The sequence below is a fragment of the Saccostrea echinata genome, unplaced genomic scaffold (genome assembly GCF_033153115.1).
Source record: "Saccostrea echinata isolate AGI-Se365-2 ecotype Australia unplaced genomic scaffold, CSIRO_AGI_Sech_v1 ptg000054l, whole genome shotgun sequence".
Classification (NCBI taxonomy): Eukaryota; Metazoa; Mollusca; class Bivalvia; order Ostreida; family Ostreidae; genus Saccostrea; species Saccostrea echinata.
The window spans coordinates 45,526,200-45,637,670 of record NW_026889803.1 but is presented as its reverse complement, the minus strand read 5'-3'; the positions used below and the strand labels follow the sequence as shown (position 1 = coordinate 45,637,670).

General features: G+C 34.6%; 3 protein-coding genes across 5 annotated transcripts; 1 reads left to right on the top strand and 2 right to left on the bottom strand.

The window, feature by feature from the left end:
- Positions 1-25,763: 25,763 nt before the first annotated feature.
- LOC133204931 (uncharacterized) lies at positions 25,764-26,165 on the bottom strand. The gene has a single exon (XM_061340672.1). The coding sequence runs from the start codon at positions 26,163-26,165 to the stop codon at positions 25,764-25,766; it is 402 nt and encodes a 133-aa protein (XP_061196656.1).
- An 8,136-nt stretch (positions 26,166-34,301) lies between these two features.
- LOC133204577 (neuroguidin-like) lies at positions 34,302-41,373 on the bottom strand. The gene is made up of 12 exons (XM_061340330.1): positions 41,241-41,373; positions 41,012-41,149; positions 39,576-39,660; positions 39,411-39,463; positions 38,577-38,664; positions 38,256-38,380; positions 37,516-37,571; positions 37,355-37,403; positions 36,256-36,348; positions 35,914-35,949; positions 34,806-34,824; positions 34,302-34,659 (listed from the first exon to the last, which is right to left on the bottom strand). The coding sequence occupies exons 1-12, from the start codon at positions 41,367-41,369 to the stop codon at positions 34,634-34,636; spliced, it is 897 nt and encodes a 298-aa protein (XP_061196314.1). The 5' UTR covers positions 41,370-41,373; the 3' UTR covers positions 34,302-34,633.
- Positions 41,374-53,807: 12,434 nt separating this feature from the next.
- LOC133172275 (protein-glutamine gamma-glutamyltransferase K-like) lies at positions 53,808-111,018 on the top strand. 3 transcript variants are annotated; one of them, XM_061307131.1, is made up of 15 exons: positions 53,808-53,812; positions 74,375-74,437; positions 79,158-79,309; positions 94,904-95,086; positions 95,547-95,807; positions 100,656-100,774; positions 104,583-104,690; positions 104,995-105,172; positions 105,369-105,504; positions 106,705-106,808; positions 107,744-107,986; positions 109,534-109,812; positions 109,970-110,130; positions 110,255-110,391; positions 110,726-111,018. In XM_061307131.1, exons 2-15 carry the CDS (start codon positions 74,394-74,396, stop codon positions 110,880-110,882), a joined length of 2,262 nt encoding a protein of 753 aa, XP_061163115.1. In that variant the 5' UTR covers positions 53,808-53,812; positions 74,375-74,393; the 3' UTR covers positions 110,883-111,018. The 3 variants fall into 3 exon arrangements, with proteins under 3 accessions (XP_061163115.1, XP_061163114.1, XP_061163116.1); XM_061307130.1 differs by lacking the exon at positions 53,808-53,812 and having other exon boundaries at positions 74,144-74,437; XM_061307132.1 differs by lacking the exons at positions 53,808-53,812; positions 74,375-74,437; positions 79,158-79,309 and adding an exon at positions 89,574-89,838.
- Positions 111,019-111,471: the final 453 nt, after the last annotated feature.

The window sequence follows — 111,471 nt, the reverse complement described above, 5'->3', positions numbered from 1 at the left end:
CCATTGCTTAAACTTATTTCCTCGATCTCTTACATCATAATAATATATAATTATTACAAAACCAACAATACAAATCTGTGAACAGGGTTAACCTCTACCATTCAGTCAATTAAATAATCACTGAAAGGACTGGAAAGGTCTCTGAATGGCAGAACTTTCAGTTACCTTCAGTAGACTTTCAGTCACCTTTCAGTTAACTGAATGACAGAGTTTCATCCTGTGTTAATGCCAGGACCGATTTTGTCTCCTCCCATCGGAGGAAACATGATTAAGATTACTATACCTTAGCAAGGCTAACAACGATATTATTAAGGGTGATCTAGGACACAGGTCGAGGAAGCTATAATTTTTTGATATATCAGAATAATTCACATGCTTGGTGAGGCATCAACGTTACTAACAACCGACGAATCATGTAACAGGTGTATGCATTCTGGGTTAGTACAAAAAAATTACATTGAAAAATGTTCATTTCTACTTTATTCGGGAAGACATATTTCTTTCATGCATTCACATATTTTATATGTACACCATAATCTACCATTCCAATGCTCACATTTACAAACAATTGTTTTAACAAAAGCAGGATTCTAGTTCTATAAGGCGACTTGTGGACAATTACCTATATTCCCAAATTGTACTACGGTAAATACAAATTTCACGTGGATTTCATGGCACAAGACAATAGACAATGAGGTGTCCACACATATTGTCATGTGTTAGCCATTTAAAGTTTGAAATGTAGAAAAGATTCTGTGCTTCAAAATCTGCTCGAATTCTCATGCTATCATGATGCTTTTGTGATTCGTATTTCAATCTACCATTTATCTTTATAAGTACCTTTGTATTATTTATAAAAACAATAAAAGTGATTTTCCATGCATTGTCTTTCCCGCCGTCCAATCGATATCACTTCTTAACTTCTCCAGAACTGTCTCAAGTAAAATTGTAAACAAGTAATAGACCATCATACTTCAGACTGAACAATTTTTCGCGGTAAACTCCTTTTTGTGCCATAATAACAATAGCCATACAAACCCTTAGGAAGATTCTGATTTGTTGACCAAAATGACCCTACCAATAAAATATATTGAAAAATATTTCATTCATCAGATAAATAGCTTTTCTGATGCTGATGATTTCAGTGTTGTCAACCCAAACCGTGAATCAATTTCCCATTTACTACTGTAGATGTTTTCGTGACAACAAACTTGACTGATTATTAATATGATATGAAATAAAACCCCAAAATCTGTAGAGGATTAAGCTCCATCATAAAAATACTAGCTCGTTCATCAAAGATATTTGTACAGATGAAGACGATGCATTAAACTAACATACGAAGGACAATACTAAATCTCTGGGGATTTCTACAGTGAAACCGCTGTGAAAGTCGGTATGAATATGTTATATTGTCAAAGTGAACATCAACATGAAACTGTATATGGAAAATCAGTTCATCATTTCAAATGGAATTTCACATTTACAAAGGCATTAATATTTAAATACTTTCAAATTATCATTTAAAGGCGATCTTCGTCTCCTGGCACGTTATATTTGTCCATTTCTCTATTCTCTTGGAGGATTTCACACTGATGTACATGTAATTTTGATTTCTAATGTTTAACGAGATGTTTTAATTCCACAAAGAAAGATATTCATTTGATTTATCCCAAAGAGGATTAAATACATACATCATTATAAAGATAAAAGAATAATTCGGGTGTAAAATCAATATGGTTTACACCATATTGCAAATAGCAATAAAATTAATTACGAAAGATAATTTTAGAGAATTCTTTTGAATTATTTATCAAAATTGAATTTTATGAAACAACATTAAGCAGGCAAATTTAAAACTGTTAGAAATAGGTATGTAATTTACAATTCGAAACTTTTTAAATTTTAGAGAGAGAGAGGGGGGGAGAGAGAGAGATTTCTGCTTTTAAGGGAAGTTCTTAAATTAGCGCTTAGGACTTGATTACGTTGGTTGATGTGCCAGCAACCACGTTATACCATGCTCTCTATGGAGAATGGGGATAAAATTAAACTTTAAACATCTATGGGAAAAATTAAATCTTTTGACATTTAAATGAATGACGTTAAGTAATACAATTTTAGTAATTTGTCCGAAATAGGGATTAAAAAAAGTTTAATAAATGTTTTATCATGAAAAAAGTGGTTTTAGATAAAACAAAAAATACAGGATTATCCAGAGAAGAGTCAAGTACCTTGCATTAAACATATTGATATATAATACTTACATCACTAAATATTATCGCCTTTATTTCTTATGAAAACCATGGCCGTTTTACCAACATTGCAGAGCAAGCCACCTGTGTAGATTTTTTGAGCAGTGGTTCTTCAATCAGTGAAACGTAGATGACGTACATTTCAATAATACAATATTTAACGTTCTTAATAATACTTTACATGATTACGTATAAAGACATAATATAAACAATAAATGGCTTCCTTTGTTAACGCGGGTTATTCAATTTTTCTGAAACAGCTGAAACATTAATTCCCATACTTTCGACCAAAGAAAGCATTTTATAGTTTAAATTAACATGATACCATACACGAGTAATACAAAATAAACACATTTAGAAATATACCTAAATGCGTAAGGGAGATTGTTTTGAAATAATAGTATTCATATCAACTTTTCAGCCACAACATTGAACAGTAAAACTTACTTAAAAGGAATTCTATCTGACATATGGTTCCATATAACCATAAAAACCTATTACTAAACAACAAAGCTTTTATATGAGGCAGACTATTTGGTGTCTTCACTGGGATATATCGAGTTCGACATAATGAATGAAAATAACTATGTTAACTGATAAATCTCAATGTCAAATTGACGATGGTCTAATCTTCTCTTCATGTAGAAGTTTTGGAATGAATTCTGCTATATGTAATAAAGGTCGGCTAATAAGGGAGAACAATTGTCTCCAAACACTTGATACGATCTATCATGAAACTCCAGCATCTTTTTAATATTATTTTCAGAGTAATTGTTGTAGAAACAGAATTAATTAATAAAGTAATAATAATTTTATAGATCTATCACAAGATATTTCCAAATTCATTCCATTTTTATTGAAAAAGCAGTCGTCAAGGATGCAGAAAAGCATGACTTATTAAGAAATGGTTGTATAAAGTGTCAAAGAGTCATACGTTAAAGCGTTTGATGATATTGATATTGGGAAGAAAACGTACATTTAATTTCAATTATCTTAAATTTCTCTGGAGATTTTGAGAATTCATATTTTATTAACAACACTTAATTAATATTTTGTAGAACCATACGTCTTCCTTTGCAGTTGTTAATATTTACGTGAAGAGTAAATAAGGGGTTGCTAGAGCATTTACGGGACCCAGCAATGTATCTTCGTGTGCAATTATTTTTATGAAGTTTTTGAATTCTTGTAAAGATGCGGTTTAGATACTCAGAGTAAGTGACTTTTAATAGTTTTTAACAAGGAATCAGTCAGATACCCCTTTCAGATACGACTTTCTCGCTATCTGTTATTGCAAGAGCATTAAATTCTTCAAATTCATATTCATTGGGGAGTAGCAATGACGTATCTAACAATTTTGGTATTTTAACGGTATATATTCATTTCAGTGTTTCAGGTATAATGAGGGGGGTTGGAGTTTGGGTTGGGTATTCATGTGGATTTCTGTAATCAATGAAACTTTTCCGTCTTATTTGATTTGAGAGTGAATGAATATCCAAATAAATGCTCCCTTGAATCCACACCCATTCTTAATTTGCTTTTTATATTTTGAAAACAAGAAAATATAATTATTCATGCCACAATTGGTACCCCTTGCGATAAGCAGCATTGGAAATCATGGAAGGAATGTATAAAGAAACATTTATGATTTACTGTTTGTGAACATATTTCAAGATGTGTCATTGCGAAGAGCTTCTTCATTCAATGTCCCTAAATTGGTATACAGTACAATACAATTTCGGTTCAAAATCAATATAATGTTATTTCACACAAACACACAGATGGACATTTCCACAAACCCATTCTAAATGTATTTTATTAAAAAAAGAGAATGTAATCTAATTTGTTTTACTTAGAAATAAAATTGCAAGTTTTACAAACATTCACTGGATATTCATGTAACTATATAGTTTTACGTTTAGGACACGGGTACTTCTACTTTAGAATCTCTCATAAAAATATCACTAGCTTTAGAATCCAAGAAAAATACAATATAAACATAGGGGTTGTATAATCCCTGTAGTTTCCATTACAATTTACACCAGAAATTAATTAAATAAAATTGTCTTTAAAATTCAACGAAAGATCATCAATGTAAAAAAGAGAGATAAAATGTAATGTATTACAAGTAAGAAAATGTGCAACAAAAATCATTTTGACTGCAACTTCAATTCAAGTAACACAAATCAGGTAAATTGTACCAAATGAATAACATTCTTCTTTCAAACAACTACAATAGCTTTAAGACAAGAGAACTAAAGCACAATACATGATTGAAGCTATACCTAAAAATTTTACATAATTTAAAATCGTAATATCAAGATGAAATATCCATTGAAATATATTATATTGCGGATCAGTTTGTGTGCTCTCATCAAATTGCATGAATGATTATCATTAAAACATTTCAAAAGAAATGGCAATTAGAGAACATTTGGCTCAGAATTCGAGAGACATAAGACATAAAAATCACAAAAGAAAAACGTGTAAGGTTCTTCCATCATCATTAATAGTTCGTGTTTGTAAATTGAAGTTTGCGATTCAGTACACTCACGAGATAGTAATAATTATAGTATTTGCTCTCTGATAATGGTGGTTTAGAATGTGTATTGCGACGGTTCAAGCTATCATTTGCTTCGCACCATGCAGTTCCTCATCTGATCTGACTTTGCAGCAAATGTCGGTACTACCAAGTTCAGATAAAGACGATGCGAAATACATAAAAAAAATTCCTTATTTTAAGCTCCTAGACATTGTAAACTGTGAAAGTCAATTCCTGTTTTCTCGTGTGACGGAAAATGCAACTTTATGCCGCGAGCCATCGTTCTTTGCACTAACATTTTTAATGTACTTTTGTTTTATTTAATACTTACCCGGCAAATTTAAGTAACATCTTTAGGTAATCGTTGTACACTTTGTATGAATTGCTCTTCTCCTTTGTGGAATAGATTGTCATTGTATCCTTATAGGTGATAGCTCCTTTAAAAGAGCTATAGATATGATCAAATCTGTGCTCATAGAACAGTGTGCGTTCTTATACATGTTCCGATATGTATTGTTTATGCTTAAGCTCAAACGCAGAAGTTCAGAAGAAGAGTATTGGCGGATGATCTTTTATTAGGGCTCTATGGGGACCAAAGTAGATCATGCAGGAAAATTTCCGACTTGTTGATCTGCCGTTGGGCACCATTCTCTTACTTTGGATGGTTGATGGAGGTTTAGTGCTTCAGTATCTGCAATGACCAAGCAGCCTTTTTTTTTCTCTAGTAGGTTTTGACTCTTGGCTTTAGGACAGTTTAGGTAGGGTTTTAGTTTCTGATTTGGTGGTAGTCTTTGGTTGGACATGAACTTTGGTTTCATTGATTTTCTTTGTCTCTAGTTTCTCTCCAATTTTTCCCCAAGCTAGGGCTCAAAACGTTATATCGTATTATTATATATTCCTATCCATTGTGAAAATGGAATTTCTTTGGGTCACATTTGGTAAGACGGTTTAGCGCTACTTAAGTTTCTGTATGGACTCTCCTCTGTATTCTGTTTATATACATGTCTTGAATTTAAATTCTTTCGTGCGTTTTTTCACTCATGAGTTATTTTGAAAGTCTTCATATGTTGTCCGATTCCCTGATAGAGATTCAATTAGTTCATACTTTAACGCGGTTTAGCAGTGCTGTGCTTCATACTTTTTTGTGTAGGAGGATGCAGTTTAAAAGTTTTAGTTCAATTTACACTAATAATGCTGAGGCCTTTTGTTATACCGGTATATGTCTTTGTCTGACATATAATTAATCAGTTGATATAGCCGATAGGATTAACAATGCAAATGTTTGAGGCATAAAAAGCATGCCACTATTGTGTTCATATTTGTATCTAAAGTTGTAGTAAAGGATTTTCATGAACACAAATACATCTTAAAATCAGTTATCTGATTGTGTTGAAGGGCAAGAAAATCATAATTAAATGTGTCTGTAATTTTCTGTAATTTTAACCACTTTTTTTGTTTCATAACGCAAAACGTTAATCAATGTGAGTTTTTTTTCCTCATTAGAATCTGCTCTTAATTGCCTGAAATGCAGTTATGTTATGTGTTGGGATATTGATGATTGAGTATTGTTTCATTCGTGTAGTTGGGTTTCATTCCAAATGTCTTAAAATATGTGTGACGAATGTTGTAGCTGTAATTTGGTTTGATTTTAGAAATGTTGTCACTCCATGCTGTCCATAAGAATCCTCTTATCCGCATTTGTTTTATAAGTTGTATCATTAAACCCCTTTTTGAACCTTAATTATTTCTGAGACCCTTTCTTTTTAAATCCTTAAATTATAGTATATAATTAAAAAGTTTCGAGTGTGATACACTCTAATGAATTTTGCTTTTAACCATTTATCAATTTATTTACATCTGGACCTCTACTTTCTTTATGTCTTCAATTTTTCTAGAAATATCATCTTCCTCGGAGTTTTGTGATGTATATAGGGTTTTATTACAAAAATAATTTCATACTTTCTTTGCTCAAGCTTACTCGAATCGTCTGTAGGTTTTTTTTCTTCTCATTTCTTTAAAGTTTGAGATAAACAAAGGTAATCTAGATCGTGTCTAGTCATTATCCATGTATGTCAGCCTTGTATTTTTAAAAACAAAAAATGTGAACTTGTTATGTAATTTATTTAGGTACTTTATGTTTGGCTAGCACATTATTAATTCCTTAGAAGAATAAAATGAAAATATATATTCTGTTGAATAAATAATATTGAGTGAAAAAATGATTTTTTTTTCAACCTTTTCATTCTCATATTATTTAAATATATTACAAAAAGAATGGTAGATGGGGGAAATTATGTATCGTCGGCCATTTTAAAAAATCATCAAAAATAGTTTCGGCTAATTCGTGAAAATTTTATTGATGTAGGTTCCAATAAAAATAATTCAGCCAATCAAAAACAATAAAAAACAATTCAACAAGTATATGCCAACAAAGGAATTGACGCGGTTAATATAAGTAATATTCTTAATCATAAAAGATTCCATTCTTGTATTCCACCATATTTGCAATTGAAGACTACATCCTGTATTTCCTATAAATATACATCGACTTTTGCTCCCAAACTTTTTAATTACAAGAAAACTTTACAGAGCCTGGATATTAAGCATCTGAAACATAATCCTCCATCGTGTAGTCCTGCTGGACACGTTATTACTGGTGACGTAAATATTATAGTTAAAAATGAAGACCTTAAATCACTTTTTTAAAGGGGTCAAAATTTAGGGAACCCCGATCTTTCAACTGGAATCATGATTTCATAAATATTATAAATTCTGTGGAAAATTACACCAGGCGATGGGCCAGACATGAAAAAGAAGACCTTTGCACTTTGTCAGAATGGATTATATGTATCAGATGTATGTTAAAATCTGGCATCAAGCGATTGAGGGGGGGGGGGGGCAATACGAAAACCTTCTGTGTTAAATAATTCAGAAGTGAAAAAAGAATTAGATAGACTACTTGATCATTGTGTTTTGGTCCCAGCTGACATACCTGGTAACAACATTGTCTTTGTAAGGCTCATTATTTTAATTAAATTTTAGAAGAACTAGGATTTAATTCTACAAGTGGCAATCCAACTTATACCCATACCTCCCTTTCTAAGGAGGAAATTCTTCAAAATCATGTCAGTTTTGAATATTTTTAATATTCCCAACAACCAAAATGAATTTGAATTACCATATCTAAATTGGATTCCAAAACTTCATAAAAATCCTTACAAACAAAGATACATAGCGGTTCCAGTAAATGTTCTACCAAGCTTCTTTCTTCGCTCCTCACTAAAATATTAACAGCAGTGAAAGAGTAACTTCAGGAGTACTGTGCAAGAATATATTCGAGAAGTGGTGTAAATCAGATGTGGATACTTAAAAATTCCAAGGAACTTTTGGAAAAATTGAAATCACAAAAATTTACAAAATTCAATAATATAAAAACTTACTTTTCAACTCTGTATACAACCATTCCCCACGATAAATTAATGTCCAGGCCTTTTGACGACATTGGCAGCTTTTTTTCAATAAAAATGGAACCTGTAAATTACTTACCTTGTCATTGGTCATTTGCAAAATTATTTTGCTAAAAAACATTCTGATTGTACACACAAGTACTCTGAAGATGCAAAAGTTTCTGATTGACAATATCTATGTAGCTTTTGGAGACCAGGTCTTCCAATAATCTGTTGGAATTGCCATGGGTACCAATTGCGCCCCGTTGTTAGAACACCTATTTTTGTATCCGTAAGTAGCAGAATTTATTCAAAATCTTATAAATGAGAAAAAAAAAACCTCTTGCTGTGGCCTTCAACTTGATATTTAGATATACGTATTATCAATTAAGAATAGTTAGTTCCATTCATATGTCGACACGATATATCCCAGTGAGCTTGAAATAAAAGATATCACAGAGTCTGACACATCTGTTTCATATTTGGATATTTTACTAGAAAAAAGGCGTTAATGGTAATCTAACAACAAAGTTTTATGATTAACGTGATGACTTTAACTTTTCAATCGTCAACTTTCATACTAATTGTTAGGACATTATTTACACACTGAAATGTAGACGAATTTTTCTGTTATTTCCCGATCATGACAAGGAGCACACGGATGGTCTGACCGGTCGGCAGGGGATGCTAACTCCTCCATGGCACCTGATCCCACCTCTTATGTTTTTGGAGATCCGTGTTCGCTCTGCTCCCGATTTGTATTGTTTTAATGGATTTTGAGCTTGAATAGTAACTGTTCGTTATCTTCATATTTCATGATTCTCATATCCAAAGATAAAATTTCTGTTGACAATCAAAACATAACAAGCATTCCTTGTAATGAAAGCGAACGGTAGCTGTAATTCTCATTTGTGTTTACTCTTTCTGAAATTAACATTGGACATCTGAAATGGCACGGAATACAACAGCCAATAAAGAAATGACTGAAATGGCTTTCCCTTTAACATTAAAGTTCGGGTTAGTTTTACTCAAAGCATTGATGGACGAATTAACTTTCCTCGAAAGGAATTTCTAACAGTTAAAGATAACATGCAATGCAGGAAGCTGCTAATCGTTTGTTATTATAATAGCAAACTAGCAAACATAGTACATCACTTTGGGCTGTATAGACCGTGGATATTGGTCAGTGAAGCTCAGTGGTTGAGGTACCCGACAAGTAATGCAGTGGTCAAGGTTCGATTTCCGTTCTAAATATATATTGTTTTCCTTTCCTGTTACATTAAACCACTCGAAGACTAGCAGATGAAAGGCATGCCAGGGGCAAAAGAATCGTGTGTATCCTCGGAGGCGAACACAATTTTAGGATGGAGGAATGTAGTGGTTTAAGTTATATGCATCAAGCCCGTAGCAACGGTTTCAAAAGTGGGGGGGGGGGGGGCGACTTCCCAAAAAATCTGACAAGCAAAAAAAAAACCTCATTAAATGTCCAAAATCCTAGAATTTGCCAGTGCTCGACCACACAGCAACAAAAGGGGGAGGGGCAAGCATAAATTATAAAGGAAAATTTACCATTGCAAAATGCTATATTCAGAACCCCCCTCCCCCCCCCCCCCCGCATTCCAAGGGCCTGTCCAGGATCGTGGATATTTACCTGGTTAGAGCACCAAACTAGTTCGATTCCCGGTCCAGTCATAAATTTCCTTATTTCCTGTTGCAGTAGGGTAGAATCAACTGACCTACCTACTCTCGACATTTTATATATTTTCTGTGGCGATTTCTTCTTGCACGTTTATTACTTTTTTCAGTGGACTTTAGGAATGTCCATTCAACGAAGTATTGGCATGTGAACGAAAAATGTCGAAATGATTGAGATTTATGGACCGAAGCATAACTTTTACTGAAAAGTCTAAGGTGGACGGCCTTGCCATGATCAACCAATTTCAACATTATTGTTCCTCCGTCACATCCTGAATAAAACACAATTATCCCATAAAACGTTATAATCCGACGAGATTTTTATCATCTGTTTTTTTAGACATTTGTAAACAATGTTATCTCTAATGTTCTAAGTTTTTATGCAGCATAATTTATCCTTGCACCCCATTTAATCCTATTTTGTTGTGATCTTGCTAGTAATGACTGCGTTCCTTGTGTTAGTACAGTTACAGTAGTCTTTCACTTCAATACGTATACTCGTACCTCAATTCTGCCGATATAACGCTTTAAGTATATGTAGTTGGAAGTTCTTCCTTAATCTGTCTGCAACACAATTAGCTCGCCTTTTAAAAATACGAAATATACAAAGTACTTTGTGTGTTAAATTTGTACGTCTTTGTCGCAATGTACATTAGACGCAATAGGAACCGATTATCACCGAAAAGAGAGGGGACGTGCCCCCTCCCCCAATAGTTTCGCCGATATATAGTATACTATAGAAAACAAAACTATATGAATATGCCCCCTCAATGAATATGTGTGATGACCCCCACATTTTTGTGGCTTGTTTCGAAATTTTACTTGGTAGTGCCAATCCAAACTGAAAAGGTTTCCGACGGGCCTGGGATGTAGTTATTACTACATAGATTTATTAAAGCAAAAAAGTTGGATTAAAACATACTTTTATAAATAATGTACACAAAAATGTTGGATCAAAATATACTTTCATGAATAACGGACACGAGATTTAAACAAATAATATTTTTAAAGAATTCATTTGTAAGACTCCAAAGTCTGATGGTCACGCCAAAGTCCGATGGTCTCGCCAAAGTCCGATGGTCTGCGCCAAACCCCGTTGGTTTGGTTTCGGTCTGATGGTCATGCCAAAGTCCGATGGCTTGTTTCCTATGAGACGCACTGCGCTAAAGTGCGGTGGCCTGACACGCCAAATGCCGATGTTGCGGAGAAACAATCAACGTTATGACGTAACGATAATCCAACGTCAATACTTTACGTCGTTGTCCGTAAAAACCAATAATTTATGATGAGTCCTCGCATAAAATTTTCACAACTGATTTTCATTTGCTTATTGCTTGCACCCACCTGAGATATTAGGCCTAGTCTTTGCACACAGGGAAAGTCCTTGCACTATTGGACTGATTATTGGATGGCGTCGCACCCAGACTGAGAGATTTAGGGTTATTAGACTAAATAGGGTTAGTCTCGCACCCACAAAAGATATTTAGGGTAGGCCCTTGTCCTACATATTTACCTTCTGTGCCATCGTAGGACTTATGCTGAGATTAATTTAAATCCCCATACATAAAACAACGAGAAATCATCATCATTTGGTCCTAAGTAGACAGATGCTATCAGATAATTTGCATATTACATTACATAAACAAACATGCAATGAAAAATAACATTTCCAATATTCAGTATATTAATGATATGATTGATGCTATGAAATTGGAAAATTTTTGTTACATAAAATAATGAGACAACTAAGTTCCAGTTGAATAATCGTTTTATTTTGGGAAACGGTTTTGTTGGAATAAGATGATCGATGATCAAATATAAACCTGTTAATTTACTATAAAGTATCTACATGTTGTATATGTGATAATGCACCGTGCGTGACGCAGGATGTCTTAATTTATTGTTATCTCTATAAGGATTTTGACATGGGTCACAGTCCTCCTAGCTGTCCTAATGTGAAACTTATATTTGTTGTTGTCTTAAGCTTGGTTCTGAGAAATATGAAGTTACATGTATCCAAAATAAAAATATTTGTTTTGTCGTTTTTATATACACTTGCGATGATTTGGCTAACGAAAGAATTAAAATAGGAGAGATTTGATACGAATTTGTTTGATTTTAAGATTTTACTTTTTGGCGCTGTGTTTGCCCTTTTCATCCCTTTTGATTCGAATTTCCAGGCTAAAAACACGCAACAATGATAAACATCATTGTGATAGTAATCTTGGTTTTGGTCGGGCAATAGTTCTATGAATATCAACTTTAAACAACGTTAAATTATTTTTCGTTCATATTACATGTATGTTGTAGATTTTGATTTCATACTTAATTTATTTGGTAAACTGAGCATAACAAATGCATGTATATGCCCTCAACGTAATAATTTTGTTTTTGTACAGAAAGATCTGGCAATGAAATAATGCATTATATTTCATAATACAGCAGCTAAAAGAGTCCCAGAGACAGAATTACGAACGTCAATGGATTTGTCTCTGTTTCATCGTACATAATCAGGAATAAAAAATAAAATGGAGATTTCGTACTTCTACACAGAATTTGTGCGAGCACTTTAGAAAGAAACAAACGAATCTCTTTCTTGTTTCCGTTTGTTTAGAGATACAGAGTATGTATACTGTGTAGAAATAAAAACATGCATTGTTTAAGTGATATACCCAATTATTGTTATTTATCCGATGTTATAAATTATAAATGGTGTGTGTGAATTGAATAGAATTGATGTGTAGTCTATTTATGAACCCTTGTCCAAATCTGTATTCTTAATAAATGACACTAGACTCCTTTGTAAAGATTTGAATATTTAAAAAAAATCAAATCTGGATTAATTTGAAGCAAAGCGAATTCTTTTAAAGACAATTCTTACAACATCTCAACGTTTCTTTATATCTTTTTATCATTACAAAAACATCTTCTGGTTTTTAAAACTGTATAAAGAATATATATAGTTTATACACAAGCATCTGTAATGAAGAAAACCTACCTTAATGCAGTGTTAAATTGTCATCCAAAAATCAGATCCATAAATAAATATCACACAGATATCTCCATTAAAAAGGATTTGTCCACTAGGGTCTTATTCAGGAGACACTTCGCGATAGAATCACCAATCAGTCGCAGGAAAAGCGGAAATTTAAGTAAACGTTGTGTTAGCAAGTTCGAGGTAACGATTTGTAGCTTGTGGATGAAGAGGCTTCAATTGTCGCTTTCTGTTGATGATTTTCAGGTGAGATGTCATTTTCAAATATCAAGCAACTCGTTATGCACGGCCGTCGTGACAAGAGCACCTGTTGGAAAACTAATTATCAGAATACGTTGACACACAGTTCCCGAAACACTGCATCATCAGTGATTGCATCGCCACACCTTGAGGCTAAACTGCACAAAGTCAGTCCTTCCACAGTATAGGTACACTTCGTTTACTTTATTCCGTCATCATTGATTTATATTTAAACGTAAATCCCGGCGGACCCTCTCGTACAATTGTGTTATGTATATTGATGTCTGTAAAATTAATGTCTTCAGTTTCACATTATCAGTAGGACTACAAGTTTCTTATTTGTTTTATGTAGTATTATATACTTCCGGAATTTAAAAAAAAGAATAAAGGGGATTTTCTTTGTAACACGGAAGAATAACGTTTACGCTGTATAATTCATCATGACTTCATCTTTCCATAGATTATGTGGAAATATCAGAACAAATACTGGCATTTATTTGGAAATTGACTTCAAAATGCTCTCCTATCCTAAAATTGATAATTATAATGGTCATCATATGTAATTTAAACGATTATACAATTTTTCTCAGTGCATGCATATAGCTTAATGGAAAAATCTGTTTACTTCAAAACGTCTCTCATGACTCATGCGCAAAGGCACTTGCAAATGTTCTTTTGGCGTAGAATTTCTATATTTGGCTAATTGGTGCATGGTGGAAAAAATGAACAATAAAGTTCTGAAAAATACGTTTTGTAAGTGTTTCAACAAGCAGTTGCTCTCTGTGGAAAATATCTTCATATTTCCAAATAAGGAAAATACAACAAAGTCTTGTATTAAGACAGTAATAAGCTGATTAACCCATGTTTCAAAACCAAACTGTTCAACTTTTGATTTTGACATTTTTGCCTAATGATGCAATTTTCAAAGTTTGCTGAACTGTTCTTCGACTCTTGTGATGGATAATATGATAAAACCTCAATAAATGTTGGGGATCAGTGGAGGAAATTACCATCAACTACAGAGTAAACTGTGATTCCCCCTTACATACAATGTTGGTTATAGGTGTAAAAAAAAATAAATAAACGGGTCAACGAAAAAAAAACCCAGTATCGCTTCAATTATCCTAGAATAACTACAAAGTGCAACATATTTGAGGTCAATCGATTCGAACGAAGGTTTTAATCAGGACAATACTTTATTGTTATTAAAGATCGCGAGATATGATACTGTTTGATCCGGAATTAGAGGATTCACTAATCTGTGAGGTCATCAAGTTCATTAAAGAATGAGAGAACACGAACAATATATACATAAAGCAAACAAGATGATTTCCGATTGATTATTCTATTCGGAAGCTTTTTTAAAGATAATTACTAAATGTTTCAATTAATTCCCTTGAACTTCAATAAAACGTACATATTTTTACTGTATTGTTTTTTGTTCATATGGTTGGAAAATGTAATTTTGAAATTAGAAAATCTTATAAGGCTTTCAAGTACTATTAAAATACAAATACGTCAATTGCTTTACTGTTAATTATTCGATGTCCTTATATACTGTATCATGTGTATATTGGAGTGAAAAAAGAAATGTGTCGATATGCACTGAAACCAACCCTCACTTTTAGCTACTTTGCATTCGTAAGATTATTATAGATAATGTTCACCGGCTTCATGAAAACAAAGGCTGAAAGCAGTGGAACAATACTTACAGTATGTAGAGAATGCCCATGACAGTAGCGTCACACTAGACACATACTAGTACTGGGAACTTTTACTTATAGTTTATGCCGTCATGGAAGTGTATGAAAGCTGAAAGCAGCTTTAGTTAGTATTTCCTGTTAAGTACATGTACATGTATTTGAATTATTACATCAAAAAACTTTCATTATAGAGAGAAAAAGCATTTTTTATAAAAGTTTCTTCCCCTCAAAAGTTTGAAAAATCTTCTGGAAGACAAGTTCAATAAAATAACGACCACTATTGAAATAATTATTTCAATAGTGGTTGAGAGTGCATTTCAAAATTTTGAGTTTCACGCCCCTGGGTCAGTGACTCTGGTGTTAGGGCGGGGCTGTATTGATTACATGTTTTTAGTGAAAATGCATTATATCTTTGAAAATCTTCTTCTATGCTCAAGGGTTTTTGGAAGATAAAATAAGCGTATAGTTATGATTTGAAAATGTGCCTCTTCCAAAATTGTGAATTTCATGGCCTCGGGGTCAGGGATTTTGGTATTAGGGTGGGGCTATGTTGAATCTATAGTGGAAATGCATTTTTTAAAATCTCCTGCTCTGCTCCTTTGCACGCAAGAGGTAAACAGAATACAAAGTTGTAAAAAAAGAAAGGGTATTTTACCACATTTGTGAAATTCTGAACCACTTGGTCAAGTTTCTCATGATGCACAGGACTCTATTAATTTGTTTTCTTTTGAGAGAAGTTTTTCCCTTACTCTTTACCTAAGATAAATAATCACTGTAAATAATGTCACTGAAAGATCAATGGAATAAAAGAATTATACAAGACTTTTTGTAATGTATAATACAAAAAGTAATTTCATTTGTTTTTATATAGACTTAGATATAATAGATGAATAAAAATGAGGCAAAAACACATTCTACTTGTACATTAAATGTTCTTCAAAGACCAAGGGAAGCCAGTGTGCTAGGAAACGAGATGGGGCTACTAATAGTGCTCAAGCACTATTTATTGTTTTGTTTAGTTTGCATCATGATAGTGATAATTGGGGGCAAGTACAGGCAAGAAGATAAATCTATTTTAAGATTGATTACTGAGTACTAGACGAATGTATTGTGTTGATCCCTGATCATCCTCTTTCTCTTTGGCGACATAGCTTCATCTTCCGGTTTATTTTAGTTTATCTGGTATTTTACACAGGCACCAGAAGCGTGAATCACTCCCACCCACCCACCCCCCACTTCACCCCTTCCCCTTCAACTAACTAATAAAATATATAAAAAAAAATTATTTTCTCGAAAATATGTTATTTCTCCGTCAATTCTATCTGTATGCCATTCTGTGCAATTGGTTTCTACTTTTGTTAAGGTTTAAAAATTGGCCATATACGGTATAATAAAATTATACCGTATATGGCCAGTTTTCAAACCTTAATGAAAATACAAATACTTACAGATAGAATTGACAGAGAAATAACATATTTTCGAGAAAATAAAGACTCCTTATATTTTATTAGTAAATTAAAGGGGGAGGGGTGATCCAAGCTTCGTGTGCCTGTGGTATTTTATACTTCGATGGATCCTTCACAGTGTTGTATTATACTCAGGTGACCGTTAAGACCCTTGGGCCTCTTGCTGTTAAATGCCACAAACGATCAAGAGAGGAGACACACATTTAATGCCTATTGAAGGTCAAAGTGTCCAAAGTAAGTCACGTCAAGAATTAACATTACTCTCGTTAGAAATTAAACTTCCACAAGCTGTCAAAGGCACGTAGAGATCTTTGTTTTGTATAGATTTATTTACAATTTCGTATTTTAAAAAGCAGCTGTTCGTGAAACTTTAAAGTCATAGAAACGAGATTGGGCAGTCAGTATTTAACACCAGGATATTTTGTCAATAAAAGTGCATTATGGCAGAGGAAGCGGCAATGACGTTGTCGAGCGTCATAAAACTCAACAGCGTCAGCACCTTGTGATCAAAGAATGTCATAAAATTTATTTGATGATAAATTAGCAAATTATAAACGCACCGAGAAAATATTTACAACACTTCTTAAACTTTTTTTGTTTTATGCTTCTTATGAATTTTGTAAGCACAGCCAACAAGACTGCAGAATTAAATGGCGAACTTATGACGTCCACGAACTTTTTGATAACCCATCGAATTTTAAAAATTGTGATTATTAAAATAGTTAATAACTTTTCATTTTATTAATTTATTTTGGATTGCTGACTTCTCATCAATTCCGGTGAGAAAAGAATTTAAATTTCTTGTATATTATCAAGGACATAACCCTATTTTATGTATTTTTACAATAGAGAGCCGCGAGGCCGAGCGGTCTAGCACGCTGTTCTTGTACTGCTAGGAGACAGATTCCGTAGGTCGAGAGTTCAACCCCGGTTTGGGCGGAAGTGGGTATCCTTATTAAAGTGAATTTCTATGTGCTTTCTATATATATATATATATATATATATATATATATATATATATATATATATATATATATATATATATATATATATCTGGTGGATGATTGGCCCCACCTTTGCCAAATTTGGAAGATTTAAAATTATATTGTATATTCTCTGTATTTACAATGTACCTGTTAAATTCTTGTTTTGATTTTATTTTGTATGAAGAAAACTGTATACACATGTTTTTACACTAGTTTTTCGGCAAACAGTAGTGAATATAGAGTTTGTGTTCTGTTATTATTATACATGTATGTAAGAAATATTCCATATGTGTAAAGAACAATTGTCCATATTTGTTGGAAACCTTTCATTCTTATATTAACTACATTTTTGTTGATTGATCAAAACCTTTATTTTGATCAATAAAATACAACTTCAACATACACATGTGTTTTGTCCCTTTTTCATAGCAGTTGGGAAAAGAGGAGGCATAAATATAGATACGTTCATCTTTGTCATATAACCCTATCAACTAAAATAAAATTAAATAAGAATTGATTCTTAATTCCAAAATCAGATAAACATCAATGATATCGGTAAAATTATGGATTCATTGTTGTTCCATTTCTGATATATGTATTATATTTACAATAATGGCATAATACCTAATAACATATCATCTTCCTTTTCAATAATTTAACGAATCTTTCTGTAGAGAAATCTGCAAAATAGTGCATTTAGATACATCACATTGCTTGTTTACATGACGTTTTCTCTCCACGCACTGAATAAGGATAAAACTTCGACGAAAAATAGTACGCCATCTTTGAAATTGCCTTTTTGTGAAGGCGTGATTTAGCTTATCTGTCAAGCTATTTCCCTCTAGCTGCCTCTAAAGACTCATTATCTTGAAGTGGATTTCTATTTTGTCCTCAAACACAAATAATATCCAAGGCTTTACATTGCTTTTTTTGCGCTGGCAATCCCTAAGGAATTTTTGCTTTCTTCTGTATAGAGAAAGAAATGTAAGGCTATACTTGAAAGAAAATATCATTAAAAATATCTTAAGACACTTACTAATCCTAGATTAGAACTGAACCCCCCCCCCCCCCAAGATATTTTAATTTTATAACTAACATTATAAAGTATTTGAATGGTTATAATACAAACTTGCAGGTAATGTGGGATTTTTTGAATAGTTGAATGACTTTGGAATAACGTGATATCATTGATATCATTGACAGCTGCTTTTTCAATAAAAATGGAACTCGTAAATTTACTAACCTTGTAACTGGTCATTTGCAAAATTATTTTGTTCAAAAACATTCTGATTGTACACACAGGAACTCTGAAGTTGATATTAAAAAGATGCTTGAGTTTCTGTTTGACAATATCTATGTGGTTTTTGGAGAACAGGTCTTCCAACAATCTATTGGGATTTCCATGGGTACCAGTTTTGCCCTGTTATTAGCAGACCTATTTTTGTATTCATGTGAAGCAGAATTTGTTCAAAATCTTTTACGTGAAAAGAAGAAAACACTTGATGTGGCCTTCGACTTGACATTTAGGTATATCGACGACGAACTGTCAATTAACAATGGTTATTTCCATTCGTATGTCTATACAATATATCCCAGTGAGCTTGAAATAAAAGATAACATAGAGTCTGACACATCTGTTTCATATTTGGAAATTTAACTATAAAAAGACGTTCATGGTAATCTAACAACCAAGCTTTATGATAAACGTGATGACTTTAACTTTTCAATCAATTTCAATACTTATGCAGCAATATACCTTCATCACCTGCATATGAGGTATATATCTCTCAGTTGATTCGATACGCAAAAGCATGATCTACGTATGAACAATTTCTAAAACGAGGTAAGTTATTGAAAAACAAGTTGATGAAACTAGAATATCAGCAGTCTCGTTTCAAGTCGTCATTTCGTAAGTTCATGGTCGATAAAATGCCCTTGTCAGCAAATACAATTTATCATTAAGTCAAATGCTTGCTGACGTTTTTATGTGATTATTTCTTTGAATAAGTGAGTACTATTAAATGATAATAATGGATTATACATGTATCTATAAATACAATAATTATGTATAATCATAACTTTTGAAAGCATCGACAAGTATTCCTCAAATAGAATATACAGTTATCTGGAAAAAAAAAGTCCACTTCTAGAAAGGTTTTAAAAAAACGGGATTTAAAAAAATATATGAAAGAGTGACATCTGATATCTCTTTGTATCAATATTTTTATATCTGTTAATGCTGGCCTACAAAGAACATTACGATCACATTATTTTCAAATTTCCTTTACTTGCTTAGGCGTAACGACGTCTTAAAGAAACCTTCGTCATTCCTGGCATACCAATAAAAGAGCCGTGAGAAGTTGCATTATCTTAATTGGTCATAACCGTAGGTTGACATTCCCTAGTGCGATAGTCGCATTATTCGGTATCATATCACCATTTGTTATCATGATTGACTGTTACAGTGTCCGTAGTGTGACAAACATCGTTCTAAACGAAATCGTGTTGAAACATTGAGGAACCGTTATTTAATCTTCAAACAACCGTTTCGTTTGTTTCTATTAGTGCCACATTTTATGTACGGTCTATAAAATCGGGGTGAACCGTTGCAATAGTGCCTACTACCGTGACATGTGACCATGAGCACAGGTTTCAGATTCCGAATCTGCAATTGTAGTTAAACAGAGAGCATGTAACACAGAACAATATTGTCGTGACACATGCTTTTTTATCCAGAGAAGGAAGAAGGGGGGGGGGGGGAAGAAAATTTGGGTCAGGCAATCGCTAGATCTCCTAGAGCAGAATATGGGTGAACTCAACACTGAAGATCTTGGAGCCTAAGAATTTTTTTTAAGAGGAATGAAGAATGAATTCCTCCTGGATTAAAATTGGCTATAACCTTGATGTATCTTGCATCAAAAGTCATTGAACTATCCAGCAAATAACATTTGATGAATGGAAAACGATTGCAGATAGAACTGGGTTACAAAGGATGTTGCACCATTGTATTGATGCACTTAAATTGATAACAAACATATAGCTATTACGTGTTCCCAGAGTGGAGTTTCTCTCTACTACAACTCTAAAGGTTTTTTAGTTATCTTACTAGCACCTGAGGATGAGAACTATGTTTGCTTGGGTGGACATCGGAACCAATGGTTCATAAGTGATGTCCTGGATCAGTGCCCTGGCAACGTAACATGATTGGAATAAATAACAAAAGAACTTATAAAAATTATATTTTTTCTTTGAATAAGAGAATACTAGTATGTATAATTATTGAACAAACTTCCATAACTTTTGAACGCATGTACAATAATAAGAAAAATCTTCGTCATTCGTGGTATGTCCTTATACTAGTATGCGCCGTGAGAAATTGTAGCATTACCTTAATATTGGTCGCAGCCATAGCATGTAAGATCATCGCATTGCACATTATCACCATGGGATTCGTGCCTACTACCGTGACAGTGTGGTCTAAGCTCTAACTAATACTTAGTGATAGAATTTACTATTAAACCTGAAGTTGACCTGTTGTGTTGAGTAGAGAACGGTAAAACATGATTTTTTGAAATCCTGTATGAATCTGGTATTAAGTAAACTTAATCGTTACGAAAGTCAATTCTTCAGCAAATTGCTATAATTCTCTCGGTAAAAAATATAATTAAAATTTGTTTTAGTATGTTAATCAAAAGTATTAAGTTTAAAAATGTTTCGTTCCCAAAATAATGAAACTTTTTACACACACATTAAGAAAAAAAACTCTTAGATTACCATTACGAAAGCAATTTAATTCTTAAGAGAAACAATGATTTTGTCTAATCCATGTTGTTACGTCAAATAAAGTAATGGTCTTGAAATTATCTCCATGACTCGCAACTAGAATCGATATCACTTCAGAGCAAGTTCTAGTTCATTGGTATATATGCAATGTTAATAAGCAAATTACAACAATAAAGTTAAGAAGGTAAATTTACATGCAAGTATTTTCTGCGACGTATAATTTTGTATTATTAAGGATCCATGCATTTCTTTTCTTCGGTATTTCTACTCGTAAAGATTAAATGCATGTGAAAATTTCGTATGAGTGACTCGACGTAACATTTGCAAAAAAAATTGGTTTTCAACGTTATGATATGTCCAGGTCAAAACTGACACTGCATTGATATCGTTGATATATATATATATATATATATATATATATATATATATATATATATATATATATATATATATATATGACTGCATGTATTTTCAGATTATGCAAAAAACGATGACATTGGTGGTGAGGGACAGGCAAGAGGCTTATATGCATATCTTGTACACGCCATTAAAAGATAAAACTTCCTCACAAACACAACAATGTCAATCTCTCACCAGATGGCGCGACTAGGGAACTGTGGAGACCGCGCGCTACGACAAATAATGCTTCCTCATGCTGTACAACCTCACTGCAGCTCTGTTTTTCTTAGAGGGAAAAACATGTATATATAGAAGTTATATGTCTGATGTCAGATAATCACACCTTTTTAATTAATGAACATTTTACTAGGTGAATAATCAAAGCCATGGTTTGTGGAATATTCCATATACGACATGTTATACAATTACATACAATTTTTAATTATGCTTTTCCGAAAGAAGGTAGATCTCTTTACCATCATGCATGAATATAACCTGGAAAGGGGTAATGATTTTTTGATGATCAATGATGGAATGATTTTTCATCCATGACTACATGTATACGATATCCCAGATTAACATAGAAATTGATGACCTTTTCTTTTCTTTTTTTGGAAAGTGAAGTCATCGCATTCCGACTTAACTTTTTAACTATATTCACAAATATAATTCTATTTATACATACATTAAAAGGGCAGTTCAATATGTTGTATCTTTGACGGATCTTACTGGAAAAAGTCAGGTCATGCACTGATCTAATTACTTCTTTTTTTTCATCACAAACAATTTCTCAGCAATGGTCACTTAACAGTGGAAATAAGAGGTCCTGCACTCGTCGTTGTCTAATCGTAACTATGACTGTTGTATTTGTACAAAAAATGTCGGTAAAATCGCGAAAACAATCGCATACTATCTCATCATGTAAGGCGCATCTGTACATGAATAACGTATTGTAACATAAGCGTACCGACATGTATGTGAATGTACCCAATCGTGCCAGATAGGAAACCCGGATCGTGATGATCGTGTTAGTTCGAGATTCAATAGCTGACTCTGTCGGGGCACCCTAACGGAACGTATGTGATCTTGTAATCATGACAGATCGAGTCACCCGAAATTGACCAGCCGTGACACCGTATCGCACCAAAGCGCAAAAATTGGTATGGACTTCGCATCAGCTCGAAAACAAACCTGAAATTCCAGAGAAGTTCAAAGAAGATACAAATGGTCAGTCGTGGAGTTGACGGAACAGACCGCACGACTGCAACCAATTTTGCAATTCAGATCCTTGGACGTATCCTTGGGCATTTTTAAAAAAATTCCTTTAAACTCATTAAACCCGACATATATACTGAGGATGGGTTTTCACCAGACTTGATGAAGTATGTACTATATTGTCACAAATTATCGGAAATCTGATTACCAAATTATTGGGTTTAAAAGGCCAGCAGAACTTGCCTCCGACTTTCATTTAATATTGTTATTAGTCTCCATTTATAATCCTGATTGTAGTTCTAATATCAATTAAGCATTTCATGATGAGAATAATAATGAAAATTCTAAATATCCTATATTATCAATTTCCGAGAACATTTTGGGAACAGAGAGAAATGTTGTATTTCTTTTAATAAATACAAAGCAAGTGACATTAAAAAATATCATTTTACCATGACAAATTTTAAAACATTCTTGGATAAAAACTAACCTTTTTTCTTTCTTTTTTGAGGGGGGGGGGGGAAGAAGTGATTGCCGAAAGCCTGATGATCCTTACGTGGTTAAGGTCGATCTACTGCATAGTCATGAGGACTATAAACTTGACACGCCACTATTACACGCGCTTTTTTCGTGTTTAATGTGTTCTTTTATGTCTTTCTGAATATGATGATAGCATTAAAGGGGCTGGGACACAGATTTGACAGACTGTGTCTGTGGAAAGACGGTTTCTCAATTTTAAGATGATAATTCCATCTCTTTATCATTCTTTTATTGAATTTATTTATTCGAATGTCGTTTCGTTATTCGATCGTCCATCCATTCGGGAGAAAGAGAGCGCATGCGCGACAGGAAAGACGGGAAAAATTTGCAGGGAAGATCAAGAGGTGAAAAACTTACGTAAACGCATTGAAATTCCATCATCAAGTGAAATTATTTAGTTAGGGATACAGTTTGAAACGCGATATATGAGTAATTTGTGTAATGTAGGCGTTTAAGGTTGGTAAGACGGTTCCCAGCCCCAATATACCACTTTGTCGAATCCCACCACTGTCATATTGGATTTAAAAGGAACATCCATCCTATATCCAAACCATCCATCATTTTCTATCATCAAATATACAATCCAATGACAGAAAACAAACTGAGGAAATATATAGAAAAATCACGACCAGCTCCCATCGGAGAAAGAAAACTTCAACCCATTATTTTATTGGATAGTAAGGGAAACTACCTACGAAATCATGTATCAAATGAAGTAGAGAAACAAATCATCTGGCAATCAAAAAGTAGAGCAAGGATTGAAGAAAACACAAGCAGGCTGAAAAGAAACATTGCAAAAAATATCATAAATCACGGAGACATCTGGTTATACGTCTGGATAGGAACGTGCGATCTCACGAGCAAAATAAAGAATACAACAGTCTTAGAAACAACAGTGAAGACGAAATACAAAGAATCTCCAGTATGTAGGACCAGTAAATATACAGAGAAATACCAGAAATTATCAAACAATACCAAGGCTCGAAACCATCCTAAACACACCCATTTATTCAATCAAAAAGTGGAACGAAGGAAAAGGACATAAGGACCCAGACACATTTGACGATCAAGATGCAGACCTAGCAAAACAGATATACAACCTAGACAAAGAAGTCAGAGAAAGTAACAAAACACTATGATCACACTCTTTTGAATTCACATCTGACCTGCAAACCGACAAAAAGGTCAAAGTAGGAGATGGTGGCAAATTAAAAATCATAAAGCGCCACAACTTCAACCTCTACGTGGACGGAATTCACACAGGCCCATTACTATCCAACGTCTGGTTGAAAAAGATATCAGAACAAATTAAGCGAGATCGCTGGGAAACACCGAGTGGCAAGTAACGGGCCAGTGTAAACAGATGCAGTCAGTACGAGTTTCTCCGCGCTATACTGGTTCACCATGTTTGCACTGACTCTACTTCTACTATTCCATCTTACCATAAGCAACTCTGAACACCATGTCAAATCATGGAATCACCAACAAATTACATACCAACTTATGAACATTAAAATGAATACAGCGGGTAGGAGACCAATATATACACTTACTCAAAAGTTAGGGACCATCACTCTTTCTTTGAAAAATCTTTAAACTTTTCATTCTCTTAGACCAATCAAATTAATTATTTAATTTTTGTTTTTAAATCTCAGTAGATCTAAACTCTCCTTAATCAATGCATGTTTCGAAATCATCTGATATCTAATCTGTTTTATGCAAATGATAATTTTCCAATGAAAAGAATACAAGTCAAAAAAATGTAGAATTTAAAATTTCACTTTAATTTGTTGTTGACAAAAGTTGCTGGCAATAAGCATGTTTAACTTTATTGGCATTTAAAGAGTCATCAATTTTCAACATTTTATAAGCATAGATATTTAATAATGTGTATATCCACCACGACTTTTGTACATTTCTTTTACACACCTTCTCATACTGTGGACAAGTCGTCTTAGGCGGTTTTGGGGGAATTGTCTCCATTCCTGAATTAAAGCGTCTTTTCATTTCTGTAAGTTTTCACATCTTGGGGTCCTCTGATCAATTCTACGACCAAGATAATCCCACACATGTTCAATTGGGTTCATATCTGGGGACATGGCGGGCCAGGGCATAGTTTCAATGGCTTCTTGGCGAAGAAAGGCTTTAACTATTCGGGCCCGATGAGGTCTAGCGTTGTCATCCATTAGTACAGGTCGACTTGCTAATGAATGATCAGCGAAATGAGGCACAACTAATTGGCTTAGTATGTTGTCCCTGTACTTTTGAGCAGTTAAAGTGCCATCAAGAATGTCCAGCTCCAGTTTACACCGCAAAGAGAAACACCCCCATACTGTTACTCCGCCTCCACCAAAGGCCTTTGTTCCCAATACATGTTGTTGTTTGTATGCAGAATTTGGGTGTCTCCATACCCGAACCCAGCCTAATACCGGGTGAAGCAAAAAGCGGCCTTCATCTGACCAATGTATTCTCTGCCACGACAGAATGTTCCGCCTCCCATGCTGTCATGCCCATAGTAATCTTGCTTCTTTGTGTCTCTGGGATAAGAGTGGACGTTTTATTGGCCGACGTGATCGCATCCGTTCCTTGTTTAGCCTCCTGTTAACTGTGCTTCTGCTGATTCGAGCTTGGGTGTTCCATTTGCTTCTCAGTGTGTTTGCAGTGTCAAAAGGACTCTGTTTAGCTAGTCGTTTTAGAAGTCTATCTTCCCTCTCTGTAGTCTTTCGGGGTCTTCCAGATCTTTTAGCTTCCTCCACACCCCCAGTTCTTCTCCAGCGCTGTACCAGACGAAAAATTACAGTGTGACTGACATTAAAGTGTTCGCCAACCCTTCTATACGTCATTCCAGTTCTTACCATTCCAATGGCCTGCCAGCGTTCAGCATCCGAGAGTTTCCGACGAGGCATGGTTGCACAAAACTTATAACTTTTTTTCTATCAGTTAAGCTCATGCGAACATGGATGTGAATACAATTGAAAACTGCATTGTTCGAACACGCATTGGTGGCCTTGAAGAAACCGATTTTACAAGTATTTGATTGGAGATATCGATGTTACATAAAAACAAATAATAAACGTTTGATTGACTAGTAAGTCTGGATATATTCAATCAAAAAAATTTTTTTTTTTAATTTTAATTTCATATCAAAGTGGGTTGTCCTTAACTTTTGAGTAGGTGTATATATCCCGCTTAGTAACAAGAAAGCGACAAACCAGACACTTTTGATAATCATACTCTCTGGGGACATCGAATTAAACCCTGAGCCAAATAACAAAAGCATTTTCCAATGTGGCCTATGTGAATTGCCTGTGACCTGGAATTGCCAAGGGGTATGTTGTGATGCATGCGACATCTGGCATCACAAATCGTGTATAGAATTATGTACCCATGATTACGAGCTACTCGAGCGCTCAAATGTACAATGGCTATGTTGCAAATGTGAAAGCATTAATGTCAACACTTTCACTTTTAGAAGCTACGAAATAGAACAATCAAATATTTACGAAGTACTCACGGAACTCGATTTAACCATCGACTCTGTAAGTTCAGTCTTAAACCCACTACGAGCCAGCAGTCCAATGAACAAACAAAATAGATCAGACATAAAAGACAGAAGCCAAAAAAAACCATAACTCAACAAATTCAGCCAAATCCAGAATGGACAGCAATCCCTACGATGTTCGAACCTAGGAAATATCTACGAATTATGACTAATAACTGCCGGAGCATAAAAGACATCAAAGAAGAATTTCAAACAGCTATCCATTATTTAAAACCAGATATAGTATGTGGGGCAGAGTCATGGCTCAAAGGGGTAAACCAGGACGAAATCCATCAAAGGACGCAACTAAATCCTGCGAAATATTCCCACCAGAATACAATGACTATAGAAACGATAGAGGTACATTAGGAGGGGGTGTCTTCGTCCTTGTAGAAAAATCTATAACATCAACCGAAAAACCAGAATTCATAACAGAAGGGGAAATGCAGTGGGTAAAAATCAAAGTGAAGAACAACAAGACCTACTAATTGGCTCATTTTACATGCCACATAGAGAACAGAAACACCTGGCCGAAATAAAGAAATCATTAGAAATTATAGACGTAAACAACATCACAAACAAAACAAGCATTCTGAGAGTATTGCATTAGCAATACTAGTCCCCTACCGGCAAGTGTAATCTGGTTCCGTTCCCGTTAAGAATTGAAAATGCCATAATTCCGTAAAAAATTAATGAAGCAGGACGAAATGCAAAATTGATCTATAACTAATCAAGGTAAAGCTACACACCAAAAATCAGCTCAATATCTACAAGCGTTTAGAAGAGAATTGCGGAAAACCCGTAAAAATTGAAAAGGTCGTTATTCCGTCAAAAATCAATGAAGCGGAACGAAATGCAAACTTGATCTGTAACTCATCAAGATACACTCACATACCAAAAATCAGCTCAATATCTGCAAGCGTTTAGGAAAAAAGTGCGGAAAACCAAGTGGGACAGACTGACAGACAGACAGAGGGACAGACAGACAGACGGACAGACTCAGAGGAAACCTATAGTCCCCTCTGGTTTCACCGGTAGGGGACTAATAATTACGGGAGACTTCAACTGCCCAGATATAAGCTGGAACATACAGACAGCAAAGGGACCAGACAGGGAAGTTCAACAAGAACTCGCCGACATCATGAGTGCAAACAACCTCACACAAATACATGAACATCCAACCAGAGAAGATCACCTTTTGGACTTGGTTTTTGTTTCAAATCCAACCTTAGCAAAGTCATCTATATCATTGAGTCAAATGCTGGCTGACGTTTTTCATACTAATTGTTAGACCATTTTTTACACACTGAATTGTCTACGGATTTTCCGTTATTTCCCGATCATGACAAGGAGCACACGGCGGGTGTGACCTGTCGGCAGGAGATGCTCACTCCTCCATGGCACCTGATCCCACCTCTGATGTTTTGGAGGTCCGTGTTTGCTCTGCTCCTATTTTGTATTGTTTAATGGACTTTTGAGCTTTAAAGTGCTTGGACACAGATTTGAAGTTAATATTTTCTCAATTTTTCGGTATAATATCATGACTTATATGTTTTATAGCATTTCACATGGAAATAAAAAAAAAAAAAACTTATTTTATCTGGAAATAATTGAAGCTACAAATTTCGGGAGGGATTTGATTGACACATCTATGCACTTTCACAAAGTAAACTTTATCCTTAATACTTAAGAAAAGTAGAAATTTTGTTGTACACTAATGAAAAATATTAAACTATAATCCAGAAAATAAGGAGTAGAAATGTGAGAAAGCAAAACCAACTCACCAGTATTGTCAGTCCGTGCTCAGTGATGTGTGCAGAGTTTAACAAACTTAACACACCCATGAAACGTAAATTGTTTTTGTAAACAGGGCACGAGCTCTGTTATTGTTAATGTTTATGTTTCACCGGGTGTGTTCAATTTGTAAAACTCTGCACACATCACTGAGCACGGACTGACAATACTGGTGAGTTGGTTTTGCTTTCTTACATTTCTTCTCTGAATTTTCTGGATTATAGTTTGAATATATTTCATTAATACACAACAAAAATTTTACTTTTCTTAAGTATTAAGGATAAAGTTTGCTTTATGAAAGTGCTAGGATGTGTCAATCAAACGCGTCCCGAAATTTGTAGTTTCAATAATTTCCAGATAAAACAAGTTTTTTTTATTTTATTTCCGTTTGAAATGCTATAGCAACCTATAAGTCATGATATATTATACCGAAAACTTGAGAAAATATTAATTGTGTCCAAGCACCTTTAAATATTGTTCGTTATCTCCATATATTTCACTATAAATGTACCAGGCATATCGGATCATGACATCATTATCACAGATATGGACACAAAGGTGCAAAACAAACGCACACCAACTAGAAAGTGCTATATATATAGTAACGCTAACTGGGATAATATTAACAAATACCTAGAGGAACTTCAAACAACAATAGCTAGAAGCTAACAAAACAAGAAATGACTCAGTACAACAACTATGGTCAACATTCAAAGCGCAACTCTTCAATGGACACAAACATACCAAATAAAGAAATAAGATCAATAAATAACATCCCATGGATAAAACATAAACACAAGAAAATGCTTAGAAGAAAACAAAGGCTTTTCAACCAGGCCAGGAAAACCAAAAATTGGTCCAACTGCAGAGCACACCAAAAGAATGTAAAAGATCACTAAGACGAGCGGAGTTGGGATATGTAAATTTTAACATCATTGAAGGATTACAAAAAAACAACAACAAATCGTTCTGGAAGTATGTCAAATCAAAAAGGCAAGATTCAAGCGGGATAGCACCACTCAAAAAAGGACAACTTTGATAAACGATAGCAAAGGGAAGACAGAAATACTACTCAATCAATTTAAATCTGACTTCACAAAATCATCAAAAGGGGATATGCCAGATACAAGAATTAAGTCCAAACGTACTATAATACCGATTAAAATTAATCAAAAAGCCCTCGAAAAGTTGCCAAAGAAAATAAATCCATCCAAAGCATCCGGTTCCGATAACATACCAAACCGCGTATATGACAAGAATGTGCAACTAAGTTAGCACCAAACTTGAAAATCATCTTGCAAAAATCAACCGACACTGGGGAACTACCAAAGGATTAGAGCGATGCAAACATAACTATCATCTTCAAAAAGGGAGATAAACACCTTCCAGAAAACTACAGACCAGTCTCTCTTACCTCATTTACTTATAAGTTCTTAGAACATATCATCTGCAGGCACATCATGAGACACCTGGAGACAAACAACATCCTTACCAACTTAAATCATGGTTTTAGATTCAGGATATTCATGTGAGACTCAACTTCTAACAACGATAAATGACTTCCTCACAGAACACGACAAGTCACATGAAGTCGACATAGCCATCTTAGATTTATTAAAGGCCTTTGACACCGTACCTCAAGACAAATTACTCCATAAAGTACATCAATATGGCATTCAAGGGACCCTTCACACCTGGCTTAACAACTTTTTGACAACCAGGAAAATGAAAACAATAGTAGAAGGAACTGAGTCTGAGGAAACATCAGTAGATCTGGAGTGCCGCAGGGTACAGTCCTCTCCCCGATAATGTTCTTATGCCACATTAACGATCTACCAGATGCTGTCAAATCATTTGTACGCTTATTTGCCGATAATTGCCTTCTATACAGAACCATCACCGGCAATAATGATCAACAAATACTACAAAATGTTCTAAAACAACTAGAAGACTGGGCAAATAAGTGGGGTATGAGATTCAATGCTAAAATGTGTTATATTATGTCAGTAAACCTAAAAATAACAAAATTATACTAACTCAATAACCACATCCTCCAAGAAGTACAAAACAACCCGTACCTTGGACTTGAAATTTCCAATGATCTCAAATGGAGTCTACACATAAATAACATCAGTAAGAATAACACTTTAGGCTTCTTAAGAAGGAACGTACCTTCGAAATGTCCCAGAACAATGCAGAAAAACCGCATATATATCCCTTGTTAGATCCATCTTGGAATATGGAGCAACCATCTGGAATCCATACCTCAAAAGGGATATTGACAAATTAGAAAAAATACAAAACAGAGCCATAAGATTTATTCAAAAGGACTACAAGAGTAGAAACCCGGGAGCAATAACATCGATGAGAAAGAACCTTGATATTGAGACCCTGGAGGAAAGAAGAACGAGCCCGAGACTCATCCTCATGTATAAAGTGGTTGAGGGGTTGGTGCCGTCAGTACCTCCTCATTTATTCATCACAAGCGCCAAACCTAAACGCCAAATTAAATCAAGACATTTCAGGGACCACCATACAACAAATATAGTTCACGAACACGTGTTTAACAACAGCAAAGGTCTAGTTATATCTGGCAGCAGAACACCGCAAAACCAACACTCATTTTTTGTCGACACGTGCATACATTGGAACCATCTACCAGATACGGTTGCTCATGCAAAAACTGTAGAGGGATTTAAGACCGCCCTACAGGAACAACGACGCCAATAAAACCTGGCGCTCTCTACCGTTGTAAAAAAAAAAAACATAATTGGGTTCTACAACGCACTCCATACAGATACAGACTGATAGTCGAATAGTCGATGACATCCCTAGTGCAGACTAAACAAACTGAACACATCCAGTAAAACGTAAACACTAAGAACAAGCATTCTGAGAGTATTGCATTAGCAATACTAGTCCCCTACCGGCAAGTGTAATCTGGTTCCCATTAAAAATTGAAAATGCCATAATTCCGTCAAAAATCATAGAAACGGAACGAAATGCAAACTTAATCTATAACTAATCAAAGTAAAGTCAGATACCAAAAAATCAGCTCAATATCTGCAAGCATTAAGAAAAGAAAATGCGAAAAACCCTAAAAAAAATTGAAAATGACGTAATTCCGTCAAAAATCTTGATCTGTAACTCATCAAGTTACACTCAAATATGAAAAATCAGCTTAATATCTTTTTAGGAAAAAAGTGCGGAAAACCAAGTTGGACAGACTGACAGACAGAAAGAGGGACAGACGGACAGACAGACAGACGGACGGACAGACTCAGAGGAAACCTATAGTCCCCTCCGGTTTCACCGGTAGGGGACTAATAACAGAGCCCGTCCCCTGTTTACAAACACAGGTCTTTGACGTGATGTGTCCAGGCCCCTTTAAAACAACCGCTGATATTAGTAGTTGTTAAAATATCGTTTATTAAATCGATGTGGATTTTTAATGTTTAGAGAAATACTATATTTTAAAAACTGTTAAAAGCGGTTTTTGGTTTTGGTATTTTAATAATAATATTTAGGCAGACATAAAAGAACACACAATACACGAAATCCGACATCCTGAAAGCAGAAAGTTTCTAGCGTCTGCTACTGTCATAATGGAAGCCATTAGGATTTACAATTTATTCTTCAACTCTATTTACTTCAATCTCCAACTTATCATAGCCACTCTTCAGACAAATTGTATTACAGTCTGTAAAGTTCAGGTATCAAGTGCACTATTGGTAACTAAGCTGACTCAAATACTACACAAGGCATATTTCAGTGGATTATGGGAAAGTTCAAAATAATTACTGATGTTTGATTGTTTTTGTTTGTTGTTTTAATAACGTCCCTCTCGAGAATTTTTCATCCATATGGAGACGCCGCCACTTGCCGATGGAGGGCTGCAAATAGACCTATACTCTGGGGGCCATTGAGCAGTGAGGGATCTTTTTCGTGCAAGCACCTACTGGATACAGGATCTCGGTTTATACGGTCTCATCCGAAGGACTGGTCTTCACATCCCGCATGTATTGATTAATTATGAATATTCAAAGAGAAAAAAGAATCTCTATTAAGATGAGAATACATTGTATAAATATGACTTTTTGTATGAAAGCGATTTATTTTGAAAACAAAATGTTCTACCAGCAATACTAGTATTTGTCTTGCAAACGTAGACTTCTCCCTCACATGAGAACGACTATCTTAAGGAAGTCCTTCAGCTGTTATGCATGGAACACTGAAATCAATCAAAGTATCTTCATTCCAGTAGCATAGGACAATAGATCAGGACATTGTTATGCTCCTCATCATATTGCAGAATTTAATTAAACAAATTGAAATTTTTGAAAAATATTTGATTCTTGACCCTGGAGTTCAACCCACTTTTGCAAAATTTTTCCAACTTGAACCTTGGCTATAAGTTTTAAATGGTTGATGCTAGTATTTTCAAATTTCTCATGTACATTCCTTGTAACAAGACTTGTCTTTAGATACTGATATTTTTGACTTCATGACCTTAATTGGAGAATAATATACTTTTGAAAAACTTAAATCTTGGTCATAACTTTTGAACGGTTGCTACAAAGGCTATCATATTTCACTGTATTCCTTGTCATGGCCGTAGGAACCGGGGGGGGGGGGGGGGTCACGGGGGGCCGTGTCCCCAATAATTTGGCCAATATATAGAATACTATAGAAAACTTAGCTACTATATGCTTGTGCCCCCCCCCCCCCCCAATAAAAACGGCTGATGACCTTTTTTTTTTGCTTGTCAAGGAATTTTGGTAGTTGATAGTGCCCCCTCAACTGAAAATGTTTGGCTGTGCCCCACAACTCCCTAACTGAAATTGCTTCCTACGGGCCTGCTTGTGACTAGACCTTTCTTATGATACATTTTTGACCTCATGTCCTTGGAGTTTTACTTTATTTTTTTTTAAGATTTTAACCTTGGTCATAACTTCTGAATCGATGATACTAGAGCTTTCATATTTCCATATTTTTGTATTCCTTGTGACAAGATCTTTCTTCGTATACCAACATTTTTTTTACCTCTTGACCTTAGAGTTTGGCTTACAATGTACATTTGGAAAAAAATTAACCTTTGCCATGAGCTGCCTCACGGGGGCATCAGTGTTTCATAAAAATACTTCGTTTATATACATACATATACTCTATATTACATTAATTTTCAGTACCCTGTCCTTCACCGGCATTTGGTGACGTCTAATATGAGTGAAAAATTCTCGGACGGGACATAAAACAACAATCAATCATTTTTCCAGTGACTCGTCGGGCCGTAATATTTTAGGGAAGCTCTGAATACTGCCCACTCTATAATCAATTCCATGGATTTTTTTCTGTAGTTAGAGTGATCTGCCTTTTGATGTAGTTTACCTTGTGGAAAACAACTACCTTTCTGATTACCAAAACATGGTTTAATAACAAAGCAAAACGTCATACACTGCTCTCCTTTGAGTGATTTCTGTCATTTTTTAAACGACCGTATGAACGAATTTCCGTATTTTTGTTACAGCAAAACGTAAGACGTATTTTGGACTGAAAATCCGTACAAAATACGGCGAAATCGTAAGAGTAAACAGGTTTGTAAATTCCCTTCACTCATGGACACTCTGTACCAAGTTTAGGTGAAATTGGTTCTGGAGAAGAATATGAATTTGTAAAACATTAATGATAATGACAACAACAATCAACAGACAATGGGCAAATTTTAATCAAAAAAGCTCTAACACTTGAGCCTTTGGCTCAGGTGAGCTAAAAAAAATTAATCTAGCCCTAAACTTTTTTCACCATAAACAGCCAGACTGTAAAATATTCCATGTTCACACAGAATATTTAATGAAATACTATGAATTCTACCTTGGCTAACTTGATCCCTACCTTTTTTTAGATTTTGGGGGTAAAACAGTGTTTTTATCTTATAAGAGCAATAGATGAGATTGCATAGATATTAGTTATTTGGAATTTCTCAATAACAACCAAATGATATTTTTTTTTGAAATTCAGTTTTTTTTTCCTGCTACAGTGTCAATGTTTTCTTTTCTTTTTGAAGCCTGAAATAAAAGAAAATGCACATAAACCTTCACATTCCAAGCCAATAACAAATCTCTAATAATAAACAAACTTCTAATCACATGTATTTAAATATAAGTGTATTTTTCATGTTACTTTGGTTTTTTTTTTCATTTATATTGATTACCTTTCTTTCCTTTCTTCCCCTAAATTGAAAAAAACATCATAATGAGAGTATGAGACAGAACAATTTGATGAGTTTAACAAGAAGATTTATTATGAAAAGGCAAGATTAAATGTCAATTTACACAAACCTCTATTTTCCAAAACACTTAATGTTTATTTTTTTTGTTTAAATTAGAAAGTATATTGATAAATCAAACACAATACATATAATCAAAAAGCTATCAAGCCATTTTAAACAAAACAAGAGGCCCATGGGCCTTAATGTCCACCTGAGTCACTATGGTCCTGCTGTTCTTCAACAGCAGATTTTCCTTTAAAAAAAATCCTCTCTTTAATTTCATAAAAATTTTGACTCCATATTTTGGACCAAAACCTAGCCCTAAGGGGGCTATGATTTATTCAAAGTTGAATCCAAACAGAAATGGGATGCATCAATTTGACTAACAAGGCCTTGCTGATCTGGAAAAGATTTCACCTATATACAGGCATTGTGTAGAATTAGGATCACTGATTCTAGCCCAACTCTAACCCCAGGATTCATAATTGAAACCATACAACTTAGGAACGTTTCACCAATGTGGCTTTGCCACTCTTGAAAACTTCTCATCCTACATACTCCCTTGTTAAACTCTAATCCCTTATTGTAGCCTCAACCTATTCCTGGGGGCCCTGATCTGAATAAACTTGAATAGAAACTATCTGAAGATCCTGGCATAATTATCAATATGAGTAATAAATGTTTTTTTTTTATCAAGGAAGATCTTTCTTAAAGTTATCTCCCCTTTCACAAGAGTAAGGTCCTTCATTTGAATAAACTGAATTCCTTTCAACCAAGGAGGCCCAGTGGTTCTTGAGAAGAAGTTGAAAATGTGAAAAGTTTACAGATAGACAGACAGATTGCAGATAGACAGTTGGACAGAAAGACATTGTTTCCGCTGGACAAAAAGTGATCAGGAAGGCTCGCATGAGCTTTCAGCTCAGGTGACTTAAAATGAGAAACTTTTGCAGTATCCTTAGATTCTTTAGTCGCTTATTTAGAATTAAAAAAAGTATGTACATGTACATGCAGGTTAGGTAACTCTAGCAAAATGAAATACTGGTTGATTTACCTTTCCACTCATCTTCCTCTTCTTGGAGGGTCCAGCCTGAGAATAAAACAGAAAAATACAATTAAAATCATAATGTCAATTTGCTGTGCACATTTGGAAAACCCCGTAATGATTACACTTCTCTGTCAGTGTTACAGTAGCACCAACAATCCTAGTAATTAAACTGATCTGTTTAGTAGCCCCATTAATTCGATCTGTTTATTCAGTTTATTGATTCCACTCACACCCACTGCACTGTATACGCAATATCAACTGCCTGATTGGAACATTGTGTTTATCTGTTGATAATTCAAGTTTATCTTAAACATTGCATCATGAAATCCAGGAGTGAAACAGAATTACCTTAGAGGTTTGACCTTCTGTCAGAGCACTGATGTCATCAAAATGAGTCAAATTATTCAGCGAGGAAAATCCCGCAACTCTCCTCATTTCATTCTGTAAATAAAAAGGTAGAGATGAGATTCAACAAACAGCATTAAAACTACTGATCTTATTAAACTACTTTTACAAGTACAGATAATAAAGATATTTGCTGGACAATCAGAAAAAATAAGTGACCTTTGACCCAATAACCAATAAAGTCATCTTTTAACCATGGCCAATCTATGTTTAAAGTTTGATGACTATCAAGCAGATGATTTTTTAATAAGAGATTAATGGACAATATTTGTTGTAGGTAGAGAGGAAAATAAATTTTGAACTGAAAATCAATGTTGGTCTTGCAATGCATGCTTCAGATGACCAAGTACATGTAATTTCTTATAGGGTGTCCTTTTTACAAAGAAAAGAATCACACTCCTAAATGAAGCACAGACACATTATGTAAATTTAAATAGCTTAGAGAGGTATAAAAGTTATTTCTGGATCATTACATGTGAAACTATTGTTATTTTACTTCAATTTGGACACTACTTTTCTGATCATTTAATGTAACATTTTAAAGCACAACTTGCTCTATATGTATTTTATTATTTTTTTGATACAATTTTATCTCATAATTGATCACTGTCTACAATTGTATCTCTTTCATGCCTCTCTGTGGGTCCATGATTGGAAAAAAACTACGCGCACTGTCTATTATATACATATTTAAGAAGTCTAATGACAAGCAACCAAGTGCCCAACATCAGAAGTGAGAGTCATAGATCTTTTGGATATGACCTTATGGAAGGCACTGACACAATAAATTACTTCTACAGCCACCTGGTCATCTGGTAAAAATTTTTAGCACTTTACCTTAAGCTGGTGATATGTGAGTCTCTACATGAGAGAAACATTCTCAAATGCCATGTAAGAAATACTTATGTAACTAATAAAAGTTACTCAGTTTCATATATGTAACCATTTGCAAGAATTTTACATCTGAAAAAAAAAATAGCCAACTAAAAAGAAAATATCTTAAATATTTTGACTTCAGAAAAGCATCAATGAAGTAAGTTACCTTATCTTTCTTAGACACAGAGAATCTCATGAAATGTTCCTCTTCATACCTAAAAAGTGCATGGAAGATTTTGATTTAGTGTGGACAAATATATCAAGTATATACTATTTTTTAAAACCAGGGACCATAACTCCACAGAAATAGACATCTATTTTACTAACTCTGTTCTCTCCCTTAGTTTCTTCTCAGCTTTTGATCTTTGTTTACTTGTTGTTTCCTGCAAAAGAGTAATAGAATAATTTCATGAAACATTTAGAAACCTTTCTAAATGAATGTACAATCAACATTTATAAGTATTTTCATAGCTTCAGTTATTAAAGGCACTTTCATGTAATTCATTTATAGGTTTAAAGTGTTGTTATTTTTCACATTAGCTATCTAATTTTTAAATTCTTGCTTAACAAATTGTTCAATTTTGAAAACATAATACACTGTAAAAAATACTGCATTAATTTGAGTTAAGGCAAGCCTATTTAGTTGAAAAACTTTTTGAGATTTTTTCAATCCAAATAAGTTAGTTTACAATAAATGTATATGAAAAACACATAACTACATTTATACACCTTTTAATTACTGACTGCAGTGTTTAATTTTTGGTTTATAAGGTAATAACAGACTGTAATAATTCATTATCCAGAACTAGTAAGGAATATTATCATCCTTATACACAACAAACGCTTGCCTCTATTCCTCTTCCTAATTTATATATCTTACTTAAATATCAGCTGTGCCTTCTGACATAATGATACTGAAAATCACATAAAGACACAAAGAAAAAGTTTAGAGGCTACAAGACCGGCAAATCAGTTGTGAAAATGGACTCCAGATTTTAAAATCTAGTTACATCTATAATAAAAATGTTAGCAACTAGAAATAATGAACATGGCTGATTGAAAATTACCCTGATCTCAGTTGGCCCCTCACTATACTCCTCCCTCAGGTCTCGAAGCATACTGGTACTGAGTGCCCGCTTTTTAGCCCGCTCCAGAGCCCGTTCTTCTTTATCCTGTACTGTCTCATCTCCCTCTGTCAAAGAAAATTACAGTCAACAATGTTATCAGAAATTAATCAGGACAATGGTTATATGATAGGGAAATGGAGATCATAAGACCACTTAATTGATTGACATTTAATGGTTTCATACTTGTTACTTTGTAGAATAAAATTTGCATGATTTATGGTAGTACATTAATTAGTATGAATAATTAAGATATATTTTTACCGTAGTGCATGGCTGTGAGTTTGGGAGGTTGATAAATTTTTGATTTCTTCTCTTCTCCCTCAGATTCTGATTCTGACTCATCATCCAGCTGAAAAAAAATGAATATTCCCTGTATATTCTATGTGGCTAAAAATGATAAAACTTTTATATCTTATTTTGAATTTTCTGTTATTTTTGCATATCAAGCCAGTGAAAAATCTCCGAGTAAACCATACCTTAACACAGCCTTTTGACTGCACCATGAGGGTAATAATCCAATCATTCATTTTTGATAGAGTAAATAAAAACAGTTTTGTTTGAATGAGTTTAAAAGCAATTAACTTGTGAAAACTTCCTACAAAAATATGACATAGAATCTCAAATTTCCCTCATCAAAACGAAATAGTTAAGTTCTCAGATAAAGAATTACAGCTGAGCTAGGAGTTATGTCCCCTCACTCAATTAATAATTTCAGAGATTTACAACTATTTGATGGCATATCTAGAAATGTACAAGCTATAACCTTATACCTTGAATTACACAAGTTTATCATTATACCTCATTGTGAGATATGATGTACTATTAATGTACATGCAGAAATGTTTTCACTAGAGAGCTCGAGACACAGAAGATGCTGTTTGACTCCTGTATGGCAGCCATGTACTGTAGACAAGATAAACATTGTCTAAATACTTGTCAAGTTCTTAAATTTCTTTTAACACCTAGTAATCAATATGCTTTAAGTAATAATTCTGATTTTATTATTCTTAGTTATTTATGTTCACTGGTACATGTACATGTACTTTAAAAATGTTCTTTCCTAAAAAAAAATGTACAGTACATGTATCAACATACCTTGCTAATTAAATTATCTGGGTTAGCTCTGTGTCGTAGAGGGTCAGAAGAATCTGAAATTTAGATTTTCTTACTCACATGTTCATAATAAATGTATCTAAACTAGTTTTCATTTTTGTTAAATGTTCATAATTATGAAGACTGATTGTAGGATGCAGTTCCTACCTGTTCCGCCACTGGCAGCAGTTCTAACAACTTTGTCAACTTCGTATTTTAATTTCTTGTCTATTGGTCTCATTTTTTCAAGCACCTTGTATTAAATAGTATACAAATAAAAACACAGGAAACATCAAAATGAATACAACCAGAAAATAACACAATTTCTAATAATAATAATACAAGATGAGAAATGGGTCACAACACTCACCTGAGGGCATTAAAATTATTGAAAGGGGGGGGGGGGGGGGGAGGCACCACTGATTTTTGATTTTTAGACCCCAACCTATAGAGAAGAATAAGAAAATCACCACCACCAAGAGACTTCAGTTTTCTGTCACACACACATCCCCAACCAAGAAAAAAAAGAAACAAAGACCCAAAAGTGAAATAATCTAGGTCTGATAAAATAAGGGTAATAAGTGATTATTGAAACAATCTTCTTCACTTTATTAAATCATCCTTTTTATTTTCCATTGCATGTGCCTGATCATGTGAAACTATTTCTAGTAGAACAAGAAAAGAGGGAGTGTTTGAAAGGGAGGAACTTTGGCTGGTATAAAATATGCAGGCTGGTCAAAGAGACTGACTTTGTTTCATTATGATGAGTCTTTTATTAAACATAATTATAATATAACTTAGTAGCTCAGAACTGAAAAGAGCCCACCCTCTATTAACAACCCCCCCCCAACCAACCAACCAACCAACAGAGAAAAATCAAAAAGGTGTTCCACTCTTTTCAAATAATTCTTACTGGAGTCATCTTTCAGATAACTCTTACTGGAATAGCCCTGAGTCATCTTTGCCCTGCTTTTCTTCAGATTTGTAAGAGATTTTTCCCTCCATTTCCATGAACTTTTTGGCCCCATATGTGTCCTACCCTCAAGGAGTAATGATTTACCGAGCTTGAATCAACACAGCATGAGAATCTTCCATATGACTAACATGGTTTGAATAAATTTGAATCTACACTACCTGTAATGAGTTCATATTTATATTAATCATGGTACATATTTATATTAATCATGGTACATATTTATATTAATAATGGCCCTGACATTCTTCTTCAGATTTTTTTCTGTGAAACTTTGATCTCTTACTGCAGCCTCACCCCATCCATGGGGACCATGGTTTGAACAAAATTGAATGCTTCCATATTAAAATGACTACTCAGGGATCAGCTATTTTTCAGAAGCAATCTTTTGAAGATTTTTCTCTATATGTTCCACAAGCACTTGTTTCTGTAATACAGAATTATTATGCCCAGCAGTTCTGGAGAAAAAGTCAAAAATGTAAAAAGTTTAGACAGACAAACAAACAGCCAGACAAAATGTAATCAGAAAAGCTTATGAGCTTTCAGCTCAGGTGAGCTAAAAATAAGCTGTTCAAAAAATTAAAAAAAGAAGAAACTTCAAAGTGATCTATAACTCAATATAAACACTGACTGTTCTTATTTCTATGAGTCTGTCAATGGCTGGATCCCCCTCTATGCTTCCTCCCTTGGCCTTTTGTAATGTTATATATGTCAGATTAATCAAATAACTCAACAAAAGCTGGTATTTCACTTCCAGAAAACTAATTCCCTGTAAGAATAACAGTATATAATGTTAAGATTTAGCTAAATCAGTCAGTCTTGGATGACAACAATTTATAGATCTGTAAATGAAAACTTACTTTTGATGTCTGGTATTCTCCATCGCAGGCTTTTTTCAGGAGATGGTCTATAAGTTTGGTGACATCTTCTGTCTGCGATTCCATATTCTCCAAAAGATTAATGGCTTCTGCTGTTTCTTCTGTTGACATTGTGCTAAAAATGAAGTTAAAATTGTAAATGGACAAAAATCAGGTTGTGAAGAGTAGCTTAATGTATCATTCAAACCTTATTTTTTAATTTCAAAAGTAAAATTAAAACTAAAATAACTAAAAATCTATCTATAACAAAAATGTTCCATGTAATTCTGACGACAATTTAGTTGGATAGAGCTAATGTTTTCTCATCTTATTTGCCTACAAGATATCACTGAAAGTTTGGAATGGATTTTATAGAATTTTAGGAAAAGACAAAACACTCAGATTCAAAATCAATAAGTAGAAAAGTACAGATCCCCAGCATAATTATTAAAAGGTCCTCTGCTGAAGAGGAGGCTAAGTAGGCATTGATCTATACAGTCTAAAATATTTGTACCCCCGACTGCTGGCAAAAAGTTATCTTCAGTTTCTAGTAACCTATTTTTGTTTACCTTAAAGGAAAGAAAAATCATTGCAAAAGCAGTGAAAGATGCAAATATTTTGAATTCAGTTAGCCATATAAAGAGAGATAACTCTATCTGGACATTTTTGTTCACTGTTAGATATCAAACTTAATTATTATTGAAATCAGAGAATTTATGTGTGTGGACACTAAAAACAAGAAAGTAATTTCTCAAATAAAATTCCAATGAATCAAGTAACTTTAATAAAACACAAAAAAATTCTCTGACAATGGTACAATACAAGATCTACCCATGGGTTAGGGTTTGGAGGTAAGATTGTAAGACATTTAGATTGATAAGAAATGCTGCAAAGAAAAAATATGCCAATACCAGACTTGTCGAAATCCGTTGGTCCTGTCGGCAAAGCCGGCAAAAATTTGTCTGGACTGATAACTTTTAAGAAAACGTCGGTCCAAATGACTGTTTGAAAAAATCGAGCAAATTTAAAAAAGGTCGGGATCAAAATGCGCAACTGAAGGTCACAAACAAAGAAGAGCACAGGGTCTTGAAACAATCTTAGCAAAATAGGGGAGCCCTATTATACTATATACCCGATTTTACTAAGATAGTCTCAAGACCCTGTGCAGAGGAGATGGCCGTGTGCATGTCGTGGTGACGATAGTCAATTTAAATTGTTACAGCAAAGATATAAAATATGTCATTTATTTCTCTGATTAAAGACTCTCTATCCTAAGAAAAGAAACTTGTGAGATTGAAGGCTGTTGAAAATAATAAAGGGCATTTTGGTGCTGTTATTTATTTTCCTTTCATAGCGTCAAAATCAGGTACATGTATTTGGACTGACAAAACTTTGTCCGTTCTGACAGAACATTTGACTTTGTCAGACCAAATGTCTGACAGTGATTTCAAAATTTCGACAAGTCTGCAATACTTTTTTGTTTGTTTGTTTTTTGCTTCTGCATGTATCAACAAAGGGTTCACAAAAAAAAAATTTTAAATGAAAAAAAATGTGCAATGTAGTGGAAAGTCCCCCCCCCCAACCCCCAATTATGACAGCACTCTTACTTGCTTTTTTATACATTGTACATGAACAAGAGGCCCATGGGCCACATCACTCACCTGAGCACATTAACTAAGCAAAAGCACAAATCGGTTCAGTATTGAAAAGATTACCGGGGTGGGGTGGGGGAGAAGGGGTGGGGGGGAGTTGTATTTTAAACGACGATGCTTCCATGTCAACATAACAAATGGCTTTGTTGTACTTGAGAAGATTTTAACAACATTTTCCCATATATTCCTTTGTAAAAATTTGATCCCCATTGTAGCCCCACCCTACCCCCGTGGGTCATGATTTGAACAAAATAGAATCTACACTACCTGAGGATGCTTCCATATAAATATAATCAATCAGGGCTTTGCTGTTCCTGAGAAGAAGATTTTAAAAATTTTTCTTATATATTTCTATGTAAAACTTTGATCCTCCATTGTGGCCCCACCATACCCCCGGGGGTCATGATTTGAATAAATTTGAATCTACACTACCTGAGAATGCTTCCATATAAATATGACCAATCAGGTCTTTGTTGTTCCTGAGAAGAAGATTTTTAAAGATTTTTCCTATATATTTCTATGTAAAACTTTGATATTCCATTGTGGCCCCACCATACCCCCAGGGGTCATGATTTGAACAAACTTGAATCTACACTACCTGAGGATGCTTCCATATAAATATGACTCATCATGGCTTTGCTATTCTTGAGAAGAAGATTTTTAAAGATTTTTCCTTTCTATTTCTAAGTAAAACTTTGATCCTCCATTGTGGTCGCGTCCTACCCCCGGGGGTCATGATTTAAATAAATTTGAATCTACACTACCTGAGAATGCTCCCATATAAATATGAGTCATCATGGCTTTGTTGTTCTTGAGAAGAAGATTTTCAAAATTTTTCCTATATATCTCTATGTAAAAATTTGATCCTCCATTGTGGCTCCACCCTACTCCCGGGGGTCATGATTTCAATAAATTTGAATCTACACTACCTGACGATGCTTCCATATAAATATGACCAATCAGGTCTTTGTTGTTCCTGAGAAGAAGATTTTCAAAATTTTTCCTATATATCTCTATGTAAAAATTTGATCCTCCATTGTGGCCCCGCCCAACCCCCGGGGGTCATGATTTGAACAAACTTGAATCTACACTACCTGAGGATGCTTCCACATGAGTTTCATCTTTCCTGACCCTGTGGTTCTTGAGAAGAAGATTTTTAAAAGATGCTATTAATTTTTCACTAATTCTGTATTATTTCCCCTTGAAAGAGGGCGTGGCCCTTCATTTGAACAAACTTGAATCCCCTTCACCCAAGGATACTTTGTGGCAAGTTTGGTAGAAATTGGCCCAGTGGTTCTTGAGAAGAAGTCGAAAATGTGAAAAGTTTACAGACAGACAGACGGACAGACAGACAGACAGAAAGACGGACAGACAGACGGACGCCGGACAAAAAGTGATCAGAAAAGCTCACTTGAGCCTTCAGCTCAGGTGAGCTAATAAGAGACTGTATCATTTGTCAAATTGGAGTACCTGGGGTAAATATTCCAGTGATAAATGGTTTATCTGTTCAAAAATAGTTTAAGACTTTTTTAGAGGTAAACCCTGCTGGATTCAACCACAGTTTGAATAAATGAATCTGGTGACACAGATAATGCAAGTACCCGGTAAGTGTTCTGTCATGATAAATCTGTTTAAAGTCAGCAGAATGGGTATTTTCATTTCATTTTTATTGGAAAATAACATCTGTGCATCCAAAATATACCTATGATATTGCATCAGACCTAAAATATTGATCAAAGTTTGACCCAGTCTGGTTCTGTATTTAGTTAATTTCTGATTTGTTTTTATAAGGAATATCGTACAGAAGTTTCGAAGGAGTAATAACGAGCCTTCAACTTCTCAATAGAGAATAGCAGCCTCTGAGATCTACATTGAAGCTATTCTCTTTAGAGAAGTGGTCAGGCTTCACCTACATCCACTTCTTTTCACAAGCCTTTTCATTTTGATTCTGGAAAACGTGTAAATTTCGAACCAGTGATGGCCTACACTTCAACTGACAATTCGTCTAACATATGTCTGAATGTATGTAACAGGCATGTCATACATATTAAGAATTTAAACATAAATACACGCAATTGTCACAAAAAACTGACCTGTACATATTGTTAATCCATTTTCACAAGTTCTCCATCCCGGATTTAAATTATGAGCAAGTAACTCTTGAATGATTAAAAAATCTCTAATTCGGATAAACCTGGAAACTATTTTAATTTACAAAATAATAATGAAACAAGAGAAATCGTCTACTCTGTTTAAACTAACAAGGCAGCATTTCCTCAAAATTTGATCAAATTCTTTTGTCTTTGCCTTAAATCTTTTTTTTTTTTTGTTTCTTGGGAAAGGTAATATCATTTAAGAATAAAAGAAAAGATTTTTAGTATTGAAAGAGAGGAAGTAATGAAGTATTTTTTAAGCTCAAATTTACATTTCAATTATATTAAAATAGTAAAAATAATTTGAAGTAATAATATTAATTTTGAATAATATGCTAAATCAAAAGTGAATTGTCAAACCCTTTTTTTGAACATCAAAATGCGTCTTTGCCATTTTTTCCAAATCATCTGACTATAAATTTTCCAATTTTTTTCTAATAAGCTGTGGAAGATAAACACTAGTTTAAATCCAGGATAGAGAACTTGTGAAAATGGATTAACAATATGTAAAAGTTGGTTTTCTTGTGACAGTTGTTTATTTATGTTGAAATCGTTAATATAACACATCTTTTATGTACATTCGAACATATTTTAGACAAAATGTCAGTTGAAGGGTAGGCCGTAACCGGTTTGAAATTTATAAGTTTTCCAGAATCAAAACAAGAACTTCTTGCAAAGAGAAGTGGATGTAGGTGAAAGCCTGTCCACTTCTCTAAAGAGAATACATTCAACCTACATAGCTTAATCTCTAGATTGTGCCAGACCTGATGAAAAGCATCTTCCGTCGTATAGAGCAAGAAAGTTGGACACACAGACGAATGAATATGGTGATTCTGGTATCACCTTACAACTTCGTTGCGGGGTGTATCAGGGTTCAAAATTCACTATATACAACTCGCAAAACGCGAGTTATAATTCCAAAATGGCGAGTTAAAAATTAGGTAACTCGCAAAAACTTGCGAGTTGATTTTTTTGCATTGAAACTGTAGCAAAATTATATAATATGACAGAACACAATGCTTTTGATTTAAATCAGTAATTCAAATAAAAGTCACCCTGTAGCTGTATTTTGTGTATTGTACAGTAGTTACTTTTTCCTTAAGTTACATGTATTTAATTTATATAAATTTAACTTTATATGAAAATTGCAAGTAGTCTTATAAAATTGCGAGTTCACTTTCTTGGTACTCGCAATAATTTGCGAGTTGTATTTTTAGGGAGTTTCTAACCCTGGTGTATGAAAAATTTGTTTCTACATTTTCCTAGATAGAATGTTCTATCTTTAAAATGATAAATATCCTACGGACCCAGTTTAACGATAGGATGCGTTCCTTGTATTGTCAATGTAGCAAAGAAAATACGGGTGATAACTCTAACTCAGTGCATACACTATGAAAAATCCCGAGAGTTCCGAATGTCAACATGGTGTGTAAATAAGCCTGGTTCCCTGTCCCTGTTTTGCTTTGTATACTCCGTGTCACTAGGGCCAGGTGGACTACAATGGATTTAGGGCGAATCTGCCCTGAATCTGAGCCCATTGTGACGTCGTATTTAGTTGTGCTTCCGGTGTAGAAGTTCATTGTGACGTCTATTTTTCTATGCCGTCGATGCAATGTATCATTGTGACGTCAATATTTATTTACGTGGTTAAGGGCAACGGCTCAAAAATCCAACGATTTAGCGTGAATAGTTCAGACCAATCAGGTAACAGCATTTATTGTAATCCACCTGGCTCTCCTGCCTTGGCAAGGATGAGCCAGGGAACCAGGCTAGTGTGTAAATTTGAAACGAGTAAAAAACGTTGGTGAAAAAGTGTTGAATTCTTCCACTATATGGATTAAATATTTAGATGAAAAGTACTTACAGTCTCAAAAAGGTTTGTCATGATTAATTTAACTGTTATTTTCAATGCAACTTCATTAATTTTCTCCAAAATCGTTTCGGAGCGATTCTGCAATTTTCTGCTACATTACGGGTATATGGGAGGCATTCTAACTGTGGTGAGGGCCTGTCCCGAGACACAGTTAGATTATTCTAACTAACATTTTCCAACTGCTTATTGTTATATTATACGTCTAAATTCGTCTATTAAGACATATAGATATGTCTTAATCTTAACCCTCTAAATCTGTAGACCAAAATGATATAAAACGATGCGTCTCTCATTCTCTACATAATGTTGAAATTCAAGGAGATATATTACCTAGGTACGGAGGTGTACGACAATCGCACTCGCAGCAAAACACACACGCCTGAACTTCACCGGAAACACTCTAGGCTGTCTAAATACAAATCTTTAGAAAAAATCTCATAATTCCGGAATTGTGTTGATGAAGGATACTCTGATTTTGAAAAGATAGGAGAAATGTGAAACACTTATAATGTTCTTTTGATGCATTAATACTTTTTCGAACAAAATTGTACTAACAGAATTATGCACACACAGGCGTCGGAACCGGGGGGCTGGGGGGGGGGGGGCTTAGCCCCCCACTTTTTTTGCAAAGATATACATAATATTGATTTTATATTATTAATGTTTTGAAAATTGGGGCTTACCTTTTTTCGTTGGTTTAGCCCCCCCCCCCCCCCACTTTCAATTAACCACCCCACTTTTAATTTGCTTCTGACGCCTTTGGCATAAATTTAAGTGATATGCTTTTTTTATTGACAAGACAAGGACTAATTTTTTTTATCTTGCATTCCGTGTTCAGAACCTTATCATACGCCGAAAAAAACATCATTTATTAAATGATTGATTTCGAAACTTTATTTTTCTCGTAGAGAGATAAAAACCTCATATGCCTATATATATCATATTTATACATTAGCTTTTGACAGAAAAGACTAGAATGTAAATCCTAATTTTATAGATTCTTGACAAATACAGAGAAGGTCAGTCAATCAAAGTAATTTTTGCGATTATTGTTCGAAGTCGATATTTTAATTATGTATTTATTAAGATGAGATGCATTCTTGAATAAATGATTTTGCGCTTACAAAGCAATATAGAGTGCTTTTATTAGTCCCCTATCGGTAAAACCGGAGGGGACTATAGGTTTCCTCTGAGTCTGTCCGTCCGTCTAGCTGTCCGTCTGTCCCTCTGTCTGTCTGTCAGTCTGTCCCACTTGGTTTTCCGCACTTTTTTCCTAAAAGCTTGCAGATATCGAGCTGATTTTTGGTATGTGAGTGTATCTTGATGAGTTACAGATCAAGTTTGCATTTCGTTCCGCTTCATTGATTTTTGACGGAATTATGACCTTTTCAATTTTTAAGGGTTTTCCGCAATTTTCTTCTAAACGCTTTCAGATATTGAGCTGATTTTTGGCATGTGACTTTACCTTGATTACTTATAGATCAAGTTTGCATTTCGTTCCGCTTCAATGATTTTTGACGGAATTATGGCATTTTCAATTTTTAGCGGGAACCAGATTACACTTGCCGGTAGGGGACTAGTATTGCTAAAGCAATACTCTCCGAATGCTTGTTGCATTTATGTTGACTTGAGAGTTGCACTATGATTATATATCCAGGAATCGTTTTATGTCAGAGTTTCTTCATATTCTTCATTTAAAAATATTAAGTACATGTATAGGGTCCGCAGTCACAGGCACTTGTTTCAGTAATAAATTTTTAACCTATAGTATAATAATAACACAAGGTATCTAACTCCGAATTACACGGAGTACCCCCTCCCCCCAGAATCGCACTCATTTACACTTTCAGAGGAAATACACTGACAAACTGTTTATACCTATGTTTTCTACGATAATTTATCTACACAACCATATATGGCATGCTTGTCTTTATTTCTTTAGTCTCCGTAAACAGCGTCAAAACTCTGCTCGCCGTGTGGAAAAGTCGAATTCAACCATGAAATGGTATGTGCTAATCCCGCAGAGAGAACAAAATTTAAAAATGAGTGGGTTTAAAAATTCAATTCCAGTGTTTAAATATTGCATAAGTAGATAGAACTTGTTTACGTCTGATTTTCCCTGAAAACATTACGATGTTTATCCAATGTAATTTTAGAAACAGATTTTTAGCCAATCAAAATCTGTGTGTTTTGTTTTTGTTTTGCTTGTTTTTGCATGTATGAACAGAAAAAAGTACTCATTGATATTAGAAAGCAATAGGCTAAGCATATCCAGGAATGAAATTATTTGAACACAGGTCTATTAAAAATGGAAAGTTTCATAAAAATTAATAATATGTGCATGTTGCATATTGTGACCCCTTGTTGAGGGAGTATTGTGAGAATATTATTTACACATCAGCTAGCTCTGTTGGTATTTACTGGGATAGGCAGCCACCCCTGTGTGTATACATGCATTATATACACAGCTGTTGACACCTGGTCCAGTTGGTAATAAACACCTTTTGTTTAAACACCTGTTCTCTGTCCAACCAACCTCCTCGGGTACTGCATGTGTATACATTGAACCTTCACTAATGCTCAATTAGTTCTTTATTTTCAATGCCATTTTGTAATATAAAATATCCCTACTTATAAACAACATCCACGACTGTACCTGTGCAGTATACACATCTAACTCTACATCCATGACTGTACTTGTGCCTTATAAACAACATCCACGACTGTACCTGTCCAGTATACACACTTTATTACATCCATGACTGTACCTGTGCCTTATAAACAACATCCACGACTGGACCTGTCCAATACACACACTTTATTCTACATCCATGACTGTACTTGTGCCTTATAAACAACATCCACGACTGTACCTGTCCACTACACACACTTTATTCTACATCCATGACTGTACCTGTGCCTTATAAACAACATCCACGACTGTACCTGTCCAGTATACACAGCTAACTCTACATTCATGACTGTACCTGTGCCTTATAAACAACATTTACGACTGTACCTGTCTAGTATACACAGCTAACTCTACATTCATGACTGTATCTGAGCCTTATAAACAACATCCACGACTGTACCCATCCAGTACACACACTTTATTCTACATCCATGACTGTACCTGTGCCTTATAAACAACATCCACAACTGTACCTGTGTATGACACACACTACATCTATGACTGTACCTATGCCTTATAATCAAGATTTACACACAATGAACTTCTCAGGGTTTAAGAGGTACGTATTGTATACTGTATTTGGACCATCCTACCATAAAAACAACAATACTTAAACAATTTTATTTCACTCACAAATTTTGATCTTTAAGTGTGTCTTTGACTCTTAAAATTTGACCATGAAAATGAATTAGAATCAAGTTCGAGACACGAATAATCATCAGTGAACAGGTGGAAAAGTCAAAGCTATAAGTCAACTCATAGCCAATTACTATTATAAATTTTAATTAATTTTAATAAACATTTGTCGTATACGTTTGACGTATAATCAGTTGTAAACTATGATAATAATACCCCGCAACTTTGGAGTTAGCACAGAAGATGTAAAAATATTTTCATAGTTGAAAACATTTTAGGATGGAATAGTGCATTTTATCGTGTTTACAAAGAAAGACCTATTGAAAATAATTATTGCAGTACATGTAATACTACATGTATCTACACTTCACAATTCAATGTTTAAATGGCATTCAAAAGAATTAAAAAATAACCCAATGATGAAACATAACATAAACAGGAGGTGAAAATGAGGGAAAAGATGGATTTTTTTTCATGTGCTTAAGAGCCCTCTATACACTGCACACTAAAGAGTTCTAATTTTGTGGTACATTTATGCAAATAGAGTAATCTGCCCTTTCATCAAGAACAAGCTAGTGCAGGTGTCATAACAGTATTTCACTTGAGGTTCACGTCAAATCATGGCTGACGCAAAATAAGTCCTGAATCTTGCCTTCAGATTCGGGCATTTTAACACGAGACTGGAGCTGAATTTTTTTATGAGATGAAAAACAATATGTAAACTTCCTGTATTGACTAGATTCATTATAATTTAGGGCGTGCTGATTTTTCTATATACTGTATTTGAGTGGGGAGTGATTAGGTCCTGGACTTGATTTTCAAGCACCTGCTCGACTTCGACCGAAACAAACTTGCGTGCCTTGCTGGATGGCTATGTATTTTTTGGTACTAAAATCTTTATAAAGAATTGTTTTACAAGATCTGAAAAGGAAACTTCTCAAAAGTTTGTTTTCAATTAAGGTAAGGTTTGCGATCACAGGGAGATAACTCTTATGAATCACTTAAGCGTTTGAAACCGGCGAAATTTAAACCAGCGATACTAAGCATTCAAGCGCTAATGAATTTCGTCTGTCAAACTCCATGACATGAACATGATGGGAATAAACAAAGGAAATTTCCAGTAGAAAATCGTATAACAATTTAAAGTGCGGGAATCTCAGAAGAATTTAGCGGACAATTGTAAGACTTTAGCGTGATGCACGATTGATGACGCAATAAAAGAGGACTAGTAAGTTTATTTTCTGAACTGCGCAAGTTGCACGGTTATTCAAATCAGCAGGAGCAAAGAATCAGATGGATTGTAAATCATGCACTTCACCGCTTCATTTAAACATGTCAAATGACATCACGAACGAAAGAAAGAATAGATGTGGGAGCATCCTGTTACACTCTGCCTGGTGCATGCAGTATGCACTCCGAACAGGGAATAGAAGTCACGGAGCATTTGACAGTTTGATATAGTTGCATCAGACAGGTAATTATTTAACTGTTAATTTTAAAATAAGTATTCGAGGTTTATAATCGCGTATTACAACTACGAATTACGGAAAGTTGTCAATGACCTAAACGAACATAAACAGTAATGAATGAACAGATCAGGGTGCATGTTAATCCGAGATTCCTCTGACTCTAAACCCTGCTTTTATCAGTTTACATGTATATTGTAAAATGTGCAGCGAATCTCGGATTAGGTGCATGTGACTAAAATCCCACAATGCATCCCACTTTTTTAAAATCTCTCTCTCTCTCTCTCTCTCTCAATTTTTTAATAGAATCAGGAAAGCATTTTCATCATTTTTTTTATGAAATTGTTTGAATTATTGATTGACACGTTTTTTTTTCACTGAAAATTAGTTCTCATTGAAAAAAAAGACCAGAGCCCAAATCCATAAAAAAAATATCAATCTTGAATGCAGTAAACAAATATCAAAATGCTCTAACTCTCTTATAAATGATAACCATCATCCAATGAGTAACTCTTTAATTAACTAAGGATGACTGATACCTGAAACATATAGAAATAATATTACATTACATAAATGATTAGTTATCTCCTCCCCCGGGGACAAGTTTTTTAGGCATTAATAAAACTTAAAAGGTCTGTATAAATCAAATATCAAATTACGGAATGTTTCATATCACAACTGTACTTCAGTCACTAGTAATTAAAGATCAATTGAACTGTCCAATAATCAGTTATGCTCTGCAGAATCCATGGAATCCTGTCTAGTATTGCGGCGTGGTCTTCCAGGCGTCAACAACTCTTTCTTTCCAGGTGCATTGTGCGGCTGAAGACGAGCCAGAGCGCGGGGTAAACGTGTGACCTTCGGTTTGTCTTCATGTTCTGTCGGAGGAGCGACTTCGTCCTTGTCCGTCAATAGTCGTCTTGGCGATAAACGCGACTTAGCGGTTGATTTTGGGGTCACGACTGCAGGTGAGACCTCTCCAGATGTAGCAGGTGAACCATGGTTAACAGGTGGTGGAACAGAAGGGCCATCCACCCTGGGAGTCACATGCGAAGGTTGTGGTGTGCTACATTTCAATGGATTTAGAGTCAATGTTTTCTGAGTTGAGGATGAACCATCTGTAACAGTCTTTTCTGAAGGCTGTGGCATTCTCGGCATCGTTTAAATCGCACTGGGTGAATTGCTGTTAAACGGGGTGAATTTCCTCAGATGCTGGCGATTTCTTAGCGTAACCCTTCCTGTGCCATCTACACGTACCACATACTGGTGGTATTGGCGGACCTCAACAACAACTCCAGTGCGTTCCAATCTCCTTGGGTGGTTGCCCATTAAGTTTTGGATATACACATGGTCTCCAACCTGCAGTGGTGGTAGCTGATGGGTATGCTCATTCCATCTTTCATGCTCTCTTGAGTGGCGTTTGGCAAGAGCTAACTCTCTACTCGACATCAGTTCCTTCCATGTACAGTGCAGGGAACTAATTTTGTTACAGAAACCAGCATCAGTATAAGCATTAGTAGCATCAGGATCGAGCTAGCATCAGCATTTAAAAAACAGCATTAACAGGATCAGCATCAGCAAGCAAAGGATAAAACCAGCATTGACCTACATAAAATCAGCATTATCCTACTAGCATCAGAAAATCAATGAGTTTTAATTCAGTAAAAAATCAAAAAAGAAAGAAAGAATGTTGGTCAAATATTCACATTATTGATACATAGTGAGATATTATGATCAAATAATTGTAAAAGGCACTTTTATTGCTTTAAACGGCAATGCTGAAATTCATTATCTACTTCCGGTAGCATGATGCTACTTCCGGTAGCATTGACCTAATTATAAAACAGCATCAGGATAAGGATTACTAGCATTAAATCAGCAAGCAAAGGAAGCATTCAAATCAGCAAGCAAAGGAAGCATTCAAATCAGCATCGATGCTGTAACAAAATTAGTTTCCTGCACTGTATCATGAGGCGAATATCTACCCATTACGATTGGTACGGCATCTCTGATCGGACGACCAAACAGGATCAAGGCTGGGGATGCCTTCGTCTCTGGATCAATGGAGTTCCTGTATATAAGTAAAGCCCTCTGAAACTTATCCACGTCTAAGGAACCATTGGCTGTGATGTTGTCCGCAAGCATACGTTTTACCATCTTCACTGCAACTTCAGCTCTGCAGTTGGCATGTGGATTTGCAACTGATGAGATTCTATGTCTGACTCCCCAGGCTTTCAGGAATTCCTGTGTCTTTCCAGCTGTATACTGAGGACCTCCATCTGATGTTAATTCCTCTGGGATACCAAATGTGACAAACGTCTCACGAAGGCGCTTCACCAGTCCATCCGCTCCAGACTCCGATCTGTATACCATGGGCCAGTTGGAGTAGCTGTCCACAACGACAACATAATCCTTACTGTTGTAGGTGAAGTAGTCGCTGCAGATCTTCTGGAAAGGATATTCAGGAGGAACTATATCAGTAGGTGGCTGCATGGGGTTTGACTTAGCCATCTGGTGACAATGTCCACACTGGTCCCTCGTCCTGGCAATATCCACCGTGATATCTGGCCAATACACCGAGTCCAGGGCTCTGGCACGCATCGACGAGACTCCTTGGTGTGCTGCATGAAGTGCATTGAGTACTGGTTTACGTAAGGCAGGTGGAATGACTATACGCTGTCCCAAGAGAACCACACCATCAACAGAGCATAGACTGCCAGAAAAACGATGAAATGGGCGCAACTCCAGTGGCAAATCCCTATAATCCTCTGGGAACCCTTCTTCTATCTGCTGAAGCAGGCTAATATACGTAGGATCTGATGCTGTGGCTTCACGTACCATATCCCAAGTTACAACCATGATGTTGGCATTTAATGCAGTTGTAGCGGCAGCAACTGTGGAGGTATCATCAGCTTGATCTCGATACTCAGTAGATAGGCCGAAACTGGTGGATGTATCACGGCAACTGGCAGAGCAACTGTCAAGGGACTTGTCTACTGTGGCATCACCAGGTAATACCAGTCGATCTGGGGGGCAAGCTGGGTGTCTGGAAGCTGCATCCGGACCAAGGTTCTTCTTCCCAGGTACACGAACCACCGTAAACTTGTATCCAAGGGTCTTTTCTTTCAGGTTAAGGAGACGTCTGTCATCTATCTCAGTGAGTGATCGGTCGTTCAATATCTGGAGTAGTGGTTTATGGTCAGTGGCGACAATGAGATCTTCGCATCCGAGCACATAGTATCTTGTCTGGTGGAGTGCGTACACAACAGCCAAGGCTTCGCCTTCGATTGGAGCGTATCTACTTTCTGCTGGGTGGGTGAATCTACTGCCGACCAAACAAAGCTTCCATCCGTCATTACAGCATGCTGGGGTCTTACTGGCACAGCTGCAATACTTCTGCATCATGAAGAAGCCAATACCATCAATGGACCAGTCTGTGGCTAGACAGGTCATGCGTGCTGGGTCAAACAGACGAACACCTTCCTTCATCTCCTGGATAATGACCTCTTTGGACTTTGTAAATAGTTCATCTAGCTCATCCGTCCAATGGAACGGTGTAGATGGTTTCAATAGAGCTCGGAACGGTTTCATCTGTTTAGTCATAGCAAACGCGTAGGCCCCTTGGTTGACCAATCCAAACCATGCTCTTGCACCGGTAATGTCGGATGGTGTGGGAAAGTTGCTGATTGCATCTAGGAACTTTGTGCTTGGTCGTATATTTGTAGGAGTAATTGTGAGTCCAGCAAAATCTACAATATCTTGAGCAAACTGGAACTTCTTCGGGTTGAGGGTAATACCATTCCGAGCACAGAGGTCTAACCATTCGCACGTCTGGAAGAATGCTGCTTTAACAGAATCTGCCCACATACAAGTGTCATCCACGCATTTGACCTTGTTCTTGAAGTCCGTAATGACAGCATCAAATCGTTGGTTGTAAGCATCTCCGCTGGCCATAAATCCCTGTGGAGCTACCTTGTATCTGTACCGTCCCCTTGGTGTGATAAAAGTGGTAAAGTGACGGTCCTCCTCTCGAATAGGTACAGAGTGGTATCCATTCCAAGCGTCAGTAACGATCTTCTTCATACCTTGAGGTACCCTGTCTGCTAGATGAAACGGACTCGGTACATGATGGGTCTGGCGTACGGAGTGACGGTTTTGTGGTTGAAGATCTACCGTCCTTCTGGGCGTACCATCAGCTTTACCTGTAACTACCATCCTGGAACACCATGTTGTAGGGGTATTCTGGCTAACTTTCTCCAAGACTCCAATCCTCACGTCTCTCTCCAGGTCAGCATAGACTTTATCCTGCCAATGGATGGGTGCCAGTGATGGCTTGTGAACAGCAACTGGTCTGGCATCAGGATCTATGTGAAGCTTTAGGGGCTCACAGTTCATCAGCGGTAAAGGTTGATGTTCACATACGTTAAAAGTTGTAGCACTGTAGTAATCAAGTAGCCATTCCTTTAATGCATCCACATTTTCTTCAGTAGCGTCCAAGCCTGGTGGTAGTGTTGTTGGTAGTGGAGGTGGATTAGGCTGACGTCTGGGACAGGAGCAGGTAGTCTCATCTTCTACAGAAGCAAAACTCTCTGATGTGTCTACGGGATGGTTTGGGAAGTCTGCATGAATTATTCCAAGAGAAACCAGTGCCTCCCTGCAGATGAAAGCTTTTTCCATGACATCAGATACATAACATAATATGCGTGTAGATTTGGAACCATCTCTGACCCTCACATCAACTGCAACCGCTCCAATAACCCCGAGGTTTTCTTTGATGGCACCTCGCATAACGAGCTTTACTGGAATTAGGTCCTTTCTGGTAATTCCCAGGTTGTTGGCTGTCTGTAATGGGATTATCGTACTCTGGCATCCGGTGTCAGCTACCATGGGCAGTTGTATCGTTTTGAGCCTTGTAACATCTTTGATGGGATGTCCAAATGACGCATGGTCCTCGGCCAAAGGTGTCATATTAACCAGTAGCATCGGATGAGGTTTGGACGGCCTAGCTATCCATTTTCCTTCGAAGATGTGATGTTCAAGACGTGCTGTATTCTGATATTGTTCTGATGTGGTACATAGCTGGTCGTAGACATAACCAACCTTGTCGTCAGCATCTATCGTCGGTTCCTGTGATGGTCCCTGACTGCGGAGTTTCTGTCCTCGTCCCTGTGTACAAGCCCTTGACGATGAATCACGATGTCCCCAGGCACCACACGTTGAACACTTGCTGCATGACTTGGTATAATGACCCTTAACTTTACACTTGGCACATGTAGATGTCCAGGCCTCGCAACTTCTTTGTCTGGCTTGACGATCGTTTCTTTGTCCGTGGGCAGGTCCACCACATGCCCAGCACTTGCCTCCAGGTCCTTGTACTGATTTTTGGCTATGGGTCGTTGTCGACATCGCACCGGCTGAATCTCCAACTGCACTCCGTGTAACTTTGCCTTGTTCCTTCTGTGCTATGAAGGAAACAGTCTCTTCCAAGGTTCTGTCTGTCTTAGGATCACCAAGCAGGTCAGACAAAATTTCAGGGTCTGCAATTCCTCTAACCAGATTGTCCTTTATGATCTCATCACTGTAGTCGTAAATGTGGTTACACCCTTCCTCCTTGCGTGTGGCCTTGTACTGACAGAGAGACGCCTGACCTCGGAGACTGGCTAAAAACGTTCTGATGCTGGTACCAGGTGCTTGTGTCATCTTACTGAGCTTAATGCGTTGTACCAATGTGCTCTCATCCTTCACAGCAAGCCGTTTAATGACATTCATCAGGTCTGCCTCTGGCATGTCTGTGATGTTACCTCGTTGGTCACGCATGACGTCGGTCCGAAGGTCTGAGTCACAGCAGTAGAACAGAGCAGTGGGTATGACGTTTTGGGCAATGGCCATACCCACCTTGTACATCTCCCATTGTCGAGTGAACGCTGACCACTGGTCTGGGTCACATCCAGCAGCTATGGTGGGTGGGTCCAACTTCAGTTTGGGAGCTGCGGCAGCTGCTGGCTGGGCCTGTGGCTGGTGAACAGTTCTATCGTGGATCTGGAGGGCTGCCGTCATCGCTGCGGCAAAAGCTGCATCCAGGTCCTGAGACTGCCACTCACATCCAAATACAGGGCACTCTAACGTTGGCATGTTGGGGAGTATAGATCGTCTTTTGTACCAAAATTGTCAAATTGTGTAGAACTGGTATCAGTCATAAATGATAACCATCATCCAATGAGTAACTCTTTAATTAACTAAGGATGACTGATACCTGAAACATATAGAAATAATATTACATTACATAAATGATTAGTTATTTTAGTCAAAACACAGGTTGGAATTATGACATAATACAGTAAGCTTTTCTAAAGTACAGTTTGTATTTATTTTTTCCTCACCAAGCTTGGGGGTGTGGGGGGGGGGGGGGGCACAACGAAACCCAAAAAGGTCATCGGACGTTATTATTAAGGGGGCACAAGCATACAGTAGCTATGTTTTCTATAGTATTCAATATATCGGCAAAATTATTGGGGGCAGGGGCTCCCCCCAGCCCCCATCGGTTCCTACGGCCATGTGGATAGTTTTGATTTAGATTGAATGGTTTTAGTGAGGGCCTGGGAATACTTTCTGTGAATGAAGTTCTATTTTTATTAGTATCTAATTTTTTAAATAAAAAGAGATCCAGATTATGCATGACTATTTATGAATAATCTTAGGGTGTGTTTTAGAAAATTCACTCATCAAGCTTATATGATTGCATTCATCTAATTCAATCTGTAGAAATGTATACATATATTTTTATAACAGTTGTACCATTATTAGTTATAAAGTGAGTATGTTGGAAATTCATTCATTTCATCTTTTTTATCATTCCTTTCAATATATGAAAATAAACACACAATTTCAGATAATGGATCATTAATTGGAAAAGATTCAGAAAAAAGTACTTCGATTCTTGCTTAGAAGATCTGTGCCATCTATCATAGTAAAGACCATTATATTCCAGCTCATGAATGTTCAAGAAAGTTGGTCGAGGACAGTGGAACCAGATATGCGAATACCAGTGGCCCAGGATTTGGAGGAGACTAGTTACCCAATAAATGTTATCCATGGAAACAATGATTCCACAACAACATTCTATCTAGTGTTTTCCTTATATTAAAAAAAAATAAGTCTGAGATGATTACAGTACATTGCTTCTCCGTCTTTGAACTTGTAAGTTGTATTCAGTAAAATGAATGTGTGCATCAGATGTATTAGTTGAAGGTGGTATATGTCTGCTTTACAAGTTTCTATGTAGCATTCAAAAAGTGTTTGTAAAATTTCATGTAAATTGTTGTAGCAGAATATCCATAGATAATGGACAGAATATGTATCTGTGTCATTATGGCATTGTTAGTATTCATGACAGTGTAATAACTTTGCAGAATTTTACAATTTGACTAATATTGGAAGTACTTGCATTGAAAACTCATTAAAATATGAATTTGTAACTTGAAATCCAATGTTATTGTTTTCTTACATACAGCTGCATTTATCCAGAATCTGGAACTGATCAAAGTCGCCCTCATGGTGCAGTGGTTAGAGGGTTTGCTCTAGAATCACAGAGGAAGGAGTTGATCCTTGCATTGCAGGTTCGAATCCCACTGCGGGACTTGGAGACTGGTCCTTCGGATGAGACCATATAAACCAAAGTCCCGTATTGCAGTATTTGCTGACACGGAAAAGATCCCTCACTGATCAAAGGCCATAAGTGTCGAGTACTGTCTAAATTTGCAGCCCTCCACTGGCAAGTGGTGGCGTCTCAATATGAGTGAAAAAGTGTTAAACAAACAAATGAACAAACTAATAAAATGATTGATATGTAGATATATGTTACTGCTGTTAAGATAGCAGCTACCTAGAAACAATGAGTGCAACATTTCACTCAGATGATAGGATGTAAAGCCTCACCAGTCATAGATGAGTAGACATTAGCTAAGGATGTCTAGAAAATAATACAAGTAGATAAAATCTTTTGGAATGATTAAATCAACATGAGGTCAAAAAGCTTTTATTGGTTTGTACTTAAACTTGTTTTCCAACAGCAGCATACTAAGAAACCATGATGAACAAATACATTTACATGTATACACTTCAAGTATGTTATAAATACATGTATTCTAAAAGGTGTTGAAACATAATTCCATTGACTATTTCATCAATAATATTGTAAAGGTGCTTTAAGTAGGATATGTATACCAAGAGTCTTTCCATGAACTGATTATTTAGTAGCATAGAAGGAATGTTATTGTGGTCAATTTTCTGCCAAAAAAAAATTTCATATAAAATCTAGTATGATGAGTACACTTTCTCAAAATCGTATTAATGTTTACCTTAAAATGCAGAAAAAGTCTGATTTTATGTACAAAACCCATTATATAACCTCTGTTTCCATGGAAACGGTATTGGGGACATACATATTTTTTTAGTTCATTGTAATGAAAATGATCCAGTTAACAATTTCTTGGATTTTCGTGGAATCGGAAGATATGGATAGTGGTGATTTTACTTGTTTGTTGCCATGGCAACGGTTTCACTTTATTATGGAAAATTGATAAAAACCTCTTTTTTTACCCAAATTTTTACATTTTAAATAACAGAAATATAAATTTAAGATAAATTAAGCATAAAATATATTAAATCATGCCATTTTGATTATTTTAATACGATAATACATAAAATAAATCAATTTTTTTTCATTGAAAATAATTAAACATGTAAAGCGTCAAATACCTCAAATTTGGCGTCTTCTACTCAAAAAACGGGACGGGCAATATCTTTTAAAATCGTGTTAATTGATGAAACTATTCTTCCCAAACAAATTGATGTATGACATATATACAATTTTAAAAAAATAAAATTTGGAGGGTGTCGCAAACCTTACCTTAATACCACCTACTCAAAGTTGCGCATTTCTGGTAAGAATATATAGCAAAATTTAATACTGTTCTGCAACCAGTATTGCATTAGCAATACTAGTCCCCTACCGGCAAGTGTAATCTGGTTCCCGTTAAAAATTGAAAATGCCATAATTCCGTCAAAAATCAATGAAGCGTAACGAAATGCAAACTTCATCTATAACTCATCAAGGTAAAGTCACTAACCAAAAATCAGCTCAATATCTGCAAGCGTTTAGAAAAAAAATTGCGGAAAACCCTGAAACAATGAAAATGTCGTAATTCCGCCAAAAAGCACTGAAGCAGTACGAAATGCAAACTTGATCTGTAACTCATCAAGATACACTCACATGCCAAAAATCAGCTCAATATCTGCAAGCGTTTAGAAAAAAAGTGCGGAAAACCAAGTGGAACAGACTGACAGACAGACCGACAGACGGACGGACATACTCAGAGGAAACCTATAGTCCCCTCCGGTTTGACCGGTAGGGGATTAATAAAATAAATTGAAACCGGAGGGGACGATAGGTTTCCTCTGAGTCTGTCCGTCCGTCTGTCTGTCTGTCTGTCTGTCCGCCTAGCTGTCCCTCTGTCACTCTGTCCCACTTGGTTTTCCGCACTTTTTTCTAAACGCTTGCAGATATTAAGCTGATTTTGGTACGTTAGTGTGTATTGATGAGTTACAGATCAAGTTTTTTATTTCGTTCCGCTTCATTGATTTTTGAGGGAATTACAACCTTATTAATTTTTAAGGGTTTTCCACACTTTTTTTCCAAACGTTTGCAGATATTGAGTTATGTGAGTGTATCTTGATGAGTTACAGATCAAGTTTGCATTATGATTATGTTCCGCTTCAATGATTACACTTGCCGGTAGGGGACTAGTATTGCTAATGCGAAAGCTTGTCTCAATAGCTTTAATACGCATGCTTGAATAAACCATATGATAGCAAGAATGATAGTACAATTCTGCCACCTATCGCAGAGTTAATTTAGAAAGTTGACATATTGGAATGATTTTTTAGGTCACCTGAGTCACTCAGGTGACCTATTGCTATCTTTTTTCGTCCGTTGTCGTCCGTCGTGCGTCGTCCGTCGGTCGTAAACTTTTGATCATTTTCAGCTTCTCTTGAACCACTGAACCAATTTCAACCAATTTTGGCATATAGCATCAATGGGTGAAGGGGTACAAAATTATGAATTTCATGGTCCCTGCCACCCTGGGGCCTGAGGGGTGGGGCTAAAACCATCAAAATTAGTGCTATCTTTAAAAAATCTTCTTCTTTACTCCTGGACATCAAGCAGTCAAACTGTTGGCATGATTGTAATAAGCATTGAGCCCTCTACAAAAACTGTGAAATTCATGGAAATTCAATACTGCTCCTGGGTATTATTGAAACAAATTGAATACATAGTTATGATAAGCAAGGGTGACTCTACCAAAATTGTGAAATTCATGGCCCCAGGGTCAGGGGTGCTAGGGCGGGGCTATATATATCATAAAGTGAAAGTGAATTATTTCTTTGATAATCTTCTTCTCTGCCCCTGGGTATTATTTTAACAAATTAAGTACACTGTTATGATACGCAAGGATGCCTCTTCCAAAATTGTGAATTTCATGGCCCCAGGGTCAAGGGTTCTGGTGAAAAAGGAGGGGGGGGGGGCTCTATTGATTATATACTGAAAAAGCAAAATTTCTTTGAAAATATTCTTTTCTGCTCCTGGTATAAAAGCAAAGAAGCTAAGTGTATAGTTATGATGAGCAAGAGTGCTTCTTCCAGAGTAGTGAATTGCATGACCCCTGGGTCAGATGTGCTGGTGTAAGGGTGGGGCTCTTGATAATATAGTGAAAATGCATTAATTCTATTAAATAATCCTGTCTGCTCTTAGTGTTAAGCAGATAAACGATTACTTATGATGGGCAAACTTCTGGCCCCAGGGTGAGAGGCTCTGGTGTTTCTCGCTGGGGGGGTGGGGGTGGGGGGGTGGGGGGGGGTGCTCTATTGATAATATAGTGAATCTGTAATAAAAATGCATTATTTGTTTAAAAATCTTCTCTGCACCTGGGCATATCAGGGGCAAAAAGAGTAAAAGTTTTAATAAGGAAGAGTATTTTTACCAGATTGTTGAACATCTGGACCATTTGGTCAAGTGTTCTGGTCCTGCCATATATTAATTTGTATTCTACTGAGAAGAGTTATTCCCCTTTGCCATTTACTTTTGATAATTAATCACTGTAAATAATGTACTTAAAAGGTTAAAAGAATAAGAAAATTATGCAAGAATTTTTATTGTATAATACAAAAAGTACTTTCATAGTTTTAATGATCAGGTAGACTTGTAAGTAATAGATAAATAAAAATGAGACAAAAATAACTTGTCTTTTTAAATGTTCATCAAAGACCAAGAGAGGCCAATGTAAGAGATCTCAGCTAGGAATTAAAATAGTATAGAAGCACTGATAGTTTGTTTATATACTCTATGGTGGTAGTGCTAAATGGGGAACAGATTAGAACCTAATTTATGAACTGTTAATGAATACTAGATTAATTATTTTGTTGATCCTGATCACCCTATTTTTCTTGCTTTTGGGCAACAAAGCTTCACCTTTCAGTTCATTTTATACTCTATGGATCCTCTAAATTGTTGCATTATACTCAGGCCCTTGGGCCTCTTGTTCATATTTATATACCGAATATTTATGTGAATTTTATCAAAAAACATAACTTATTTTGGAAAACAAAGGGAGATAAGTCTATAATTTTTGTAAAACTTCATCTCAATAGAAATCAACGGAAAATATTTTTATCCCTAATTTATGAACTGTTAATGAATACCAGATTAATTATTTTGTTGATCCTGATCACCCTATTTTTCTTGCTTTTGGGCAACAAAGCTTCACCTTTCAGTTCATTTTATACTCTATGGATCCTCTAAATTGTTGCATTATACTCAGGTGACCGTTAAGGCCCTTGGGCCTCTTGTTCATATTTATATACCGAATATTTATGTGAATTTTATCAAAAAACATAACTTATTTTGGAAAACAAAGGGAGATAAGTCTATAATTTTTGTAAAACTTCATCTCAATAGAAATCAACGGAAAATATTTTTATCCCCCCCCCCCCCCCTCACTGAAACACCAATTCCTTTTTCAAGTATTTTGAATTGTTATTTCATAAATTCAAATTTATACCAATTGTTTGTTGTTTCAGGGGAGTGGGTTGTTGGGGGGGGGGGGATGAGGGTGTAGAACATATGTATACAGACTAAAAGCAGCAAAATAGTCATTTTATTGCCAATGAATCTAATATTTCAGTTGACTTTTACATAAGTTAAACATACGGAGAGATTTGATGGTTATTTATCCATTTCCATGAGTATTTGAAAATCTGGTTCACTCGTTATGTTTAAAGCCCGATTTCAATTTATAAAATTGTCTAACCCTTCCCCCTCTTTATGAGAAGAGTTTTAAATGAGCAGTTAACTTTTTGACACTGGTTTTAAAATAATTAATCCATTACTTATAAACTCTTCTACAATAATAATAAAACTTGGCAGAAGTTGTGAAGGCGACGATGGAGTATATCGAAAGAAGTAGTATTACCTCTTAAAGGTGCTTGGACACAGATTTGAAGTTAATATTTTCTCAAATTTTCTGTATAATTTCATGACTTATATGTTGCTATAGCATTTCATACTAAAATATAATAAAAATCTTATTTCATCTCGAAGTTATTGAAACTTCAAATTTCTGGACGCGTTTGATTGACACATCCTTGCATTTTCACAACTTTTAATTTTATTCTTAAAACTTAAGAAAAGATGGCAATTTTGTTGTGTATTAATGAAAAATATTAAAACTATAATCCAGAAAATTCAGAGTCGAAATGTTCGAAAGCAAAACCCACTCACAGTATTGTCAGTCCGTGCTCAGTGGTGTGTGCAGACTTTAACAATTGAAAACACCTGGTGAATCGTAAACATTAACAATAACAGAGCTCGTGCCCTGTTTACAAAAATAGTTTACGGGTGTATTCAATTTGTTAAACTCTGTACACAACACTGAGCACGCGCTAACGATATTAGTGAGGGGGTTTGCTTTCGCACATTTCTACTCTGAATTTTCAGGATTATAGATGTAATGTTTTTCATTAATACACAACAAAATAGCTTCTCTTCTTAAATATTAAGGATAAAGATGAAATTTGTGAAAGTGCAAGGATGTGTTAATCAAACGCGTCCAGGAATTCGTAGTTCCAATAATTTCCAGATAAAATTTTTTAAGTTTTTAATTATATTTTCGTGTGAAATGCTATTGCAAAATATAAGTCGTGATATTATACAGAAAAATTGAGAAAATATTGACTTCAAATCTGTGTCTAAGCACCTTTAAAAACAAAAGTCTAAATCCCACGCTTTCTTGCAGGCATATAATTCATTTTTTTTTACGGGGTGGGGGTTGCATTCGGGGTGGGGGTTCGGGTCACAAACGACAAAAGAACAAACTTTTAGTAGAGCCTTGAGTAACTTTTCTTGGATGTTGTTAACAACGCACATGACCGTAGGAACTGGGGGGCACGGGGGGGGGGGGGGGCGTGCCCCCCAATAATTTTGCCGATATATAGATTACTATAGTAAACATAGATAATGTGTGCTTGTGCCCCCTCAATAAAAAAGTCTGATGACCTTTTTTTTTTGGCTTGTAAAGGAATTTTGGTAGTTAATGTTTTTTTTTTTTTTTTTTTTTTTTTTTTTTGTTTTTTTTGTTTTTTTTTTTTTTTGCTTTTGCTTGTCAGGAAATTTTTGGTAGTGCCCCCTCAACGTCAACTGAAAAATGTATGGCTGTGCCCCCCCCCCCCCCCAAACTGAAATTGCTTTCTACGGGCCTGACGCAAAGATGCAGTCATGGAAGTAGAATAAAGTGTGTGTACTGGACAGGTACAGTCGTGGATGTTGTTTATAAGGCACAGGTACAGTCAGGGATGTAGAGTTAGATGTGTATACCGCACAGGTGCAGTCAGGGATGTTGTTTATAAGGCACAAGTACAGTCAGGGATGTAGAATAAAGTGTGTGTACTGGACAGGTACACTCGTGGATGTTGCTTATAAGACACAGGTACAGTCATGGATGTAGAGTAAGATGTGTATACTGGACAGGTACAGTCGTGGATGTTGTTTATAAGGTACAGGTACAATCAGGGATGTAGAAAAAAGTGTGTGTATTGGACAGGTACAGTCATGGATGTTGTTTATAAGGCACAAGTACACTCATGGATGTAGAATAAAGTGTGTGTATTGGACAGGTACAATCGTGGATGTTGTTTAAAAGGCACAGGTACAGTCATGGATGTTGTTTATAAGGCACAGGTACAGTCATGGATGTAGAGTTAGATGTGTATACTGCACAGGTACAGTCGTGGATGTTGTTTATAAGGCACAGGTACAGTCATGGATGTAGAGTAAGATGTGTATACTGCACAGGTACAGTCGTGGATGTTGTTTATAAGGCACAGGTACAGTCATGGATGTAGAGTTAGATGTGTATACTGCACAGGTACAGTCGTGGATGTTGTTTATAAGTAGGGATGTCAACGAATATTCGAGTACTCGACTATCGTTCGATCATACCGACTATCGACTAAAATTTCTTTAGTCGGTTATTCGTAAAAAATGTGTTACCTATAAAAGTAATTTTTAATTCAAGGTAATAAACTTGGATTCGCCCATTTCATTTATATACATATCAATATTCTCGTAAGTAAAACTCAGGGTATGGTTTAACTGTTCAAATGAAATTATCTGTATGTCGGTTGATGTTCGGCAAATATGCCTCCAAAATCTACGGTTTTGTCATACTTTAAAAGATGTCAGGATGGAAAAAACAGTTAAAAGTACGTTTTCAAGGTTATATGAAACTGAACTTGTATTCTGCAGTGGAAAATCAAATATGATGTATCATATGCCGAATCCGTCAAACATACATTTAAGTAAACACAGTCTTCAAGTGAAACTTTTCTTAAGTAAGTTCTCCGCAAAAATGCCAAAAAAGCAGAGTCGGAAAGAAAAATAATGTTATCACAAACATGATTATCAAGGATTGTCTACCTCTTGTTGTTGTAAATGGAGAGGACGTTCAAGAATTATTTGATCTGACGTAATGCAACAATTCATAAAGAATAATTAAAAAGTTGTTACAGAATTGTAAATGCATGTAAATTGAGGGACAGTTATGAGCGTAATTAAATGGTGTTTCTTTCTGATATTAATATCATGCAGTCATTTTAAGATTGTATTGATTATTTGCACAAAATCTCACAATCAAAATTTATCGCAAGCTCTCTCTCTCTCTGTTTTTATAAGAGGTACGCTTTAATTGTTTACCTGTCAAAGGTCACTGACACGACAGGTAGAAATGGCTTCAATTAACGGTTACATGTACTATCATTATGAAAAGAAGGACAAATGCGAGCGTTTGATATCCTGCATTTAGCTAAAATGTACAGTAAATATTACATTAATTTTGAAATCAAATGCATTGGATAAATGTAGATGTACAGTATTTATTGTACCAGGTAAATGTTTACGATTCAGAAATTCGTTGTAAAATGGTGATAGCGTATGTTAAATATTGTACAACTAGTCTATAAAAGACAAATAGTGAAAATGACATGAAAAATTAAATTAATTTGATTAATTAAATTTCAACGAATATTCGACTATCGTTCGACTAAAGCCTCCGACTATTCGACTAAGCTGTCCGAATAAAATTGACATCTCTATTTATAAGGCACAAGTACACTCATGGATGTAGAATGAAGTGTGTGTACTGCACAGGTACAGTCGTGGATGTTGTTTATAAGCACAGGTACAGTCATGGATGTAGAGTAAGATGTGTATACTGGACAGGTACAGTCGTGGATGTTCTTTATAAGGCACAAGTACACTCATGGATGTAGAATAAAGTGCATGTATTGGATAGGTACAGTCGTGGATGTTGTTTATAAGGCACAGGTACAGTCATGGATGTAGAATAAAGTGTGTTACTGCACAGGTACACTCGTGGGTGTTGTTTATAAGGCACAGGTACAGTCAGGGATGTAGAGTAAGATGTGTATACTGCACAGGTACAGTCGTGGATGTTGTTTATAATGTACAGGTACATTCAGGGATGTAGAAAAAAGTGTGTGTATTAGACAGGTACAGTCATGGGTGTTGTTTATAAAGCACAGGTACAGACAGGGATGTAGAGTAAGATGTGTATACTGCACAGGTACAGTCGTGGATGTTGTTTATAAGGCACAAGTACACTCATGGATGTAGAATAAAGTGTGTGTACTGGACAGGTACAGTCGTGGATGTTGTTTATAAGGCACAGGTACAGTCATGGATGTTGTTTATAAGGCACAGGTACAGTCATGGATATAGAGTTAGATGTGTATACTGGACAGATGCAGTCGTGGATGTTGTTTATAAGGCACAGGTACAGTCATGAATGTAGAATAAAGTGTGTGTACTGGACAGGTACAGTCGAGGATTTTGTTTATAAGGCACAGGTACAGTCATGGATGTAGAGTAAGATGTGTATACTGCACAAGTACAGTCGTGGATGTTGTTTATAAGGTACAGGTACAGTCATGGATGTAGAATAAAGTGTGTGTACAGGACAGGTACAGTCGTGGATGTTGTTTATAAGGCACAGGTACAGTCATGGATGTAGAGTTAGATGTGTATACTGCACAGGTACAGTCAGGGATGTTGTTTATAACTCACAAGTATACAGTCATGGATGTTGTTTATAAGCACTGGTACAGTCATGGATATAGAATAAAATGTGTGTACTGGACAGGTACAGTCGTGGATGCTGTTAATCAGGCACCGGTACAGTCATGGTGTAAAATTTCTAGAGTTGTCTGGACAGTACAGCAGAATCTTAGAGAGGTGGATCTTATAAAAATATTTACTTATACAATTATTTTCTTCGGATGTTATCGATAATTATAGCATTAATTTCCTTTAATATGAGCAATTATTCTAATACCATACCCTACATATTTCAGGTATTACACCACGGTTATCGACAAGTCAAGATGTTAATTGTTCCATGCATATAAAATTAATTTTTATTTCTTTTGAGAATTTTTTTTGGGGGGGGGGGGCAGCCTATTTTTACAACTTTGATACATGTGTCTAGTAAATTTTATGTACTTTGTAAGTAAATAAAGGTTTTTTTTTGTCAGGAACTATTCTTTTTCAGGGCATAGGAGGCTACTTCACTTGAGATGTTTATACATAACACATTGAAAACGCGTGAATCAGCCCATTCCACCCGTATATATACTAAGACATATATTTATGGGGAAAAATCTGTGTTTTTCATTGACACCACTTGCGTGATCAATGAAATGGGTGAAATAAATAATATTGTGACGTACTTATACTTTCTAACATAAAATTAAGGATTACAAATTAATTCCAATATTTATTTTAATTTCCTTTTTTATTTTGTTTATTGTTTACTCGTATATTTTCTTTAATTATACTAGCATGTTTCATTTTAAATTCATCATTATTATTGAGCACGTAGGATATTGAAATCATGCCCCCCCCCCCCCCAAAAAAAAACAAAACAAACAAACAAACAAACAAACAAACAAAATTAAAGACCTGGCTCAAATTGTACTCTGAACATAAAGCTTTAAATTTAAATCTGTAAAAGTTTTGGATCCTTCCCTAATTACTGCTGACATCGTTTGTCTCGGTATCACTGTCACGGGTAATATAAAGATTAGCGTTAATTGCGCTTTGATTGACTAAATCTAAATCGAAGAAAATCCATAGAATTTTTTGTTATGGGTGTTATTAATCAAGCGCGGGTTGAGTTAATCAAGCGCGGGTTGAGTCAGTGATAGTGTGTATGTATGGCACAGGTACAGTCGCAGAAGTTGTATATCAGGCACAGGTATACAGTCATAGATATACAAAATGTACGCTGTAGTAAATGTTACTTTTTTAGAGATTATAGCGATCCATGCAATGGATTTAGGCATAGTCAAGCTTACATATATTTTCCGCGATATATTCACTAAGCTAGTTATCGTTACCGTTTTGGCGATTACAGCCTTTCATAGAGTAGATTTATTTAAAATCAGAAATTTTCTTTCCTCCATATTAACATATTTCGTATTTTTCATTAAAAAACAATCCATACTTTATTAACAACATATAGTTTAATACTTTGAACAATCCGGAAAATCTTGCTCTGACATTCCGTTTTTGATATTAGTGAGCAGCTACAGTCATGGATGTCCGGTACCAGCATTGCCGAGTACAGTTGCTGATGATAGCTGACAGCCACTGTTGTCAGTCAGTCTGTCCCACTTGGTTTTCCGCACTTTATTCCTAAACGCTTTCAGATATTGAGCTGATTTTTGGTATGTGGGTGTATCTTGATGAGTTACAGATCAAGTTTGCATTTCGTTCCGCTTCATTGATTTTTGAGGGAATTACGGACTTTTCAATTTTTAAGGGTTTTCCGCAATTTTCTTCTAAACGCTTTCAGATATTGAGCTGATTTTTGATATATGACTTTACCTTGATTAATTATAGATCAAGTTTGCATTTCGTCCCGCTTCATTCATTTTTGACGGAATTATGGCATTTTCAATTCTTAACGGGAACCAGATTACACTTGCCGGTAGGGGACTAGTATTGCTAATGCAATACTCTCCGAATGCTTGTTTACAATAAGAAACCACGTCAAAATCCATAGTAAGTGTTGGGGGTTGAAGTGGCCTGAGAGGTGACCGCTGTGCTTTTGGCGGCTTCTGCATGGGGTTGATGTTGGAATTGCATCCTCGGTGGTGCGATGTCATCTGTTTCATCTCTGGGATTTACTTCTTGGAGGAAAAAAATACATACAACTTTATAAACAACAATGTTTTAGGAATTTCATTTTTAGAATAAACTGAAATAATGAAACTATCGTATATGTAATTTTTTGAGGCTATGAGCTAGTTTAAGATGGGCCTGCCCATATACCAATTAACTGACCAAGACCTAATGTCCAATTTCAAACATCAATTAAATGATTGATTGATTGTATGTTGTTTTAAGTCCCATTCGAGAATTTTTCACTCATATATAGGGACGTCACCGTATGCAGGTAAAGGGCTTCAAATCTAGACCAATACTCGGCACTCAGAGCCATTGAGCAGTGAGGGTTCTTTATTGTGCAAACGCCTACCTTGAAACGGGACCTCGGTTTTTAAAGTATCATCCGAAAGACCCGTGACTTTCACATCTAGTACCGAGCGCTTGGCAAAGGAACAGTCACTGCCTATGTTTTCGTCTTAGGTTTGACGCGGCGCAGCGAACGAGAATCGAACCTGGGCCTCCCGATCACGACGAAGCGAGCTCTCTACCACTAGGCTAGGTACCGTGACCAGTCCAACATCATTTAAAAGAAGAGACTTAGTGCCTTGATTTCCTATAAAAAGTTTCCTCTGAGCGTTCAGGTATTTAAAATAAAAACGTTCTTTGTGAAATGGCAAAGTTCTTCAATTTTGCAGAAAATGGGTGCATTTGAGTGTTTTAGCAAAAAAAAAAAAATAATAATAATAATAACAACAACAACAATAATAATAATAAATAAATATGGCCCCACCCATGATCCAAAAATAAATTACATGTATGTTTTATAATTTTCAGAAAGAGCTAGTTCTTTCATTATATAATTACACATTTTGGATCAGAGGTTAAGCTATATATTTAAAATATTTTAAGTTTCAGATTTTTCAAAACAAATGATACAGGTGGTACTTATACACTTATCTCTATTAAGCATAAAAATACCTCGAAAATAAAATAAAAAAGCAGAAAAGTTGAAAATTGACCAATACAGAAATTCACTTCCGGTTCGGACAGAAAGTACTGGAGACGAACGAAACCACCTAGTTCATTTACAAATATCAGGATGTAGTATTCCTGAAAGTTTTACAAATTTTCGAAAATTAGATCAAACTTCAAGGTCATGGGGTTAAAAACCATATGTAGTATATTTGGAAAGGTCTTGTCACAGGTAATGTACATATGTAATATGAAAGCCCTATCTTTTCTCCTTCAAATTTTATGACCAAATGAAATTTTTAATGGTAGGTCAAACTTCAAGGTCAAGGGGTCAAAAATCATAGTATACTTGAAAGGGTCTTGTCACAGGTAATGCACATTTCAAATATGAAAGCCCCATCTCTTCTCATATAAAAGTTATGACCAATTTAAAGTAATGTTAAAATTTCTGAAAAGTAGGTCAAACTTCAAGGTTATGGCCACGGGGTCAAAATCATAGTACATGTATATTTGGAAAGGTCTTGTCACAGATAATGTACATGTGAAATAGGAAAAGCCCATCTCTTCTCATTCAAAAGTTATTACCAAGGTTAAAGTTTTGGTGACAGACAGATTGACAGACAGATGTATGAGATTTAATGTCCCCTTGCTTTCGCGAAAGCGGGGGACAATAAATTAAAAAAAACAGTAGAATCACTATAAGATCTTCCTTGAAGAAGGAACACCTTTATAATAAAAGACAAAGTAAAAACAATGTGTCCCCAAACTTCGTTTGGGAACATGATTATAAACATACCTTTTTTATAGCAGTAATCATATTTAAACACATTTTGAGTTGCTTCTTGTCCGCTAAATCAAGTGAACGCTGATATATAATTATTAAAAAAAATAAATAAATATATGAAAAGTTTTGTTCTAAATGCGCTTTTTAAAGTTTACGCTTATCAGTTGATTAGAAAAATTGCGCTAAATTTTGGGTGCACTAAAATATGTGTGGGTACAGTATTGCACGCATGATGCGCGCTATTATTGAACTGTTTTTCTTTTCAAATGAATTAATGTACCTTAATGTATCCTAATTAAATATGGAATTAATGCACGTAATAATTCAATTTGAATACAACAATTATTCATCAATTATTACACGCGGTGATTGATTTACATAATGTATTACTCTCTTCAACAGAAGAAATATCTTTAAGTCAATTAAATAAATATGCACAATAATTGATTAAATGCTCTTTTCAATTGAAGCAATGATATCATGTGCGCAATAATTCTTTTACGGGGATTACTATTCAATTAATGATATCTTTAATTCAACATATCTAGTATTGAAATAATGCTATCTTTAATTAAATGTGTATTATTCAAATAATGATGAATTAGATATAAACTCAAAAAATAAATAAATGCGCGCATCAGACCCAGCTATAGTAGGACACAAGGATTGAGTTTACATGTATCATCAATAATATCATCGATGGAACTTATGACTTATCAAAATTTTACAACATTGTTCACAAGAAAATCATTTATTTATGACAAAAATACATTTAAATTCTATCCTCTCCTGCTTATTTTGGCCCCGAATTCTACTGGAGTTGTGACGCTTACATACATCAAATAGGCAACCGAGGTAGCGCAACGCTGTTTTCTAAGGAAAATGCTTGAGCAATTGAGCTCCTATCCCCATCTATGTATGTGTCCACTGATTATCATTTATTCTTTATTATTTCTTCTTTACATGTATACACATATGCCTGAATAGAGCATGTTTTAAACAATCTAAATATACAATCCATCAAGAAGCTTTTCCACAAGATTTGTCATTGCTTTAACATTATACAAAGATACTAGTAGTCCACTTTCCCAATTTCTTTCCTTTTTTAGTTGGTTGAAATTTGCCTAGTGATCTTTAAGAAATTTTAAATAAATCAAAATAAGTAATGTAGAGATATTAATTCAAATGCACTGCATGTCATAACCTTTGCTCAGATTTTCAGCCCAGCTTCAAAAGGGATAAAATCTGGCCGACGGAGTTTTTCATCTTTGAGATGCAACAATTTGCTGTAATTATGCACAATTATTTTCATATAACTAAAAATAATAGCTGCTTATATTTCCTGACATATAACTAAAACCAATTTCATTTATTTCAAACAATCATTTGTAAACAGAAGACTCACCACGATTGTATAAGGTGCATAATATGATTAATTATGCTTTTATAAGATGGCAATATGTTTCGATGATTACGCACACTTAATCGTAGTGTTAATTATCGCCTCAAAATGCGTGTTTTCTTATTCCGATTGAATTAAAATATCGCAATTAACGTTAAAATCCAGTCATTAATGACTGCTATAATACATGTATACCCCTGTCTGTGAATGTGGTATAGAATCTCTATGTTACATAGATATTTCAGAGGTTATACAGACCCCTGAAATAATCTGGCTCTCTGCCTGCATCTTGTTATTCATCTTCCCTGTTTAACATTTCTCGTAAATATGATGTAATTTAGGTTGCATCCATATGTCTCAAAGTGAAAATCCTATACTTAATGTGAAACAAAACTTTGTAAAGTTTTTATGATTTATTCATCATAAACATAAAAATCATTTCTTCTCCAGAGCAGTGCCATGTTTTTTTCTTTCTAACTGATAGCGTAACACAAAAAGGAAATGGCAATTTAGACATGCAAGCTTAATGTAGAGACAAGAGCAACATTGTTTGGTGTTTTCCCTAACATCTTGAATTCCTGACATTAGACGCCGTTTCGCTATTTTAGCGCATGGGTATAAGACGGTTCACAGATGCTAAGAAGAAGCTCTTTAAGTTAGAAAGTTTCGGTAAACATGGTTATTTAGACTTCCGTGTGTTACAGGAAGCTTAGTAGGACCGAATCCAAAAATGATGCACTCAAAGGATAAATACGAGGTGAATCCAACAACGAGGTTAGTACACTGTATTTTGTACAAACCATTCTTCATACCTTCCCATAAATGCCGAATAGTTTTCATCTTTTGTACGTGCTCTGCATGCAATAAAAACAAATCTTAGTATCTGTAGATCTCTTATTCCTCTCGTGATTTCCTTTTTTTCTTCTATTTTTACTTCTCTGGTCATTGGAAAGTAGTTTGTATTTTTCACACGAATAAGCAATTTTTCTGCAACCGAATCAAGATAGCGAACCAACAAATTCAATCGAACACCATTCAAATGATTGGAAACAAATCACTCTAAGCTGAACACGACTTGTAATTGAATTTACACAAGCATTTAACTTTTCTGACAGGGGGTTCGTTACGTACATCAATATCCCCTTATAAATCATGATGTATTTGAGAAAAGAAAAAAAAACCCGCAGATCTGCTTAGCGCGTTTACTATGATAAAACACAGCGGGTTTCAAAACCGTTGACTACTTAACCCTCTTGATGCATGGTGCCAATAAACTCTTGGTAGAATGTGCTAGAAACATTTCAGAAAACATATTACTTCACATTCTATGTTATACATGATCAACAGATGAATGATATAAATCAAACTTGATTGACATTAGAAAGCCATTTTTTTAATCTTAGTTAGGTCCGAGTAATTGCAAACATATTTACATGGCTTAGGGATCATTATTTTCGCGTGTACTGTGGCATACAAAGAGGAAGCGTGGTACGAAAGAAAACATTGTATTATCGATAAACATTAAGGATCATGTATTTGTTTGTAGATGTACCACACAATATAGTGAATCAGAAGGCAGTTTATTTGTGTTCTATACGGTAAATGTACAAGACCTCTTTTCCAGACAGTCGACTATATATGCATGTGATATCGCTTGCTGCAGAGTGTTGAATAAAATGGTGACGTTATCATATTCTATTATTTGTGTTTCTATTAAAAGATAAATCTACATATGAAGAGAACTATAAATTATATATATATATATATATATATATATATATATATATATATATATATATATATATATATATATATATATATATATATATATATATATATATATATATTATATACCTTCGGATATCAGTTTAATTATATTGTTTGCTGAGTTGAGACACTTTTTATCGTATTAATTAAATCCAAACCTCATAATGTGTTGGTTTATTTCATTAGTCTCCTACCGGTGAAACCGGAGGGGACTATAGGTTTCCTCTGAGTCTGTCTGTCTGTCTGTCAGTCTGTCCCACTTGGTTTTCCGCACTTTATTCCTAAACGCTTTCAGATATTGAGCTGATTTTTGGTATGTGAGTGTATCTTGAAGAGTTACAGATCAAGTTTGCATTTCGTTCCGCTTCATTGATTTTTGAGGGAATTACGGACTTTTCAATTTTTAAGGGTTTTTCGCAATTTTCTTCTAAACGCTTTCAGATATTGAGCTGATTTTTGATATATGACTTTACCTTGATTAGTTATAGATCAAGTTTGCATTTCGTCCCGCTTCATTCATTTTTGACGGAATTATGGCATTTTCAATTCTTAACGGGAACCAGATTACACTTGCCGGTAGGGGACTAGTGTTGCTAATGCAATACTCTCAGAATGCTTGTTTCTATTGCAGAAGTAGATATAAAAAGCTCTTCAAAATAGATGATGTCATAGTGCTATGGTGGTACTGGCTAGTTACTAAAGGATGGAAAAACAAAAAAAAAAGTTCTGAGACTGTGTTCATAATGTCGAAAGCATATGCATGTTGTTTTCAAACATTTTGTTTATACCCGCACTTTCTAAATAAAGTTTGGGTATATTGTTTTTATCCTGGTCCGTCCGTCCGTCTGTCACACTTTTTTCTTCCTCAAACTACATGTATTCTTACACTTTAAGCAGTAGCCAACTGATCTTTAAGAATGTGATTGGTGGAGCCTAGAACATGTGCAAAAAGATTTTGGAATTTTCATTTTTACCCATACTGGCCAAATGAGGGTTAAAAAAGGAGATTTTCTACAAAAATCTGGTTCCCTGAACTCCTCTTACATTTTTTGTAGAAGCCAACTCATCTTTTAGAATATAATTGGTGGTGTCCTATAGATGTGCAACAAGGTTCTGAATTTCGATTTCCACCCTTGGGGGGCAATTCGGTGTCAAAAAGCGTCATTTTTCTACAAAAAATGGTTCCTGAATTTCTCTTACAGTGGCTATTCATATTTTGGAATATGTGTGGAGGTGTCTTGTAGATATGCAATAAGTTTTTTTGAATTTCGATTTTCACCCGGGGGGACGAATGGGGATCGAAAAATGTTGTTTTTCTGCAAAAACCTGGTTCTCAGAACGAAGGTTTCAGAAATTTGATTTTCACTTTGAGGGCCAGAAGGGGGTTAAAAAATGATTTTTTTTTTCCTTTTTAACAAAACTCTGGTCTCCCGATCTCCTCTTATATTTTTAACAGTAGACCAATCATATTTTGCCAGAAGTCTGGGTGTGTCCTGTAGATGTGCATTTAGGTTTAGGAACTTCGTTTTCCCCCCTTGGGTCGATTAAGGGTTGATAACCTACTTTTTTGTAAATTATATAATTATTGTGGCTTCTTACCTTGTTACCCAAACATGAAGGTGAGTTTATTTAGAGGCAAACACGTAAATCTGGGTATTACTGTCTTTTAACAACATCTAGTTTGATTGTAACCCTGCATATTAATATATAAAAGCTAGTATACAAGTATTAAAACAGAGAGGAAAAAAAATAAAGCAACATTGTAACTACATTTTAGAATGTGGCACGCCTGCATGGAGAAGCTAAGAAACTCCAAGTAGGTACATGTAAATACAATTTGTACACCCAAAAAAATGATGCTCAATTTTCTATATTTTTGCAACCTTTTACATGTGCAATAATATAAGCAATCATGTGTGTGTTTTTTTAAAGAGATGATACTGAGTTAATCATTTTTTTTATCTGTGTTCTATCATTACATTTAATTATCAATGACGTCTTGTGAGGTGCTACCGCATAAATTGTAACTAATGAATGCCTTAATCATTTTGGATAATCGTCTATATACAAATCAATATAATAATAATTATTATACAAAAATTGGCTCCTGAGGAACACCTTAAGATATTTTTTGCTGGATAACACATATGAATCCATGAATGAAGTCTTGTGGCTAATTCCAAAAGACATTAACTTGTGTAAAAGAAATTCATGGTTGACTGTATCAAAGACCTCAAGACCTGACGCAGGACAATAAACAATACCCGTGTTTTTTAAACCCAGGCTGACATGAATGACTTGATCTATAACCTGAGTGACTATCTATAATTAACTGTTAATGGATATTTGAAGACATGTCGTTCGATAATCTTGATGACATCTGGCAAAATAGATATTTACACAGGTCGGTAATTATTTACCAAATTATTATATGTCTTTTCTAATACATTCTTAAAGAATCGTTCCTTGACTTAAATCTCTTTCATGTCTTATAAAACCATGTAAATAGTTAATCCCTTTCAAAAATCATATTACCTGTCCAAATTTGACTAATGATGTATTATGAAAATATCATACAATTATATCGTTCGACATGTTTTCCTCTTCTTCATCTCACGTTTTTGCTATCCAGATAATTTGTGTATATTTAATGATACGATGTATATATATCTGGAACCTTCTGGAACATCCTTTGTTCTATTCTTTTGTCCATTAGTACTGAGCAAAATAGTATACTTTCAGCGTCAATTTTGAGTTGTGTTTTACTTACTAAAAATACAATGTAAAGAAACAAAGAATAGTTAATTAAAATCGATCTGATTTTTTTTTTCGAAACAACATTGTAGTATCTGGGAGAGTCAGACGATAGATATATGTTCTGAAATGTTTCCTCAAGGACATTGAAAATATAGAGACACCTCCTCTGAACATTTGGGTTACTCTCTGAGGTTTACGGAAGCCCATTTAGGACCTACACTGTATCAAAATAATTTTTTAATTCGATATAACGAGTTGTCGAATTTGTCAGAACGAATTTAATTCGTGATAACATTTTTTTTAATTCGTTATAACGTACAACAGATTTGTAGCATTCGTTATAACGAATTTAAAAATTTGCTATAACGAATTCAATTCATTATACAGTGTAACGAATTCAACAATTCGTTACATCAAATTAAATTCGTTTAAAACCAATTCAATATATAGAATTCATAAATATTTTTCTATAGATCCTAAATGTCGAATTCAATTTAACAAAATTTATTCATTATAACAATTTTAAGAATTTGTTTAAACTTATCTAATTTGTTATAACAAATTTCTGAATTTGTTTAAACAAATTTAATGTGTTATGAAAAAAATTTTGAATTCGTTCAAATTTGTTATAACAGATTAAATTCGTTACAGCAAATTCCAAAAAAAATGTTACAATAGACTAATTTCGTTGAAACGAATTCCAAAATTTGTTATAACGAATTCAAAACTATTTGTTGATAGATTCTAAAAGGGCTTCTGTGACTCCTACAGTAAATTAATAAAATATTGAATATCAGAGAAAAATATCATGTGCACATCCATTAATGAAATGGATAAAATCTGAAATACTTCATTGATAGGGAATAAGTATAATTTGTTTCGTAGAAAAAACTATAAACGTTTTAAGTGATCTATCCCGTGGATGTTAACGTTTGAGATTTACAATTCAAATTGTCACTTCTATTCACAGGGCTTCTTTGGGCGATCGCTTATCCTCGTACTACGGAAACATCCGCAGTATTCTCCTGGGGAGAAGGTCCACCTATGAGGTGGAGGAAACATTTCCAACTGTGGACGAAGGTCATAGTTCTACACTCAAAGAGAAAGAGACCACTGCGGAAGGTAAAATACGGTTCTTTTTTATGTACAATGAAAATTGTCTTATCCGACACCTGTGCAATTGTGTTTCATTGTGAAATCCGACCTTTATTTCCCTTCCCATTGAACTATTGTCCGTGTTTTTATACTGTATAATCGGACATCTTGTCTATTCAGACACAAAAGTGCATATCTGATTAAACAGGTTTTACTGTATTTACAGTAAGTTTATTGTGACAAAACAAAATGGGCCGTGAACTCCTATGTGTGTTTCACAAATGTGACATGTCAGATACCTCCAATGTTTACGATGACAGAACATGACGTGTGCACTTTTTAAAATATATTAACATTTCAAATAAAAGTGTGAGGAAAGTTACGACAACACGGACAGGGGGGTCAGAAGGTTAAAGTATGCCTTTTATTTTGACGTCACAAACGTTGAACGCCGTGGAAGTGCAACGTCATAAGCGAAAAATCAAATTTCACGGTCACATTGATCAGAAGCTGTTGCAATGGCTCTTCCATTAACTGTAACTTACCCAAAAGATAATACAGGAATTTTGAAATATATATGACATTTGCAGTCAAGGCAAGGAGTTAAAATGTGAATATAAGCATTTTGAAAGATATAGTCTCATATATAACTGCAACGGTGTGTGCAAACAAATTTTCATAATTCGGTAACGCGCGTTACTCAACTTGTTTGCACACACCGTTACAGACATGAGACTATATTTTTCAAAAACAAAAATGATTTAATGCTTAAATATAGTCTGCTGAAAGAATGATTGTGTACGTATAGTACATATTCGATGACTAAAAAGAATGTACATACACCTCATTGTCTTTTAGAATGTCTGTGGTATGTCACGTAATCTGCTGATATGAATATTTGTCTGATCTACAGGGAAAGATCGACATTTAATTGTAAAATTATTCAAGTTGACGTAACAGAAGTCTTGGACAAGAGGTTTTCGTGCAGAAAGTCTCCTGATAATATCGGAGAAAAGCCACATTAAACTTTGAAGGAATGGAATGAAATTTTCGAGCGCAAACCCCTGATTGCAAGACATTTAGTGTAAAATTGGCTAGAAAATCCCAACTGATTTAAAGCAATCCTTTTAAGGATACGTCGATTTAAAAAAAAAATGCAAATTTTATTACAGATCATCTCTTCAAAAACAGGATAACTACAACACAAGAAGTAATTTTGATATATGAAAGTATCAGTTCAGTCTTAAAAAATGTAAATATATACATGTATAGCTATGTGTATATATAGTACAGCCGTTCATTTAATTCAGTTATTTAATTAAACACACATACATCACATGTACCTGGTGTAATACCGTAAAGATAACAAAAATTTAAGCTTTTTGATATTTCGTCAAAATATCATTTTCTAATTGTTCTTCGTGACAGGTTCTAATATTAAGATAAATGGCTCTGGTTGAAACAGTTTAATTTCTCTACATCAGGATCTATTAGACTTCCTGTCAAAGATAAGTTAATCATTTAGGGTCTCTAACTGAATATAGAATTATTTGGGAAAATATATGTTTTTCTTTTTTATTTAAATGCTGTTCATATGTTATGCATTAACAAGAAGATCTACAAAGTGCGACAGTTTCTATTTCTTTTTGGCCAATGACTTTGTAGATTTTAAAACCTTTTCTTATGGTCTACAAGTTTTTTATCTACAGCATACAACATGAAACTTGCATATCAAATCATAGCACTGTTCTTCTTTAAAAGACCAAATATTGCATGTATTCAAACTTTGAAACCCTTCCTTGATTCTACCATGACTCCAGACCATGTTTGATGAAGACTATAAGACATGAGATTGCTTTCATATAAAATTGAAAAAAAAGATGTTTTGTAAATTTGATTCAGTCAACTAATTTATTTTAAAGAAGTAGACTAAATAATTAGTAATAAAAGCCCACTTTTGCCTTTGGTTGATTTTGAAGACAGCTTAGAACACTGACATTCCTGTTGAAATTCCTCTAAGTTTTAATCCAGACTTAAGTGTGGAAATGTTTATAGGGTCATTTATTTAAGTCGCAGTTGTTAGAGCGTTTGCTTTAGAGTCGCTGAGTAAGAAGTTGATCCTTACGTGTTGGTTCGAAATCCCACTCCGGGACGCGGAGACCGGTTCTTCGGACGAGACCGTATAAACCGAGGTCCCGTGTCGCAGTAAGTGCAGGCACGATAAAGTTCCCTCACTGCTCAATAGCCATAAGTGCCTAGTTCAGGTCTAAAGAGGGTGTTGTAGAAACTCGTGATTATTCCTTATATCGAGAAGGACATTTAAATACCCACGACGCATGAAGAGTTATCTCTAAATATAGATAATGCTACGTAGATGACTTTATTTATACGACGGGTATGTCCAGCTTGTTATATAAAAACATTTAAAGAAAGGCCTTAGAGGTTTTAACTTTCAAGTCAGTAACGTTTAATTTATTTCATTGCATATTTTTTTCCTAACATAGACTGGCGATCTGTAAGTAAACTTTTTTTTCACATTTATGGTCACTGTCGCCATATTGCACGACAAAAGTTAGAACGATAAAAAGCACAATTCATGGAAAGTGCACCTCGCACATCATTTTGAAAGATGTACTGTAGACAGCGTGCGTTAATAATTTTCAACATATAAAAATGTGTCCAACAATCATGCTGTTGATGCAATATCCAAGAAATTCCATTGAGTCATTTCAGTTTAGATGTTTCAAGTCAAATCTGAGCCACTAATTAACAGAACAATAATGAAACGAAATGAGTATGAAAAAAATTAAATTATTTAAAATAATAGTACTTTATTTTTTAAGACATCGCCACTAAGTAATAACATTAAATGTATGTCTTATTTCTTTTAGATCACAATATCAAGGAAAACAATTTAATTCTGCATGCATTTTAACCCATTAACTTTCTGACATTCTCTCCCTCTCTCTCAAGAGAGATGTTACATTGTACTTTCATTATATAAGAAAAAAAATATGTATATACCAACTATTCCAGGATTCGAACCCATTCTCAGGTAAAAGAATCTTCGTTAAGAGTCCACACGCTTTACCACTAGACCAGCTCGGACACTGAAGTTTCATGTGCTATTTTATGTGCACATTTTGCATTTCGGATGGATAATAATTTTTATTCGATTTTTGTGATTTTCAAAAATATGCCTCTTTGAAACAAAAATCGGAAATGGCAGTTTTGAAGAAAAATCCTGTCTCCTTATGCGTATATCAAATTCATTCTGTTTCAAGGAGGCAATTTTTCAGAGCAATGGGGATTCCCTATTTGGAAAACAGAAATCTTGACTTATTTTGCTATGTGACTAATTTACACTTCATTTAAGGGCAAATTGGAAGTTGATATGCAGTTTCTAAATATTGCTCTACATTGTGCTTTATATACCGTTGTATCTTAAAAAATTTAAGACCGTTTTCTGTTACTTAAATTTTTTCTTTTAAACTGCTACAACTTTAGGGAAAATAACAAAAGAACTGCAACACCCTCTTTGTAGACCTACAGCGGCAAGTGGTGGCGTCTCAATATGAGTGAAAAATCCTCGAAGGGACTTGAACAAGCAACAAACAAATGTTTACCCGCTGTATATCATGCACATATACAACCAACAGAACTATCATTCTTTTAAAATTATTACTGTATTGAACATCGTAAGGACATGTAGTATATGAATAATTAACTTTAAATTCATCAAAGCATCATAACCAATTTAAAATAATCCCTTCCAAAGCAGAAGTATGATAAACATTGATCACAGTAATCTATAAGCGAGGTAATGTACAGGAGGGGTAAAGAGCTCTGATCTGTGATCGGCCCTGAGGGCGTTACCTGTTGAGATATTGTACAGGAGGGGTAAAGAGCTCTGATCTGTGATCGGCCCTGAGGGTGGAACCTGTTGAGTATTTTGAAATTCTGTCTCGGTGCTCATATTTCCCAGATAAACTTCATGAATGTAAGGAACAAATATATAAATGATATGCTTGTTTGAATTCTAATCAAAGCAATTATTTATACAGACTGTCGGTAAAACCTTGAAGGGAAGAAGCTATGAACATTCAAAAAACTGAACAAGGGTTTTGTTTTTGCTTCTCGTTTGATTGGGGAGTTCGACAGAGCAATCTGTCTACTACTGTTGGTCTTATAGCGGAAGATTCATTCAACAACAAGATGATTTACAAAAACCGTGTAATGCAGCCAGAAACCAAATTACTTCACAGATTCTAATCTTAAAGATCCAGACGAGAGAAAACAACCCTCACAAAAAATTAAAGAGAATGAAAACACTGTTATCTAGATGGGCTGATGTTGCTGTAATATTAGCGGAGAATTACAGAGTATCGAATTTGTAGACAAAACTCTCATTGCAGTGTTCCTGAAATATAAGAATTGAAATTTTCTTGATCGACCATTTAAGTAAAGTATAGTTTATAAATTTAATCAGAAGTTGTAAATGGGTGATAATAATTTTAATTTATTTGTAATGTTATAATTTTAATTTCAAGTCAGGTGGAAAATTAAACAGCAATAGTTCAGCCTATTCTAATTAATAAAACATAATTAATGTTGAATGAATGTTCATATCAAGTTTGTCTTGTGAAGCTCGTGTTGAAAGAGTATAATACTTTCTCTTTTTAACATGCTGTTTAAATACAGCATCACATACAAAGTAGTTATAGGCTCCTGCATGTTTGAATAGAAACACGCAGAGTTACACATTATAACCATTTGGTTCCTATTTTCTCCATATCATCTGAGAAGTGGAGTTAGCATCCCTCACCTTAATTTCCTTGTCACCATTGGATTGTTTTTATAATGCCTTGTTTTCTTGATTTACCCACATTTTTCTCCAAAAACTGTACCATTCCCTTTATCCCCATTGTATTTTAGTCTTAAATAACATTTTTTCCCAGTCGGCCGTTATAGAACAAAATTGTAATATTAATTTTCAATATATTGCTCCTTGATTATATTCCTGGCTTGAACGCAAATTCCCTCTTCCGTTGTTCAGATTCCTTTAATATCTAAATTTGATAATCAAAATTAATTTCCTGTTCCATTTCTCATTGTTATGCGCATTAATTTTCCATTCCTAATACCACAAATATCTAAAGGGGGTATGATTAAATTATATTAAGGGAATGATATCATTTTTCAAGTATTAGTAGATTAACAAGCCCGCTCTAACAAAGCGATATTGACGTTAATATCGCATTTGTACAATAGAAAGAAGTGCAGCTGATCATGCATCACGCTGTTGAGATCTTGATTTTGCTTTAGCGTAACATTTTCAGCTCGGAGATTATGTAGCTGTAAGCTTCACCCTTCCCCTTGTCACGTTTGATGTAGTGGTAAAAATCGTCCATCCTCTAGCGAATATTCAGCGCAGCACTACGTGTATTTCATACAACAATGAATTATTGACTTTTGATGAGGTCTACTTGTAACGATATGGACCTGGTCAGATATTGGTTAACCGAGGGCGAAGGTTCCTCTAAATTTTAAAGCAGCAAAGCTATATAAACATTTCAAGTTCTTTGAAATGGAAAAAAATAACGCTAGCTATAGTATAAAATTTCTCAGTAATATAGTTTGTTCTTGTGTTGTCTTACCCGTCATGTCCAATTTTTTGCCACACGCCACCTATTATATCCATTCATTGTTAGAGGCGAAAAATATTAATTAATGTATGGATTTACAAGACACCTTGCATGAGTATTTTTGATAATGATGTAGCCCTAAAGATAGTTTGCAAAAGCTATTAAATTTTATTGAGTTGATAAAATCCTACCTAATATTTGCATTTGAATAATTTCATGCGAAAAACAGATGTTCAAAACTGATTTTGCAAAAACTTCTAGCTAACGTGTAACAATATCAATGTAACAAAAATTTATAATCAAACTTGTATTTTTTCTTATGATTGAGGTAATACATTAGTAAGGAAAAAGATGTACCTCTGGTTAAGATATGCTTCAGCTCTATTCCACTTACAATATTCTGTCAAATGCAGATACAGAGGAGCAGCTTGAATTGATATACATATTCATGTAGATTCTTCCTGAAATTGTACAGCATAGTCTAAACATTTGTATATATACCACCAGTACAAAAATATACATGTAAAAGGCGAAAGACGGATAATGTATATATGCATAGACTCATATCTTAAAATGTACGACCAGCAGAAAATTAAAGATGGTAATCAGTTCATGCAGTCAGGAAGGTGAAATTTGATTTCGATTTGTCTTCTTTCTGCTGATGCACGATCTCAGACATTTAAGTGATGTATGATTAGAAGGATTCATTTAGAAACCAAAAAGATGACGGTGGATTTATCCTTTTATCATAATTACCATAGAAATCTGGAGAAACTTTTGTTCATCACGATATCTTCTGATCTTCTATCTATCCAGCTGATTATGTAATTCCTAGTTTATCAGGCTTTGTAAATTAGAGGACTGGTTGATAAACGACCTGCTTTTCGTTTTATAAATACAGATTTTACGACAATGTGATGCAATAATAATTTGAAGTCCTATGGCTTTGCCAATATTTGTAAGGAATGGTACAAATTACGTCTGTTTTCTAATGTTTCCTCTATAGAATTTTTCGACAAACCTTATTTTTTTTTTCATGCTTTACATGTAAGACATCCTTGCTCTAAAATATAAATCAAAACACTCCCTATTCGCAATAATTGTAAAACTTAATCTGCTTCCAATGTTCATTAGCAGGGAAAGTCAGTGCAAGCTCTTAGACAATGATGCTGTTACACTGGAGTCCAATAGTGATCAAAAATATCAGAAACAATGATTTTTGCATCAAAAGATGAGCTTTTGAACATGACATTTCTAATTTGTTTAATAAAGACATAAATATTATTACCTGAGTTTAGCAACTGAACAGGTTAATTTATCATCCACGCATATTTTTCTCTTGATTCATTATCCACGTATGTTTTTACCCCGTTTTCAGTACTATTTTGCAATAATTTCATTTATTAGAATAGCGACACTCAAAGCTTCATGAATTTTTTTTTACTGATTGTTCTTTGCTACTATTGAAGATTCATATATCTTAAGAAATATATTTTTCTTGCTATTCTTTAGTATTCAGTTAATTCATATAATCTATTCTGGCCGTATACATATACTAGTATAATTATAGTGATGTAAAATAAAACAGTGTTCAACTTAGGAAAGGGAGGAAAAGTATTTAGTTTGTTTCGGATATTCTTTATATAAAGATGCTAATGTACATGTGTATGCCATCTGAATTATTGTTTTTTAGGTCACCTGAGTTTACTCAGGTGACCTATTGCTATCTGTTTTCGTCTGTCGGCGTGCGTCGTGCGTCGTCCGTCGTGCGTTAACATTTGAACATTTTCAGCTTCTTCTCTGGAACCACTGAACCAAATTCAACCAAATTTGGCACATAGCATCTATATGTGAAGGGGAGTAAAAATTGTGAAATTCATGACCCCTACCCCCCTGGGGCCTGAGGGGTGGGGCTAAAACCATCAGAATTAATGCAATCTTTAAAAATCTTCTTCTTTACTCCTGGGCATCAAGCAGGCAAACTGTTGGCATGAATGTAATAAGCATTGAGCCCTCTACCTAAATTGTGAAATTTATGGCCCCAGGGTCAGGGGTTCTGGTGCTAGGGTGGGGCTCTGTTGAATATGTAGTGAAAAGCATTCTTAAAAAATCTTCTCCTCTGCTCTTGGGTATTTAGGAAACAAACAATATGCATAGTTATGATGAGGAAAGGTGTCTCCTCTAAAATTGTGAATTTCATGGCCCCTGGGTCAGGGGTTCTGGTGTTAGGGCGGGTATCTAATGATTATATAGTGAAAATGCATTAATTATTCAAAAATCTTCTCCTCTGCTCCTGGGTATTAAGCCGATGAACTAAGTACATAGTTATGATGAGAAAAAGTGCCTCTTCCAAAATTGTGAATTTCATGGCCCAAGGGTCAGGGGTTCTGGTGTTAGGGTGGGGCTCTGTTGAATATATAGTGATAATGTATTATTTCTTTAAAAAGCTTCTTCTGTGCTCTTGGATATTATGAAAACAAAATAAATACATAGTTATGATGATGAAAGGTGCCTCTTCCAAAATTGTGAATTTCATGGCCCCAGGGTCAGGGGTTCTGGTGTTAGGGCAGCGTTCTGTTTATTATACATGTATAGTGAAAATGCATTATTTCTTTTAAAAATCTTCTCTGATCCAGGGCAAACAAACTGAAGGCATAGTTATGATGAATAAGGGTGCCTATTCCTATGTTGTGAATTTCATGGCCCCTGGTCAGGGGTTCTGATTTAGGGCGGGGCTCTAATGATTACATAGTAAAAATGCAATAATTCTTTGACAATCTTCTCCTTTTCTCCTGGGTAATAAGCCGATGAACTAAGAGTATAGTTATGATATGTAAGGGTGCCTGTTCCAAAATTGTGAAATTCATGGCCCCTAGGTCAGGGGTTCTGGTGTTAGGGTGGGCTCTGTTGAATATATAGTGATAATGCATTATTTCTTTAAAAATCTTTTTCTTTGATCCTGGGTATTTAACAAACAAACTGTTGCATAGTTATGATGAGTAAAGGTGCCTCTTCCAAAATTATGAATTTCATGGCCCCTGGGTCAGGGGTTCTGGTGTTAGAGTGGGGCTCTAATGATTACATAGTAAAAATGCAATAATTCTTTGAAAATCTTCTTCTTTTCTCCTGGGTATTACATGTAAGCTGATGAACTAAGAGTATTGTTATGATATGTAAGGATGCCTCTTCCAAAATTGTGAATTTTATGGCCCCTGCATCATGGTTCTGGTGTTAGGGCAGGGCTCTAATGATTACATAGTGAAAATGCATTAATTCTTTGATAATCCTCTACTCTCTTTCTGGGTATTAAGTAAGCTTACTAAATGTAAAATTATGATGAGCAAGTGTGCCTCTTTCGAAATTGTGAGTTTCATGGCCTCTGGTTTAAAACATGAATCCAATGTGGCGAAGTTGTTGCATGATACTCAGGTGACCTATAAGGACCGTGGGCCTCTTGTTTTTTCATGCAGCTGTTCAATCTTGTCCATCATCTGTGTTATACACGTAGCTTATCTTAAGCTTTAGATTGTTACTTATGCAACACAATCTGTAGTTTGGATTGTCTTCTGACACCGCTCTTATGTCCTCAGTTTGGCGCCTTTCTCATTCTTCTGGAGAAGATGTATTCCTCTTTGATCTCATTCTTACTGGAATATTTGTAGTTATTAAGCATCCTATGACGTGTCCGAATCACTGAAATGCATGGTGACAACAATTCATCATTAATATCAATGACAGCCTCCTTAGTTTACTCAGTACTTAGTCTAATGACAATATTATTGAACATGAATTGAAGACTAATTTGTTGCACATTTTAAGGAATAACCGGTTCTTTTCTGTTTCTCTCTTATTTAAAACAGCTGTTTTGTTGTGAGTTTCAGAGGTTAAAAACAAATATATACACGCATTTGCCTAATTTACTTTGTCTATAGTAAAAGAATTTTCTCATTACATGTATAAAGAATCTCAAAATATTCTAGGTCCTTTATACCTTCGGGGTGTCGAGCTTTCAGTTAAATATTCGACAGTACTTGTAAGAACACAAATGATGCACACCTACGCAATATGATAACACTATCTGATCTTCCTCTTCGTGGAATTCTAATCTAATTATGGTGAATAGGAAAATAGGAGACTTATTGTCAACGACTTTGTGTGTAACCAGTCGTCTTTGAGATTCAGGGCACCTGATAAGATATACTTTAATTATGAGCTCATTATGCTGCGTACAACCGAATTTGCTCTCTTTCTCTCTTTTTTTTCTTCTCTCTCTCATTGCCTTGTTTTAAATTCATAGGACATAAATTTTTCCGATCTAAATGTTACACAATCATCTGTAATTACTTTCTATATGTGTGATCGATATTTATCCGTGTCGTACAAATCATTTCAGATTTGTGGTTGTGACAGTGATGCTGAACATTAATATCTATGTCCCCGTTCTGTGTTTCCTACATCAAATGAAGGATGATTTCATCCATGTTTATCTCAAATTTGGTCCGGAACCAAATCATTCGTAATCTACTTTATGGTACTGCGAGGTATTTCCCTTGTGTTGCAATTTTCTTTCATTTGGAAACAAGGCCACGTCGAATTTTGTGTTCCAGATCTCTTACCCTTGGATGGAATTGGCGATTTTCATTTGTCTAAATTTTCTGTCCAATTGAATTAATTTCTCTGGTTCTGGGACAAACCTGTTTTACATGGAATAATCAATTGACAGTTGCACGTAACTTGTAGAGCGGCTTGTACTATATTTCATAACTTTGTCAATAATCACTTAATATAGCAAAGCGGACATAGCTTTTGAAATGGTTTTCCTAGGATTGTACTGAGTCAGACTGGACTATTAACAAAGGGATAAAATCATGCTTAAATGTCTGCAGAGGATTAGCAGTGTTCATAGACCAGGTAGGCAAAAGTATGAAGCCCAAGAAAAGATACAAATAGGTACATGTATATAAGAAGTTGAATTTTTCAAATTATGCTTTGTTTCATTTATTGAAAATTGTGATTTGCATTACTTTGACTTAAGCTGTCAATTTTTAAAATTGATTAATTAATTAATCTTATTATCGGTTACACATGCTCTTCTTCATTGTGTTCACGTGTTTTAAGTGATATTCCGCGTAGAATACCTTCTTTTTTAAGAGGAAAACTTCCCCACCGTATTTGAAAAAAAATACAGTTTTGGATCAATGTTGCCCTTTGCTGGTTACGGAGATTGTATAGTCCTTTGCACTTCTAATATATTGCAGAATCCACAATTGGTTTAGATATCCCAGAAGAAAAAATAACATTTCTTCGACCTGTTTATGGGACTTGCCCAAATATTCATAATAATACACGATAACTTTAAACAGGATTCGCAAATTCAATATTGTTAATTCGACATTTGAAATATTTAAGCATTGAATCATTATTTTTTGAAAGATCTAGTCTTCGTGTAACTGCAACGGTGTGGGCAAACAAATTGAGTAACGCGCGTTAGCGCATTATGAAAATTTGTTTGAACACACCGTTGTAGTTATGGGACTTTATCTTTCAAAAATTAATGATTTAATGCTTGTATTAATTTACATTTTTTAACTCCTTACCTTGACTGCAAATGTGATTCATATTTCAAAATTTCTGTATTATCCTTCGGTTAAGTTAATTAATGGAAGAGCAGTTGCAACAGCTTCTGTTCAATGTTAGCGTGAATTTTGATCTTCGCTTATGACGTTGCACTTTCACGGCGTTCAACGTTTGTGACGTCAAAATAAAACACACACTTTAACCATTTGACGCCCTGTCCGTGTTATGGTGTTTTGAATGCCGTGGCTTTCCTCGCACTTTATAGGCAAAATACAATGTCATGTTGAATGTAAATATATATGTATATTGTTACACAAATAGGGAAAAGTTAGGGAAAAACTGTTATTTATAATTTATTTAAGGATGAGGATTTACATTTGAAAATACATCAGTAAATTGATTAATTTATCGTTAAAAAATAGTACATTCCCAATACTCTGCATACTTTTAATGCAGTCACATTGGGCTTTCGGATTCTATTCTTTGCATTTTCAAATATTACTGCATCCCGGAGGACCGGACTGCTCTATACGTATAAGTTTAAGTATTGAGGTGGGAGAAGTTATTCAAAATTAAAGGTTATCTATACGTTAGAAAGATTATACATCAGAACGTTCTTTCCTTTTATAAATTACGAAATACACAATACATTTACTTCCATGAAGTGCATCTTTAAAAATATATATGTTTTTTTCATATGTAATATACAAAGTTACTTATCACTTTCTTAGAACATCAAATTTTACTTCTCGCATAAAAACACACGTTACAAAGTTTGTATTTTATATTCATTAAGTCAAATATAATTTTGATGATAGGTGATACATGTGTCTGATTCTAAATTATATTTTATGCGGCCAATAGTTACTTGAGGAAATGATAAAGTTTAAAACGGTATCGTTTTTGTTCGATTTTCATCCGGTTAGAAGCTTTCCGATAATCTTCTCGACTATAGTCTCGATCATTCAGACGTATGCCTTTATCACACAAATCGATGCAGTTTGATTATCAAGATTTTACTTCATTAAATTAATGGCAACATCAATGTTTTCTTGTGAATACTGAAACTTCTTTTCAGCATCCTTATAAAAGACTCAGTACCTAGTTCTCAGACGTCCAAAAAGCTGCCTTATCAGGAATCTGTAAAAGTACAATAAAGATATTGTAATCAATGGTGTCAGATTGTCCTTGGACACTCCTGGCGATCAAATACATGCATTTTTTTTAATGAAGCCTTCACATACTTGGCATATCAATGTGTCGATGGATGATTCCAACGGTTTTAACAATTATACTAAAATTTAAACAAAAGCAGAGAATTTTTTTTAAGAAGATGATCTTGCACAATATAACAGAATAAAAAAAATTAAATTAAAAGAACTTTGAATACAGTATTTGATGTTGAACTTTGAAATCAATGAAAAAAAAATTAAAAAAAAAAAAAAATTGCGTCTGACAGCTGTCATCTCCACCTGTAGTCTGACCGCTATTAATTTTAGTACTTGTGGTTATACTTTAAATATAATTAACACAAACACAAATACAACATTGATTTAAATCGAGTTTGGTCTTTGACAAGGGAACAATCACTTAACAGTCTCCCGCTACGTGTTCAAAATCATATAAATACTGGGAGATGTTTATGCCAATTTGTAGCATTTTACCGCACATGTATCTATGCAATGGATTTCCGTTAGGTTATGAATCGCCAATTCTCTTTTTTTTTTCTCAGGTAAATTAATAGCGGATTCACAATAAATGCATTTAGGATACGTCGATTTCAAAATTTCAAATCCATGGAAGATAACTCGCAGAATTATGGAGAGAATAATATGCCCTATACCATTTCTGCACTATCAAGCCCATAAAAATACATTTATATAGATGCATTACCGATGTTGTCATTATTTTGTTAATAATTTTTAAATTACACTATGCAAATGGCTCTAAGAACAAAAAAAAAGATAAGAATAACCACAATTTAACCATCACACATCTTAGATATACAAATGACAAGGCAAAAAATAAAAGATTCATTTAAACGATGCTTCCTTGTGCATGTACATATATAATATGTGATCACCGATAGATTTCCATCAAACAATTTCTCATCTTTTTCTACTCAGAAAATGGTTATTTTATTTCTGTGTTTTTATTCTTCTTCTGCTGAATGTTCATTATGGAAAATGTCGCCGATCTAAATGATGACCTATTGTTACTGAAATGCATCGGCGATAATAAAAATTATTTTCATGACAAAGATAAGCCTACCAATTATCCTTCAATTAGATAATCAATCAGCAAATGTTCATGTTCTCAGATTTCACTGAGAATCCTCTTCATAACTTCCTTTCACTATCACTTCACAAGGATCTGTTTTATCGTTGGTAAATGACCGGTTTTCTTTGATGGCTGGGTATATATGCCTCTAGTCAGTAGTTGACATACTTTTAAAACCGTGACATTTATTTCACCAGGGAAACTGAAAAAAAGAACTTGGTTAACAGAGCAATTATTATACATTTTCCTCTGCAAATAAAGCATTTACGCCTTCTCTGAAAATGATCTGATGTTTTCCTTGCGTGTTCTTATAATATTGTGTCTCACTATGATATTATCCAAGAGTTGCCACTAATTGGTTTCTCTGTTCCATAAGAGAATATTGTGTTCAGTGTTTACCGTGGCACGCAACGATGAACTCATAGTTGCTTTAATTTTTCTTTCATTTTCGTCGCACTCATTGTAACTTCCAGCTTATTCAGAAAACGTTTCAGAATATGAATGTCATAATTCCATGTAAGATTTCCTCACTCTGTGAAAGATTGTTACTTTAAAAATGAATTAAAAGGGTATCAAATGTTTTGATTATGGTATTTTATTGTTTGATAACGTGGATATTAAAATATAACAAGAGAGAAAAAATACTTAAACGCATAAATTTGCTGATGTCGAAAATAAATGCTAAATTTATTTCATTCTTTAGACCAATTTAACTCGATCATAAAACATCCCAGTTACCCATTCCACATTCCAGTTGTGAACCATTCAGTGGTCTGAAACAATAAAATTACATTCAATACTTCTAAGGAAAAGTGAGACTAAGGAAAAAAGTAATGACGTCATGTCGCACCAAATCTCACCAGAATCTTATCGAGTCACAGAAGCATAAAAAGGCCATTTTACAGTGTTTAGCATTTGATATCAGACATCAATTTGGAAAAGGGAGATGAAATACGATGCAATTATACATGCAATGTTGGAAAATGACATAGATCTTTTGCTGCATCTTGTTAGAAGGGAATATCGGCTTCGATTTCGATACAAAGAAGAAAGAAGCGATAAACCTTACCACAGAATGTTTTAAAACAGTATAGATTGCCTTTTGATAGGGAATACAAAGTGCTTTCTGTTCATTTAGAATTTTCTTTCTTCCTGAAGACTGGAATCACGAAATGAAAGGTTAACTCCAACAGAAAAATCGACAATTGATTTATAGCGATGTCAATTCCACGTAAATCAGTGATTTTATAACAATTACTTCATTTTGCTACCTGATTTCCTGTATTTAAAATTAACCATCAATTAGCGGCGGACATTATTAAGCATATGAAGAACAGACTAATTTTAGACTATACCGTAATTACAGACTTTCATATATATAATGTGTATTGTGTGCATGAAAAAATAAATACATGTACCTTTATTGCACTTCCATTGAAATTTGTTATTTTCAAGAAAAATTACATTCAGTACTTAACATTTCAAGTAACATTGAAATCTTAAAAAAAAAACAAAACTTAAGGTATAAAATTGAAATATATAATTATGCATTCTTCTATTTAGACCAAAAATAGTTTTAATAAAAAATATTTATTACAGTATAATTGTATTGATTTATTTTTATAACGAAGAATAATGTTGTGACATAATATGTTATCAGTATCTGAATAACAAAAAAATCCTTATAGTTCAGCAATATAAATTAGGTCACGGCTCAGATGTGTAGATAAAGAAAGGGCGCCAACCAATCAGACCTCAAATTTGCAATAATATGTTCTAGTTTGTCTCTCATGAGGAAAATGACATAAATGTAGTTCGTTTTATTTTGGCAAAAAAGGAATAAATTTCTTGAACAGATGGCATGATAAACTATCAAAAATAGTTGCAATTATAGAAAATTAAAATAAGTATTTAAATCCAGTTAAAAACGTTATACTTTATAAAAGTCATTTTATTGAATACAATTTGAAACTATTGTCTTTATTAATAGCTAATGACCCTATGATTGCCTACAAAATATCTTCGTTAAAAGCATGTTTGGCAATGGGAAATAAACTTAAACAGGTAAAACAAACTTTACTTTTTAATTTTTTTTTAAAAACGTATCTCTATATTCTAGAGATCCTTTTGAAGCCAAAATGCCTGGACCTTCAGCGTACTCTGAACCGGGAGGCACACCGGACAAGCTCTTACGAGATTCCCAACTTGATTTTGAGGAGAGGCCAGACATTTGACATGAGTATCCTCTTTGATAGGGTCTTCTCAGAGCAGGACGACACTATAACTCTACAGTTTGTCACAGGTCAGCTGCGTTTATAAATACATTTAATAAATGCATTGTGTGTTTGTTCCAATATTTGGGTAACCGAAGAGATTGTAACGTAGTTTTAAGATTGCTCGTAAAAGTTTGAATTTTTGCTTCACTTAAAACTCTTTTACTAGTTTACATTTTTAACAAGAGAGCTAGATCTGAATGGCAAAATAAACAACATACAGTCCTCTCCAAAGAAAGGATGTGTGGCTATTTCATATGGTTTTCATTTTGTCATTCAGTTTTATTATTTTTTATCGCTGCAAGTTTAAAGAGACGATACTCTTTTTATTTAATTTAGATATTTTTTTATTTGATTTTCCTACGCATAGCACAGGATTTCCAGCTTTTTATCACTTGGAAAAACGAAAGTTGATATGAATTGGTAGAATGAATGTTTCACTCTGTTAAGAAAGACAATATGGCTGTATGTACCTTTTTCTTCTACCAGGTCGAAAGCCAATACAAAGCAAAGGAACCGTAATATCCGTCCATAAGGTGCGGGAACTACAACCAGGAACCTGGGGATATCAGATTACTGGAATAGATGAAAAGAAAGTCAATATCAAAGTATGTACATCAGCCAGTTCCATAGTCGGCAAGTACCAGCTATTTGTTGACACCGTCCACCGCCCAAAAGATGGTACTCCACAAAAATGTCGTCACTGCCACCCAGATGATGTGTTCATCATATTCAATCCGTGGTGTGAAGGTAATGGTTCATTTCCATATAAAGCTATGGTATTTTAACCTTTTTCAAAATATATTCCATCTGATCATTCAGTGAACTTTTGGACTTGATTACTGTCCGTTATCTTCATATTTCAAGCTAATACCGTAGAACTTTTTTCCGAGATATTTTCGATAGAGCATGAATGTTAATACAATTATTGCACTAACTTCATGTTTTAAAGAAAAGATAATTTTTTTCACAATGTATTGTTTCAAATCTAGAAAAGAGTCTCCACCACTTACATACTTTTTCAAAAACTTGTTCTAGTATTTGTAGGAAGAAATTTGTAAATATATTCTTAAAATAAAAACAACTTTTGATAAAATTATTCATATTGCTTTTCAGTATTAAATTTCAAAGCAAAAAATATATTCTCATTAATGAAAATTTACTTTTAGACTAAAATGTCACCTATACAAATATCTGTACCTGAACAATAAAGAAATTTAACTTTCATAGTAGTTAAAAGCTCGACATTCTGTATAAAATCATAACATGAATAAGTTTGGTTTTTATAGTGGTCTATTTCTGCCCATTTAATTTATTATCCGTGGATTAGTATAATTATGTCAATATTCAATGTATTTGTTCAACAGTGCAAATAAAATGAAACAGATCTGGGTCAAATTTGTCCTTTTTCAAAGAATAATAATTATAACGTTATTTTGCGTGTTAAAATAATTATCATGCGCTTTAAGAACAATTTGATTGTTTACGTATTTATCTTGCATGCATGTCATTTTAAAATGTAGAAAATACGACAGCATATAATGGCAAAAATATACAGGACATTTGAATTGTGTTAACATGGAAGATAAAAATGCCAACTTGCAATTTAAGTTGACATGCCAAACAGTTGTATTACATGCAATATAACATTACATAAAATGTAATTATTTTTAAAGGAAAAGGTGTGCCCAGATGTGACATCCTTTTAGCAAAATGCACCTTAGTTGTGGTATCATATAACTTAATTACCTCAACATTAAATATAACATGCAACTAAAGCATGTTGATATGCAAATTGAATATTTTGACATACAACATACAACTTGATGCAGTTGACAGATAGTTTGGTGAACATCTAAAAACTAGTAGTTCTCTGATAGAGTTTCAATCATTTTATCATGTTGGAATATATTTTTTTTTGTAATTATCTTATCGTAATGTGTAAATACACATATAAAATGTCTTATAAAAAATTAATGCAAAAAGGAAAAAAAATCGATACAAGTATCATATGCATTACACGGTTATGGAATGCGAAGTCTGAATTCATGCATTTTCATACATTACGTTCTATTTTGCTCGAAAATGATATCGTTACTTTCAAAATATTTTTCAATTGAATTCAGTTTGAGTCAATAAAGTGATAAATGAATCCAGAAAATACGGAGATAACGAGCAGTATTCAAGTTCAAAGTCTATTAAAAGAATACAAATCGGGAATAAAAGATATAAGATATAATTAATAAGAATGTATTTACAAATTTCTTTCATACAAATACTAGAACAAGTATGTAAGTAGTCGAGACTCTTTTCTAGATTTGGATCAATGCATTTTGAAAAATTTAATCTTTTCTTTAAAACGTGAAGTTAGTGCAATAATTGTATTAATATTCATGCTCTATCGAAAATATCTCGGAAAAAAGTTCTACATTATAATGCTTGAAATATGAAGATAACGGACAGTAATCAAGCCCAAAAGTTCACTGAAACAATACAAATTTGAAGCAGAGCTAAAATGGACCTCTAAAAGCATCAGAGGTTGGATCAGGTGCCATGGAGGAGTGAGCATCTCCTGCCGACCGGTCAAACCCGCCGTGTGCTCCTTGTCATGACCGGTAAATAACGGAAATATCCTTCGACAATTCAGTGTGTAAATAAAGACTTATAAATTAGAATAAAAAACGTCAGTCAGCATATGACTTAATGATAGATTTTCTTTTTGCTGACAAGGTCATTGTATTAATTGACCATAGAACTTGCGAAATAATGACTTTAAACGAGACTGTTGATATTCTTGTTCCATCAACTTGTTGCTCAATAGCTTACCTCGTTTTAGAAACTGTTCATACGTAGAGCATGCTCTTGTGTATCGAATCAACTGAGGGAAGCTGACGATTGCGAAGCTAAAGTTATCACGTTTATTATAAAGTTTTGTTGTTAGATTACCATTAACGTCCTTTTTTAGTACAATATCCAAATATGAAACAGATGTGTCAAACTCTGTGGTATCTTTTATTTGAAGCTCACTGGGATATATCGTGTCGACATATGAATGGAAATAACTGTTAGGCATATATTCCATTTGTGTCCACGTTCAATTGCACACATCAGTCTCCCTCCTCTTCCCACGGCTGCTTACTAATGGCCAGCATATTCGATTTGAAACTCCACAGATCTTTTGAGAAAAATTCAAACATAGTTATGAAAAGTTATACAAAGAAACACTCTGAAGTGTAAAGAAACATAGAAACTAAAGAGTAAAGGAACACTCAAACTAAAGAGTGAAGGAAAACTCAAACTAAAGAGTAAAGAAACACTCATAGTGACTATGAGTACTGTAGAGTAAAGAAACACTCAAACTAGTTAGAGTAAAGAAACACTCACGCTGTAAAGAAAGGTACTATATAGAGAGTAAAGAAAAACTCAATACTACAGAGTACAGAAGCATTCAAAGTATAACGTAACATATACTATAGCGTAAAGAAAAACTATAGAGTAGAGAAACACTCATACTATAAAGAAACATTCACAATATAGAGTAAAGAAATACTCATACTATAGAATAAAGAAACATAACAATATAGAATAAAGAAAAAAAAAACTATAGAGTAAGGTAACACTCATACTATAGAGTAAAAAAAACTATAGAGTAAAGAAACACTCATACTATAGAGTAAAGAAAAACTATAGAGTAAAGAAACACTCATACTATAGAGTAAAGAGAAAAAAATTATAGAGTAGAGAAATACTCATACTATAGAATAAAGAAACATTCACACTATAGAATAAAGGAAAAAAACTATAGAGTAAGGTAACACTCACACTGTAGAGTAAAGAAAAAAACTTTAGAGTGAAGAAATACTTATGCTATAAAGTAAAGAAAAAATTTTGAATAAAGAAGCACTCACACTATAGAATAAAGAAAAACTATGGAGTGAAGAAACGTTCACACAATAGAGTAAAGAAAAAACTATAGAGTAAAGAAACGCTCACACTATAGAGTGAAGAAAAACCATAAAGAAAAGAAACACTCACTATAGAATAAAGAAATTACTGTAGAGTAAAGAAAAAAAAAAACTCATACTATAGAGTAAAGTAACACTCGCACTATAGAATAAAGAAACACTCTTAATGTAGAGGAAAGAAAAAAATATAGAGTAAAGAAACACTCACACTATAGAGTAAAGAAACACTCACAATATAGAGTAAAACTATAAAGAAAAGAAACACTCACTATAGAAGAAATTACTGTAGAGTAAAGAAAAAACTCATACTTTACAGTAAAGTAACACTCACACTATAGAGTAAAGAAAAAACTCATACTTTACAGTAAAGTAACACTCACACTACAGAGTAAAGAAAAAAACTCATACTTTACAGTAAAGTAACACTCACACTATAGAGTAAAGAAACACTCTTAATGTAGAGGAAAGAAAAAAATATAGAGTAAAGAAACACTCACACTAGAGAGTTAAGAAACTATAGATTAAAGAAACACTCATTCTGTAGAGAAAAGAAACACTCAAACTACAGAAACATCTAGTGATATCCAAAACTAATGTGCGCTTCCCACTTAACAAGATTTGATAATTATCTCAAGTTAAATTGATTAAATTACATTTTATCATAAAGCATTTCAATAATTTAACAGTTAAAATTTATTTCAAAAAATTGTATTTACAAGACCAAAGTTGCACTTTTAAGGGATCCTGATTATTACACAATTTAGTTTCTTCTGTTTTTTCAAATTCTGAAATTGTCAAATAACTTGATGTCGTTTGTTATACATAACTATCAAATCCTCAAAATTCACCAATTTAAGGTTTGCAACCTGTAGGCAATTCAGTAATTATTTCTAAATAGATTGCCCGGGGTGGTAATCGAAATGCAAACACGCTAACTGATATGTGGACAGTCTTTGGAATCCGTAGAGTACACGTGCTTTATTTGTTTTGTCTAAATGTTAAATGTATTAATTCTGATGTCGACTGGAATATTACCCAAAGTGATTGCTTTGGCAGACTTTTGTTCTTGAAGCCTATCTCTGTTTAACCACTGAGGAATAATTTATACTTCAGTTTGCAACAGACTTAATCTATCCCTATCATAACAGTGACTTTATGCCCTGGTTTTTGTAAGAAAGTGCCTACGTGATTTTTTCCATGTCAGATTATTTTCGTTTTTAATGGACTCACTTTATTGATAAATATTTACTTGTATTAGAGACACATAACATTGTTTCTGAAAGTGTATGTGGGGAGGGGAAGGGGGGTCAAACAGAAAAATAATTGATAACTCACCTGAAAATACCTGAAAAATGATTGATAATTTACATGTACCTGTAAAAAAATGCCAAAATGGGAAAATTGTCCAAACTCAAAAATCCTGTTTCTAAAAAGGGGAGTTGGGGGTAGGTTCCAGCTATTCCGACAAAAAATTTGAAAGCATTAGCACTGGAAGAGTTGACATTACTACAAAAAGGGAGGGGGTAACCAGCCTTTCAATGAATATTTCATACCCCCTCCTCTTGATACTACGAGCATGTGTTTTATGTTTCAACAAATCTTTCTTAATAAACGTTAAATCTCGGTTTTTCAGCGGACTCGGTCTATTTGGAAGAAGAGACTCACAGAGAAGAATATGTCCTGAATGAGACGGGGCGAATCTGGATGGGAACCGTCGGCAAATTCTGTGTTCGGCCTTGGAATTTTGCTCAGGTCAACAAATACACATTTATCATTACTTTTTTTCCTTTTATTAGTCCCCTACCGGTGAAACCGGAGGGGACTATAGGTTTCCTCTGAGTCTGTCCGTCTGTCTGTCTGTCTGTCTGTCTGTCCCTCTGTCTGTCTGTCTCTCAGTCTGTCCCACTTGGTTTTCCGCACTTTTTTCCTAAACGCTTGCAGATATTGAGCTGATTTTTGGTATGTGAGTGTATCTTGATGAGTTACAGATCAAGTTTGCATTTTGTTCCGCTTCATTGATTTTTGACGGAATTACGGCCTTTTCAATTTTTACGGGTTTTCTGCAATTTTCTTCTAAACGCTTGTAGATATTGAGCTGATTTTTGGTATGTGACTTTACCTGGATTAGTTATAGATCAAGTTTGCATTTCGTCCCGCTTCATTAATTTTTGACGGAATTATGGCATTTTCAATTCTTAACGGGAACCAGATTACACTTGCCGGTAGGGGACTAGTATTGCTAATGCAATACTCTCAGAATGCTTGTTTATTTTTTTCCTATTTAGAAGAAAAAAAAATGAAATAAATATTATGTCTTACATTTAATTTATAAATTATACATGTATTTACGTACAACAAATTCTTTTGAATTCATCCAGAAGAGTAAATAACTTCGTCATTGCACCAGTTTTTTTAATCATCTGTAGATTTATTATCCCCACCGGACTTGATCTTGCTTACTGTATTTTTGTGTATAAGATATGTTGATTATTTATATTTTTAACGCCGAGTCGGCAGTATTACAGCCATATTGAAAATGTAAATAAGATTTACATTTATATAGCGCAATACATGTATGTTTCTTTTAATTCATATGTAAAATGCAGTAAAAAATATCTGTTGGAATATTTTTGCATATTACTTAAATAGGTGTAGTGCAATTAGAACAATAACATCGTCATTTTTAGTATTTTCATTGACAATAAATGCCCTCTTCCCAAAACCTGCTCACCCTTACTTATTCTCGTAAAAACACAGATGTATAAGATTAACATATTTAAAAAAAATGTTTGTTCATACAAGGGTTAACGATATAACATTCCAGAAAAAATACATTATCTGCTTAATACCCGTATAAACAGAGTTACTTTATTATTAAGTATACATTTATTTATATCTGTCTTTAATTTTTCATGTAAAGTGCGGTAAACGTATGTAAAAAAAAAAATGTGGTATTGATGGAGATATCAAACAGTATTCGAGCTCATAGTTCATTTAAACAATACAAATTGGGAGCAAACACGAATTTCCAAAAACATCAGAGGCGGGTTCAGGTGCCATGGAGGCTGTTGATATCCATGTTTCATCAATTTGTAATAGCTTGCCTCGTTTTAAAATTGATCGAACGTAGAGCTTGCTCTTGCGTATCGAATCAACTGCGGGACATAAGCCCCATATGCAAGTGATAAGGGTATATTGCTACACAAGTAAGGGAAGTTGACGATAGAAAAGTTGAAGTCATCACGTTTATCCTAAGTTTGTTGTTAGGTTAACATTAACGACTTTTTCTATTAAAATATCCAAATGTGAAGCAGATGTGTCACTCTGTGGTGTCTTCTAAATGTTATCTTGATGGAATAGCCGTAAAGCAGTTGACCTTCGACACTTTTTAAAAATCTTCATACTAAAGGCTTTAAAGATCAGACCTTTACAGTTTAGAAGTAAATTGTGTTTATTACTTCAGATAAACAGCAACCAAATAATGAGAAAATATTCAGTGGATGTAAACATCATGCTGCATCAAGTTTCTTTCATGATCAGTTCAAATTTAAAAGATACGGAAAAGCTATGTGATGAAATATAATTGTATATTGGTTCTAGCAGATTGTTTGATTTGGGCACCGAGCAGCACTTACATAGGGAACACTTTACCTGGAGTTTATCAGTCTGTTTGTCTGTCCGTCTGTCTATTTTACCATACATCCCTTTGAACTCGAAATAAAAGACACCACAGAGTTTGCCACATCTGTTTTATACAAGGATGTTTTAATCACCTACAGACGTTAATAGACAACTAACAACTTAATTTTACGTCAGAAAGTGAATTCTGCTGCTCCAGTGTCAACTTTCCCTATTATGTAGTAATGTTCTACTATCATCTTTATATGATCTTTAAGACTCCCAACTGATTCGGTACGCAAGAACAAGTTCTGAGTACAATCATTTTTCAAACCGAAGTAGACTACTGACGGCTGAGTTGATGATATACCCCGGTAGGGTTTTCAAGTCATCATTTTGCAAAATCTATGGTCATTATAAAACCTTGTTTGGAAATACAACCTATCGTTGGGTTGTATTATGATTGACCTTATTTTTAGGCCGTTGATTTTATACTAATTTGACTGTAGATTACTCCGTTTATCTGACCAATACAGAGGACCTACGGCTGGTATGACCCGTCGACAGGAGATGCTTACTCCTTCTCGGCATTTAATCGATATCTCTCCTATGGTGTATCTCGGGTCCGTGTTTATTCGTATTTTTTTCTGGATATATGAGATTGATCACTGTTCGTTATCTTTACCATTTTATTTGAATCATAAGAATGTACATGTATTTGATATCAGGAATATATGTGGCTTTCACAAGACTCTCAAAAGAAATACTAGGGGTTATTGAACCCAAGAATGTGTGTTATCACACTATCTCTTTTTTTACATTGTAGGGTACTGACAACAAGAATTTGACCTTTGAGCCACTTGGGAAAGAATACTTTGTATGATTTGAACCATAACATATGATTCTTTTTATCTCTAAATATCTATAATGTATTCTAAATGATTGGCGAGGGGTGAAAGACCTTCCTTAAAGCATCAGAATCACTGACCTTGACATCTTTGACCCGATTAAAATGTATTTTAATAACATTTAAATCAAAAGAATCATGATGTATCATGTGTTTGAAGTCAGGCATGTGTAAGATCTTTTGACAAGACCTTTGAGAAAATTCCTTTGCTGTTTATTCTCTCCGATTTAAGCAGTATAAAATTTGTTTAAAATCAACGATATTCACTTGGTCTACTTTAGTTTTATTGTATCTTACAGTTTAATATTACAGTGAACATATGTTTTCTTTTGATACACTTTAGTTTTACAATTTTTTTTGTTTTGTTTTGCTCAACAGGAAGATTGCTTCGGTTTTAATGAGACAAAATGGGAGTTTTTTTTCTAGCTAAACTAAGACAGTTACACATAAATTACCTTTGATTTTGTTATGCTGATGATCCCTATCCTTCATTTTCATGATTATGGTCGCCTGCGTGGCGCAGTGCTTAGAGCGTCTGCTCTAGAGTCGCGAAGTAAGGAGTTGATCCTTACGTCGCGGGTTCGAATCCCACTGTGGGACGTGGAGACCGGTCCTTCGGATGAGACCGTATAAACCGAGGTCCCGTGTCGCAGTGGGTGCTGGCACGAAAAAGATCCCTCACTGCTCAATGGCCGTAAGTGCCGAGTATAGGACAAAATTTGCAGCTTTCCACCGGCAAGTGGTGGCGTCTCCATATGAGTGAAAAATTCTCGAGAGGGACGTTAAACAAAATGCAATCAATCAATCATGATTATGTGTTGTAAAGAACATTTGCAATTGACTTTGTAGAGATTGCTATGTCTTTTTCTTTCTCAGGCGCATGCATTCTTTTGAGTAAAAAAAAAATACAGACTCACAATCGTAAACAATTTTAAATTGATATCATTAGTGCTGCCATATCTATGATATTCAACATTGTGAAGGTATGATGATACATAATAAATTGATGAATAAAAATTACGCTTGTAATTTTAGTTTGATGATGTTTGTTTGATGGCTGCTCTATCGATGATGGAAAAATCTGAACTCGGCGATCCTGCCAGAGGAAATCCACTTTTGGTAGTCAAAGCTCTCAGTCGAGTGGTAAGTTTAATACATTCCTAACAATATTAGATATCGAACTATGCCACCCCCTAAGGTATATTACAAAGAAAATATCATAAAATAATGCAAAAGAACAGAAAGCTGTATAAACAATCCACGCCAAGTTGGTGGTCACAAACACAAGAGGGAAATCCTTTTGATGACAAAGAGTTAAAAAAAAATCATCAGTATTAATTACGCAAACTCAATCACAACTGGTTTTTTTTTTATTTCAACACATTTTAGTTCCTACACACTAAGATAATGCTATTATAGTATGATATTGCCTTGTGATCCAAACTAGATTAACAATAATGAGAGAGATGGCGGGGTATTGGTCGGAAACTGGTCCGGGAAATACGAGGATGGCGTAGCCCCCTACGCATGGAATGGAAGTGCTTCAATCTTAGAAGAATTTTTGAAAAAGAGGAAAGGGGTTAAGTTTGGACAATGCTGGACGTTTTCTGCCATAGCAACAACAGGTATTTCAAATGCTAAGCATTAATGTTTGCTCTTAAAAAAGAGAATATGACGCTTTATTCAGTATTTGGGTGTGGTATTTGAGAGGGCCTGGTTCAATTATTTTTATTTTAAAAGAAATCACTCGGGATGTTCTGTTTATCCATTATAGTGTCACATTTCCTTGTTTGCATTGATTAGCCTTGTATTTTGTTACAGTATTTAGAGCTCTTGGGATACCGACAAGATGTGTCACTAATTTCCGGTCTGCACACGATAGTGATTACAGTATACAAATCGACAACTTCTGGACGCCGGAAGGGAGGCCTAGAAAAATGATGGATGATACTATCTGGTTAATTATTGCTTTTAAACTGACATAATTATAATCTCTTTTGATTTATGTTGTTAAGTCCAACAATGTGAAGTCTATTAAAACATAACCTAGAAGATATGTTAAACAATAAATATTATTTAAATCAAGATATTTTTACTGAAAATGGTTTAAGCACTGCGCAATTTTAAAAAAGAATCCAATATTTTGAAATGTATATCGTTCTGATAATTCGTTTATAAGTTCGATATCATCGTGAAATAAAAAGTTAATGGCAAGTACAGTACTAGTATATATCAAATTTATTTATTTTTTGTTCTTTGTCCTTTTTAACCTTCCATTTTTCAAAATGAAATATCAAACAAATATCCTTTTCTCTAAGGATATTGTTTTTATGACGTCATAATTATTTGTTTATTAATTAAAAAGCAATGGAGCAGAGTACATTTTTCAAGTGCGTTCCAAAATATGTTCATAAAAACATAATTTCGTTATGTTTTCAACATTTTTCTATCATGTTTTAACAATAAAGCAGAGTTATTTTAGAACATTATAGTTGCCACGTGAGAGAATTAAAGGTTAAGTGTGCTTCATAAGTAAATACCATTTCGATTATCAATAGATAATCATTTTGAAGTTCACAGTTATGATATAAAATCACATAATTCATAAATACCTTTGATTTAAAAACATTTCTTAACATCTATTTTGCTATTGGCATACTTGAGCTAACTTTCCCGATCTAGACGTAATTTGTGATACAGTATACCTCCGGACATGGATTTGTGCTTTTAGTTGCCTTGATCTTCGGTACTTGTGAATTTTTTAATATTTAATATGTTAGATACATAAGGGATAGGGATTTCCATGATTTATATGTATGAACCATTCATAGGGATTTCCATGTTTGATTTGTATAATACATTCATAGGGATTTCCATGTTTAATATGTTTATTATAATCTTAGGTATTTCCATGTTTGATATGTTTAATACATTCTAATAGGGATTTCCATGTTTAATTTGTTAAAAACATTCTTAGGGATTTCCATGTTCAATTTGTTAAATACATTCTTAGGGATTTCCATGTTTTATATGTTTAATACATTCTTAGAGATTTCCATGATTGATATGTTTAATACATTCATAGGGATTTCCATGTTTGAGATGTTTAATTCATTTTTAGGGATTTCCATGTTTGATATGTTTAATACATTCTTAGGGATTTCCATGTTTGGAATGAGAGCTGGTTTCGGCGGCCAGACCTTCCAGATGGATACGATGGTTGGCAAGCGTTTGATTCAACACCACAGGAGTGTTACGAAGGTATTGTTTCATGTGAACGGTTATTCTTTTTTTCGGGGGGGGGGGGGGGGGGCTCACCATGTCAGAGTAAAACACAGGACATCTGTTGGTAACAATTGTTTTATTTGTACTTAAGGATTTATCACTAAATGTACATTTGTGAAAAAAAACTTCTTTATATGATAGCAAAGGTTGCATGTTTGAAGCAAGTGCATGCTTCCACCGTTTCTTTTTGGTGTCTTAGTGAGTCTGAGCTCATTTAATGACAAAAGCAATCATTTAGACATTTAAGTTTCCACCAAAACAACTCTCGTGTGTCTGTCCATCGGACCGCCGGATGAGTGAATTATCTCGGCAGGTTTTTTTTTTCTTTATGGCGGCAATCAATCGTTCTTTTGTGTCTCTTCTTTTCCTTAGTAAATCTATCAAAATTGGATTGTGTAAACCATTCAAATCCAAGACTGACAGATAAGAGTGGCTTATCAAATTATTTCTGAAACTTTAACTAAACATGTCTTCTTTTTACGGGATTATGACAGTTAATTCCGTTCCTAGATTCCGGATTATTTGTCAATAATTCATTGCATTCCAGCAAGTATTCTAAATAAATTCTCAAGTAACAAACATTGTATTGATTTAAATGTACACAGATTATCTCGTTGCTTTACATTATAACAATATAAATACACTTAACATTAGTCGCTCTGGGAAAGGAATCCTATGAAATATCCCTTGAATTAGACTCTGAACCCACTTCTTAATAAATAAATATCACAAACGATGCTCCTTTTTTAAAATCAATAAATTTTACAGTAATTGATTTTTTTTATTTGCAAGATTCAGTTTTGATGAGAAGATGAAAAAAATTAACTGTCGAAAAAGGATTTTTTTATATAAGTTAAGTTTACTATTCTTGTTTGTGATAGTCGTATATTATTTTACTTATAACTTGTAAGGTGTGTTCACTTGTGGGCCCTGTTCCGTTCGGGCAATACATAATGGAGAATTGTATCTGGGTTTCGACACCAACTTCTTGTTTGCGGAGGTGAATGGGGACCGCGTGTATTGGACTGTAGACGCCGACGGTAATATGGAACCCGTGTATAAAGACTGTGACGTAGTTGGAAAGTTCATGAGTACCAAAGCAGTCAATACCATATCTCGAGATGACGTCACATCCAAATATAAACATGATGCAGGTAACATTTTGATTTAGTAGATCAAGTTGATTAAATTTTACGGATAATCCATTGACTGGTACTAAGAAGCGACTTATTTTCTTTTTCAGAACAAATCATGAATAATTCAAATCAAAAAACTTTGTCTAAACAACAAATTTGTACTATTTTTTGAATTGAAAGGTTGATGAACATCATGATAAACATTATGATAAACGGAAGCTCTTTAGAAGGATTACAGTATTTACAAGGATTACAATATATGCTTTTAAAATTAATTTTAAGCATTGAAATTTGCAGATTTCACATATTTTTTTTTTTTTATTTTCTGTATGAATCTATAGAATCTATAACCTTTAGGAATACTCCTTAAAAATATTCTTCTTTTTTTTTACATTTTAAAATGCCCCCTTTGTGTATTTTTAAATAATGTATAATATAGTAATACTGATACAATTTGAGCAAAAATCTATTGTAGTATTTTTATCGATGATTTATGGCATATTGTTTTTGATCTGTTCGTCCGTCAGTCTGTCTGTTAAACTGTTTGTCCGCAAAAAGTTTTACTTTGCCAAAAACCTTCGAATGGTTGGTGCTAGTGCTTTCATATTTCACATGTGTATATTTCTTGTGACAAGACCTTTCTTTGGGTACCAACATATTTGACGTTGGAGATTGACCTCCTTTTGCAGAATTTAACCAAAAATAAACCTTGACATTACTTTTATCGGTTACCTTGACTTTTGAGCTTGACCTACACTTGAAAAAAAACTTAACCTTGTCTTTAACTTTTGAACGCTTGGTGATAGCTTTATAATTAGGGCTTTCATATTTCACTATGTATTCCTGGTGATAAGTGACCTTTCCTTTGGTACCAAGATACATGTATTTTTCTTCATGACCTTGATCTTGGAGTATGACCTATTTTTGAAAAACTTTAAACTTGGTCATATTTTCTGAATGGTTGGTGTTAGGAATTTTCCATATTTCAGATGTGTATTCCTAGTAACAAAACCTTTCTTTTGGTATCAACATTTTTGAACTCTTGACGTTTGACCTACTTTTGAAAAAAAAAAATTACCTTGGTCTTGAGCTGCCATACAGGTGCATTAGTGTTTCACATGCACATCTTATTATAATTTGCTTCGAAGTACAAAAAATAGCATGTCTCTATACAATCCTATTATAAATAAACCTGTATTTTGTTTGTTTGTGTGTATGTTGTTTAGCGTCCCTCTCGAGAATTTTTCACTCATATGGAGACGCCCCTGTATTTTGAGATGGCCCTTAAATATAGCCAGACTATAGATTTTCCCGAAACTTAGCATGTACACTGAAGTCAATATTTAGATTACATGTATATGTAGTATAAAACTGAAGAGTTAATCTTTAGTAGTTTTGCACAATAAAACCCAGTCGTTTATTTATTTAAACCGAAAGCCCAAAACATTCAGATTTTTTTCTGAATAAAACATTCAAATGGATAAAGACTAGTCACATGTAGTAGAGTCAAACAGTCGGGCGGACAAAGAATAAATCATGCATTTATCATTTTTATTCTTGTACAGATTCCATAGAGAAAGCAGACGTCATTTTGAAAGCCAACCGATTCTGTGGCCGCACAGACGTTCAAATCAGGAAACCCTCAGCCACAGATGTGAAGTTCAGTCTTAATGGCGACGTCCAAAAATCCGGAGACATCGACGTAGAACTTAAAATGCTGAACACCAGCGAGGAACCGAGGATCGTGGAAGTCTATATGATTATCGTTGGTACTAAATACACCGCTGTGCCTCTCTCTGACCTTAAAGATTCTAGTTCTACCAATGTACTGGAACCAAATAAAGGTGTGTTTTACCCATATAAATCATTGTAGAGATCTGCTAGGGGAATACATCTACAAAGCGAGTTGTTTCTTACAGTGAAAGAGTGCGAAGCTTACACTAAAATTTATAGAGAACTTTTATATTCTGTGTATATAAAATACCTCTTTTATCGTTTCAGACTCTGTATCGTCCATTAGTCTAAAGGCAACAGAATATTTTAATTCTATCGACGCAGATAGCCATATTTCTGTTTATGTCATGGCATCAGTCAAAGAAACTCAACAAGTATACATCAAACGGGAAATATTTCGAGTGGAACAGCCAAATCTAGAGCTTAAAGTAGGTAACAAAATGACCGTCAGTTTAGAAAGTATACATTGTCGTGTTGAATTAATGGAAAATTACATCTTATGTCAATATATACTCATACAATGTAATAATCGCTTTTGATCTGTGTTGTCAGACAGAGGGAAGCGCAGTTGTTGGTAAACCATTTGATGTGATTGTTAAGCTTGTCAATCCATTGTCTATTCCTCTAACTGGTGGGTCGATTTGTATGGAAGGACCCGGAATGGTAAAACCATCATCCGTCAAAATTAAGTAAGTTTTCTCCGTTTTTTTCCTGGCAATTTTGTATTGCCCACGCGAAATATCGTTATTTCTATGTTGGTAATAGTAAAAGGATCCCCAGGGAACACTTCAAAAGGTTATTATAATGATATCGTGCTTTTCATAACGGATATACACCGTAGAAGGACACGTAGGATTGAAAATTCCTCAACTACCATTATAAGGTTTCGCACAATAAATAAAACTTGCAGCTTTCTCTTTCCTATGGGGCTTTAGTTTGAATTATGTGGAATTATTTTGGTAAAAATAAAATGTGAATGATCATGCTCAAGATATAAAAGAAATTGACGTGTGTTAATTACAGAAAATCTATTGGTCCTAATGAGGAAATTCGGGAGACGATACAGGTGAAACCCCGAAGGGCCGGAAGAAGGGAGATAATCGCTAGTTTTCAGTGTAAACAGCTGTGTAATGTGACGGGTGTTGTGGAGGTGGACATTGTTAATGAGAGTAAAAACTAATCAATAACGATTTAACCAATATACAATAGGTCTAATCGATAACGATTTAACCAATATACGAAAGGAGCAAAACACTACATTCACTATGTTACTCAAGTGCTTTTTGTATTATTTTTATTAAACAAAAACAAATACATTATGTCTACATTTTCCTTATGCAAATGATCTAAGTGTTTCGTACTATATATCATAATATTCCAAAATTGAGTACAGAGAAATATGTATTTTTTAATTCTATTTAACTCCTTTTCCGAGTTGAAATAGATAACATTTCAAGTACTTTTCAAGAACGAAGTGAATGTTTAATTTTTGCGTTGTGGTACAGCGGATAGTCTCCGGATCAAGGTTTTTCTTCAAGTGCATGTATACATGTACATGTAACATGTAAATATGAAATCCCTGATAACTCTTATATACATATGTATGAGATTACTAGATACTTTTTGGGCTTGTCAAGAATTTTTTGTTTGTTATCTCCCCAATTGAAAAAAGAGGATACCCCCTCAAACTGAAACTGCTTCCCACGGACCTGTACAGTGTAAAATCACACAGAGTTGATATTCATTAAATGAAAAAAAAAAATGCTACG

Bases quoted from the DNA above. Each gene is read 5' to 3' on its own strand.
- LOC133204931 (XM_061340672.1), bottom strand. From the start codon at position 26,165: ATGCCTCGTCGGAAACTCTCGGATGCTGAACGCTGGCAGGCCATTGGA.
- LOC133204577 (XM_061340330.1), bottom strand. From the start codon at position 41,369: ATGTCAACAGAAGAAACAGCAGAAGCCATTAATCTTTTGGAGAATATG. The intron at 39,464-39,575 runs GTAGGAACTGCA...TCTAAATTTCAG, and splicing joins TGCTGCCAGTGGCGGAACAG to ATTCTTCTGACCCTCTACGA. The intron at 37,572-38,255 runs GTAATTTTCAAT...ACTCTTTTGCAG, and splicing joins AGGGGCCAACTGAGATCAGG to GAAACAACAAGTAAACAAAG.
- LOC133172275 (XM_061307131.1), top strand. From the start codon at position 74,394: ATGATGCACTCAAAGGATAAATACGAGGTGAATCCAACAACGAG. The intron at 74,438-79,157 runs GTTAGTACACTG...TTCTATTCACAG, and splicing joins GAGGTGAATCCAACAACGAG to GGCTTCTTTGGGCGATCGCT. The intron at 79,310-94,903 runs GTAAAATACGGT...TCTATATTCTAG, and splicing joins GAAAGAGACCACTGCGGAAG to AGATCCTTTTGAAGCCAAAA.